At 39.4% G+C, this 144,179-nt stretch overlaps 5 protein-coding genes across 7 annotated transcripts; 4 read left to right on the top strand and 1 right to left on the bottom strand.

The window, feature by feature from the left end:
* The first annotated feature begins 10,318 nt into the window (after positions 1-10,318).
* On the top strand, positions 10,319-11,663 carry LOC141395057 (uncharacterized). The gene is made up of 2 exons (XM_073970450.1): positions 10,319-10,911; positions 10,990-11,663. The coding sequence occupies exons 1-2, from the start codon at positions 10,735-10,737 to the stop codon at positions 11,425-11,427; spliced, it is 615 nt and encodes a 204-aa protein (XP_073826551.1). The 5' UTR covers positions 10,319-10,734; the 3' UTR covers positions 11,428-11,663.
* Positions 11,664-31,663: 20,000 nt separating this feature from the next.
* On the top strand, positions 31,664-32,983 carry LOC141395055 (U5 small nuclear ribonucleoprotein 40 kDa protein). Its single transcript, XM_073970449.1, has 3 exons — positions 31,664-31,896; positions 31,956-32,085; positions 32,153-32,983. The coding sequence occupies exons 1-3, from the start codon at positions 31,792-31,794 to the stop codon at positions 32,956-32,958; spliced, it is 1,041 nt and encodes a 346-aa protein (XP_073826550.1). The 5' UTR covers positions 31,664-31,791; the 3' UTR covers positions 32,959-32,983.
* A 272-nt stretch (positions 32,984-33,255) lies between these two features.
* On the top strand, positions 33,256-117,445 carry LOC141395051 (uncharacterized). 3 transcript variants are annotated; one of them, XR_012410536.1, is made up of 2 exons: positions 33,256-33,391; positions 111,917-112,017. XR_012410536.1 is itself a non-coding variant. In XM_073970432.1 (2 exons), the coding sequence occupies exon 2, from the start codon at positions 115,461-115,463 to the stop codon at positions 117,288-117,290; it is 1,830 nt and encodes a 609-aa protein (XP_073826533.1). In that variant the 5' UTR covers positions 33,256-33,391; positions 115,417-115,460; the 3' UTR covers positions 117,291-117,445. The 3 variants fall into 3 exon arrangements, 2 of the variants coding, with proteins under 2 accessions (XP_073826533.1, XP_073826534.1); XM_073970432.1 differs by lacking the exon at positions 111,917-112,017 and adding an exon at positions 115,417-117,445; XM_073970433.1 differs by lacking the exon at positions 111,917-112,017 and adding an exon at positions 115,417-117,445 and having other exon boundaries at positions 33,321-33,344.
* On the top strand, positions 42,672-43,462 carry LOC141395053 (ADP-ribosylation factor-like protein 16). The gene is made up of 2 exons (XM_073970441.1): positions 42,672-43,103; positions 43,176-43,462. The coding sequence occupies exons 1-2, from the start codon at positions 42,725-42,727 to the stop codon at positions 43,403-43,405; spliced, it is 609 nt and encodes a 202-aa protein (XP_073826542.1). The 5' UTR covers positions 42,672-42,724; the 3' UTR covers positions 43,406-43,462.
* Positions 43,398-86,355, bottom strand: BBS8 (tetratricopeptide repeat protein 8). Its single transcript, XM_073970430.1, has 5 exons — positions 84,843-86,355; positions 44,767-44,966; positions 44,001-44,707; positions 43,751-43,925; positions 43,398-43,690 (listed from the first exon to the last, which is right to left on the bottom strand). Exons 1-5 carry the CDS (start codon positions 85,747-85,749, stop codon positions 43,472-43,474), a joined length of 2,208 nt encoding a protein of 735 aa, XP_073826531.1. The 5' UTR covers positions 85,750-86,355; the 3' UTR covers positions 43,398-43,471.
* Positions 117,446-144,179: the final 26,734 nt, after the last annotated feature.

Raw genomic sequence — 144,179 nt, 5'->3', positions numbered from 1 at the left:
AGGTTTGGCGGTGCAGTTGAAAAGGTGTTTTATGTCGTGCGGGCCCATACCGCATATTGGGCTGATGTCATGCACGGCGCGATCAATTGCCGCCCAATAAGAATTTAGGCGACTGTAATATCACGAGTTTGTCGTGGCAGCTGACGCTTCTCAGCTGCGATAGATGGGGGATGTACTCCGAGGATTTTATTCACACTATATTTGCTTATGACCTTAGCAACTGCATCCGTGTTAATACTATTTAATCTTGATATGCCTGTTGGTCTAGGGGTTCGCTCCTATATTGTTGAACCTCCCTCTCTAGAGTATGAATATCCTTCCTGATATGCCAGCAGATGGTAATTGGGATGGCTCTTACGGTAACACCCAAGCAAGTACTACAATGAAAGCATCTCATTGTGTTGCTTTACTGGAAGAATCTTTGCCTCCTCATGTAGATGGTCCACTGAAGACTTGAGGAGGCACCCTGTTGCTGTTCTAAGGGCGGCATTCTGACAGATTTGAATCTTTTTCAATTCGTATCACTTAATCCCGGGGACCAAACTGGAGCATAGCTTATCACAGACCGACCTATCGCGTTATATGTGGCCAACAAGGTTTATTTATCTGCACACCAAGTGCTTCCGGCTAGGGACTTAAGGACCTTGTTCCTGCTTTTCAGTTTGTCGCAGATAGCTGTGGCGTGGCGCACTATTTGAAAGTAGTGTCGAATGTGAGGCAGTTTGTGGTCGGAATTCTGCTACCGTCGACCACGACATTCAATTCTCTTCCAAACTGCGCTGTCCATGTGACAGAGTGACTGTAGTTTTTGTGATGGAAATCTGCATATTCCTCGCATGGATAAAGGTGGTAAGATCGGTTAAATAGGAGTTCAGTCTCTCACAGATTCATCAGGGAAGGTACCTGACGCCAGGATCGTGCAATCATCCGCATACGTTACGATCTCGACGCTGTCTGGAGGTAGCGGAATACAGGAGAGGTAGAGGTTAAACAGTTCCGGAGATATCACCTCACCTTGGGGAACTCCCTTCCAATCTACGGGTTTGGACTTCTTGTTCCTGAATTCCACGTACGACTGGCGTCCACACATTTAGTTGACTATCCAACGTTTCAAGCTTGGCCGGAGGGTTGTCTGTCAATGTCCTATAACCATGTGGAGATCGCATGCAGCACTGTTGTCGTGCTGTGCTGCTTACGGAATCTATGCTGATGATTCAGAGTATTTCTTATAACATCGATTGGACCCATTCCGAAACCTAAGATATCCTCACCGTTATACTGCCACGTCCCAAATATACTGTATTTGGGTTTCAAGCCTTTTCCTTATTCTTCTTAATTGGCAAATCCGTTATCTGGATATAAGAGATCATACAATAATTTATAAATATGTTGAAGTAGCACACTCGTTTGGCCGGAGACGGAATTACAGCGTTTTTTATTCGTTGTTCATATTGTATGATTTTTAAGGGAGAGTTACTTCAGTGGTTTCCCGAAGCCTTCTAAAGAGTTTATAGTTTTCCGTCTAGTTTAAACCGCTCCTCCTGGAGTTCAGACGCTGTTTGCTACCGCTTTACTTAAAGACAGATGCAGCTACCTGTTGGTCCGCGAGACATATTTGATTTTCGTCTTACCACCCATATCTGGGAAGCATTACCCTATCCGCCATGTGGGGACGCGTTCAATAGGGGTTACAGCTTCCCCAAATAGAATCGGGCGCCTTACAAATCCTTTTACGCCGGAACCTCTTAGATTAAATTCTCGCCGAAACCAATACTTTCCGAAATATGGGACTTTAATGTTTTGTCGGTACCCTTAATATTGGTATAATGTTAAAGCTTTTGAAGAGATCCAATACATTTTTCAAACTACGCAATTAAAAACAATATGAATAATAAAAACAATTTAAGAAGTTTCTAGTCTTCGTACTCGAGGACAAACCCCTCTTTTTGAAGGTTAGAAAAGCACTTCTTCTCCTCCGACCTTTTTTTTACAAGTACTATGAACGGGTGATACGAACTGGTTCCTCCATCGAACTCGCAGATGTAAATTCAACAGAGTTCCCAGAAGGATACACGTTCGCCCGCACTTTTAGATTTTGTTGCGTAATACAACTGCTCTGCGAACCGAAGCAATTCAACAAATGGTTCGTTTTTGTTGGCTTTGCACCACCTTAAAATAAATTTCTGAACATAGCCGTCGAAAAATTTTTGTTTTTGTGCGCCGTTTAGTCACGGGTTCCACAAAATTCATGGAGTGGTACACTCTATAGTGAATATAACCCTCTTCTTCCAACCTAATTAAATATAAATTTAAAAATATTAAGAACATACCTTCCAATAGTGCGATGTTGTAACAGATCCACGTCGGATATATTTTAATGTAAAGGGGAAACAAAGTTTCCCTAGAGCGATCCTCCTTCGAACAATAAAAGACTTATTCGTCCTATGCTCCAAAGCCAAAACACCTACTATCCTTCTACAGTATGGTCCCGGTTATATTTTCTTTTTACTACTTTCGACCGTCTGGAAGGAATTGAAAACCACAATTTGCCGACAGAAATTATTCCAGTCTACTGCAGTCGTCTTACTGATCTTTGTCTCCATAATGTCTGCCAGGGAGTTATTCCTGATAATCCACATGAGACAGAAGACATCAATCTGGTATATCGACAAATGCAAATGAACAAAAAACTTTCCCCTTCGCTTGAAATCGCATCTGGCAATTTGGCGGCCTGAAAATGTTTTCCAAAAATGTTTAAAGGACAAATATTTTCTATCGCCTAAAAAATAAGAAAATTTGTTACTTTACACAATTAATGAAACTTTTTTAAAAATATCCTCTTTCACACTTTAACACACCTTCCTAAGGGATAAGTCACCACTCCTGCAGCTTCTGAACACCAATTTCAGACACGGGTCCCTTTTGATTGCAACCAAACAATTCGTTAACTTTTGCTGAAACTTCAACACCGGCTACGCGATTTAATTTTCTTTTAAAATTATAAGTTGTCATGGTTGGCCGGCTTTGGGATGGGATTTAAAGACTTTCACCTAAGGACAGAGTAAGAAATTCACTTACAAACAGCAATAATATTCTTACAAAAAAAAAAAAAAAAAAAAAAAACACACACGATTATAAAATCGAGTCTTCAAACGCTTAAAACAATGATATAACATCAAAAGTGCTTACGGAACTTAGAGAGTCCATATCTCGGAAATTATGCACCGCTTCAAAAACACATCGAGATTTTCTTCAAAAGGATACCAAAATTGCCTTGATTGGTTTTCAAAACAAAAATAAGTTAAGGATACTTACGAAGCTTTGAAATTTCCCGTCTCGGGAAGTATAGACTTCCCCAACCCAAAACGTATATCGTTCTAATCAGGCCCCAATGGATATTTCCAGTATAGGTGTATATACATTTAAACAAGATATCCATAGCAGGAATCCAGTAGACGAAATTAACACCACAATGCAGAATGTCGAGCCAAGGTAATTTTTTCATTCTACGGAAGGATAGAGAAAAAAGTCATGTAGGAGGTACTGCGTTCTTAATTGACACTAACGTAAGCTGTAGATCAGTGGATCATCCGGCTCCTCATCCTTCCGACGATATCATCGAGAAAATGGTAATATCAAACTGGAGGATCGGAACTTGAAATCGTCAACGTACACATAACGCCTGTCAACATATCAACCTTATTCCATCTTTTAGAGCCCATGCCCATCATGATTTATGTGGCTCTCAACTTCCCTCTGACACTTAGTTGCTATTACATTGCAGATCCGATTGACCCCAGCGAATTCCCACCGATAAATGAGGACTTCTCAACCATAATCACTGTTCATTGTTCCAGCTCCCCTGATATTGGCATAGTAAACTTGTCGTTCCTACCATTTACATCTTGGCATACACGTGTATCGGACCACGTCCCGCTTCTCAACACAGTTGAGAAGCGGCCATTCAAGAATTATATTAAAGCCAACTGCCATGGCTACATGAATGACATAGACAATGCCATTAGTGTACTGATATTAAAAGCTATCATCCTACCTGCGGCCAAACGCTTTATTCCTACATGCACTGGAGGCGCAACTGCAGTACAATTAGGCGAAATACGCTGGTCTTCTCCAGACGACTCAAGAATCCTCACTCTGTCGGTCGAAATTAAGCATCTGGACAATTATGAAGCTGGTTCACACAAGCTCAACACGCACAAAGGAAACAAAAAATGTGCGCTAACTGGGCAGAAAAGCGCAAACGGAGCAATCCTAAAGAAAGCCTCGGTCCTATTCACAGCAGAGTACATCAGCGCCGCCATTAGAAGAGTAAAACCATTTAAAACCCTGGGACCTGATGGCGTTTCCAAAATATTGGCGCAGATACGAAAGGCTTCTTAGCGGCAATCCTGATACTATCAGTCAATAGGTAAGTGATTCCAGAGATCTGGAAATGGTGGAGATAATTCCGCTACCGAATCCTGACAACCCAGATAGCAAAGGAGATTCATATCGTCCTATCTCCCTCTTACCTCAGTCAGCCAAGGTTTTGGAATCTCTACTGCTACCAATCATGGCCGAAAATCTTAAAGCAGCACAACACCAGCATGGATTTAAAAAGGCTCACAGCACCACCACAGTCCTCTCACATTTTATCAACACATTGCAAACGGCCTTAATGAAACAAGAGCTGCGAAGAGGACCATAGTCATAGCTCGAGACTTTTCAAAGGCATTTCGACATCTCCATAAACTGATGACTTACGCAGATGACTGCGCCATTATGACCACCGGTGTATACATCGACAAGCTGGCTACGGTTTTGAATGAGAAAAACGTACGGTTATCAGCGCTGAAACTCACAGCAACTATCTTCACCTTATGGACAAAGGAGAATATTGGACATCAAGGTTGAAGACAAGACAATTCCAACGGTCCAAAACCATTAAATTCTCGGAGTGATATTCTTGTCTTCTCGAAACATGCAGTCGCTTAAAATCCAAGAATAAAACTTATCTCAGTTATCATTTGGGCCAAGGCCAAATGGATCCCGCTTGTTACCAACAAAACAGTAGGCTGCTCAGTTCTAAACTATGCAGCACCTGTTTCACCTAGTTTTCAAGCAACAAAAGCATGCGCAGAAATCCACATCAACCATCTTTACTTCATGGACAAAGGAGGTAAGAAAGAAGCATTTAACATCAGTCGTTGTTATTCCAATACGTGAAAATTCATCTTTTTTTCCAATTTAATCGCAATGAACTCCAAGGTAAGATCGAAGAAATAGTGGACTCCATGAGTCAGAAGAATATCATGGTCGCTAAGGTGCAGGAAACCAAGCTTAACAACAACTGTAACTCACGAACATAAACACATAATAATGACCAGCCCCCCTATTCAGTAACTTTTTAACAACTTTACTCATTGTTTATTTTACAACAATTTCATTTGTTTGCTTTGTAGTTGTTACAAAAACAAAAGAATTTTTAACAACTTTTCAATCGATAAAAGTTACAGAATAGGCCTACTGAGGGGTTCAGCGCTGGCCTAGCAAAATTATATCTCCGCGTTTTGCACTGTGAACGAAGACGAGGATATTGCCACTGCTCGGCAGATATCACCATTGTGGCACCAGGTCTGATAAATGACGTATCCTGGCAACCCGTCATTTCCCTTGGCTCGGACCACCTCCCTATCATCGTCTCCGTAAATAGACCACCCGATTTCATAACCTCTGAACGCTGTTCTTTCCTGAGCCACGGGAAAGCGGATTGGCAAGGGTTCAGAGAATTTACCAATCACCGCTTTAGAGAATTGCCCACCTCCTCAGATCAACGGGTAGCTGAGAGAACTTTCCGGGACATCATCACTGCAGCAGCCGCTCTTTACATACCTGCTGGTCGAAAACACGAAAAACACTAAATTTCCTTGCAGAGGCGACGGGACTAGCAAAATGAGCGTGATCAGCTTCGTCGTACGCACCCTGAAGATCCGACAGTTAGAGAGCTTACTCTTGAAGTCAACAGCTTAGCAGGCACATTAGCAATGTGTCTTTTGTACAGGGTTAAGTAAATTGTGAGCAACTCTCGAATCCGGGAAAGAAAGATGACTTAACGGATGTCACATTCAACGGCCTGACAGCAACTGACCCAAAGATGTGCGCGTGATTGGACGAAAAGGTCGTATAAGAAAAGCCCTCCCAGCCTAGGAGGTACCACCACAATTTACGATGAGCGATGTTGCAGATGCCATCCGAAACGCGATATCATCCAAACCAATGGACCCACAACGAATGTCGATCGTAATGCTTAAGCAACTGGATAAACCGGAGTTGAGTATTTAACAAGTATCCTCAACCTATCGTTAGCCACCCATATTGTACCAGAAACCTTGAAAGTTGACAGGATGGTCCCGCTACTGAAGCCTGGCAAGGATGCCAGCAGAGGAAAATCGTGCAGGCCGATTTTACTCCTGTCTCCAGTAGCAAAGATCCTAGAGGCACCACTCCTCCGCACAATGAGAAGCTGTTTCCCAGTTGCCCAACATCAACATGGATTTCGGAAAATCCACAGCACTACAACAGAATTAGACGCCATATCCACACATATCAGTAGAGGACTGAACCAGAACAGGCCGTGTGACCTATCGAATACCTTCGACACTGTCGACCATGCCAAACTTTTCGAGGATATAGAGAAGACTACTCTCCAGCCGTGTTTGAAACGTTGGGTGATCTACTTTATGTGCGGACGCCACTCGTTTGTGGAATTTAGAGACAAGAAATCCAAACTCTATAGAGTGAAACAGGGAGATCACCAAGGAAGGGTGATATTTTTGGAACAGTTTAACCTTTACTTTTCTGTAATTCCAAAACCTCCTTGCGATGTATGCGGATGATTGTACGATCTTGTCATCGGGTCCTGTCGTCTATCACATATGAGATAGGTTAAATGTCTACATAGCTGACATAGACCAGTTCTTCCATCTGAGGAAAATGAAAGTATCCGACGTTTAATCCACTGCCACACTGTTCACCACATGGATGGCTGAACTAAGGCTCCCACTTGGTCTATGGTGTACTACTTCCGACCACTAACTACCCCACAAAATTTTGTGTAACGTTCGATTGCATGTATGAGTCGTCCGCGCAAGCCACAGCTATTTGCGATAAGATCAGAAGTAGGAACAAGGTCCTCAAGTCGCTGGTCGGCAGTACTTGGAATGTAGACAAAGAAATCTTATTGACCTCTTACGAAGCAATAGCCCGGTCTTTGTAAGGCATCAGTGTGTTATGAAAATGTTAGCGCAACGTAGCGAGGGACTATTTAAAGTTACCAGAATGCCGCCCTGAGGACTGCCATGACACCTGTGGACCATCTCTATTAGAAGAAATTTTACCGATACAACAACACAACAAGACGTTTTCGAGGCATTACCTGCTTGGGCATAACCGGACCTTGATGTATTCATAAGACGGAGAGAGGATCCAAATGTATAAAAACTGGTGCAGTTGCTCAGGCAGTACAGAGCGAATGTCGTACTCGGAGAACACTCCCCAGACACAAGTCGTCGGTATAGGTACAAGTGTCTGTGAATTTTTTCTATCAAACAAAAACTATATTTCTATAGAAAAAAATCTCAGACATGGGTATGTGAATTTTTTCTATAGAAAAAACCTCAGACAAGGGTTTGTGAAATATTTCTATAGAAAAAACCTGAGCCAAGGGTCTGTCATTTTTTTCCTATAGAAAAAATCCAGGCAATCTGTGAATTTTTTTATAGAAAAAAACTCAGACAAGGGTATGTGAATTTATTCTATAAAACAAAAACCGCAGACAAGGGTCTGTGATTTTTTTTCTATAGAAATAAATCTCAGACATGGGTATGTGATTTTTTATAGAAAAAACCTCAGACAAAGGGTCTGTGAATTTTTTTCTATAGAAAGAACCTGGGAATTTGTTTTTATAGAAAAAACCTCAGACAAGGATCTGTGAATTTTTTCTATAGAAAAAACCTCAGACAAGGGTATGTGAATTTTTTTTCTATAGAAAAAAAACTCAGGCAAGGGTCTGTGAATTTTTTTATAAAAAAAACTCAGACAAGGTTCTTGAATTTTATTCCTATAGAAAAAACCTCAGACAAGGTTCTAGAAATTTTCTTCCTATAGAAAAAACCTCAGACATGGAAAAAATCTCTGACATGGGTCTGTGAATTTTTTCTATAGAAAAAAACCTCAGACAAAGGTCTGTGAATTTCTATAGAAAAAAAAACTTCAGACAAGGAAACATCAGGCAGGAAAACCAGGATACTACGGCGCAACATTTTTTGTTGTCCAGTTCGACCCACAGACTTACAACCAATTGATCTGTGGGTTCGACCTATGTAATCACCACCTGTTAAAAACTATCAAAACTATCCTAGAAGGAACCGACAAGGGTCTGTACATTTTTTTCTGTAGATAAAACCTCAGACAAGTGTCTGTGAATTTTTCTATAGAAAAAAAACCTCAGACTCAGGTCCGTAATTTTTTTCTATAAAAAACCTCTATAGAAAAAACCTCAGACAAGGTTCTGGAATTTTTATTCCTATAGAAAAAAACCTAAGACAAGGTTCTGGAAATTTTCTTCCTATAGAAAAAACCTCAGACAAGGGTCTGTGAATTTTTTCTACAGAAAAAAACCTCAGACAAGGTTCTGTGAATTTTTTCAAGGGTCTGTGAATTTTTTCAAGGGCCTGTGAATTTTTTCTACAGCAAAAAACCTCAGACAAGGGTCTGTGAATTTTTTCTACAGAAAAAAACCCAGGCAAGGGTCTGTGAATTTTTTTCTATAAAAAAAAACGCAGGCAAGGGTCTGTGAATTTTTTTCTATAGAAAAAACCTCAGACAAGGTTCTGGAATTTTTTTCCTATAGAAAAAACCTCAGACAAGGTTCTGAAAATTTTCTTCCTATAGAAAAAACCTCAGACAAGGGTCTACGAATTTTTTTCGATAGAAAAAAATCTCAGACAAATGTCTGTACATTTTTTTCTAAGAAAGAAACCTCAGAAATAGGCCGGTAAATTTTTTCTATAGAAAAAATCCTCAGACAAGGGTCTGTGAATTTTATTCTATAGAAAAAAACCTCGGACAAGGGTCTGTGAATTGTTTTCTATAGAAAAAATCCTCAGACAAGGGTCTGTGAATTTTTTTTATAGAAAAATCCTAAGACAAGGGTCTGTGAATTTTTTTCTATAGAAAAAAACCTCAGACAAGGGTCTGTGAATTTTTTTCTATAGAAAAAAACCTCAGACAAGGGTCTGTGATTTTTTTCTATAGAAAAAAACTCAGAAAAGGGTCTGTGAATTTTTTTCTATAGAAAAAACCTCAGACAATGGTCTCGAAAGTTTTTTTCTGTAGAAAAAACTCAAAGGTCTGGGAAGTTTTTCTATAAAAAAACCTCAGACAAGGGTGTGGAAAGTTTTTTTTTTCTATAGAAAAACCTCAGATAATGATCTGGGATGCTTTTTTTCTATAGAAAAAACCTCAGACAAGTTTCTGAAAAGTTTTTTTTTTCTATAGAAAAAACCTCAGACAAGGGTCTGTGAATTTTTTCTATAGAAAAAACCTGAGACAAGGGTCTGTGAATTTATCTTTTCTATAGAAAAAACCTCAGAAAAGTGTCTGTGAATTTTTTTCTATAGAAAAAAAACCTCAGAAAAGGGTCTGTGAATTTTTTTCTATAGAAGAAAACCTCAGACAAGGGTATGTGAATTTTGTTCTATAGAAAGAACCTCAGACAAGGGTCTGTGAATTTTTTCAATAGAAACAAACCTCAGACAATGATCTCGAAAGTTTTTTTCTATAGAAAAACTCAAAGGTCTGGGAAGTTTTTCTATAAAAAAAAACCTCAGACAAGGGTCTGAGAAGTTTTTTCTATAGAAAAAACCTAAGACAAGTTTCAGGGAAGTTTTTTCTATAGAAGAACCCTCAGACAAGGGTCTGTAAATTTTTTTCTATAAAAACCTCAGACAAGTATCTGTGAATTTTTTTTCTTTAGAAAAAAATTCCGACCTTAGGCGAGGGTCTGTGATTTTTTCTATAGAGAAAACCTCAGAAGAGGGTCTGGTAATTTTTTTTTTCTGTAGAAAAAACATCAGACAAGAGCCTGTGCATATTTTTATAGAAAAAAGTACCCAGAGTCTTGGTTTGTAATTTTTTTGTCTATAGGAAAGAATATCCCCACCATGGATTTGTGATTTTTATTCTATACCTCCTAATATTCTACAGGAAAACCAGGATACGGCGCAACAATTTTTCTTGTGGAGATCGACCCACAGACTTACACCCAATCGATCTGTGGCTTCGACCTGTTTAATCACCACCTGTGATAAACTATGAAAAATATCCTAGAAGGGACCGTAAACCATAGTTCATCGGATCGGTCAAATTTCTGCTTTTGTGTTTCGTTACGTTGCTCACTAACGCTAAACGGATTTTGCCATAATTTGTTATCAATTCACCGTGAATTCCAGATTGTAACACTTTTGTTTTGATTACTTCATTCGCTTAACAATTCAAAGCGAATGTAAAAGTGGGGGTCTCATAAGATAATTTTATGACAAAACAACACGACGATTCCAACTGAAAAAACAAACAAATTCGTGGCATCCCCAACAAAGCAACGCAACAGCATCAGTAAAAGATAACAAAAAACACATTTCCCAAACTGCAGGCGGGCAGTAGTAACAGCGCACAATGGCAAATCTCAAAGATGATTTGGATCAGTATCTCCTATTGCAGAGTGAACAAAAGAAGAAATTTAAAGTGCCACAACTGAAGGTGCCAGAGAAATTTGGAAAAATATTTCGAAATACTGAACCGGAGGCCAATAGTTGGCTAAAGGATACACAAGATAGCTGTTGTCCGAAATTGGTAAGAACAGTATTCAAAATACAGGCTTGTCGGAATATTATTAATTAATTTCTTCTCCTCCTCTTTCCCCCCAATTAGTCACGACTTCAACGTATTGTGGGCTTTGTGGCCTGTCTTGGCATGGGCACACTGTGCATAACAATATCCCTATTCTACATTCCTGTATTGCTGCTGAAGACGCGCAAATTTTCCCTTCTCTATACATTGGGTAGCTTATTTTTTATATTGAGTTTTTGTTTCCTGTCGGGTTTTGTGGCCTTTTTCAAAACCCTTTTCACCAAACAAAGAGCTTTAGTATCATCGACATATTTTAGTTGTATGTTTGCCACCCTCTACTGTGCCCTGTGGTTGCAAAGCACTGCCCTCACCGTACTCTTTGCTTTGGCCCAAATGATTGCATTGGCATTTATGGTTGTGGGCACAGTTCCAGGCGGATCAACCGGTATGAAATTCTTTGGTTCCTTATTTAAGAGTAGTGTAAGTTCATCAACAAGTTCAAGTGCGTTGCCGGTTTAAAACAATGACGACACATTTGAAAAAATCAAAAACGAGAAACATACTTTTGTATATAGTTTGTAGTGTAATATCGAAGAGATACCGCTGCTGATATTCTCATCAAGTTTTTCTTTTTGGAAGTGGTAAAAAATACGAAATTTTATGCGATTTATATACACATACTTTACATACATACATACGTCATGTAACATAACTAAATAAATATATTTATAAAGAAATTCGATCATGCTGCCAAAGGATGACTTTTACTTTGGGGGTTATTATCGAAGAATGTTTGTAAAAGATACCACAAAAACTACATGGAGCTCATTGCATTTTTTGTGCGGTAGGTCTACAAAGAGTGGCCCCAAATATTGGGACATTTCGGGAACATATCTCAGGAAGTAACGGCTTCCCCTAGAAAAAATATGATGTAGTCAAACCTAAAATAACTATCCTCTTTCAAAATTTCAGTACGATCCGAAACTGGATTTAAGAGAAAACGTGTTAACCTTTGTGGAGGATATACTTTAAGGAATAGAAAAGATATCGTTTCCACCAGTCATTTTACTTCTTCTTCTTCTTTATTTGCAAATCCGTATTCGGATATTAGCGATCATACAATGTTAATTATTACAGAGTTATTTGGTTATATGTTATAAAATTAAAAATTTCATTCAATTATAGCTAGTTCTCTGTTTCTGGCGGCGCTTAAAAGGCTTATTTCATCTTGGTGTCCTGTCCATTCCTGAATGTTTTTGATCCATGTTATTTCTCGTCTTCCTCTTGGTCGGCGTCCTTCTATTTTGGTTCTTATGATGGCTTGGAGGAGATTATATTTGCTATTTCTCATAAGGTGTCCCAACTAAGCAGTTTTTCTCGCTTTTATCAATCTGATCATTTGACTTTCGGTATTCATTCGTCTCAGTACTTCATTATTTGAGATGTGATCTGTCCAGGATATTTTTAAGATCCGTCGGTATATCCAAACCTCAAACGAGTGCAGTCTTCTTTCGTCTGCTGCTTTTAGCGTCCATGTTTCTGCCGAGTATAATAAAACGGACCATATGTAGCATTTAACAAATCGTTTTTTAGTTTCCATGGTTATGTCATGGCTCGTTAGTATTTTTCTATATTTAAAAAAAGAGTTTCTTGCCATTTCAATTCGGCATTTTATTTCTTTTGATATGTCCCAGTGGTCATTAATTTGCACTCCGAGGTATTTGAATTTGGAGACTCTTTCTATTTGAGTTCCATTTATGTATAAGGGAATGTTGGATTCGATATTTCTTCTACTTATAATCATATACTTCGTCTTCATTATATTAATCTTTAAGGCATGTGACGTACTAGAATGTTCAAGAGCATCTACTAGCTTTTGTAATCCTGCGAGGCTGCTTGCAAGTAATGTGGTGTCGTCGGCATAACGTATATTGTTTATGAATGTATTATTTATTCTTATTCCGATATTTTTGCCACATATTGACTCCTCAAATATTTTTTGGGAATACACATTAAATAGAAGAGGGGATAGTTTACAACCCTGCCTTACGCCTTTTGAAATAGGAACATCGTTGGTAAGTTCACCATCTATATGAATGTTGGCTATCTGTTGCCAGTACAGGTTTCTAATGCATTTAAGGTCACTTTCATCTAATCCAATTGATATCAAAATTTCCATCAACTTGTCATGGTTGACCGTGTCAAATGCCTTCTCGTAGTCGATAAAGTATATGTAAAGATCCTTTTGCACATCTCGGCAGTTTTGTATTAGTACATTCAAACTAAGTAGGGCCTCTCGAGTCCCCACGCCTTCCCTGAAACCAAATTGAGTTTTTCCCATATGTGGTTCGCATATTGGGTATATGCGCCTATGTATTACCTTTAAGAATATTTTTAAAGCATGGCTCATAAGACTTATTAATCTATAGTCTCCGCTCGTCTTTGCATTATTTTTCTTGGGAATCGTTATAAACGTAGATTTCAGCCAATCTTGAGGGTATTGTCCTGTTTCATAAATTTGGTTGTATAATTTCAACAATAGTTGTGTGTTTCTTTCATCTAGAAATTTAAATAATTCAGATGGGACTTCATCCGGCCCGGTAGCCTTATTGTTTTTCATTGAATTTATGGCCATATCTAGTTCGCTTTTGGTAATGCGTCTTCCTCTAAAATTGGTTTCTCTATCTGTGTTATTAGTTTCTGTTCTTGTAGTGTCGGTCATTTTACTTGGTCACCGTATTTTTTTTTTTTTTGAGTTTTCAGGCTTTGCCGACAGAGATATACCCTCAGCCTATGTGAATTGAAAGTGTGAGCCAAATTTTGGACCAAATCCGTCCACTTCGAGTGCTATAGTGCGCTCCAGCCACTACACATGCTGTCATAGGGATTTTTACAACATTCGGGCTATTTTCTCAGAAAGTATTTACTTGCCCCTGAAAAAATTGTACCATCGTAAGTGGGTCAGTGAATGGAAGTTGCTTCAACAAAAATCAAAGTGATTCTAGAGCAGGTCTTAAAGTGAACTTATCCGAAATTTTGTGTGGGAGGTACCCGAAGGAGTGGACAAATATAGTCCATATTCGAATCTGATCTATACCTGGCAGATATATTAGGATGTGTAAAGTATGGACTAAATCGGTCACTCCCTTCAAGAGTTGTCGTACGCACAATTTTTCCGAGCATTTTTGAACTTTTGTGGAGGAGGTACCTGAAGGAATGGACCGAACATAAACTAAGTTTGCGCAAAATATTGCGAAGGCCAAATGTTGGACCGAATCGGCAGATCCGTCGGAGAGTTATGTTGCGCTCCAACAACTACACACTTCATATGGTTTTTTTTTGCACCTTTCAGGCTATTTTGTCAAGAAGTATGGGCTTGTCCCTGATGAAACTTGTACCGTCGTATGGAGGGCCGTGAATACAAGTGGCTCCATCAAAAATCAAACGATTCGAGAGCAGGTCCTAAACTGAACTTTTCCAAAATTTTGTGTGGGAGGTACCCGAAGGCGTGGACCGATGGCGTCCATATTGGAACCTCATCTAAGTTTGGTAGAAATTTCACTATGTGCATGGACCAAGTCGGTTACTCCCTTCAAGAGTTATCGTGCGCACAAATTTTCCGAACATTTTCGAACTTTTGTGGGGGAGGTACCGGAAGGAGTGGACCGATATAACCCATCATCGAACTTAAACTAAGTTTGGACAAAATATTGCGATAGCCAACTTTTAGACCAAATCGGTTCCTCCGTTCGAGAGTTATCGTGCGCACCAGCCAGCCAGACAGACGGACGGACATTGCTTAATCGACTCCATATTGTCTGAAACACATTTCGTCGAAACATACTTGGGGTATAAAACCAATATTTCGATGAGGCACATTTTGCCCTTATGAAAGTGTATATACCCTCGTTAGCATTAATGCTGAGGGTATAAAAACATTAGTTTGGGTAAAGATTTTAATTTAATTTTTTTCTTTTAAGAGTAGTTTAAGTTTTTGTGGGAGATATACTTTAAGGAGTTATCCGATATAGACCTTCTTGGAATTGATATAGATCATATTCGACCTTAATTTGGGTCTGAGGGAAATATTACGATATGCAAAGGTTGAACCAATGTCAATCACTCCTTTCGATATTTATGGTGACCACCAGCAAAGCCGCCATTGTTTTTATACCGTCAGCCTATAGGCTAAAGAGGTTATATACACTTTGATACGACGAAAATTGTACCCCACCGAAAAAATGGTTTAGAACCCCAAGTATACTTGAACGGAATACATTTCACTATAACTCTAAAACCGATCAACCGATTTGGATAATATTTTTGGTATCGTAATATTTTGTTCAAATTTATTTTAAATTCGAAGATAGGCCATACCATTTTTTGCGTGGGCAAGTCAATACTTGCTGATAATTTTTCCCAAAAACTAAAAAAAAAAAATAAATAAAAACATAACCAAAGGTATTGTTTTTACTTCTTTCCGAGGCTTAGGCTATATCTCTGTCGGCACAGCTGACAGATACGTTCTTACTTGTTGTTTGGAGATTTTGGGTCAACATCTCAGGAAGTAGGAACTTGCCCACGAAAAACATTTTATAGTTGTGAACAGAATCGCAATGACTAGCTTCTGTCAAAATTCCAAATATTCTATATCGGAACTAATTTTGAAACAAATATTTCGGGTATAAAATTAGTTGCTGTTGTAGCAACACAAATATGTTCATTCGTATATTTTATTAATTTATCTGGTCCCCGTTGTAGTAAACATGGAGTTGGAATGATCAAATTGATACTCAATTAATTTATAAATGATCCTTAAGGCCATGCACGCATAATCCTCCGGCCTTATCACTCGTGGTACTGGGGTGAGGTCTTGCCAAAAGTTCATTTAATGGTGTCACTACTGGTTAAGATTTCAAATGCGTGCTACTGGTTTAAAGAAACAGAAGTCAAAGGGGAAAAATATAGAAGGAAACCGAAAAAAGATATTACCCGCAGTCCGAAAAAAGAGGAAAAATAGAAAGGATCCATCATCTTAAAGGATTGGAGGAATCATGCACAGTTGTTGGCTGCATGAAATGCCCACCCAACCTGTTTACCATATCAAACCAAATTAAGAAGCTAAAATAAATCATGGTAAACCCACTCTCACTCACCCACCCACCAACCTTCCGAGCCCTCAGAAATCAAACATTCAAATCGTTCTTAAAACATGATTAATGAATTCATTGATTTATTAAAACAACTCATATTTGTAAATACAAAAATTTAGAATAGCTATAAATACTCAACTATCAGCATAACTGAATATGTTATGAATAATAACTAACACTAAGAAATAATAATAATGCATCAAATAATAGTAAATGTTTGCCCAAAAGATAGTTAAGACCAATGAATTTCAAAAGAAACTGACCTAAGCAAACGTGATAGTTGATTTACCAATATATTACAATAAAAGGAAATCCAAATAACCAAAGAATCTTCTACCAGATGTTGAAATTAAAAAAAACTAATAAGAATCAGATATTCGACTTAAATATTAAATCGTGCTCCAAAATTCTTGGTTTACAAAAAGAATGTCATAAATAGGAATAATAACAAAGAAACAAAAAAAAACTGATATTGTAACAGCTAATTATGCACTTGAAACGCCGAATTGTAACATGTATGCATGTGCGTGTGACGGTAATGTTTGTAAAATTACTTCCTTCTTTCTTTTCAATAACAGCTGATAGTTCGTTGAACTTTACATCAGTTTTTTTCACATACACACACATACACACAAGTGAGAATCGTAGTTATCAAATCGAAAATTTCAACTTTTAATTGTTTTACGAATCATGTTCAATAAGATTGCATATTATTTTTAGTTAAAACTCATATTCAATATAGATAATGTTAAATTAACTAATTGCTCTGGATATAGTAACAAACATATATAAATTTCATTTAATTTTTCTTCCAAAATGAATAAAAAACCAAAAATTATCAACATACAGAGTCAACAGATGCTTTTAAAACTGTAGATTTTCTATGGGATGGGTTAACAGAACATCAGAATCGTTAACAGCATGAAGTCTGTTAAACCCAACCATAACGTTACCAACTCTGAGCAACTAGTACATCCACAGGAAATGAAAAGCCAACGAACTAACACGAAAGCAAAGGATATGGATCAAATTTAATTTATTAATTCAGGTATTTTAATATTTGATAACAACCAATATTTTTAATTGATCTTAAAATATCAAAAAGTTATATTTTGTTTCAATTCACGTTATCCCTATGAGAGGTATAACGGGTTGTCTGTCCGCTCTCTCAATAAATGATCTATCGTGTTCGTTCGATGCAGAAAATAAACAAAAACAAATTGGCACTTACTTGGTGTGGATCCCACGATGAAAGGCCTTTCAGAGAAGTGAGAACTGCCACAGCATCACAGATTTGATTCAGTTTATGATTGAATAACCTTTTGTTTAAATATTTAACAATGTCTGTATTATTAAACATGAGTTTTTAGCAATCTTATTCACAATTTCACTTTAATAATGTCCTTGTTTTATGGTAAAAATTAGTATTCGCGGCCAATTAAACGATTTAACAACCGAAATCTTCTCTTTTTCTGATCGTGTTACAATACCAAATTGTTTCCTTATGAGCAAGCACACTATTTTATAAAATGACAATTTTTTTTTTCGATAGACTAAGGGCAATTTATGGGCAAACACATTAAATAATCTTTATGAAATTATGATTTTTTTAACAGCATTAGGGTGCTTTTTTCACTTTTTTCCGAGCCAAACAAAATCACTTAAGGATTATTTGATATGGTTGAATCGCACTTTCCGACGGATTTTCTGTCACTACTTCTTCCAATCACAGTACCGATCGTTCGTATGGCTGTAGGCAACTGAATTCACCAACTTTTGTGAGTAATTTTCTCCAATGCAACGGCTATGGACTACGGAGATTAGACATTTGAAGAGGGGAAAAGGGAAGTCTACGAATAAAGAAACAACGAACCAAAGAAACCATCAGCTTTCAGATCACCCAGCGATTTTGTTCTTTTTAATGATCTTACCATTAACAACAAGTCCCAGAGCAAAAGGAAAAAAATATTGCCAGTAGGCAACCATATAGGTTCCAGGCCAGGAAATGAAATGCATCCAAGGGTCACCAGCAAGTATACAATATGGGATTGTTATTTTGGTGGAGGTCAACTCAGGAAGTCGGTATAAAAACACAAATGTATTTAATTGTTTGCACTTCTACTTTACACCAAACTCCACTTGGAGATAAACTTGGATAATTGTTTAACAATTAAGGCCAACTTTGGCTGACCAGAAAAAAAAAATAAAATTGCACAAGAATTCCTTTAATAATAGAAGTGAACTCTTTTATGACGAGAATGAAAATGTGAAAGATGGCTTCCTCGCCACACCCATTTGTAACCTTGGCCAAGATGAGGCATCAATAGCTGAATCACCTACACAATTGCACCCTTCCAAGTTGAAAGATGGCTACCTTCATCCTACCATTTTCACTCAAAACCGAATTGACTGAAATGCATAAAGAAAATGATAAATAAAAGTTGCTAACATACACATATACATGTAGAAAAAACAACGAGTATTCTATCCACAACTCGACAAGTGCAACGAGTTGCTTCATGGGGTTCACCTTGGAAAAGGAGACTTTACTGACGACGACAGTCATCAGCAATAATTGATCCGATTTTACATAATAATATGGGAATGAAGAGAAACATTGATATGAATAACTTTAATTATTGTAAAAATTCATAAAAGAATTAGAAAATATAAAAAAAAGAAAATAAATAATGAATCGCCAGTCATGGGATTTGAACCCGGGCCTCGTAACTCGGAATCCAGAACGTTTCCACTAGGCTACAGCCTAGGTAACAAACCAATCAACAATGTGACCAACTAAACTGCATCAGCTGGAACAGATCACCATAGGCAAGTTACACCGTTTAACAGGGGAAGAAAAGCAACAACAACTTAAATAGGTGAATTACATTCTTTAAATAAATCAACATAGCTCAACTTTCGGTGGAATATTAAACTAACAAGAACTGTTAGTTAACATTAGTAGACATGTAAAAATAACCAGAGATGTTCAAACATACAACTTGAGGGTACCGCAGATAAATAAACTTGTGAACAGACAATCATATCTACATGCGCCTCTACATATGCCCCCCGCCAAAATCAGACTTAGTGGTCAGAAGGAGCATTAAGTCTGATCCCGCATGTAGATGAGATCTACTGCCGCATATCCTTGGCATGGTAAGTGCCAACCAGTTTACCTTGGAGATCTTCCAACTCGTAATAACAATTTCCGCACTTTCGTCGGACTCTGCATTTTATAAATGTGGGCGCAAGTTTAGCGTTGTATCCTTTTTCAAAGCAACTTTGGCTGAAGTTTCTCCTATAGACTTCTTGACCAACATCGTATGACACTACCCGAGTTCTTAGGTTATATTGTTTTTCATTTCGCTCATGTTGCTTTCTCATAACCTGGGCAGCTTTAGACCGAATGACGTCAAAGGTATCTTCCCTATTGAAATTAATTGATCTATCATCCAACACTTTTAATTTTCTTAGAACTTCGTAAGTCAGACCACTCGTCACCATATGCTGGCCAAACGCCATAAAGTATGGTGAAGTCCCAATAGCGGTATGAACTGTCGAGCGTAGCGCACACGCTATGTGGCTTAATTTTTCATCCCAATCTTTTTGGTCTGATCGCACATAGGCTTTGATTGCGGAAATTACGGAGCGATTAACTCTCTCAGATGCATTTGCCTGTGGCGAATGCACTGCAGTGTAAATGTGGGAAATCCTGTACCTTTCTAAAAGTTCGTTAAATTTCTTTGCTCTGAACTGAGTTCCGTTATCGGAGATAATGCTTTCAGGAACTCCGAAGGTGTGGAATAAGCCCTCTTCTAAATATTTAATAACAGCGTCTGCTGTGAATTTTTTTACTGGATGTAGAAAACAGAACTTAGAAAAGTGATCTAGGACAATGAATATGCCGATGCTTCCTGTTCTGGATCTTGGATAAGGTCCCAGGAAGTCCACATATAGCCGTTGGAAGAACCTATGAGTTATGCCTGTGTCCCCTAAAGGTGGTCTCATGGTGATGTTCGGGTGCTTTGTACTCTTGCACACCTCGCAAGAGCTGATGTAATTTTTAACATCCGAAACGAGATTTGGCCAGAAATTATAGCGTCGAATACGCTCTAATGTTTTGCCAATCCCACAGTGGGACGACAACGGATCATCGTGGTGTTTTTGCAACACTTCGGGAACCATGCTTTTTGGAATCCATAGCTTCCATGCCATATCATCGATTGTCTGATCACCAACCGTATGATCCGTCCGCCTATACAAATAACCATCTTTTATTTTCAGATCAGGAGTAAAATTGATGTTGTTTTCAACCCTCTTCAACAGATCCTTATATTCAGATGAGGAGAAATGATCAGATTTCAGGTCCACAAAAACACCTTGACTACCTTCTAACTCCGCTAGCCACAGAATTTCAGACAAATCCTCAGTGTTGGTACGCGAAAGCGCATCAGGAACTATATTCTGCGACCCCTTTCTATGCTCTATTTTGAACCGAAAACCTTGAAGTTTTAGAGCCCATCTAGCCAGCCGTGTGCTTAAGTCGGTTTGGGACATGAGCCACTTAAGAGAAGCGTGATCAGTGATCACCGTGAACTCATGCCCCTCGACATAAGCTCGAAACTTTTTGATGCAAAGCATTGCTGCTAAGCACTCTTGTTCGGTGACACTGTAGTTGCGTTGGGCTTGATTTAGTTTCTTGGACATAAATGCCACCGGAAACTCATCACCCTCCGCATTCTTTTGCACCAATACTCCTCCTATTCCTGTCTTGCTTGCATCACAATGTATAAAAAATGGCTTTGTGAAGTCTGGGCTATGCAAGACAGGGGCTGTGCTTAGAATGGACTTTAATTCCTCAAAGGCTTTTTGGGCCTCATTGGTCCATATAAATCTTCGATTAGTTTTCAATAAGTCAGTCAACGGGCTCGAAATAGCAGCATAGTTCCTGATGAACTTACGGTACCAACCTGACATCCCTAGGAAACGCCGTACCTGTCTAACTGATCGTGGTATCGGGAAGTCGACTATAGCCGAAATCTTATCCGGGTCTGTTTTGATAGTTCCATCACCGACTACGTAATCCAAGTAGCGAACTTCCTTCATGCAAAACTTACTTTTTTCTACGTTTATTGTAAGCCCCGCAACTCGAAGGCACGCTGCCACCTCCTTTAACACCTGAATATGCCGTTCGAAGGTCGGAGATACCACTAGCAGATCGTCCAGGTAGACCAACACCTCAGTCTTGAGAGACGCCGGTATCACTTTATCCATGAGTCGGCACATGGTTTGCGGCGCATTGCATAAGCCGAACGGCATGACTTTAAAGTGATACAGAGGCCTCCCAGGAACTGTGAAGGCAGTCTTACCCTTCGACGAATCGTCTAGTGGTATCTGCCAGAAGGCATCTTTTAGATCAAGGCTGGAAATGTATTCTGCTTTAGGCAGGCGACTCAAAATTCCCTCTATATGAGGGAGAGGGTATGCATCCCCTTCCGTCACAGCATTCAGTTTTCTAGAGTCGAGGCATAAACGATTTTTCCCTGGTTTCCGATGTAAAACAATCGGAGATGACCAGGGACTATTTGACTCCTCTATGACACCCATTCCTAACATGCGATCAAGTTCGTCATAGATAAGTTTCTCGATCGCCGGAGAGACTGGAAAATGTCTTTGCGCTGCCTCACCTGTATTTATCGTGTGGCAAATGAGACTAGTTTTCCCAAGGCCCTCTTTCGCGAACGAAGGAAACAAATCTATGGCGCACTGAAGACGATACTTTTGATCCGCAGTCAGGTGTTTCTGGTCCAAGGGTCCATTGCTGTTTAAGGACAGTGCTAGACTGGAAATGCCATTAAGAACAGACCGTGGAAGCAGTTCGAACGTTCTCCAAAAATCGACTCCCAATATTAAATTTTGCGACAAACTCGGAACTATGTAAATAGTAATCGGTTTACTACGCTCTCTAAACAAAATCTCGGTGGTAAAAACACCAGCGATCTTCTGCGGTTTCCCATCAGCGGTGCTTACAGTGGTATTAATTTTTTTATACGGAAGATTGGAGGATAAAAAGTCAATAGCCGCTTGTGCACCAAGGCAGGTTACAGAAGCCCCTGTATCCAACAAGCCGACCATACTCTTATCTAGCAAGTGTACCTCTGCATATGGGCGAATGTCTCCCGGTCTTTCAAGAATGGAAACAGCAAAGATTTTCTTTATCGACCTAACATTCTTCCAGAACGTCCTTATCCTTTGACTAGATCGAGAAACCTTAGGGGATTCGTTAAAAATTCGGTCTCTAACTTTATTATATCTTTCTAACCTTATGTGAAACGGAATTATTGGGTAAGGTATTTTAGGCTGCGAAACAGTATTTCGGCCTAAAACCGAGTTATTTTTGTGGTATTTATCTGAAATGTCTGAATTTTCACGAAGACAATCGGAAATTAGGGTAAAAGTTTGATTGTTATCGGTTTTATGGATAGAAGTGGGACGGGTTATAATCCTTAATTGGTCTGTGAGGACTGCTGGCATGTCCTCGGTCTGTGTGCACCTTTCAGTGCGGAACCCTGCAAGTTTTTTGAACCGTCGCTGCACTTTTTGCAATTCGGTTTGTACACTTGCGGGAAACCACAGCCGTAGCAGAAACACTGTGCGCTCAGACAGACATTCTTGGTACCTGTGACCTGGTTTTCTGCAATTCCAGCAGACACTGGATACTTCCGAAACCTCTTCAAATTCAAGTACTTCCGGATCGTTGTCTGTACAAAACTCAACCTCAGCAGCTCGCCTGGCAAGGGTGCCCTGACGATTGGCAGAGAAACCATGCCTGCGACTAACATCCTGAATAAAAAACTCCCTGCGCCTGCATATCTCTCTCAACTGGCCGACGGAATTTATTGTCATATTAAGTATTTCGTGCTGAATATCTGGTTGAAGATTCCTTCGCAGGATTTCAACCAGAGTCCTGTCGTCCAAAGGGGTATCCAGCCTATCGACCAAATCAATTATGGCATCATAAAAAGCATCAAAAGGCTCACCGGGTTTTTGCTTCCGATCCCGAATCATTTCCTTAAAGTCCATATCCGTTCGGGAGTCCCGGTATTGTTGTCGTAGCGCCCTACAGAGGTCGACCCACGTAACCTCGCGTACTGTTCGGTGGAACCGCCAAAACCAGTCGCTGGCTTTACCCTCAAACAGGGCACTGGCACTGCGACACAAAATCTCAAAGTCCCCGTTCAGGGTCTGTTTAGTCAAGGCTTCCACGCGATAGATAAAATTATCCACACGCATGCCCGTGGAACTGCCGTTAAATTTGGTCTTCCAATTGGCGATGATTTGGCTGACCTTATCGGGGCGAGATATCAAGTCTGAACAAGAACTTGGATTGCTAGAGCTTGATTTATTGGCAGAAGTTCCATCACTGTTAACTTGGCCGAAACCGTTGCTAACTTGATTGCCATTTCTGTGTGGTATACCCAGCAATTCCTCTAAAGTTTGCTGCTCAACGACGCGCACGTCCTGTATACCTGAACTATTCTTGTTTAGAACAGGAGATGAGGAATTCCCAGCATAAGGCGGATTATTAATATTTAGTCTAGCAAGGCTTGCTTCTACACTTTTTTCTATTTTTTTCTCTACCTGGGACAAGATCTGAGTGGAAATTGCATTCATCAGTTGATCTTGCTGATTGGCCATCAGGGAGGCCACCACCTCTCTGACCCCATCCATTGTCAGGCTTGGCTGAGGGTTGGACATACCAAAAGAAGGAATTGCGTTGCCACCCGAACCCTGACGAGCCGAATCATCAGACCTGTTTTCATCAAATTGTTTGGCTTTAGCAGAAGATCTCGTCTGCGCTCCTGAAGAATTGGGTTTCTTGGAATCTTTTACAATTTTAGTACCACATGTAGGACAAGTTGTATGGGTTTTCAGATAATTGGTTATGCAAATACGATGAAACGAATGTCTACAAATTGCCTCGCATAATTCAGAAGGTGTTTGGATTTCGTTTGAACAAATAGTACAAATAACAGTGCTATCACCAACTCCTGCTGCAGCAGCAGAAATATCGTCAGTGCTTCTTTCGAGAGGCATTCTAAATTCCGAAAAAAAACAACCCCAATCGGCAAAAAATATAAACCTAACTAAAAATAAAAGGAACAAAATTCCAAAGTAATAAAAAACTGTTAATAACCACAAGTTTAGTCTGATTTCATTAGGTAATCGGAAGCGGTGTGGGGTAATAGTGAAATAAAAGCCAATCAGACTGTAAGAAAATGGATTAAAGAAAAATATATGACAGGTGAAAGACAGACAATAGAGTGGACTATAGGTGTAAAATTACGATGGTATAAAACATCCTCAATAATATTTTAAAATTCCGAATCGTAAAACATAAGAAAAGGGAAAGAATCAGCTTAGTTGTCGTAATTGAAGTCAGGAATAGAACTCAGTCCACACACTGAAATCGTTCAAATACACTACCAAAAGAATCTTTCAATTAAGATAGATGATGTATAGAAAGACACAATTCGTGGTCATATGAATTAGCCTCACAGCATTTAATTCGTACAAACTCCAAACAAATGAAGTCATTCTAATCGAAACCATAGAAAAAAAAGTAAGAAAAAGGTTTAGAAAGGACCTGAGCGGAAAATTCTACGACGTTATAAACATCAAGACGTTGTTTCACAAAATAATTTTAATTCCACTCTGGCTCCACGTTGGGCGCCAAAAACTGTAGTAAACATGGAGTTGGAATGATCAAATTGATACTCAATTAATTTATAAATGATCCTTAAGGCCATGCACGCATAATCCTCCGGCCTTATCACTCGTGGTACTGGGGTGAGGTCTTGCCAAAAGTTCATTTAATGGTGTCACTACTGGTTAAGATTTCAAATGCGTGCTACTGGTTTAAAGAAACAGAAGTCAAAGGGGAAAAATATAGAAGGAAACCGAAAGAAGATATTACCCGCAGTCCGAAAAAAGAGGAAAAATAGAAAGGATCCATCATCTTAAAGGATTGGAGGAATCATGCACAGTTGTTGGCTGCATGAAATGCCCACCCAACCTGTTTACCATATCAAACCAAATTAAGAAGCTAAAATAAATCATGGTAAACCCACTCTCACTCACCCACCCACCAACCTTCCGAGCCCTCAGAAATCAAACATTCAAATCGTTCTTAAAACATGATTAATGAATTCATTGATTTATTAAAACAACTCATATTTGTAAATACAAAAATTTAGAATAGCTATAAATACTCAACTATCAGCATAACTGAATATGTTATGAATAATAACTAACACTAAGAAATAATAATAATGCATCAAATAATAGTAAATGTTTGCCCAAAAGATAGTTAAGACCAATGAATTTCAAAAGAAACTGACCTAAGCAAACGTGATAGTTGATTTACCAATATATTACAATAAAAGGAAATCCAAATAACCAAAGAATCTTCTACCAGATGTTGAAATTAAAAAAAACTAATAAGAATCAGATATTCGACTTAAATATTAAATCGTGCTCCAAAATTCTTGGTTTACAAAAAGAATGTCATAAATAGGAATAATAACAAAGAAACAAAAAAAAACTGATATTGTAACAGCTAATTATGCACTTGAAACGCCGAATTGTAACATGTATGCATGTGCGTGTGACGGTAATGTTTGTAAAATTACTTCCTTCTTTCTTTTCAATAACAGCTGATAGTTCGTTGAACTTTACATCAGTTTTTTTCACATACACACACATACACACAAGTGAGAATCGTAGTTATCAAATCGAAAATTTCAACTTTTAATTGTTTTACGAATCATGTTCAATAAGATTGCATATTATTTTTAGTTAAAACTCATATTCAATATAGATAATGTTAAATTAACTAATTGCTCTGGATATAGTAACAAACATATATAAATTTCATTTAATTTTTCTTCCAAAATGAATAAAAAACCAAAAATTATCAACATACAGAGTCAACAGATGCTTTTAAAACTGTAGATTTTCTATGGGATGGGTTAACAGAACATCAGAATCGTTAACAGCATGAAGTCTGTTAAACCCAACCATAACGTTACCAACTCTGAGCAACTAGTACATCCACAGGAAATGAAAAGCCAACGAACTAACACGAAAGCAAAGGATATGGATCAAATTTAATTTATTAATTCAGGTATTTTAATATTTGATAACAACCAATATTTTTAATTGATCTTAAAATATCAAAAAGTTATATTTTGTTTCAATTCACGTTATCCCTATGAGAGGTATAACGGGTTGTCTGTCCGCTCTCTCAATAAATGATCTATCGTGTTCGTTCGATGCAGAAAATAAACAAAAACAAATTGGCACTTACTTGGTGTGGATCCCACGATGAAAGGCCTTTCAGAGAAGTGAGAACTGCCACAGCATCACAGATTTGATTCAGTTTATGATTGAATAACCTTTTGTTTAAATATTTAACAATGTCTGTATTATTAAACATGAGTTTTTAGCAATCTTATTCACAATTTCACTTTAATAATGTCCTTGTTTTATGGTAAAAATTAGTATTCGCGGCCAATTAAACGATTTAACAACCGAAATCTTCTCTTTTTCTGATCGTGTTACAATACCAAATTGTTTCCTTATGAGCAAGCACACTATTTTATAAAATGACAATTTTTTTTTTCGATAGACTAAGGGCAATTTATGGGCAAACACATTAAATAATCTTTATGAAATTATGATTTTTTTAACAGCATTAGGGTGCTTTTTTCACTTTTTTCCGAGCCAAACAAAATCACTTAAGGATTATTTGATATGGTTGAATCGCACTTTCCGACGGATTTTCTGTCACTACTTCTTCCAATCACAGTACCGATCGTTCGTATGGCTGTAGGCAACTGAATTCACCAACTTTTGTGAGTAATTTTCTCCAATGCAACGGCTATGGACTACGGAGATTAGACATTTGAAGAGGGGAAAAGGGAAGTCTACGAATAAAGAAACAACGAACCAAAGAAACCATCAGCTTTCAGATCACCCAGCGATTTTGTTCTTTTTAATGATCTTACCATTAACAACAAGTCCCAGAGCAAAAGGAAAAAAATATTGCCAGTAGGCAACCATATAGGTTCCAGGCCAGGAAATGAAATGCATCCAAGGGTCACCAGCAAGTATACAATATGGGATTGTTATTTTGGTGGAGGTCAACTCAGGAAGTCGGTATAAAAACACAAATGTATTTAATTGTTTGCACTTCTACTTTACACCAAACTCCACTTGGAGATAAACTTGGATAATTGTTTAACAATTAAGGCCAACTTTGGCTGACCAGAAAAAAAATAAAATTGCACAAGAATTCCTTTAATAATAGAAGTGAACTCTTTTATGACGAGAATGAAAATGTGAAAGATGGCTTCCTCGCCACACCCATTTGTAACCTTGGCCAAGATGAGGCATCAATAGCTGAATCACCTATACAATTGCACCCTTCCAAGTTGAAAGATGGCTACCTTCATCCTACCATTTTCACTCAAAACCGAATTGACTGAAATGCATAAAGAAAATGATAAATAAAAGTTGCTAACATACACATATACATGTAGAAAAAACAACGAGTATTCTATCCACAACTCGACAAGTGCAACGAGTTGCTTCATGGGGTTCACCTTGGAAAAGGAGACTTTACTGACGACGACAGTCATCAGCAATAATTGATCCGATTTTACATAATAATATGGGAATGAAGAGAAACATTGATATGAATAACTTTAATTATTGTAAAAATTCATAAAAGAATTAGAAAATATAAAAAAAAGAAAATAAATAATGAATCGCCAGTCATGGGATTTGAACCCGGGCCTCGTAACTCGGAATCCAGAACGTTTCCACTAGGCTACAGCCTAGGTAACAAACCAATCAACAATGTGACCAACTAAACTGCATCAGCTGGAACAGATCACCATAGGCAAGTTACACCGTTTAACAGGGGAAGAAAAGCAACAACAACTTAAATAGGTGAATTACATTCTTTAAATAAATCAACATAGCTCAACTTTCGGTGGAATATTAAACTAACAAGAACTGTTAGTTAACATTAGTAGACATGTAAAAATAACCAGAGATGTTCAAACATACAACTTGAGGGTACCGCAGATAAATAAACTTGTGAACAGACAATCATATCTACATGCGCCTCTACACCGTAACTCTGCGTCCAGAGTCAAAAATTATGCAACCTGGATGGCTTCGTTCAAGAATCAGAAGACAGGTGAGTGAGATTAGCTGGTTAAATAAATGCAGCCTTTCGGGTGGTCCCAATCCACTGGCATGTGTTGAGTATTTTGCCAAAAATAATATGAATTAAGGCCAGTGAATCGTCCGGATCTTATCTGGGCTATAACCACTCGTGCTTGCATGGCAGCTGACGTTCTTCTGCTGCGATGGATGGGGAGTGGACTCCGAGTAGGGCATTCACACTGCACCTTTGTACTGCCGGCGCAACTGCGTCAATATGAATTCTATTCCTATTCTCGTTTGTACCTTTGGATCTTTTTACAGATTTTTCCTGACGTGTTGGGTGGTGGAAGCCTGTCCACTAGGGATGCTACTCTGAAGCCTTGCCAATCAGTTTTTCCATGGTTCAAAAAAGTAAGTGGGTCTCATGTTATAAAGTTGGGCAATCTGTTAACAGAGACGATGATAGTGAGGTGGTCTGAGCCAAACGAAATTACGGGTTGCCATGAAATGATGACGTTTGGCGAGCTGTGGCAATCTCTTCTTATCCTCGTAGGAGCATCTTCGTTCACCTTGCTATCAATTTGCCCGGCCAGCGCTGTAAACCTCTCGCCATTGCCTAGGACGCAATGCCTCAGCGCATTTATTGCCCGCCAAAAACGAATTAATGTCGGCCACATAACGCAGGGCAGAACTATTTATAGGCGGAATGTTAACATTAAGTAACTATACCTCGGCAGTCCCACAGTTTACTCCTACACCTATACATTCTATATATGGGCCACTAGAGTGAAACTCAAGCGAGATAGGTCTGGACTCCGCTTCTTGCACGATCCTTCCGCAAAACGTTGTAACTATCTCAATGCTGCAAGCTAAAGGTGTGTTTCCTGCATCGCGGCGTCCAGGATGTTTCTCTGACTCATAAAGACTACAATTTCCCTGACTTTGTTGCGGAGACCATTGTAGTTGAATTGCTGGAATGATGCACTTTCAGGGCCCTGAACAAAAACTTTGTTGTTGTTGGGAAGACTGCGGGAATGTCTCGAATTCCGAAGACAAAGTTGACGCAGCAATTCTGCAGGCAACTAAGACCAGAGTAGCCTAGGGTGTGCACCCATTTCATACATCCATTAAACGGCTTTTGCACTAAAGTTAACCTTTATGATTATTTATTTGACGTTTGCGCTATGGAATTGACATTTAAAGCCCAGTGGGTTTATTAAATCCGGTTAAGTGCAAACGGGGTATTACATATCAACAGTTCTCATGGCCCCGGCACATACGGCGCGTTGAGCGTCGCCTTACAACAACCACATGAAAACTTCAAGAACAAACTTGGCATCACTAACACATTTTTCATATGGTTGTTGTTTTCAACGCGCAACGCGTCACACAGCGGACCGTATGTATTTGGGCCTTCAGGGTCCGTTGAGTGTCGTTTCAAGCTTCGAAAAACGACATGAAAAAAGTAAAAGTTATGCCAAGTTTGTTCTTGAAGTTTTCATGTGGTTGCTGTAACGCGACGCTCAACGCGCCGTATGTGCCGGTGCCATGAGAACTGTTGATATGTAAAGCCCTCGGCACATACGGTCCGCTGTGCGTCGCGTCAAGCGTTGATAACAACAACCACACGAAAAAAGTGTAAGTGATGCCAAGTTTGTTCTTGAAGTTTTCATGTGGTTGTTGCAACGCGACGCTCAACGGACCGTATGTGCCGAGCCCTTAATACCCCGTTTGCACTTAACCGGATTTAATAAGGCCCCGGCACATAGGATCCGTTGTGTGACGCGTTGAAAACAACAACAACCATATGAAAAATGTGTAAGTGATGCCAAGTTTTTTTCATGAAGTTTTCATGTGGTTGTTGTAACGCGCCGTATGTGTAGAGGCCTTAACGCGACACTCCACGGTAGAGCTGGCAAAAAATCGATGGCACTATCGATAATATCGATTATTTTTTAAAAATACAGTATCGATAGATAATTTTGTCTATCGATATTATCGGATTAAAACCCCTAACCTAAAATTCACAGAAATTCGCTGCTATTCGGTTTTGTGGATGTAAAAACGTAAGTTGGTAGCCACACGCACAAATTTTTCGAAAAAGTAAAATGTATTTTTATTAAATAAAAGCAATTGCTTTTTTCTCCTTTTTGATTTCTGTGAACTATTTGTGCAAAATTTCAACAAAAGCGTAGACATTTCCGCCATTTTCATTTCCAAATTAATGGTGGTGACAAATTAACTATAATATCGATAGCAATCGTTTTTTTAAACTATTATATCGAAAATATCTAATGTTGGGAATATCGATGGTTTTCCAGCTCTACTCCACGGACCATATGTGCCGAGGCCTTCAATGTTGACTTAGGCGGCCATCAGACCAATTGCTTTTTCACACGTATGTTGTCACTTTGAGTATACTAATGTACAGAACAGCTGATGTCATACATGTGAAAAAGCAGATGATCTGATGGCGGCCTTATGGCAAACGAAACAGATTTATGTCCCGGAGTTCTTTTCTATCCCTGTAGGAACCAAAGACATCGAGGCTGGCATTGCGGCGAACAAATTATACGAACACAAACATATAATTGTTGCGGTGAAGATTCCTGCGAGTCAATCCGCAGCATAGAACCGTCCACCGTTGAACCATTGTGTCGAGGACTTCAATGCGTTAATGCGACACTCAACGAACCGAATGTAGTTGGGTTTTCAGTATCGAGATAGGCCTTTATGCGTCGCTCAGGGGACCGATTGTGGTTGGTACTTTAAAACTTGGTTTAGACTATCCACTTATACTATGATTAACTGCATTATCTCGATTTATTTGGCATATATTGTGTAGAAATGACAACTTAACTCCACTGAATTTGCTAGACCAAGCATAGTCTAAACGTGGCATAAAGTAATGGTAAATTCAAAAATAATTAATTTTGTCCTTTGAAATGTAATCTATATATATAAAAATGGTGTAAAAAATGTATAGTAATTCATAAAATGAGAACGGCTAGGTCTCTCTGGAAAAGTCGGAAAATTGGAAAAATCGAAAATTGAATTTTTGTATGAAATTTTATTCCTTAATAGCGAGACGAAGTTCGCCGGGTCCGCTAGTAAATTATAAAATGCAACATATAATCATAGCATTTAAATTATAAAACTCCATCATTTAAACAAAATTCACTAAATTCCTTTATTTAAATAAAATATTTCCCCTCTCTTCTTTATTACTGTTGCAAAAATGATATGAGTATGATGTGAACATCCCTTTGTAACACGTAATAGAAATGGCATCACTTTTTCTTATTTTATTTCTTGCGAATCACCCTGTTGTGTACCCTTGCTCTCGCTCTCACACAGATTGGCATTGACAGCAACATTATTATTTGTTTTCTTTTACAATTGAACGTATACAAGATAAACGCGGTGTTGCTAAAAATTATTAAAATTACGAAATTTATTAACAAAACATACAAAGTTTATTCTATACAAAATGGCCAAAAGACCAAGTTCCAGCCTTGTGTTGGCCCAGGAGCCAAAGAAGACCAAAAGTGATTTGGTGGCATACACTAATCGCGACAAGGCTTTGATGGAAGCGGTAAGGACAAAGCAAAACAAACAAATCCATAAGGTAAAAGTAATGTTCTATCTTCCTAGGGTGTACGAAGAACATCAAATCTACAGGCACCTATTATGTTATTGGAAGGACATCAGGGAGAGATTTTTACCACAGAATTTCATCCAGAGGGTGAGATGTTGCTATCATCTGGTTTCGACAGGCAAATATGTAAGTAAAAAGTTAGACTGACAAGTGACTGAAAACAGTTTCACCATTAGATTTCTCTCCCCTTTAGATATCTGGAATGTTTATGGTGATTGTGAGAATATTTTGGCCATGTCGGGACACACTGGTGCCGTGTTAGAGGCACATTTCAATACAGAGGGTTCCCAGGTGTTTACATGTTCCACCGATAAAACCCTAGCTATTTGGGATATTGGCACGGGACAAAGGGTACGACGTCTAAAGGGACATACACATTTTGTAAACTCTGTCCAGGGTACACGACGTGGCCAACAAATGCTGTGTTCCGGTTCAGATGATCGTTCCATACGCATTTGGGATGCTCGGAAAAAGTTATCCGCCCATACCTTGGATGCGCCGTATCAAGTAACATCTGTTACATTTAATGATACCTCTGACCAAGTTATTTCCGGTGGTATTGATAATGAAGTTAAGGTATGGGATATACGTAAACAGCAAGTATTGCATTCCCTAAAAGGACATACTGATACTATTACGGGCCTCTCGCTGTCTCCAGATGGTTCTTATATTCTATCAAATTCTATGGATAATACATTAAGGATTTGGGATATACGCCCCTATGTTCCGGGAGAAAGGTGTGTTAAAATCTTCCAAGGGCATCAACATAATTTCGAAAAGAATCTATTACGTTGTGCCTGGTCGCCGGATGGTAGTACAATTTCAGCTGGCTCTGCAGATCGTTATGTCTATGTATGGGATACAACAAGCCGAAGGATTCTATATAAACTTCCCGGCCACAATGGTAGTGTTAATGATGTGGATTTTAGTTCAAAGGAGCCATTAATTGTATCGGCTTCGAGTGATAAAACTTTGTATTTGGGTGAAATAGAGGACTAATAAATATGAGATGCAATAAAAAGAACTTACCTTTTGTGTTTCATCCTGGAAATTGTTTGTTTGACGTGGACACATCGCTGTAAACGTATTTTACATGACACATTATCTGCCTGCCTCCTTTTCCTTCTTAAAAGTCACCTTAGCAACTTGGTCACGGCATTTCCAACTGGCAAGATTTCACAGCTACCTTATTCGATGTGCTTTGCGTGTGTGTACCACCTACGTTACGTAGACTAGTAGCAATAACTGAGTATGCTATCAGTTCAAAGTGACTAAGCATTTAAAGAAGAGGTAGAGAAAAAAGAGAGTACGTGAAAGCTTCGATTTGAATTAGATTTTGTTGTGATGTTTCAAGTTCGCGATTGTTTTAAAGAAAAATACAAAAAGTAAAGAAATAATCAAACAAACAGTTAGAAATTGAACATATTTAAAGGTAAGTCACTTTAATATTACATTTGCCTTAGTTTATACCAGCTTCAATGTTATTTTAATATGTAAACAAGTGTCAGAGATGTGTGTGATTTGAGACATCTCTTGGATGGATAGTCCACTTGTTTGGATCTATGAAATTGGCGATATTTATCCTAACTTTCGTGAAGTTCCGAACTTGATTTGGAACTTGTTGTTATAACAGCGTTTTATATCATAAGTTTGTAAATTCGTTCTTCTGCTTGATTGGTTCTGGCTATATTCTGACATTCTGAATCAACGAAAATATGTGCATATTTATCTGCAAATTGCGCAAGATGTTTCGATGGAAATTGGTAAAAAAAACTCTTCCCTTTTTATGAAATGATAAGTTACACAGCCCAATTCGATCTTACTCACAACTATTTTCATCATTTATTAAAGTTATCATTATTATTAAAGTTATTAAAAAACGCGCACTTCACGACACTGAACATCTTAAATAAATTTCATAAAAATCACAAAAATAAAATATTTAAAATCTGTTGTTTATTTTGGATATTATCGATATTATCATAGTTTTTTTTTTTTTAACATCTTAACCCTTCGTTGGACACCAATATTGTTTGTCACATTCGTAACACATGAGTCTGGCCAGACCCATGTAATAAATATAATTTTTTTAGTAAACTTAATTAATATTTTCGTATAAAAAGTTGTAGAATATGTTTTAAAGATCCTAATCTTACATATATAATCGTTATTTGTCAAAAAAACATACCTAAAAACACTAAATTTAAATAATTTTATCAAGGTAGTAAAATCGGACATATGCCTATGGAGTAAAAATTCGTACTTTTCTTGTCTCTATGCTCGAAAATCCTATTTATATATAACTCCAATGCACTATATTTTATTTTGGGGTATTACTCTGAATGAATAGGGTCTATTTTATAACTTTACAGCTTATTGCAGTGCAATAACGATAATATCAATAGGTAAATGAGGGCATATGTCCTAAGGACTTTCTTCCACTCCACAAAAAGAGCATAAAGGCTTTGTAATGGGTTTTATTTGTCCAGTTATGTGCAAAATTGTCTAAAATAAATGTGTAACCCTATTTCCAAGGAATTTTTTTTAGGTTGTGGTACGTACACTGATTTCAAACCCATCTCCTACTTTGCGACCTTTTACGTGCAATTTTGAAGACATGGTAGGGTGAAATGCGACAAATTTCATAAAATGGTATTCATTCTGTCAAATAATGTAGAAAAAACTCAATTTTAAGAAAAATTTTGGAAATTTTTCAATAAAAAATAGGTGGGGTCTGGCCAGACTCATGTGTTACGAATGTGATATGTATGTGAAAAAATCCTTGTAGCTCCTTTTCTGGCGATCCTTTTGATTTCGTGTTTCTTTCGTTGGAAAGGTAACAAAATTTCATGAAGCTACCTGAAATCTCAGGTCCATAGCTTTATTTTAACACAGTTTAAAATGCAAAATAAAATGAAAAAGGCCTGGCTAGACTCAGGTGTCCAACGGAGGGTTAAATATTGAGACAAAAAAAAATCCAAATAGGACACATTGACCTGCTTTTATACCCACTTACTGAACAAGAAACGAATATATTTTTAATGACTACACGCAGTGTGATCCTAAAAACAACATTTGACACTATTTAGTGTAAAATGATAAAATTCTTTTTCGATTTTTGGCCAGGTTTTTCGGAAATTGGCCACTGTGCGTCGTGAAAGCGACCGCGAACAAAATCTGCTGCAAACAAAATTCATACCGATCCGACAAGAGTTCCTAAACTTGCACTTGAAGGTGTAGGTCTAATAGTCCATATTCAAAGCTGATTTATGTCTGGAGGAAAAGTTTGGATCCAATCGGTTACTCCTCTCGAAGGGTTACTCCTTGGAAGATTTTAACACACCTTTCTCCCGGAACATAGCGGCGTATATCCCAAATCCTTAGTGTATTATCCATAGAATTTGATAGAATATAAGAACCATCCCGTGCTAATATATCAAATAGCCAGGGTTTTATCGGTGGAACATGTAAACACATGGGAACCCTCTGTGTTTAAATGTGCCTCCAACATGGCACCAGTGTGTCCCGACATGGACAAAATGTTCTCACAATCACCATAAACATTCCAGATATCTAAAGCGGAGAGAAATCCATTGGAAATCAGTTTTCAATCACTTGTAAGTCTAACTTTTTACTTACATATTTGCCTATCGAAACCGGATGATAGTAACATCTCATCCTCCGGATGAAATACTGTGGTAAAAATCTCTCCCTGATGCCCCTCCAATAACATAATGGGTGCTTGTAGATTTGATGTTCTTCGTATACCCTAGGAAGATAGAACATTACTTTTACCTTATGGAATTCTTTTGCTTTGGAGTCCTTACCGCTTCCATCAAAGCCTTGTCACGATAATGTATATGCCACTAAATCACTTTTGGTCTTCTTTGGCTCCTGGGCCAACACAAGGCTGGAACTTGGTCTTTTGGCCATTTTTTATAGAATAAAATTAGTGTGTTTTGTTAATAAATTTCCATATGGGACCCACAGCTTATCTCCAAATCCGAACGGCGTGTCCTAAGCACCATTTGTAGAGAAGTTTTACATGGCTGAAATACTCAGAAAATGTTGCCAACATTACTGAAGAGTATTTTGCCACCATTGAAAATTTGATGTTGCCTGGCAGGGGAATTGTTTTAAAAAAAGTGGAAAGCTACCCTTGCTGCAATGTATGTATAAAAATCCAATTGGACAATTAATCCCCAGCGTATTAATTTGCAATAATGCAAAACCTTGGAATGGGAAAATGTGGTTTTCTACACAAAACCCATTATATTGTAACGTAAAGTTTTTATTACGCAGTTACTTTATTTAAGCAACAACAACTACCATGTAGAACTCTCTTCATTATTCTAGATGTTACTTTACCTTTCATTAATGTGCTTTTATTTTGTTTTGCCATAGTCATGTAATTATTGTTTAGTTTGTCACTTCTTTATTTCTTGCATCTGTTTGTTGTTGTAGTTACGTCATTACTGTGCTTGTCGTCCAATTGTATTCCCCCCATGTATGTATGTGAGTATGGTTGTTGGCTTAGTGCGAATGTGCGTCTGTGTGTTCGCTGCACAGATTCGAGGTGTTGCCATATGTGTTCTAGATGACTCTAGAACAGGGAGACTTTGGGGTATAAATACAGGGGAACTGGTAATGACGAGTGAGTTGTGTTTTAAGCGTTGAACTGAACAGATCGGTTAAATAAGAGCTGCGTGCTAACTAGAGACTTGCTGTGTGCTTTGTAATTAAAGTCGGTTCTGAATAAGTGTAATAAAGTAAATAAAGCATTGTAGAAACGTAATCTAAAACGAACCCTGTTTTATTTGGTACAAATCGTATCGGGGAATAAAACAACGTCTACACGGAGATTAGTTAAATCTAATTCCGTAACAATATATTAGGCAGTAGGCCCATTATCTAGCAGACACATAATTGCAATTTGCATCAGGAGGAAAGGTCAGTAGTTTTGATTTTCCATATGTAGGCTACTTTGCCGTTGTATGCCGGTGTACATATCGACACCTCCAAATAATAGTATGCTAAGTCTAAAAAGTGAGTTTTGCAGGAGAAGCTCTCAAAGTTTGGAAATTTTTTTGAACTTCAGTACTATGCTAAGTCAATATTTGTTTATAACTTCTGTTCGGATTGACCGATCATTACCAAAATTAGACAGAATTTAAGTAAAAGGACGTTCGACACCTCCAAATAATAGTTTGCTAATTCTGAAAAGCGAGTTTTGCAGGACAAGCTCTAAAAGTTTGGAAATTTCTTTGACCTTCAGTACTATGCTAAGTAAATATTTGTTAATAACTTCTGTTCGGATTGTCCGATCATTACCAAAATTTGACAGAATTTAAGTTAAAGGACTTGAAAACATGCTAAGTCGACTTAGCATACTATTATTTGGAGGCGTCGATATATAGAACAAAAATATATTTTTTTATTTTTCATACAAAAGTAATGGTCCATTTCACCCACTAAATAATATCAGGTCGTCAACCAAAATTGTAGGCATCTTCATCTACCTAAGCTCTTACCTCGTGTAAAATTTCGTCATTACTGAGCTATAATTGCGACCTCTAGCTTGTTTATCATTACACTACAAACAAATAACTGGGTATATTAGGCTGTTACTCTGTTATCTTATCATGTACACCAACACAATTAACATCAACAGAAAGGTCAAGCGTTCCTTTTCCAAGTATAGCTTACTTTCCTGGAATGTCTCTTACAGGAATAAAGCTATAAGCTGTATATTAAAAATTTTCACAATTTTCACACAAAAGTTGTGGTCCATTTAAGCCTTTAAATATTATCTGATTGCCATCGCAAACTTCAAGCTTGTTCTTTGTCACATACTCTTACCTCATTTAAAATTCCGCGTTGATCGGGCTATTATTGATACAAAATTTGATAATTATGTTTTTGGTCCATTTCACCCGCTAAATATTTTACGATCATCACCAATAAAAATAGGGATCTATTCTGTTCTGATGAAACCGACCTCCATACAAAAATTTCGTGACGATCGGTCCATAATTGCGGCCTGGATTTTGATTACAATTTGTAATGGACAAACGGACGGGCACACATCTTAAAATAGCTTTATCTCGTCGAGATGTGAAGATTGGTATACCATATTAATAATAATAATTAATTAACTAATTAATTAATTACTAATATTAAAACACTACCTGTGGGAAATTTACAAAATTTTCCAAGTTCTTTCTACAGGAAAAGTCTTTAAAACTGGTTCGAAGGGCGCCTATTTAGGAGAAAAAATTATAATTTCGGAGGCAATAATGGATATTTATGGAACTTTCAAGGCACATATCTGGGGAAGTATTTTCCATTTCCCAGAAGAAAATAATATATCGTTAGAATCAGTACAAAAAAACACTACCTGTGGAAAATTTTCAAATTTTTCCGAGAGCGGTAGCTTCACGAACGAAGTTCCCTAAAGTTCCCTTCACGCTTCGGGTGACGTCTCCAACAACACTTATCGTGAATTGTCGTCGTACCTTCTTGCCTTAGAGCGGTTCTTATTCGGCTTAGTACACTCCTGTTCATATGTCACTCTCAGCGGCCACGCCTCTTTAGGTCTGTCTATGTCACACCAATTTAAAAGTGATTTAACTATTGTCCACAATTTTTGACTCAATCCTATATGAATGCTGAATTGTTTCAGGTTATTCTGCCCACTTTTTCCACTTGTTCTTGCCTTGCTCGACTTCAAGTAAGTTCCTAACTTTTGGGTATTCCGGGTTCGTGCGACGAAACTCATCGCGTTCATTTGCTAGTTCCGTAGCATCTGCTGCGAATTTTAGTTGTATTTTAGGGTATGCGATGTGATGATGTGTCCCGGAAAATGTTCTTAGCCTACCAGAGGATATGAAGTGGTGTTTTTAACTTCTCTAAACCGGGACATAATACTGCCAAATTGATGGCCCTTTGTGAAGTTTCATCCGAGTCAATTCGGCGCAAATGTGGAACTATAATTATCTGGGAAATGTTTGCCTTTCCCCAATTTAAGAATTTTTTTTTTATTTTCATATTTATGTCCACAAAGTGAATAGCTTTGTCGATTCGCCGAAAATATTCCATAATTAAGAGATTCTAATAGGATTTCAACGTTTTAAAATATCGATTTTAAAAGAATTTCGCCTTTAAACTTATTTTCCGTGCGGAAAATTCCGAGGAAAAACGAGATAGGCCCATAGTTCCTTTTGGGGATATTACTTTCTGAGTCGATTTATGCCTGTCCGTCCGTCTGCCAATGTATTATTGTACGCAACGTACTGGTCGCATTTAGCTGAAAATTGGGGAATATATTTTTTTGTCATAGTAAGAACGCTATTGCTTTTGGTGAAAATCGGTTCAGATTTGGATATAGCTCCCATATACATATATTCTCGGCCGATTTCACATATTTGCTGCACCAAACACGCTATATATGTCCTATATTGATGAAATTTGGAATGTGTGACTGAATTCGAAATTGGTTCAGATTTGGATATAGCTCTCATATATATTTTCGGCCGATTCCACATATTTTCTGCACAAAACATGCCATATGTTGTTGTTGTTGTAACAGTGTTTATTAATATCAGCTGCGATATATGGGGGATGTATTTCGAGGACTCTTTTCACACTATATTTGCTTATGGCATTAGCAACTACAACGGTGTGAATACTATTTAAACCTGCTTGATATACTTGTTGATCTAGGGGTTCTCTCCTATATTGTTAGACCTCCCTCTCTAGAGCATGAATATCCTTCCAGATATGCCTGAATGTGTCGGGCCTGGCCAGTATATGGTGATTGCGATGGCTCTCACGGTAACACCCAAGCAATTACTGCAACGAAAGCATATCATTGTGTTGCTTTGTCTCCTCATGTGGATGGTCCACTGAAGACTTGAGGAGGCATCCTGTTGCTGTTCTCAGGGCGGCATTCTGGCAGGTTTGAATCTTTTTCCAATTCGTATCACACAATCCCGGAGACCAAACTGACGCCGAATAGCTTACCACAGACCGACCTATTGCGTTATATGTGGTCAACAAAGTTTCTCTATCTGCACCCCAAGTGCTGCCGGTTAGGGACTTGAGGACCTTGTTCCTACTTGAAAGTAGTGTCGAATGTGACCCCTAAAATTTTGGAGCAGTTTGTGGTCAGAATTCTGCTACCGTCGACCACGACATTCAATTCTCTTCCATACTGCGCTTTCCATGTGGTGAACAGAGTGGTTGTTGATTTTGTGGCGGAAATCTGCATATTCCTCGAATGGAAAAAGGTGATAAGATCGGTATAATAGTTGTTTAGTCTCTCACAGATGTCATCAGGATAGGTACCTGACGCCAGGATCGTGCAATCATCCGCATACGTTACGATCTCGATGCTGTCTGGAGGGGGCGGAATACATGAGAGGTAGAGGTTAAACAGTTCCGTAGATATCACCCCACCTTGGGGAACCTTCTGTTTCACTCTACGGGGTTTGGACTTCTTGTTCCTGAATTCCATATACGACTGGCGATCACACATAGAGCTGATTATCCAACGTTTCAGACTTGGCCGGAGGGTTGTCTGCTCGATGTCCACGAACAGCATGGAGTGCTTGACAGTATCAGAGGCTTTTGATAAGTCAAGCGCCACCATCACTGTTCTATCACACGGCCGATTTTAGGTATTTGATGTACGAAACATGAAAAATCTGTCCAATTGTGATGAAATTTGGAATATGTTTCGCAATTTGGTCTAGAAATAAATGAGCCAAATTATATCGAATCGGTCAAGATTTGTATATAACTGTCAAATTATTTTGTGTATTCACATTGGTATAGGGTATCATATAGTCACGCCTGACTTTTATCCCTTCCTTACTTGTTTTCTCTTGGAATCATGTTTGATTAGAATTATTTTTCGCAACTTCTCACAATAGTGGGAATACTGAGCGGTGAACTTTTTAGGTGACTAAATATGGAAAAATCGCTAAAGATCACAAACATAGATTTCAAATGCTTCGTTTTGGGTGTAAATAAGTTAAGTTATAAGTAGACAGCGGAATCCTATGCAAATGCATATATAGTTAGGATGGCCGTAGAGAAAATCTAATTAGACAGAAACTCGTTTTATCACAAAATAAAACTAATTAGGCCCAGAGTTTTTTTGCATATTTTGCATATCGTGCATATTTTGACATATTTTTACATATTTGGATATGAGCACAAGGATTTGTGGTCCAAAAATCCCACCGAAATGGCTGAAATGTGGTATGAAATCTTCGTAGGGGTATGCAACTTTACACCTGAAATTTGTCCGCATGGGTCCACGTCTTCATATAGCCCCCATAGAACGGTACCTCCCGATTTCCTATATTTTGAAGGTTGTGGCCTCAACATCACACTTAAATGGCTGACATTTTGTATAAAGTGTTCGTTGCGAGTATAAAAGTGTCCGCCTGAAATTTGTCAGTACAGGTCCACGTCTTCATATAGCCCCCATAGAACTGTACCTCCCGATTTTCGGTATTTTGAAAGTTGTAGACTCAATATCCCACCGAAATGATTGAAATTTGGTATTTAGTCTTCGTTGGGCGTATAAAACTTTCCACCTGAAATTTCTCTGTATAGGTTCACGTCTTCATATAGCCCCTATAGAACGGTACCTCCGGATTTCTGGTATTTTGAAGGTTGTGGCCTCAATATCCCTCCGAAATGGCTGACATTTGGTATTAAGTCTTCTTTGGGGGTATACAACTTTCCACCTGAAATTTCTCGATATAAGTCCACGTCTTCATATAGCGCCCATAGAACGGTACCTCCGGATTTCTGGTATTTTGAAGATTGTGGCCTCAATACCCCTCCGAAATAGCTGAAATTTGGTATTAATTCTTCCTTGGAGGCATAAAACTTTCCACTTGAAATTTGTCGGTATAGGTTCACATCCTCATATAGCCCCCATAGTACGGTAACTCCCAATTTTCGGTATTTTGAAGGTTGAGGCCTCAATATCACGCCAAAATGGCTGAATTTTGTTATTAAGTCTTCCGTGGAGGTAAACAACTTTCCACCTAAAATTTGTCGGTTCAGTTTCATGCCTTCATATAGCCCCCATAGAAAGATACCTCCCGATTTTCGGTATTTTGAATGTTGAGGCTGTGGTTATACATTTCTCTATTTTATTGACGTGACCGAAAATAATTTTAAACAGAGAAATTGTACATACATACAAAAATTTTTGTACATATTATTGAAATATTTTTTACATAAGAAAATATGTAAAATGCATAAATTTGGCATATGCAAAACTTTATGCATTTTGCATACTTTAGCATATATCATATGTTTCGATTGCAATTTAATCAGAAGGCAAAAATATGCCCAGTCCCAACATTTGACATGAATCGGGGATGCAAAAAATTCCGCTGTCTAGTTATGAGTAAGTCAATATTCATATTAGGCTATTTTCCTTGCGGCAATTGTTAGTTTGTAGGAGAGAGAGGTGAGGCATGTGGTAACCGGTAACCCTTTGCTTCTCAACACCCTCTCTCACCGACAAACCGATAATTGCAGCAATGAAAATTGCCTAATGTAGTCATTTTCGATTTGAATCTTTCTTTATTCATTTAAATCCAATTTTGACACACTCAGTCATCTGTGTTTGCGTTCCATTGCCATTGCAATAAACAACAGTGTATCCTTGGTAACAAAACAAACAAACTTTATTTGACTAGTACTTTGCACAATTTTCAAAAATTCCTATATACGAAAAATGGTATCGTGCATTTGTTTGGGTCCCAAAAGATCGGGTAAAACTCATTTACTTAAAGCGCTACAAGATAATGAACAAATTGATGATAATTCTTATTCGACACCAACAATTGGTACAAACATATACAATATTGTATTTCCAACTGATACAAATGGTGATGACACCAAACCAAAACCACCGTCACCACCAAAATCGACAACTGAAGAAGATACTGGCGGTGAAGGCAAAATACCAAAGAAAAAATTACCTCCTTTAAAGTCTATACGAATATTGGAAATTGGCGGAGCTATGGCCCCTATATGGCGGCAATATTTCAATGATGTTAAGAAGCTTATGTATGTTGTGGATACATCCAACTTGTGTCAGATTTCGGCGGCAGGTAAACATGAATTATTTTTATTTTTTTTTTGTTATATTTTGTTATATTTTTGTTATGTGTCCTTTTTTGCAGGAGTTTTGTTTTACTCCATTTTGGCTGAGCCACGTTTACAAAAGGTGCGCATACTATTGGTTCTGTCCAAAATGGATTATGCCTATCGTCAAATGCGCAATGAGGCCCTGCTGATGTTACAAATGTCCAAGTTGCAAAAGGAAATCAGACAAAAAGTCACCATTATTGAAGTTAGTCCAGTTACCAAAGTGGGTTTGGATGCAATTTATAATTGGCTAAAAATACCTTAAATCACAAAACAAATTACTGCTTTATTTTTGAACAACAAGAAATATATATACAAAGGAATTAATCGTCTATAATTTATAATGTTCATCCATATATTTGATATTGTTTTCAACTTCCCCAGAATCAGGCATGACATCCTTGGCGGCACTTAAATAGGACTTTGCCTTTAAAATATCACCGGTATATGCGGCCAAAACGGATAGGTTATTGAGGGCGGCACCATTTCGGGCATCAGAGGTGAGGCAAAGTTGTAGACACCGTTTGGCCAAGTTAAAGTCGCCTGTAGTCTAAAGAAAAAGTACAATAATTGTTATTTCTCTGAGATTTGAGAATTTTGTTAAACTTACAATTGCCACAAAGCTCAGGTTATACCAAATATCTGCCTTCTGTTCCGATGTCTTGGCAGTTAATAGGGCTCTTTGAAAGCATGGCAAGACCAATTCGATTTGTCCACCATATAAACAGCAGAGAGCAATGTTGCAATACAATTCGCAGGAATGAACACCCAAGGATAAAATTCGTCTTAAATAGAAAGGAGATACATTAAAAAAGGTCTTGGATTTTTAAATAATATTTTCCCCATTGGTTTATCCTTACCTATAATACATCAAAGCCATTTCGGGATTATTATCATAAAAATAATTCAAGGCTATACAAGCCAATGCCTCAACATTGATGGGATTCAATTTTGCTATTAAACGATACATTTGCATAGAGTCCTCCACTTTAGACATTGCATCCAAGAGGCGTCCTTGTTCAATACGAAATGTCACATCAAATGGATGACGATCAACGGCAGATTGTATTAAATCCATGGCGCGATCCAATTGATCCAAGCGTTGATAGAGACGTGCCAACAGAATGTATGTATCAGGATGTTGAAAATTTGCCAATGATTGTTGTAAATATACCTCAGCTTTTCGGGGATATTTCAAAGCCAATAGACAACGACCCATTTGTTGTTGCCACCACCATTCATCACAGTTGGCCAGGGAACGTAGCGATGCCGAGGAACCTCTTTTCTGTTTGTGCACCTCTATAACAGCTTCACACAGGCTATAGGCTTTTAAAACATCTGCCTCGTGATAGTACAGGAACTGAAACAGAGCCTTAACCAATACCTTACGTTCGGCATAAATTGTAGGATTTAGGCGTGATGCTTGATATAGTGGGGCTGTGGCATCACCTATTGTAAAGGCGGCTGCAGAAGTTGCTCTAACCCGTGAGGCGGTACCACAACGTGAGGCCGGCCGTCCTCCCAGAGAAGAACCAGGGCGACTTAGGCCACTGGTACCGGGTCGTGCCTGTGAAATTCATGTTTTTAGAAAAGTTTTTTTTTTGATTTGCTTTATATTTTACTTACTATGCCCGATGTTGGCCGACTACCCAGACTGGATGTTAGTGTATGTCTTGTCCCTCCACTATCTGCTGTTCTTATTCCTCTTGACATCGCTGTTGCACTGCGTAGCGTACTTGTACTTGGTCTTGGTATAAAAGCAGTTTTTATCGATGTTCCAGGTCGTGCAGTTGTGGCGATTCGTTCAAATTCAACTTCTTCATTAACTGAAAATTTTAAAAGAATCCGTCTGGTTGATATTTAGGAAACTTGAATTACAAGAAATGCTGTGGATAAAGTGAATAACAGAAATCACAATAAACAAATGTTGTAAAATGTTAAATATAAAATGTGAAATATAAAATATATTATAAAATATAAAACGTAAAACAAATAACATAAAACAAAAAAAAAAAAAAAAACATAAAATATTAGGGTTAGGTTAGGTTAGGTTGAAAAGAGGGGCGAATATAAGAATCGCCACATGCCCGTGTGGGGCATACACTTAAGCCAGTATAGGCCTGTTGTGCGCTCTAATTTCGGAAGCCTAAGGGGAATAAATTTTTTATTGCTTAATTTATTGAAAAGAAAATAAATTTATCAGTTAAGAAATTCTGTGCCATTGACATAATCTCTTAAGTTTTTGAACTCGCTTGCCCTAATTTGGTGGAGTTCTGGTATAGTGTTATTTCCTAGAAATTGGTTTCTTAGCGTCGCGAAGGCTGGGCAATGACAGAGATAGTGTTCCAACGTTTCGTCGTCCTCTCCGCATGCTCTGCATTCGCTGCTTTCTGCACAACCGATTTTGTGCAGGTGTGCTTGTAGCCCTAGGTGTCCTGTAAAGATGCCTGTCAGTCTACTAATGTCTTTTTTACTCATTTGAAGGAGTTCCTTTGTTTTATCCTGGTCTGGGTTTCCCCAGAGGATTTTTGTATTTTTCCCTTTCTCTTCAGTATTCCAGAGGGATGTATGGGCGTTTTCTGCCCATGCTTTTAACTCTAGACGCGCCGCTTTTAAAGGCTTAGCATTATCTAGGCTTATCGTAGCTTGCTCTCTGGCTTGCCTTGCCAAGGAGTTGGCTATCTCGTTACCTCTAATCCCTTTATGTCCTGGTACCCATATAATGTTAACAGAACCATTGTGGGAGTAGTCGTTGATTGATTTTTTACACTGCAGGACAGTTTTTGATTTCACCGTCTTGCTTGTTATTGCTTTAATTGCTGCTTTACTGTCCGTTAGGATGTTTACAGTGATTGGCCTTGTGTTAGCTTTAAACCAGTTCAGACACTCTGTGATCGCTCGGATTTCGGCCTGTAGGATCGTATTATGATCCGGCAGTCGAAGGGAGATTCTAGTTTCCTGGTCTTCGATATATAGACCCAGACCCGTTCTCCCCCCTAGAACGGCCCCGTCTGTGAACCCACAGCTTCCAGTTGGCATCCGTTCTAGGGTTCCATCGATCCACATGTCCCTGTCTGGTATTAAAATTTCACACAAGGCGGATTCAATTGTTTCAGGTATACGGTCTGATACAATATGATCTATTGACTCACCCGTTGTAACCTGTAATATGTTTTGGTGGTATGTTTGGTGGTCTCTTACGATCCACTCGCTCATCGACTTAAGTCTTATAGCTGCGATGGCTGCCTCATACCTTACCTGAATTTCTATTGGGTGGACAAATAAAATTGTCTCTAAAGCCCTAGTTGGTGTAGTCCTCATTGCCCCGCTAATACTTAAGCAGCACGTTCTTTGGACTTTTTGCAGTACTTTTACGTTGCATTTCTTGTCCGTAGCTGTCCACCATACCACAGAAGCGTAAGTTAGAATCGGTCTAATTACGCTTCTGTATAACCAGTGTGTCATCCTAGGATTGAAACCCCATTTTGAGCCTATAGCTCTTCTGCAGGTTGACCAACATCTGTGGGCTTTATTAGCCCTTTCCTGAATATGGTCTCTCCATTTAAGTTTCCTGTCTAGAATTACTCCCAGGTACTTAATTGTTGGAGAAATGTTTATCATCTTATCTAGGAAAACGGGTTCTTCGTAAGCTCCTATTTTCGTTTTCCTAGTGAATAGACATAATTCTGTTTTTTCCGGGTTGACATTTAGACCTCTCGGTCTAGCCCAGTTGTATGCTATTTTTAGAGCCGTTTCGGCCCTTCTACAGAGTATATTTGGATTCTTTCCCCTAAGAAGTATTATAACGTCGTCTGCATAGCAGATGGGTTCAAATCCTTCGTCGCTTAAGTTCCTTAGTAGACTATTTATGGTGGTAACCCATAGGAGAGGTGATAGTATTCCTCCCTGTGGCGTCCCCTGACCAACTTTGTCTCTTTTTGTTACGTCTTGTAGCGCGCAGCTTATCCATCTATTCCTTAGCATGTGGTCTATCCAGTGCCTCAAGGCCCGGTTTACCTGAAACTCGTCTAAGGAGTGGATTAGCGTTTCGGTGCTGACGTTGTTGAACGCTCCTTCGATGTCGATGCAAACTGCGAGAGTATACAATTTCATCTCGAAGGTTCTCTCTATGTGGTGTACTACCTCATGTAATGCGGTTTCCACTGATCTACCTTTTACGTATGCATGTTGTTTGTACTTGAGCATATCGTTAGGGATGTTACTCTTTATCATGGTGTCGACCGTCCGTTCCATTGTTTTGAGTAAGAATGAAGTTAAACTTATCGGACGATAAGATTTTGGTATTGCATAACTTGACTTGCCGGGCTTGGGAATGAATACTACCCTTGCCTCTTGCCAGGCCAATGGAGTATACGCAAAGTTTAAGCAAGCATTGAAAATCTCGACCAGATTGGACGAAATATAGTCCACTTCCCTTTGAAGTAAGGCTGGGAAAATCTGGTCTGGTCCCGCTGCTTTGTATGGTGAGAAGCTCATTATTGCTTCTTTAATCATCAAGTTGTTGATTTTTGGTGCTTCTTCTGATGCATAAGCTATCTCCATCGGTGACACTGTATGTGCCGTAGTACTCGACGGGAAGTGCGTTCTCATCAGAAGGCTTAGAGTTTCCTCGGCTGTTTCCATCTTTTTACCCGTCTCATCAACCAGAAGCTCGGGTTGTGAGTGAGTTTTAGATAGAAACTTTTTAATTTTAGAGACGTCATTCACGCTATCTACCTGTTCACAAAAAAGCTTCCAGGAGTTCCGTTTGGCGTTTCTTGTCATTTTGTTGTATTCTTTTAGTTTTGTTTGGTAGTTGTCCCAGAATACAGCTGCTTTTTTACGTTTTGCCCTATTGTAAAGTCTTCGGACCTCTTTGCCTTTGTTACGAATTTCCCCTGTCATCCAGGGTTTTTCGTAGGCAGATTTCCTCTCTCGAAGTGGACAACTTTCTTCGAAAGACCTTACTAGAGCCTCTGTTAGTTTATTGACATTCCTATCAATATCTTCTTTGCTTAGGCAAACCTCAACTTCTTGCCCTAGTCTATCTTTAACTTGTTTTCCGAATTTAGCCCAATTAGTTTTGGATTTATTTCGGAAAGTTATCGGATTCGGCGGTGGCCTTGATATTTTAAACCTAATATACCTATGGTCAGAGAAGGAGTGTTCCTTTGAAACTCTCCACTCATGTACCTCGTTTATTAGATTTTCTGAACATATTGTTACATCTAATACTTCCTCCCTAACTCTGTTAACAAAGGTTGGTGTATTTCCTATGTTAAGGGTTATCAGGTCGTTAGTATTCAAAAATTCTAGAAGGGCTTGACCCCTCTTGTTAGTATTAGTACTACCCCACGAAATGTGGTGAGAGTTAGCATCGCTACCTACTAGTACTTCGTTACCTGTTTGCTTGATTTTCCTCACCAGTTGCTGTAGCTCCGACGAAGGTGGTAATGTCGGCGAGTCGAACGGCAGGTAGATTGATGCGAGGTATATATTACCATTCCCTTGCTTCAACACTGTGGCGTCCGAGGTTGACAACTCTGGGGAGAAAAGAAAGCATAAGTTTTTATGGCATATAATACAGGTCCTCGGTCGGTTTCCTGTATTGGCGTAAAAGAGTTGGTAATTAATGTGGTTTAGTCCGGAAACCTTGTTCTTTACGGTCCAAGGTTCCTGGATTAAACCGATGTGTATTTTACCTTTGTTTATTTTATCCATCAGGGCTTGAGTTGCCGTTTCGCTCCGATGGAGGTTTATCTGGATGACCTCAATCATGAGTCATCCAGTAAGCGTGCTTCTTGGGAGTCGCTGATGGCTTCGACCCCCTCTTCGGAATTGCTCGGTAGTTTGTCCTCCTTGCTGGTTTGGTGGGCATCCTCTTCTTCTTCCCCGACTCGTGCCCTTCCAACTTTAAAGGTGACTGCATTACAGATGTAGTACGCCTTACCCTTTGTCTTTGTAAGACTGGATAGTGAGAGGTCGTCAATTCCAACCACAAGGAGAGTGCCATCCTCTTTCTCCTCCCTGTGGAAGACTTCCCACCTCTTCACTTCCAAGGTCTCATTTTGCTTGCCAAAGACCTCGAGCATGCGTTCTGTCTCGAACTTGCAGCCATACCCTTTGACGTAAACCGTCGCTTTAGTCAGATGAGGTATCTCGTCCTTCCTCACCAGCTTCAATTTTCCGCCTTCCCAAGGAGTTGTCACACTGTTGATGACTTCCTCGAGAGCGGCCGGGTTCGCGTGCGGTCCCAAGTGGTATACTAAGAGGTCCCCTTTGAGCTCGCTGCTGACTATTTTTATTGGCCCACTCTTTAGAATGTGTTCCAGTATTTTATCGCTGACCATATTTTCGATGGCCTGCTGGTGTTCTTTAGGTAATCTGCCGGACCCTCTACTGGTATCGATCACTGCATAGCACCTCTCGTCCCTGTAGTTCTTCCTGGCCACCTTGGCGTAAGTAGATGGCGGCTCCGAGCCAGTCTCTGCGCCCATCTTCCTCTTCTGGAAGGCCCTGGGCTTCTTATCAGAGCCCTTGGTACTTCCAGAGGATTCCGCGGTCGCGCTCACCTTCTTCGTGCCCGAGCACTCCTTTTCGCCCTCCGTCGAAGGGTTCTTTGGGCAGTCTCCTTCGCGTGGGTTTTGAGAGGAATTGCTTGGGGCATTTGATGGTGGGAAGCTCATTTTCTTCTTACTTGGTTTGGCGGTATTTTCTTCCTCTGGAGATCTAATCCTCTTCGCCGCTTCCGAGGAAGTGGAGGGATTGTTGATCTCTTTTGGTGCGGCCCGCTGTTTTTTGTTTAGCTGTGCCTGGATCCTCTGGTACCTACGTCTCTGGGCTCCAGTCCACCGAACTTTTTTCTCCGTTGTAAGTTTAGATATGCTTTCGCTTACCTCTTCTACCATCTTGTGGACCTCCTCGTTAACGGGCTTCTCCACAACGGTGGTGTTGATTTTGCAACTGCTGTCTGATTCGGAGTCAGGGTCGCTCCCATCCTCGGATGGCTGGGTCCAGATTAAACTCTCCCTTCGCTTCCCTTTCTCCTCATCTTTTTTACCTTTCGGTTGCGTGCTTGTAGCAGTACCGTCGACCACAGATGCCAAGGCACCCACATCTGTGGGAGATGTTTGCTCACGATCGCTTGATGACGACGAGGTGTGACTCGCAGGCAGATCACTATTCCCCGCCGGTACTGGGTTATTTAGGCCCTGCACCGTAACTTTTATTCCTTCTTTGTCCTCCATGTTTGTTTTTTGTTTTAGGGGAACACCCCCGTAGTCAGTTTTTTGTCCGCGGGAACCTCAGAGGTTCCAGAGGTAGGTGGTCGTGCCACTCCACCCTAGACGGGTCATGTCACAAGTGATTTCCCTCGTAAATGATAGAGTAGCCCGACCATCCACCTCCCCCTATCCGCCGGTGGGGACGCGCCCGGTAGGAGAACTGACAAACACAAAAGAATCCGTCTGGTTGATATTTAGGAAACTTGAATTACAAAAAATGCTGTGGATAAAGTGAATAACAGAAATCACAATAAACAAATGTTGTAAAATGTTAAATATAAAATGTGAAATATAAAATATTTTATAAAATATAAAACGTAAAACAAATAACATAAAAAAAAACATAAAATATTAAGTATAAAATAAAAATTTTAAATATAAATTATACAGTATGAAATATAAAGTATGTATAAATTATCAAATATAAAATACGAAATATGAAACACGAAACATAAACATAAAGTATAAAATTTAATAAATAAAATATAAAGTATAAAATGTAAAATATACAATATAAAAAATAAAATACAACATATAGAATATAAAAAAAAAATTAAATATAAAATGTAAAATATACAATATAAAAATAATATATGCAATAAAAAATAAAATTTAAAATATAAAATATGTGATAAAAAATATAAAATGTAAAATACACTAGTAAGAAAGTATCAGTCAGCTCTGCTGACTGAGATATACCCTCAGCCAATGACAAAAAAAAAAAAAACAGATCCAAACACAATAATTATGCCGTATATAAAATATATTCATATTGTATCACAAGTTTGGTTTAAAATCTGTATGTACCGTAATGCGGGGCTATACCAAATCATTGACATACAAAACGTGTAAAAGACTTCTATGTGGCAATGATTTTGCGAAATCATGAAATCATAACTAGTGGGTAGCTACCTACCAGGTTATCTAGACGTTGAAATTACGGCCACAAGGAATTCAGAATTTAATAAGCAAAAGTTAAAATTCAAAAAAACATTTTCGGTCGTAAATATAAGCGGACAAAACTAAAGCACACCCAATTCGAGGTGCAGCAAAATCTATCAAAAACAATAATTCATTGCGTATATTAAATTATTAATTATTTCAGGCGAAATAAATAATTTTCGGAAAATTAGCTTAAATCATCAAAATACTGAAAATAATCGGGAGGTACCGTTATATGGGGGCTATACCCAAACAGGTCCACAATTTTTAGTGGAACAGTTTTGTGTCCACTAGGAACCCTATGTACCAAATTATAGCTAATCTAGTAGGAAAATGTGGCTTAAATCCTCAAAATACCGAAAATCGGAAGGAACCGCTATAAGGGGGCTGTACCAAAACATTACCCGATACTGTTCATATTCATCCAAAAATTATGCTACAACATCTTCTGGTCAAACACAAGGTCGCTTAAGTTAAACATTACGAGCACTAACCACTATAAATTCGTACACCAGGTTTTTTTCACTCTTTAACATCAAATGCCAGAATAAAGGTTTATTTACTATAATACTTACTTACTTAGCTGGCCCATTACAGAACATTTGTTCCATAGGCCGAACTAAGAAAAGATCTCCATTTCTCTCTATTTGTTGCTTCGCACTCTGGAATACCGCGCCTTTTCATCTCATCATCCACTTGTTTGCGCCATCTATATTCATTGGCCTGCCAATTCTGCGTATACCGCCAAGCGGTCCGTATTTATACGCCTTTTTAGCGGGTTCATCATCGCTCATTCTTATGATATGGTCTAGGCAACGCAATCGCTGCATCTCGATACGTTTAACAATATTGATGTCGTTGTATAGCAGATACAGCTCGTGGTTCATGCGACGTCGATATTCACCGTCAACGCAGATTGGTTCGTAGATCTTTCGAATAATTTTCCTCTCAAACACACCAAGCACTGCCATGTCTGCTTGCGCAAGTACCCAGGCTTCGGAGCCATACATAACCACGGGTAGTATCAGTGTTTTGTAGAGCGTTATTTTTGTTTGACGAGATGTGGCTTTGTTTTTAAACTTCTTACTTAAACCAAAGTAGCATCTGTTGGCCAATAAAATTCTTCTTTTTATTTCACAACTGATGTCGTTTGTTGTGTTTACGGAGGTGCCGAGGTAGACGAAATCTTTTACTACCTCAATATTATAGGACCCAACTGCCACTTGCTCTTCTCAACGTTTACCGCCAGACCCACTTTAGCAGATTCTCCTTCGACCTTCATAAAGGTATCAGTTACTTCTATTACTGATCGGCCCATGATGTCTGTATCATCAGCATATGCAAGTAACATGTGACTATTGGTGTAGATTGTGCCACTTCTTTTGACTTTTGCCTCTCGTATAACCTTTTCCAGCAGGCTGTCTCCTTGTCTGAAACCTCTTTTGGTACCAAACTCTTCGGAGAGGTTCTTTCCTATTTTAACTGAGGACCTCGTGTCAGTTAAACTCATTTTACAAAGCCGGATGAGCTTTGCGGGGATACCAAATTCAGACATGGCTTGGAATACCTTTGAACGCCGCGGGCTGTCGAAGGCTGCTTTATAATCGACAAAAAGGTGGTAGGTGTCGATCTGCATCTCTTTGGTCTTCTCCAGGATTTACCGCAGGGTAAATATCTGGTCAATGGTGGACTTGCCAGGTCTACAACCGCATTGGTATGGTCCAATTATATCGTTGACCATAGGCTTTAGTCGTTCGCACAATACCCCTGACACGATCTTGTAGGCAATAGGAAGTAGACTTATGCCCCTATAGTTAGAGCATACAGTCTTATCTCCCTTCTTGTGGACGGGACACAGGATACTCAGGTTCCAATCGTCGGGTACTCGTTCTTCCTGCCAGATGGTGCTAACTAGCTGATGAATACACCTTATCAGCGTGTCGCCTCCGGTTTTGAACAGCTCGGCTGGTAAGCTCCTGCTGCCTTATTATTCTTCAGCCGATTTATTGCTGTCTTTACCTCATCTTGGCTGGGCGGTATACATTCAATACCATCTTCTGGGATTGGGACTGTGGTATCTTCGTCGTCTTCGCTGCTATTGGATACCAACAGTTTTGAAAAATGTTCTTTCCATATCCTGAGTACACTATATGTATCAGTTACCAAATTACCTTGCTGGTCTCTACAGGAGGATGTGCCCCTGTACCAAAGCCATCAGTTTGATGCTTCACTCTTTGGTAGAATTTTCGGACTTTATTCTGGCTTCTGTACATCTCGATTTTTTCACACTCCCGCTTTTCCATTTCTCTATTTTCCTGCGGAAAAGACGTTTCTCCTCTCTCCTTTTCTCCCGGTATCTCTCTCGTGCGCTACGCTTTGCTACGGATTGTAAAGTAGCCCTATATGCCGAATTTTTCTCTTCAGTAGCAGCACGACACTCCTGATCATACCATGGAGGTCTTGGTGGAGGTCTCTGGTATCCAAGTATGGATTTTGCGGCTGCTTGCATGGAGTGGGCACTACTTTGCCATTGCGCTGATACATATGTTATCAGGATGAGGAGTGCTTTGATTAAGCAATTGGGCTAGTTGAGTGGAATATGCTGTGGTTATCTGTTGTGATTTCTTGTTTTCTGATCTGGAGACAGCCCGGTGCCCTTATGAATATCGAGATGATTAAATCTGGTACTGCTAACTACCATGTTTTTGCAGCTGCAAAGTCTATCAGCTTCATACCATTGTCAGATGTTTCACTGTGGAGACTGAATTTCCCGACTGTTGGGCCAAAGATATTCTCCTTTCAAATTTTGGCATTAAAATCGCCTAGAATGATGTTAATGTCATGGGCAGGGCAACGGCCATATGTTTCTTCTAAGAGCTCGTAAAATATATCTTTGGTCTGTTCGTCCTTTTCTTCAGTGGGAGCATGAGCGCAAATAAAGCTGATGTTGAATTTCTATAATAACACCGACATATACATATATACTTTTCTGAAAGGTCATTTTATTTCCTCTAAACTGACATAGAAATGCTAAAAATATTAAGTAAACAAAAAGGCCTTTAATTATTCCTGCAAATTATTTGATCACTATTTATTCGTTCAGTTTATAAATTGCGTTCAAGCTAAACCAAAAAAGAAAATTTAATCAAAAACCTGTTTGGGAGGAAATTTGAATTTTAATCGTCGATAAATTGAAATCTGGAACGACGTATGGACAAAATTCGACTGATCTTAAAATTCCAAGATCTACAATACAAAGTAAATATATGAAAAGAAAATATGAAAAAGTGAAAATATTAAGAAATTTCAGCAATAATGTTTCGAACGGAGGCCGGACTTCCAAAATAAGTCCTCGCGATAAAAGAGCTTCAGCTAATATCATTAAACTAAATCGTAGAAGCACTGTTCGAGATATAGCCATAAAGTGCTCTAAAGCAATTGGAAAGCCCTTAGAACGTGAGTGAACCCGACTGCATATGAAAAGGTTATAATTTCTATAAAGTAAGTTAATGATTAAGCCGGTATTTCGAAATCAACCTGATAATTTATATAATTTTTTATACCAAGGAAAAAGGATTGCTTGCAGCGCTTAAAATGAAATAAACGCCTATTATGGACTAAAAAGAGAAGATTTTGCGTACAACGGCATTGGGACAGCATTATTTTTAGTGATGAATCCAAGTTTGATATATGTACGAGGGCGGTTCGGAAACTTCTTAGCCTATCAATGAAAGAGAATATATAGTTTTTCAAAAATATTTTTATTTTTCAATATAATCTCCTGAAACTTCAATACACTTAGTACAACGCTTTTCTAGCAATTTTATCCCTTGATTAAAATAGTTTTCCTCAAGGTCTTCAAAATAGTGGTTTACAACTGTAATTGCATCTTCATTTGAGGTAAAACGCTTTACAGCAAGGAATTTTTTTAGATTTGGGAACAAGTAAATGTCACTGGGAGCTAAATCAGGAGAATAAGGTGGGTGGTCAAGCATCTCGTACTTTAATTCGTTGATTTTAGCCATTGTTAAAACACTCTTGTGCGCTGGTGCGTTGTCTTGATAAAAAAATATTTTTTTTGTGTTGTAAGCCAGGACGTTTTTCTCGAATTTGTACATTTAATTGATCCAAAAGGTTGCAATAGTACTCTGAATTTATTGTTTTACCCTTTTGCAGATAGTCAATCAATAAAATACCTTTGAAGTCCAAAAAAGCCGTTGCCATAACCTTACCAGCCGGTTGAATTGTTTTTGTCTTCTTTGGGGCACTTCCTCCAGCTTCAGTCCATTGTTTGGATTTTTCTTTTGACTCTGGATTATAGTGGTGGATCCATGTCTCATCAACAGTTCTGAAACGACGCTTAAAATCCATTTTATTTCGCTTAAAACGATCCAAACAAGCTTGAGAAATGTTCATTCTTATGCGGTTTTGATCGACTGTTAACAAGTGCGGCACCCATCTTGCAGAAAGCTTTTTCATCTGTAGTTCTTCATGCAAAATTAAATGGACTCGATCATTTGAGATGCCCATGATATTAGCAATTTCACGCACTTTTATTCGTCGATCATTTAATACCATATCATGCACTTTGGCTACAATTTCTGTTGTTGTTGCTATTTTTGGACGTGGTTCATCTTCAACGCTTGTACGACCACGTTTAAATTCAGCAACCCAATTTTTTACTGTAGCATATGAAGGAGCACTTTCACCTAACATATTCACCATATCATTATGAATTTCTTGTCCCGATAAACCGTTTTTATGTAAATATTTAATGACAGCACGCATTTCTAATTTTTCCATTGTAAAGAAATTGCGGGGGTGACGTAGGGGATGGAAGATACCAAGGAACGGTCCTGACCACCGACGTAGCCAGGGGGGGGGGGCCCGGGCCCCCCCCGAAATGATTTTCGTTCCCATAGGATATTAGCTTATGTTACACATTTTTTTAATTTTTGAGTAAAATTTTAAACTGTTTTAAATTTTTCAAGAAATATGTAAAGTAGTTGGAAGCATTACAGAGAATCATTTAACTACATTGGTATACTTATTGTCCAACATATTTGAAAATATAAAAATAATGAAGGTGTTGTTTAAGCGTTTAATCGGAATTTTAGGCTGACTGTAAGTGTTACTGAGTTAAGAACAATACGTTTATAATATATGTTTATAATAATGTTTATATTTTACTGGCTGAACCCGGTGCACTTCGCTACACCGAATAAGGTAAAATATATTTTGACAAATTTATTTGTAGGCCAATTTTCGTCACTCATTGCAACTTTCATAAAAATCAGGTATATAAAGCGTGTTTGGTGCATCAAACACATGAAATCGGACGAAAATATATATGGGAGCTATATCCAAATCTGAACCGATTTCAATATAATTTGAAAAATTTATTTCTAGGCCCAATTCCGTCACACATTCCAAATGTCATTGAAATTGGACATACATAACGTGTTTAATACCTAAAATACATGAAATCTGCCGAAAATATATATGAGCGCTATATCCAAATCTGAACCGATTTCAATATAATTTGGCAAATTTATTTCTAGACCAAATTCCTGCACACATCCAAAATTTGGAGACATTATCTGTTACCATTCTATAGATATTTGAATAAAAAATCTAAATTTTTTGGAGGTACCTCTCATTCTGATGCTATATCTCCGGATCAACGCGGAATTTCAGAAATTTTTATAGCCTATCTTACATTTAGGCCATGTAGTGATATATTCTGAAAATTTCAGGAAGATCGGTTCAGGAGTTTTTGAGTCCATAAACTTCAAACAAACAAACGTATAAACATTTTTCTACTTTATATATATTGATTTATTACATATTATTTCCAATATTCCAAATGAAATTACATCTTCATGGCTTTTTCTGTCGATTACTCTTTGAATAAAACCAGAAGAAACCGTCATAGAAACCCACAGCAATTGTATTTTGGGAAGTACTTTCAATGGATGCACATTTCTAGAAATGTTAATTTTTCCTCCTTCGGTAAAGGACCTTGTGACGACAAACGAAATCTAAAAACTGATCGGAAACAGGTTCTTCTTCGTCAAAATCTTAACAAGTACCACTCGACTTTGCGGATAGGAATATACGCTGAGCCTGTGTGAATTGCAACTTTCATTTATAGACAGATCGAATAGCGGCTACACAGCCCAAATCCTTAAACCCAAAAACTAAGCATTAGGAGATTTTCAGAAATTTGTAGCCATTTTCGGATGTATGAACTTGTAAACAAAATATGGATTTGTATCATTGATCACAAGTGTTGCGGAGGAGGTATGGAGAAATGGAACGGACCGACATAGTTCATTTTGGGAATATATCTTATTTTGGGAGTCATTCCTTTTAAAAAATATTGCGCCCACCAGTCATTTCAGTTCGTCACAGTATAATTTTCACCTTTTGACACTTATGTCAGGAAATATGGACTTGCCCACGAAAAATATAATACCGCTCTAAACACAAGGAATACTTTCAGTAAAAATTTCTAAAGATCCTCAAATAGACCTTTAACTGCACTTAAACAACTATTTTGAAGGTTTGTGAGGGAGGTAGCCCAGTATGGTCCATTTTCGAGCAAAAACTAAGTTTGGAAAAAATATTACTAAATCCAAAGTTTGGACCAAATCTGTTGCTCCGTTCAAGAAAACTCGCGCATACCACTTTAGGTAAAATTCTTGAAATTTGGGGGGGAAATACCAGCAGAAGTAGACCGAAAAGCACCATCTTCGAATTTTGTATACATAAGGCTCGATAATTGCGATTGCGATAAGATTGCCTTAGATGTTCTTTACAGCTTTCGGGCCATTTTCTCTGGAAGACTTGCCTCTTGTACGGTAGTAATAGGGGCCCCGAGAACACTTGTTGCAAAAAAGCAAAGCGTTTTCAGAGAGTTATTTTATTTATTAATTTATTTATTTCATATTTTTACTTATAACTAAATTATTAGCATAAAGGAAGTGAAGCCATGACCATTGAGGTCTTAAGCTTACACAGCTTATCAAGAGAAGTCTTAAACTGCACTTCAATGAAAATTCTTGAAATACTCTGCTGAAGTTTGCCGAAAGAGTAGATCGGTATGGTCCATCTTCGAAGTAGATCAAAATATCACGAAGGCCAAATTTTGGACAGAATTGGTTGATCTGTTTCAGAATTATCGTGCTCTCCAGGCGGCTACCCAGACGAACGGACATAGCTAAGACGACTCCAAGTTTTCTGGCCCGAAAGTCATTATTTCGATAAGGCACATTATGGCTAAAAAATGTAGATTGGGAAAATATGTGAATGAATGTATACATGTATAGACCTTGGATTGGGCGACATAATTTCATTTTAAAAAAAGTTAAGACTGGATTCCATAGTGTCCCTTGTTCCTGATCAATTTATGAGAAGATCCAGAATTTCTATAACTGAAGTCCGACGTTTGGACGCTAAAATTAATCTATTGACAGATAGATGCACGATATGGCGACAAAATTTGTCATTTACATAACCGCGATTAGGTGCTAGAATTTCTTGATGGATAGACTAACTATTGCTCAGCATTAGTTCTCGGCATTCAGAAATTTTTTGTGATAAGTAGACATCGGATTTTTGCATACTTTTGAAAATTATTATGTTAAGATTTTTGATATTTCTAAGGTTTTCCGTTGCATTCGCTTACCGAAGTGATATCACTGAATTTCATAAAATTCTCTGTAGTTGTGAATTATTTAATAGATGATACGCCCAATAATATATGGGATTATTAATATATTCATTGTTTTGACCATATATTAACTGTGACATATTGCCAAAAAAGTTCTAAAAACAAGACAAAATTGGCCAAGAAGTCTTACGCCATTTGAATTAAAAAACAAGTAAAAAGTCGTTAAGTTCGGCTGGGCCGAACTTTTTATACCCTCCACCATAAAATAGTCTTAATTAAAATGGAATAATTAGGGTCCTTTCACAATTTTAGAAGGAACAACTTTTCGACAATGGATAGAATCCTACTGCCCCCACTATTGCTTAAATTACACTGTGAAAGCCCTTGGTGTGTGTATATTAAAAACCCCGAAGGACAGATGCGCCGTGAGTCGAACTTCCGCGTTATGGCGTGATGAAGTTTTTGCAAGAGATCCTGTAAGCCATCATGAATTAGCATTATATCTTTGTTTGTTGTTTTTGAAGAGCACTTAAGCAACAGTGAACAAAGATATAAAGCTAATTTCTGATGGCCCACAGGGTCTCTAACAAAAATTTCATCACGCCATAACGCGGAAGTTCGACTCACGGCGGATCTGTCCTTCGGGGTTCATAATATACTCTCCAAGGTCTTTCTTCCCCAAGAGGAATTTTCCGTGCCCCAGACTTTCACCTCCATTTTGTTGCACAGTGTTATCTGATCTAATCTAAAAAAATGTGTTCAGCTAGGTGAAAGGTACCACCTACGGGGCTATATCAAAGAGTCAACCTATCTTTAAATTTTTTGGCGGAAAAGTTTTATAGCTGCAGGGAACTTCAAGAGTCAAATTGAGGGTAGTTTCATCAAAACAATGTAGACCCTCAAAAATGGACCCATGTTGACGAATTTTAGTGAAGAAATTTCGTGACCACTGAAAATTCCCGAAAATCGGGAGGTACAGTTATATGGGGGATATACCAAAACATGGACCTATATTGACGATTATTTTTGAATAGACAAAATTGTAGCTAAAATTCTCAAAATACCGATCATTACGGCTAGTTCGGTTAAAAATTGCAGCTAAAATTCTCAAAATACCGAAAATCGGGAGATACCGTTATATGGGGGCTATACCAAAACATGAACCTATGTTGACGATGTTTCGTTGGAGATGTTTTATGACCACTGAGAACTTCAAATGTCAAATTACAGCTATTTCGGTTAAAAGCTGTAGCTAAAATTCTCAAAATACGGAAATTGGGAGGTACCGTTATATGGGGGCTATACCAAAACATGGACCTATGTTGACGATGTTTGGTGGAGATGTTTCATGACCACTGAGAACCTCAAATGTCAAATTGCAGATATTTCGGTTACAAATTGTGGCTAAAATTCTCAAAATACCGAAAATCGGTAGGTACCATTATATGGGGGCTATACCAAAACATGGACCTATGTTGACGATGCTTGGTGGAGATATTTCATGACCACTGAGAACCTCAAATGGCAAATTGCAGCTAGTTCGGTTAAAAATTGTAGCTAAAATTCTCAAAATACCGAAAATCGGGAGGTACCGTTATATGGGGGCTATACCAAAACATGGACCTATGTTGACGATGTTTTGTGGAGATGTTTCATGACCACTGAGAACCTCAAATGTCAAATTGCAGATAGTTTCGTTAAAAATTGTGGCTAAAATTCTCAAAATACCGAAAATCGGGAGGTACCGTTATATGGGGACTATACCAAAACATTGACCTATGCCCATATCCTTTGGGATATAAGTTTGTTGATCACTAGGAACCCTAAGTGCCAAATTATAGCTAATTCGGTCTGCAAATGTGGCGAAGAACGTCAAAAAACCTTAAATCCGGAGGTACCGTTATATGGGGGCTATACCAAAAAGTGGACCGATATAGCCCATCTTCGAACTTGACCTGCCTATGGAAAAAAGACCCTCGGGTGCAAAATTTCAGCACTCTATGTCAATTATTGCGGACGCTAGAGTGATTACAACAGACGGACAGACGGACAGACAGACGGACAGACGGACATGGCTAGATCGTCTTAGAATTTTATCCTGATCAAGAATATATATACTTTATAGGGTCGCAAATGATTAGTTCGATGTGTTACAAACAGAATGACAAACTTAATATACCCTCCATACTATGGTGGAGGGTATAATAGTAATGAAAATTATTTCATCAGTAGAATAAGTCTAAAATAGGGTTTAAATCTTTGCTAAAAAAGACATTTTCGCTAACATGAACTTTCAAAATTTTGGTCAGGTGGGCCCCCCCCGAAATGAAATCCTGGCTACGTCCCTGGTCCTGACCGGTTTTAACATGGCAAAGCCCAGGATTTATCTTGGTCCCTCTTTCATCCCAAGTGGACACTGACCTCCCCGTGGTGTCACCTGGGGAACTGCCTTTAACACCCGTTAAAGGTAGTGAGCTAACATGTGCCGCGCGTTCACCCATAAGAACGTTAAAAACTTGGGTTTGGGCGTCGGGTTAGTAACCCTCCCCTAGAAAAAACAGCCTACTATGAAAAAACGAAAGAAAAGAAAAACAAACCCCTCTAAAGTTGACGAACCCCGCAAACGTTTTAAGGACCATGATCTGCGAATCTGCACCTGGAATGTTCGCACTCTTTATAGAGAAGGTGCAGTCTTCGCATTGGCAGACGTACTTGAAAAGTACAAGACCGATATTACTGCCATACAGGAAATACGATGGATTGGAAAAGGCGTCACAACAACACCTAAAGGTGACGCACTGTATTATAGCTGACATGACACAAAGCAATAGTTTGGTTGCGGATTTGTAGTTGGTCGGAGACTAAAACATCTTGTATCCAGCTTCACTCCAGTGAATGAAAGACTTGCTGCAATTCGAATAAAAGCTAAATTCTTCAACATCAGCTTTATTTGCGCTCATGCTCCCACTGAAGAAAAGGACGAACAGACCAAAGATATATTTTACGAGCGCTTAGAAGAAACATATGACCGTTGCCCTGCCCATGACATTAAAATCATTCTAGGCGATTTTAATGCCAAAATTGGAAAGGAGAATATCTTTGGCCCAACAGTCGGGAAATTCAGTCTCCACAGTGAAACATCTGACAATGGTATGAGACTGATAGACTTTGCAGCTGCAAAAAACATGGTAGTTAGCAGTACCAGATTTAATCATCTCGATATTCATAAGGGCACCTGGCTGTCTCCAGATCAGAAAACAAGAAACCAAATTGATCATGTTGTGATAGATGGAAGATATTCATCGAGCGTGTTGGCTGTACGATCGTTCCGAGGCGCAAACATTGATTCGGACCACTACCTTGTTGCAGCAAAGGTACGCACCCGCTTAAACGTAGCAAACAAAGTGCGAACAGACACAACACGAAAGTTAGACATCGGTAAGCTGCAATCACAACAGATAGCCACAGCATATTCCACTCAACTAGCCCAATTGCTTATTCAAAGCCCTCCTCATCCCGATAACATATCAGCGCAATGGCAAAGCATTGCCCACTCCATGCAAACAGCCGCAAAATCCATACTTGGATACCAGAGACCTCCACCAAGGAATCCATGGTATGATGAGGAGTGTCGTGCTGCCACCGAAGAGAAAAATGCGGCATATAAGGCTACTTTACAATCCGTAGCAACGCGTAGCGCACGAGAGAGATACAGGGAGAAAAGGAGAGAGGAGAAACGTCTTTTCCGCAGGAAAAAGAGAGAGATGGAAAAGCGGGAGTGTGAAAAAATCGAGATGTACAGGAGCCAGAATGAAGTCCGAAAATTCTACCAAAGAGTCAAGCATCAAACTGATGGCTTTGGTACAGGCACATCCTCCTGTAGAGACCAGCAAGGTAATTTGGTAACTGATACAGATAGTGTACTCAGGATATGGAAAGAACATTTTTCAAATCTGTTGGTATCCAATAGCAGCGAAGACGACGAAGATACCACAGTCCCAATCCCAGAAGATGGTATTGAATGTATACCGCCCAGCCAAGATGAGGTAAAGACAGCAATAAATCGGCTGAAGAATAATAAGGCAGCAGGGGCCGATGGCTTACCAGCCGAGCTGTTCAAAACCGGAGGCGACACGCTGATAAGGTGTATTCATCAGCTAGTTAGCACCATCTGGCAGGAAGAACGAGTACCCGACGATTGGAACCTGAGTATCCTGTGCCCCGTCCACAAGAAGGGAGATAAGACTGTATGCTCTAACTATAGGGGCATAAGTCTACTCCCTATTGCCTACAAGATCGTGTCAGGGATATTGTGCGAACGACTAAAGCCAATGGTCAACGAGATTATTGGACCATACCAATGCGGCTTTAGACCTGGCAAGTCCACCATTGTCCAGATATTTACCCTGCGGCAAATCCTGGAGAAGACCCAAGAGATGCAGATCGACACCTACCACCTTTTTGTCGATTATAAAGCAGCCTTCGACAGTCCGCTGCGCTCAAAGGTTTTCCAAGCCATGTCTGAATTTGGTATTCCCGCAAAGCTCATCCGGCTTTGTAAAATGACTTTAACTGACACGAGGTCCTCAGTTAAAATAGGAAAGAACCTCTCCGAAGAGTTTGGTACCAAAAGAGGTTTCAGACAAGGAGACAGCCTTTCGTGTGACCTCTGCAACATCCTGCTAGAAAAGGTTATACGAGAGGCAAACGTCAAAAGAAGTGGCACAATCTACACCAATAGTCACATGGTACTTGCTTATGCTGATGATATAGACATCATGGGTCGATCAGTAAAAGAAGTAACTGATACCTTTATAAAGGTCGAAGGAGAATCTGCTAAAGTGGGTCTGGCGGTAAACGGTGAGAAGACCAAGTTGATGGTGTCGACGCGCAATGCGTCCATTGAGCTCGGACCGACTGTGGAAGTTGGTTCCTATAATATTGAGGTAGTAAAAGACTTCGTCTACCTCGGCACCTCCGTCAACACAACAAACGACATCAGTTGTGAAATAAAAAGAAGAATTGTATTGGCCAACAGATGCTACTTTGGATTAAGTAAGCAGTTTAAAAACAAAGCCACATCTCGTCAAACAAAAATAACGCTCTACAAAACACTGATACTACCCGTGCTGATGTATGGCTCCGAAGCCTGGGTACTTGCGCAAGCAGACATGGCAGTGCTTGGTGTGTTTGAGAGAAAAATTCTTCGAAAGATCTACGGACCAATCTGCGTTGACGGTGAATATCGACGTCGCATGAACCACGAGCTGTATCTGCTATACAACGACATCAATATTGTTAAACGTATCGAGATGCAGCGATTGCGTTGGCTAGGCCATATCATAAGAATGAACGATGATGAACCCGCTAAAAAGGCGTATGAATACATGCCACATGGCGGTGCACGCAGAATTGGCAGGCCAAGGAATAGATGGCGCAAACAAGTGGATGATGAGATGAAAAGGCGCGGTATTCCAGAGTGCAAAGCAACAAATAGAGAGGAATGGAGATCTCTTCTTAGTTCGGCCTATAGAACAAATGTTCTGTAATGGGCCAGCTAAGTAAGTAAGTAAAGAAATTGCGGATGCGTCTTTTTTGAACACCTGTTTCTATATGAATGAGTTGCCAGATCGAAACAAAATATAACATGTGTTCATAACAGAGATGGAAGTTTCCAAAACACTTAACTTTTTTCTGTTTATACCGCGCTTTTTGTGCTAGGCTAAGAAGTTTCCGAACTGCCCTCGTATGTCTGTTTTGGTGATGTAAGAAAAAGGGTAGTACGTAAAAGCGCCGAGGCATATAATAAAAACTGCTTAAAACGTACAGTAAAGTTTTCAGTTAGCGTTATGGTATAGGGATGTATTTCTTCAAAAAGTGTTGGTCAGCTCCATTTCATAGATGGAATCGTAAATGCAGAAAAATATATAAAAATCCAGGAAGAAAATCTGATACCATCTGTATCGAAATTAGCAGACTATGGGGAATACGTATTCTAACAGGATGGTGTTTTTTCCGATACTGCTAAAAATACGAAAAAGTAGCTTGAAGAAAATGGAATCGAGGTCCGGGATTGGTAATCCTCTTGTTCAGACCTTAATCCAATATAAAATTTGTGGGCTATTATGAAAAGAAAGCTTCGAAATGAACCCCAACGGACTGTTAACGGGTTAAAGTCCAAAATTCAGAAAATTTGGGACTAGATAACCCGAGATGATTGTCAAAAGCTAGTCAGTACCATGTCAAAGTGGTCGAGACCGTTGTATGTATTTTTATTAATATATGTCTAAAGAGAATGAAATTATCTTTAAGAATAAAAAAAATTTGTTTGTGTAGTCATTATAGTTCTGAAGATATGCATATTTTAATATCACATTGTTGAAAAATGCAATGTGTACGAATTAATAGTGGTTAGGGCTCGTAGCAAAATAACGATTTATAGAAAAGCGGTAGAGGCCGGTTTATTCAGTCGACGACCAGCAAATAAAAACCATTCATATCGTCAAAAAATGAAAAGGCAGACTTAAATTCGCTAAGACCCATCTGAAGGGGGGTATCAAAAAATTGAGGTTTTCTGATGAATCTAAGTTGATTTTAAAGTATTCGGATGGCATAAGGGGTAGATGAAATGGACAACGGTTAATTCCTTAATATTGTAAGGGCACTGTAAAACAAGGAGGCGAACATAATGATCTGAGATTTTTTTCGGGGCAAGGGATTGGACCAATTCATAAAATAATTGAATTATTGATCGCTTCAAGTATCGAAATGTATTAAAAGACGTGCTGTTGCCTTATGCTGAATAAAAGATGCCACTTAGATGGACATTCCAGGAAGGTAACGAGCCAAAACATGTATCGAAAGTGGTTAAGGATTGATTCCAAAACAATTCGACAGAAGTTCTTCATTGGCCTGCCCAAACCCCTGATCTTAGCTCTCGATTGGGGCTTGTGGGAGATCGTTAGCTCAAAAATCAACCAGAAAAATGCAAAACCAAAGAACATTTATTTGAAGCCGCAAAAATAGCCTGGGAAGCAACATCGCCCGCAATAATTAATAATTTAATATCCTCTATGCCTAAAAGGTGTGCTTGTGTCATCCAGAAACGAAATATTGATTTCAATAGTTTTTGTTGTACCTCGAATTGGAGGGTGCTTTAGTTTTTTCCGCTTATATTTGCGACCTAAAATGATTTTTAAATTTATACTTTTGTTTGTTAAATTCTGAATTCCTTATGTTTATATTTTCCAATAATAAGGATATAAATAAAAAGAAAAATACAAAACAAATTTACGACATTGTTTTCTTAAAAAAATACCATTTAAAAAAGTGTTCTGAGTGGGTGCTTTAGTTTTGGCCGACACTGTATACCAAACCTTTTTATAGTAACTAAACTTCTTCATAAAGGACTCGAAATTTGAAGCTACGTTGAACTAAGTTTGAAAGAAATTTTTGAAAAATGTTTACAGTTATCTACACAATAGCCATTTTAGTATGTGCCGGTGGGGTTTTGGAGCTTGAACCATTATCTCCGGATGTATTGACTTACTCCAGAAAAAGATTGTACCGTTGTAAATGAGGCCGCTAGGACAACCTACTGAAAAGAAGAATCTAAACGATGCGAAAGGATCTATTAAACTTCACTTTTTTCGAATTTTGTGTGGGAGTTACCCGAAGGCATGGACCTATATAGCTCATATTCCAATCTTATAGATGACTGGATAAAATAATATGATGAGCAAAGTCTGCACCAATCAGAAACTCCTTGCGAAAATTATCTTGCGGATCTGCCATTTTGATTGGTACCGTCAGGGTTTCTTGGAACATTTAGGCAAATATCTCAGGAAGTATGGACTTGCGCAAGAAAAAAAATTGTACTGTCGTAAAGGCAGCCGCAAGGACAACTTACTGAAACAAATTTCAAAATGATCCGAGAGGAGCTTAAACTTCACTTTATCCGAATTTTTTGTGGGAGGTACCCGAAGGAGTGGGTCGATATAGTCCCTATTCGAACCCGATCTATATCTGGAAGGAATAATACGATGTGCAAAGTTTGGACCGAAGAGTTATCGTTCACACCATTTCACAGAAAATTTTGAACATTTGTGGACCGATATGGCATATTTTACTGGTGCATCAGAGCAAGAAGTTATCGATGCAGTATCTGGAGCATACCTGCCACGATCAAGTGGACAGGCTTCCCCACCACGTCAGGAATGATCTTCCTGATCTAGAAAGAGAGGTCCAAAGGTACATACGGGAACCTAAAGTCCAAAGAGCCCATTTGATAGGTTACAACAATAGATGAGCACTATAACTTTAGGAAATGAGTATCCAATTTTTTCGAAACTTTACAAATCATAAAATTTCCTGATGATGTATTAAATGTTTAAATGGTCCGAACTTCATATTCACTGACCTTGTTTGAAAGCCATCATATAACTAAACCTGTGTTTATAAAACATTTAGGAAAATTCGAATTGCAATTTTGGAAATTCCAACATAAATTCCTTTCACCACACAACTAATTTATTTCAAATGCTTTACAACAACAAAATGTTTACATGCAATTGCCAAAGAACTCGAAGAATTTTGCACTCTTTTCTTTTTGCTGAATATTTTTTATCGTTTCGATGAAGAACATAAAAAAACAAAAACTTTACCACAATAACGCTGAAAAAAAAATAACCAAAAGATATTTAAGATTTTTTCAAGGTGATTGAACAGAATGGAATGTGGGCAGTACTAAACAATTACAACAACAGCAATATGAAAAACAAGGAGATACTACGACGATATGACGACAACAACAAACTGCTGTAAAATGCCATGACATGGCCCAACCTGGCATCAACTTAAATATGTGCATACTTTTTGGATGCGTGCCTCCACCAAACCTTTAAGAATCTTAAGTTACGGCCGGCAGTGTTACATCCCACCCTTTCTCTCTCTCTGTCTTCTATTCAGTGAATCACCATTTGGTTTTGAAAGCCCGGCATTTTTTTAAGCTAGCTAGCATACCATCACTAGCCACCGCCACCAGGCACCACGGTTGGTTACATCCCCAATGTCCATTTTTTTGTTTTGTATGTGTACCGTCCAACATCAACAAGATGACGGCGGTTGCTGTAATGTGGTTTGTTGGAGAAAAATAGCATTTTTATAGCTATGCCCTACACCTTTACATGTGGAATTTTATATAATTTTATGTTGAACTCATGGGTTTGTAACGCTCTAGTTTTATTGGCCGACTAGACGGTTAGGGTCGCTGGACCTCTCTTTCTACATATGTCATAGAGGTCTGACATACCTGTGTGGGCGAAGAGAGTCGAACGAACTGTAGCGGGGATGATCTAGCAGCTAAACAGGTATTGCATCGACAACATCTTGTGTAGATGAACCGGTCAAATTGTTGGCTCCTCATGGAAAATGGTCCATAAATGTTATAAGGCGGTATCCTGTTGCAATGTTATTAAGGATAACCTGTTGCAGCCTTCAGGATATAATTTTGACAGTTTTTAATATTCTTCAACTGCGATGCATAGGACTCATAGCATACCACAGACAGAAATAATACTATGCGGATTGCGCTAACTACTTTATAAGCACCTCCTCTGAAGACCCTGAACCACAGAATGCCCTGTTCCGACCAGCGACGGGAACCTCAGTGTACATATGTATATCTGTATTCGTATAGTTTTTCTATGTTGGAATCAGCATATCCCGTAATGCATGCTTTGGATTATTTTTGTCCGCTTGGTGACGGAGGAGCACCTAGGACCAACATTGATGTGCTTGATTTGTCACATCCGCATCCACCACTCTCAAGCTTCGGTGAGGGTGCATCTTAGGAGCTGTTCTGGACTCGTCCATGTGAGGGACTACGACAGGGAGAAACAGCATCTAAAACCAGCCGTTGCTGTTGCAACTCCTGAAAATGCTTTCCTTTTGCAATTTAACTCGGAGGACTCCGATGAAAGATAGAAGAAATAGTGAATTTTATAAGTCGGCAGAACAGCAAGGTCGCGGCGGTATAGGAAGCCAAGATCAACAAGCTTACAGCGTTGTGATGGTTCCAACGTACTGATGGCAGATCGTAGCAAAAGTGGAAGTGGGGGATTTGTTTTCCTATTGCACCAGTATTTTCAATATGACCCGTACGTGGAATGTTGCGGTTAGTTGTACAGCTGCCCGGGGTAAAGTTGCTTAACGTATACATCTCGCCGATAAATACCAATATTAGCATAACTAGACCGATTCTAACCAAATTTTGTACTTCGAAATATTTTGACCAAACTTGGAAAGATGGGCCATATCGGTCCACTCCTTCGGGTACTTCTCCCACTAAAGAACAAAATTTGTCTGTAAAATTGTGTAAACCAGGGCTGCGTTTCTTTGCAAAAACAGTATACTCAGCGATTACACTGAGTTGTCTTTGCATTTGCTTTTCTCCCTCACGCGTGAACAAAAACATCATTTGATTGTTGTTTATTCACTCGAAGACTTGGGACTTTTCCAGGATTTGTCTCAAGGTAAATATCTGGTGAATGGTGGTTTTGCCCGGTCTAAAGCCGCACTGATAGGGTTCAATAATTTCATTGACCATAGGCTTTAGTCTCTCACACAATATACCAGAAACTATCTTATATGCAATAGGGAGCAGGCGTATGCCCCTGTAATTGGATCACACAGTCTTATCTCCTTTCTTATGGACGGGGCACAGGATACTCAGGTTCCAATCGTCGGGTACTCGTTCTTCCTCCCAGATGGTGCTAACTAGGAGGCACCCTGTTGCTGTTCTCAGGGCGGCGTTCTGACAAATTTGAATCTTATCCCACTGCGTGTCGCATAAATTCTGGGACCAAACTGGCGCCGCATAGCTTACCACAGGCCGACCTATCGCTTTGTACGTGGTCAACGAGGTTTCTTTATCTGCACCCCAAGTCCGGCCGACTAGGGACTTAAGGGCCTTGTTCCTACATTTCAGTTTATCGCAGATAGCTGTGGCATGCGAGGATGACGTGAAAGTGGTGTCGAATATGACCCCTAGAATTTTGGGGCAGTTTGTGGTCGGAATTCTGCTGCCATCGACCCTGATATTCAACTCTCTTCTATACTGCGCCGTCCATGTGGTGAACAGAGTGGCCATCGATTAAGTGGCGGATATCTGCATATTCCTCGCGTGGACAAGGTTGGTAAGATCGGTTAAATAGGCGTTCAGTCTCTCACAGATGTTATCAGGGTAGGTACCTGACGCCAGGATTTTACAATCATCCGCATACCTTACAATCTCAATGTCGTCTGGAGGGGGCGGAATACAGTTCCGGAGATATAGGGGGTTATCATGAATGAAATTTCCCCGTGAGTTTTCCGCCGTTGCAACTTAAGAGAGAAAGTGAAAAAAATCACGGGGAATTGCTGTTCATGATAGCCCCCATAACCTTTGCTGGCATCCTTGCCTGGCTTCAGTAGCGGGACCACCCTGCCCATTTTCCAGGCTTCGGGAACAATAAGGGTGGCTAGCGACAGGTTTAGAGATTTAGTGAGATACTCCACTCCCGGCTCATCCAGCTATTTCAACATTACCATGGAAGTTCCGTCAGGGCCCAACGCTTTGGATGATTTAGCGTTTCTGATGGCATTCGCAACATCATCCATTGTAAACTATGGTGGTTCATCCTCTGTAGGAAGAGATCTAATGCGACGTAACACTCTTCTCTTCGCCCTGTCGCTCTAGGGGTGCTCGACAAACTGTCGATTGAAGTAACTTGCACACCTCTTCGGGTCAGTCAACGTAACGTCGCCAAACGTTACTGTGGTTCTCTCATCCCTCCTTTCGGGCTTCGAGAGTGACTTAACCTTGCCCACAATTTACTTATACCGCCTCCAATGTTGCAACTCATCAGATGATTTAACCGCTGTTAACTTCCAGTGTCAGCTCCCCGACTCTGGGGTCGTCGGGATTGGTTCGACGAAGCTCATCACGCTCATCCCGTCGCCTCTGCTGGGAAATTTGGTCTTGCTTCGGGTATTCGACCAGCAGGTATATGTCTAGCGGCCGCAACATTGATGATGTCTCGGAACGTCCTTTCCGCTACCCGAACATCAGAAGGATTGGGCAATTCCCTGAAGCGGCGAGTAGTGAACTCTCTGAAACTCGACCAATCAGCTTTCCCATGATTGACGAATGTGCGGCGTTCAGAAGTGATGGAATCGGGTGGTCTGTTGATGGAGACAATTACGGGGAGATGGTCTGATCCAAGGGAAATGACGGGTTGCCAGGTGACGTCATTTGTCAGACCTGGTGGCACGATGGTTATGTCTGGCGAACTATGACACGCTCCTCTAATTCTGGTAGCGGCGTCCTCATTGACCGAGCAAAACGTAGAGCTATCAATGTGCTCAGCCAGCGCTATACCCCTCTGGTCGTTTTTCGAGGGCCGAATGCCACATCTCATGGTGCGCATTAAAGTCCCCCAAGACCAGACGATTATGACCTTCCAAAAGCGGGCTAATAATCTCAGATACACCTATTTCTCGGCGGGATGTATACGTTCAGCAACTCTATCTCGGCAGTTCCTCACCTGACTGCTATCCCCATACATTCCATGTACGGGTCGTTAGAGGCAGGCTCAAGCGAGATAGGTCTGTATTGAACAGACTGGTGCAAAAGGAAAGCTAATCCCCTACCTCCACATCTGGTGCGATCCTGCGTTAATACATTGTAACCATCACAACGTACTGAGCGGTGGTCGTTCAGCATGGTTTAATGCACCGCCGCGACCTTGATCTTCTTCCGATTCATAAATTCCACTATTTCGTCGATCTTACCAAGGAGTCCATTGCAATTAAATTGAAAATAGGATGTATTTTCCGGGATTGGAACAACAACGGCTGGTGTTAAATGCTGCGCGTGCGGCTGCTGTTGGGAGGACTGCGGGGGAGTTTCGAAATCTGACGACGAAGGAGTTTCGTAATCTGACGACGACGACTTACTGGGGGGTGTGTTCGCGCAGCATGCAGCAACATAGTCCCTATCGTAGTCCCTCGCGTGGACAAGTCCAGAGCAACCCCTTAAATGCACCCACTCCTGACATCTATTGCATCTCACCGAAGATTGGATATGGATTGGATTGGTGAAGATGCGGATGTGACAAACCGAGCACAAATATATTGGTCCTGGGTTTTCCTCCGTCCCGGCACGGACCAAAAGAATCCGGAGCAGACATTCCGGGATATGTTGCTTCCAGCACAGAAAAACGAAACAAATACAAACACATGTATACTGAGGTGGCACCCGCTGGGCGGAACGCTGATGTTGTGTGGTCCCGGGTCAATCGGGTACAGAGAACCCACTGCCGTGGGATTCCTTGGTGGAGGTCTCTGGTATCCAAGTATGGATTTTGCGACTGTTTGCATGGAGTGGACAATATTTTGCCATTGTGCTGATATGTTATCTGGGCGAGGAGTGCTTTCATTAAGCAATTGCGCTAGTTGAGTGGAAAATACTGTGTCTATCTGTGATGTTTGCAGCCTACCGATGTCCAACTTCCGCGTTGTATCTGTTTGTGCTTCTATGTTTGCTCCTCGGAACGATCGGACATCCAACACGCTCGTTGAATATCTTCCATCTATCACAGCCAGGCGTCCTTATGAATATTGAGATGCTTAAATCTGGTACTGCTAACTACCATGTTTTTGCAGCTGCAAAGTCTATCAGCCTCATACTAATACTAAGTGGAGACTGAATTTTCCGACTGTGTTTAAATCGCCTAGAATAATTTTAATGTCATCTGCAGGGCAACGGTCATATGTTTCTTCTAAGCGCTCGTAAAAAATATCTTTGGTCTATTCGTGCTTGTCTTCAGTGGGAGCATGAGCAGCATGAGCGCAAATAAAGCTGATGTTGAGGAATTTTGCTTTTAATCGAATTGTAGCGAGTCTTACATTCACTGGGGTGGAGCTGGAGACCAGATGTTTTAACCTCCGACCAACTACAAATCTGCAACCAAACTCATGCTTTTTGTCATGGCAGCTATAATACAGTGCGTCACCTTTGGGTGTTGTTGGGATGATGAGGGTTACTAACCCGACGCCTAAACTCAAGTTTTTAACGTTCTTATGGGTGAACGCGCGGCACATGTTAGCTCACTACCTTTAACGGGCGTTAAAGGCAGTTTCCCAGGTGACACCACGGGGAGGTAGTGTCCACTTGAGATGAAAGAGGGACCAAGACAAATCCTGCACTTTGCCATGTTAAAGCCGGTCAGGACCGTTTCATCCCCTACGTCGCCCAAATAGCTAGTGCACAAGATAACTGTAAATTTTTTTCAAAAAATCCTTCCAAATCTATAAATCACAAGTTTCCTTACTAACAAATTTTGCTCTATATCATACTTTCTTACTTGGTTTTAAAGTTATATGATGAGGGCATTAGCTGTCGACTTTGCTTACTGATTATTTTTTCGAGTTCTTAAACGAAAAATAATTTTAAGCCTGTCTAGTGACTTTGATGATGGAACTTGTGGTGGTGGCTAGCTAGCAATGGTTGTTGGAATGTCGGTCATATTGTTGGATTAAATTCTTCTTGAGGTTAAGGTTTATGTGTTTATCATCATAATTAAGTATAAGTGTTTTGCCAACCCAAACATGCATGGCATGCATACATCTGTATGGATGTAATTGTCATGTTGCCAAGTGGTAGCTTGAAGGTTCATCATGACCAATTTATCCATACATTTCTATGCCTTTATTCAAACATTGGTCCAAGCATTGACTTTGGATACCAAATCCCCACAACAGCTACAAATTGTCGCAACAACAAGCCGGCCGGCCGTTCCGCCACCAGCACTCACAACATATTAAAGAAGAAGAAGATTCTATTACTTTGTGGTTTTTCATCGTAAAAATTGTATCTCTTTTTCAAAAAGAACATTTCACATCGAAACTGCTGCTGCGCATCTTCTTTAAGAAGCGGTCAGTGGATTGCATGCCATTCTTATTGTTTTTATAAAATATGCTTATTGGCTGGCTGTGGCTGCCGCAGTTCGTTCGTCCAATGGCGGTGTTTCCTTCACTCATAAATTGTATTAGTTTGTGATGTTAAAAAGTTATGCTGGTGGTCATAATTTCATATTAAATGACTTTTTTTTTACTGGGATTGTATTTTCTTCTAGTAGATAGGTGATGGTTTGTGTATTTACAAATTGTTTTTTGGACTAACCAAACTATAAACATAAATAAAAACCTCGACAATTAAGACATACAATTTAGACACTCTCGACTGTAACTCCGACCGCCTGGCAATAGAAATGATGGTTAGGAGGATTAGCCCTGAGCACAGAGAAATATATAACGTTATCGACTTTAAGATACTGCATAGGCGTAGAATGAAAATGTTACTATCAGAGGATTTAGCTGTTAGCTTCCTAAATGTGATCAATGTGTCGAGCCCATTTCAGAAGACAGTGAATTATTCTATAGTGAAAGTCATACCTGGCCAAGAGGTCCGCTAAACTTCCACAGAATATCTTAGATATGATTAGTTAAAACAAGAAAAAAGCGATAAGTTCGGCCGGGCCGAACTTTTTATACTCTCCACCATGAAATACTCTGATCGGCCGGTCGGTCGGGATTTGGCGTGTAGAAAATAAAATTCGATGTTTTATTGTATGTTTATCCATAATTATGATAAGAATAGTTTCAGATTGACAATTTTACTTCATTTATTGATATAGTTGGCCTATTTGTATTATTTATATATTTTTTTGATCTCACTCCCATAGGGCGGTCCCCATTTATGTAAATTTGATGATTTTAGCCGCATTATCCAGCGGAAATAGCTGAAATTTGGCATTTAGTTTTCGTTGGGGGTATAAAATATTCCAACAAAGAATTGTTGGTACAGGACCACTTTTTGATATAGGCCCCATTGGAAGGTCTGGCCCGACTTTCGGTACTTTTAAAATTTCACCCACATCATCCAACCGAAATGGCTGAAATCTGATTTGAATATACATAATTTATGATGGAGGGTGTAATAAGAGTTCAAGATCACCCCATTCTGCACTTTTTGGTAATGAAAACTGCATTAATTTTCCTACTTCCACCCTTATCGTTTGAACCGTAGGACGGACTTTTTCATTTTGTAATTTCTTATCTGCTATGTCGTGATCAATTTCAAGCGATATCTGATTATCAAAATGTTTCCCATAATCGTAGTTTTATTTGAACCAAAGTTAAAAAATCTTAGTTCCCGAATTGGCATATTTCCTAAAAATGTATATAAAACCAAAAATCGCAGGAAGTCGCAGGTAAAAATTTAAGACATTGTTCTAGACAAGATACAGAAAAAATTAAAATGAAAGCTAAACTCGGCTAATTTCCATACTCAACCCCTATTTTAATTGAAGAATTTAGAAAAAATTGGCCTTACATTTGGTGACGTAGGGGGTGGAAGATACCAAGAAGCGGTCCTGACCGGTTTTAACATGGCAAAGCCCAGGATTTATCTTGGTCCCTCTTTCATCTCAAGTGGACACTGACCTCCCCGTGGTGTCACCTGGGTACTGTCTTTAACACCCGTTAAAGGTAGTGTGCTAACATGTGCCGCGCGTTCACCCCATAAGAACGTTCAAAACTTGGGTTTGGACGTCGGGAAAAACAGCCTACTATAATAAAAATAAAGAAAAAAAAAAACCTCTAAAGTTGACGAACCCCGCAAACATTTTAAAGACCATGATCTGCAAATCTGCACCTGGAATGTTCGCACTCTTTATAGAGATGGTGCAGTTTACGCATTGGCAGATGTCCTTAAATAGTACAAGGCCGTAATGTCGGCCATACAGGAAATACGATTGTAAGGGAAAGGCGTCACAACAACACCTAAAGATGACGCACTGTATTATAGCTGCCATGACACAAAGCATGAGTTTGTTTGCGAATATGTAGTTGGTCGGAGGTTAAAACATCTGGTCTCCAGCTTCACCCTAGTAAATGAAATACTTGATACAATTCGATTAAAAGCGAAAATCTTCAACATCAGCTTTATTTGCGCTCATGCTTCCACTGAAGGCAAGGACGAACAGACCAAAGATATATTTTACGAGCGCTTAGAAGACTTATGACCGTTGCCCTACCCATGACATTAAAATTATACTAAGCGATTTTAATGCCAGAATTGGAAAGGAGAATATCTTTGGCCCAACAGTAGCGAAATTCAGTCTCCACAGTGAAACATCTGACAATGGTATGAGGCTGATAGACTTTGCAGCTGCAAGAAACATGGTAGCTAGCAATACCAGATTTAAGCATCTCGATATTCATAAGGGCACCTGGCTGTCGCCAGATAAAAGAACAAGTAATCAAATTGATCACGTTGTGATAGATGGAAGACATTCATCGAGCGTGTTGGATGTACGATCGTTCGTAGGTGCAAACATAGACTCGGACCACTACCTTGTTGCAGCAAAGGTACGTACCAGATTAAATGTAGCAAACAAAGTGCGAACAGACACAACACGGAAGTTGGACATCGGTAAGCTGCAATCACAACAGATAGCCACAGCATATTCCACTCAACTGGCCCAACTGCTTAATCTAAGCACTCCTCGTCCCGATAACATATCTGGACAATGGTAAAACATTGCCCACTCCATGCAAACAGCCGCAAAATCAGTAGTTGGATACGAGAGACCTCCACCAAAGAATCCATGGTATGACCAGGAGTGTCGTGCTGCTACCGAAGAGAAAATTGCGGCATAGGGGCTATCGGGAGAAAAGGAGAGAACAGAAAGTCCTTTCCGCAGGAAAAAGAGAGAAATGGAAAAGCGGGAGTGTGAAAAAATCGAGATGTACAGGAGCCAGAATGAAGTCCGAAAATTCTACCAAAGAGTGAAACATCAAACAGATGGCTTTGGTACAGGCACATCCTCCTGTAGAGACCAGCAAGGTAATCTGGTAACAGATACAGATAGCGTGCTCAGGATATGGAAGGAACATTTCTCCAATCTGTTGGTATCCAATAGTAGCGAAGACGATGATACCACAGATCCAATCCCAGAAGATGGTATAGGATGTATACCGCCCGGCCAAGATGATGTAAAAACAGCAATCAACCGACTGAAGAATAATAAAGCAGCAGGAGCCGATGGCTTACCAGCCGAGCAGTTTAAAACCGGAGGCGACGCGCTGGAGAAGAACGCGTACCCGACGATTGGAACCTGAGCATTCTATGTCCCGTCCACAAGAAAAGAGGTAAGACTGTATGCTCCAACTATAGGGGCATAAGTCTTCTCCCTATTGCCTATAAGATAGTATCAGGGATATTGTTCGAACGACTAAAGCCAATGGTCAACGAAATAATTGGACCATACCAATGCGACTTTAGACCTGGCAAGTCCACCATTGACCAGATATTTACCATGCCGCAAATCCTGGAGAAGACCCAAGAGATGCAGATCGACACCTACCACCTTTTTGTCGATTATAGAGCAGCCTTCGACAGTCCGCTACGATCAAAGGTATTCCAAGCAATGTCTGAATTTGGTATCCCCGCAAAGCTCATTCGGCTTTGTAAAATGACTCTAACTGACACAAGATCTTCAGTTAAAATAGGAAAGAACCTCTCGGAAGAGTTTTTTACCAAAAGAGGTTTCAGGCAAGGAGACAGCCTTTCGTGTGATCTTTTCAACATCCTGCAAAAGAAGGTTATACGAGAGGCAAACGTCAAAAGAAGTGGCACAATCTACACCAATAGCCACATGTTACTTGCTTATGCTGATGATATAGACATCATGGGACGATCAGTAAAGGAAGTAAATGATACCTTTAGGAAGGTCGAAGCAGAATCGGCGAAAGTGGGTCTGGCGGTAAACGGGAAAAAGACCAAATTGATGGTGTCGACGCGCAAAGCGTCCATAGAGCTCGGACTGTGGAAGTTGGTACCTACAATTTTGAGGTAGTTAAAGACTTCGTCTACCTCGGCACTGCCATAAACACAACAAACAACATCAGTTGTGAAATAAGAAGAAAAATTGTATTGGCCAACAGATGGTACTATGGTTTAAGTAAGCAATTTAAAAATAAAGCCACATCTCGTCAAACAAAAATAACACTATACAAAACGCTGATACTACCCGTGCTAATGTATGGCTCCGAAGCATGGGTACTTGCGCAAGCAGATAAGGCAGTGCTTGGTGTGTAATTGTGAAAATTCTTCGAAAGATCTACGGGCCGATTTGCGTTGACGGTGAATATCGACGTCGTATGAACCACGAGCTCTACCAGCTATACAAAGACATGAATATAGTTAAACGTATCGAGATGCAACGATTGCGTTGGCTAGGCCATATCATAAGAATGAGCGATGAACCCGCTAAAAAGGCGTATGAATACATGCCACATGGCGGTGCACGCAGAATTGGCAGGCCAAAGAATAGATGGCGCAAACAAGTGGATGATGAGATGACAAGGCGCGGTATTCCAAAAAGCGAAGCACAAAACAGAGAGGAATGGAGATCTTTTCTTTGTTCGGTCTATGGAACAAATGTTCTGTAATGGGCCAGCTAAGTAAGTAAGTACTTAGGCCATATATCCTTGAATATGGTTTTGCATATGCTCATTTTACGCAAATATGTCAAAATATGCAAGATATGCAAAAATTTCTGGGCCTAGTTCGTTTTATTTTGTGATAAAATAAGTTTCTGTCTAATCAGATTTTCTCTACGACCATCCTAACCATATATGAATTTGCATAGGATTCCGCTGTCTAATTATTACATATACCGTTGAGTACAATCAACACTCTAGTTCAATATTGTACTGCCGTTTCATAGTTTCCTTCAAGTCCATTTTTTTATTTTCGGCACGTTAGATCTGTATTTTTCCCACTGTGGGTCGGTACCGTTATATGGGGGCTACAATAAAACGTTGACCCTATGTCCATAAGTTTCTTGATCACTGGTAGCCCTAAATGACAAATTATAGCTAATTTGGTCTGCAAATGTAGCTAAAAACGTAAAAATACTTGTAATCGAATGGTGCCGTTATATGGGGGCTATACCAAAACGTGGACCTATCTTCACCATTTTTGGTGCAGAAGTTTTTTAATCTCTTGAAACTCCAAATGCTAAATTGAACCCAATTTGAGAGAAAAATGTAGCTAAAAATTCTCAAAATACCTTAAATCGAGAGGTACCGTTATATGGGGGCTATACCAAAACATGGACCTATCTTGACAATTTTTAGTGAAGGAGTTTCTAGTCCATTTAGTTCGATGTGTTACAAACAGAAAAAACAAACTTAACATGCCCTCTATACTATGTTGGAGGCCCTACAAATGTGAACATAAATTCACCTCAATTATTCTAAAAATAGAACATATGTTTTTTTTTAACATTTTGGTATGTACCTAGAAATATATTTAACGAAGTACTTCCTTCTTATGACAACCCCAGGTAAAAATGAATAAAGTCATTACTTGGTAATGACTTTTTTGCTGGGGAGTCTTTACACTAGGTGCTAGGACCATCATCTCAGGAAGTATTGACTTACTCCGGAAAAAGATTGTACCGTTGAAAATGAGGCCGCTAGGACAACCTACTGAAAAAAAAGAGCTCTTAAACTTCACTTTTTTCGATTTTTGTGTGGGATGTACCCGAAGGAGTGGACCAATATAGCCCATATTCCAACCTGATACATGACTGGATAAAATAACATTATCTGCAAAGTCTGCACCAATCAGAAACTCCTGCCAGAATTATCTTGCGGATTTGCCATTTTGGTTGATGCCGTCAGGGTTTCTGGAACATTAAGGCCAATATCTCAGGAAGTATGGACTTGCGCAAGAAAAAAATTTTAACGTCATAAAGGGAATCGCAAGGACAACCTGCTGAAAAAATTCAAGACAATCCAAGATTAGCTCTTAAACTTAAATTTATCCGAATTTTGTGTAGGAGGTACCCGAAGGAGTGGACCGATATAGCCCACATTCCAACCTGATACATGACTGGATGAAATAATATGATGTGCAAAGTCTGCACCAATCGGAAACTCCCTGCGAGAATTACTTGCAGATTTGCCATTTTGGTTGGTGCCGCCAGGGTTTCTTGGTACTTTTAAGTCAATATCTCAGGAAGTATGGACTTGCGCAAGAAAAGGGTCGTAAAGAAAGCAGTAAGGACAACTTAATGAAACAAATTTCAAAACAATCCGAGAGGAGCTCTTGAACTTCACTTTAACCGAATTTTGTATGGGAGGTACGGGAAGAAGTGGACCGATATAGTCCATATTCCAACCTGATACATGACTGGATGAAATAATATAATGTGCAAAGTCCGCACCAATCAGAAACTCCCTACGAGAATTATATTGCGGTTTTGACATTTTGGTTGGTGCCGTCAGGGTTTCTTTGAACTTTTAAGCCAATATCTCAGGAAGTATGGACTTGCGCAAGAAGAAAATTTTACCGTCGTAAAGGGAGCCGCAATGACAACTTACTGAAACAAATTTCAAAACGATCCGAGAGGAGCTCTTAAACTTCACTTTAAACCGAATTTTGTGTGGGATGTATCCGAAGGAGTGGACCAATATACTCCATATTCGAACAATAATACGATGTGCAAAGTGCAAAGAGAGTTATCGTTCACACAATTTTACAGACAAATTTTGAACTTTTGTGGGGAAGGTACCCGAAGGAGTGGACCGATATTGCTCATCTTCGATCTTAAACTAAGTTTGGACAAAATATTACGATACCCAAAATTTGGTTCGAATCAGTTGATCCGTTCGAGAGTTATCGTGCGCATCAGTCAGACAGACAGACGGACGGACATGGCTAAATCGACTGTAAATTGTCTGAAACGAATTTCGTCCAAACATACTTGGGTCTAAAACCATTATTTCGATGAGGCACATTTTTGGTCGTATCAAAGTCTGTACACCCTTTCTAGCGTAAAGGCTGAGGGTATAATAAAAACTTAAAACGCATTTTTCTCGAAATGTTATTTTTGAAGTCAGTGCCAACGATAGCTCAAAAACGAATGGACCGACCTTTGTTGTCGTTGTTGTTGTTGTAGCAACGCAAATGTGTTCGTTCGTGTATTATTTCAGTTATGAGGTTGCTCTGTATCCAGATTCAAGAATTCTGAAACCTGGACTGGTTGCGTCCATAAGGAATCAGGATACAGGTGAGTAGGGTTAGCTGGGCAGCTAAAGAAATGCAGTATATCGTGTGGTCCCAATCCACATGCTGGCCATGTGTTGGGTATCGTGGCGTCAATTCGGGGCCAATACGAATTGAGGCTGCTGCATCGTCCGGATCTTAACTGGGCTAAAACCTCTCGTGTTTGCCTTCTGCTGCGATGGATGGGGGGTGGTCTCCAAGAACGGCATTCACACTGTATCTCTGTACTGCCTGCGCAACCATGTCAGGGTGAATGCTATCCAAGACTGCCTGATAGGCTCGTTGGTCTAGAGGTTCTCTTTTATACCTTTGGACCTCTCTCTCTAGATCATGAAGATCTCTCCTGACGTGCCTGGGTGGAGGAAGCCTGTCCATTAAATCGCGACAGGGATGCTCACTGCGATAACACCCAAGCAGGTACTGCATCGACAACATCTTATTGTGTTGACGCACCGGTAAAACCTTCGTCTCCTCATGAAGATGGTCCACTGGCGTCATGAGGAGGCACCCTGTTGCAGTCCTCAGGCCAGCATTCCGGCAGGTTTCTTCCTCCACTGCGTAGTGCTAACCTTTGCAGACCACGCTGGGGCCGCATAGCTTACCAGAGACCGGCATATTGCATTGTAGGTGGTCAACAAGGTCTCTTTGTCAGCTCCCCAAGTGCTGCCGGCCAGCGACTTGAGCACCTTGTTCATACTTCTGATCTTATCGCAAATAGCTATGGTATGCGCGGACGACTTAAACATGCTATCGACCGTTACACCCAGTATTAGTGGTCGGAATCAGTGCACCATCGACCAATATGTTCAGTGGGAGCCTCATTTCAGCCGTCCATGTGGTAAACAGTGTGGCAGTGGATTTAGCGGCGGATATTTTCATATTCCTCAGATGGAAGAACTGCGCTAGGTCAGCTATGTAGACATTTAACCTATCACATATGTCATCGATGATAGGTCCCGACGCCAAGATCGTACAATCATCCGCATACATCACGATCTCTATACCGTTTGGAGGGTGTGGAATTTCAGAAAGGTAGAGGCTAAACAGTTCCGGAGATATCACCTCTCCTTTTGGAACTACGGGGTTTGGACTTCTTGTTTCTGAATTCCACAAACGACTGGCGTCCGCACATATAGTTGATTACCCAACGTTTCAAACATGGCTGGACATTACGAACAGCTTGGCATGGTTGACGGTATCGAAAGCCTTCGATAGGTCAAGAGCCACCATGAATGTTCGGTCACACGGCCTTTTCTGGTTCAGTCCTCTACTGATATGTGTGGATATGGCGTCTAATGCTGTAGTACTACATATGCATTTTCCGAAATCCATGTTGATGTTGGGCAACTGGAAAACACCTTCTCATCGTGAGGAGGAGTAGTGCCTTTAGGATCTTTGCTACTGGCGACAGGAGCGAAATCGGCCTGTACGATTCACATCTTCTGGCATCCTGCCAGGCTTCAGTAACGGGACCACCCTGCCAACTTTCCAGGGTTCTTGTATGATATGGGTAGCTAACGATAGGTTGAGGACACTTGTTAAATACTCAACTCCAGGTTCATCCAGTTGCTTAAGCATTACCATCGATATTCGGTTTGGGCCCAACGCTTTGGATGATTTCGCGTTTCGGATGGCATCTGCAACATCGCTCATCGTAAATTGTGGTGGTACATCCTCGGCTGGAAGGGCTCTTAATATACGGCGTAGCACACTTCTCTTCGCGCTATCACTCTCGGGGTGCTCTATGAGCTGCCGGTTAGAATAACACGCGCATCTCTTTGGGTCAGTTACTGTCACGTGGTTGAAAGTAACAGCCGTTCTGTCATCCTTTTTTTCTGGACTCGAGAGTGATTTAACAGTTGCCCACAATTTACCTATTCCTCCACCAATGTTGCATTGCTTCAGATGGCCTAGCCACTTTTTCCGTTTATGTTCGCCTACTAACCTGTTGACTTCAAGAGTAAGCTCTAAAACTCTCATGCTCATTTGCTAGTAACGTCGACTCTTCTGGGAAGTTTAGTCTTAATTCGGGTATTCGACCAGCAGGTATGTATCGAGCGGCTGCTGCAGTGATGATGTCCCGGAAAGTTTTCTCAGCTACCCGAGGATCTGAGGGAGTGGGCAATTCTCTGAAGCGGTGATTGGTAAATTCTCTGAACCCTTGCCAATCAGCTTTCCCATGGTTCAGGAAAGTGCGGTGTTCAGAGGTTATGAAATCGGGTGGTCTGTTTACGGAGACGATGATAGGGAGGTGGTCTGAGCTAAGGGAAATGATGGATTGCCAGGATACGTCATTTATCAGACCTGGTGACACAATGGTGATATCTCGTAGAAGGGTCTTCATTCACCGTGTAAAACGTGGTGCTATCAATTTGCTCAGCCAGCGCTGTACCCCTCTGGTCATTACCTAGGAAGGAGTGCCAAAGCTCGTGATAAGCATTGAAGTCCCCTAGCATTATTTAAACAATTATGTGTTTATATGGACCGACCTTTGTATATTTTGATGAGCGTATTAAATACTTAAAAAACTTATCTTTCAGTGAGATAGATTTTTTTAAAAATTTTTTCTGGCCGACTTTGTGTCTAGAATTGGCCCATTTTTTCGTTCAAATCGAAATTTTGAATTAACAGATCACTATTTTTGTTAAAATAGATTTTTTAAAATGTTGTCTCGCTTAAAGACAAGATTATTAGGTTCTTAAAACGCGCACCAAAATATATGAGGATCGACCCATTCGTTTTCGAGCTATCGCTGACACCGCAAAACGTTTTTTAAAAGTAGGTTTCGCAGTTAGCCATTTTCGCCAAAACTGTGCAACATTTTTCAACAACAAAAATTCCAAAGGTCGTTTAAAATGTGATCTTTCATATGAATAAAAGATCTACCAAAAAATATAAGTAGTTTCCCCACAAAAAATTATGAAAATAATTTTTTTTTTGGCCAGCACAACTAGGGATAACCCCTTAATTCGCATTTCTATCTTTATTATTTTGACTTAAAGAAGTGTTTCTTTTTTGAAGTCATCTCTTCGATCGGACATTGCTCTATTTCCATAGATAAACGATGCCAGCTAGTAATTGGGTGTAGCTACTATCATGACTCAGTCGGATCCCGGGAATCCAGAATTTTTGGCTCCGGGGGAAGTATGTTTGCAAAGCAGCTAGGTTGCAGAATTCGAACTTTTTTCGCCTTGACATAGCAACAACAGATCAATCTTAATCTCTACTTAGAGATCCCTATTCCTGGATAACTTGCGCCTCTTCTTTCTCACTCCACATAATTGATCTTAATTCACATTCCTTTCTTTACAATTTTGGCTTAAAAATAAAAATTTTTAAGCAAGCATCTCCTTCCTCCATTTACTTTCAAGAATTTTATGTTACCTCTATTTTCACAGTAGAAAGACCTTCCTCCAGAAGAGAGGAGGCTGACCTGGTACATAAATTTATATGAGTTGCATATTTTTTGAAAATATCAATTAATTCTCGGTAGCAGTTATTAAAAAAGACCATCATTAATTCTTGTATTTAGTTTTTTTGTTGTTATTGTCGGGTTGGGATGTGGTGAAGCATGCCCTCAGGGGACGACGGACAGATTATTTTCCACAAACATACATACCAGCATCATCGGCATCATTTGTTTCCAAGTCATCAATGTAGATGCGTTGCGTAAGTGCGCGCATTTTTAATTGCCAAACGCCTTCCATCATCCACGTGGGCATAAAACCAAAGGACGAAGACAACGAGTTAGCTCCAGTAGCTCCATGGCCTGCAGATGAGTTCAAGTTTGAGGTTGTCGATGATGATGATGCTACTGCTGCAGACACTGTGGTTATTGAGTTTGAGGAGGCTCCTGAGATGGTTGTAGTGTTGCTAACATTGTTGCCATAAATTCCACGTTGCTGGTGCTGCTGTCTACCCTTGATGGCGCCCATGCGTTGCAAATTGCTACTGTAACGATGAATGTTGTTGCCACTACTGCTGCTACTGTTGTTACTTATGTTGCCAACACTACCCCTACCACCAGCACCACCACCACCACCATGATAATATCCCCCGCCTGTTAAGCTATTACCATTGTTCCTAAAATCAATGGTTGATTGTTGGTCGGAAATATGGTGGTTGTAGTTCTGGTGCTGCTGTTCCTCCTCGTCTTCGGCCTCCTGGTCTGGTGGTGTATTAAACATTTGGACATTATTTTCGTGACCTGCTTGTAACATTGCATTGCACACCTCAACACATTTTTCATAATTTCGACGTCGATACAGGGAGACAGCTTTAAAATATTGCAATTCCAGACTGGCCAATGATTTCTCAATGGAGACTGGTGCCGTCGCTGTCCGTTGAAGTAGACCAGTAATATCTGACATTGTTGTGGTTGCTGCTGCTATTGTTGTTGTTTCATCGTCATCTGCAACAGCACCGGCACCAGCAGGAGGAATATTATCATCATCATTATTCATAATATTTGTTTTAAATTCTTTGGAATGTCTGATTGTGGCTGTTGGGGCCATCATTGTCAGCATAATTTCACTGTTGAACACAGGAGTTCTTTTTGTTTGTTTGTTGTTGTTGTTGCTTCTTTTTTTCTTCTTCGCTTTGCAATTTTTTTGGCGTCTGTCGCTTTCAAGACGTCCTTCGATTTATTGCAAATGGCCAAAGAAGACAAAACAATTTTTGGAATTGATTGTTGGTTGGACTTTTGAGGTTGGTTTGCAGATAGCTTGGCTGACTGGCTGGTTGGTTGACTGTTATGATTCTACCACGGCACCAACACCATTCTTTTGGTTTTTGTTTTCCTTATTGAACGACTTTTTTAGTTTTTTTTTATTGGAATGTCAAGACCGGATGTTGAGTAATTTCTGGTTCTTCTTTGCCTGGGATTTGAGTCATTTTTATTGTGTGGTTTGTTTCTAAAATTTTGTTATTTTTACTATTTATTTTTTCACTAATTTGTTGAACTTTTTCCACTACACTTTAACGACATTTTTTTGTACTGTTTGTATTTTCGATGGTGTTTTTCGTATTGTCTTTCTCGTATTGTCTTTCTTCTTTTCTTGGGGTTTTTCATGTGAGTGGCCACAAATGCTATCCTAGTAAGGTGGTGGGGTTACCAAGGTAACCAACCAACCATAATGTACCTAGGAATGATGGACATTTTGGGGCCAGGTATTATTAGTTTAGAACATTTAGTAAGGGGTTGAAATGTCAGCACGAGCAACAATAGTCGTAATTAAATGTTTTATTTTATATGGGCAATAGAGAAACCTGTCCAATGGCTAATAGCCAATTGCTGTTGCTGACATTTCTAAATTACATCATGTGACCTACAAGAACATGGTGGTCATTCTCTGGGTCACATGAAATCTAGGTTCAATTTCAAAATTAAAGCTATTTAAAACGATTTTTATATCCTACGCCCATGTCATGATCACAAATGACCACAAGAAGTTATGCAGGAAATTAGATAACTGAAAGCAGTTTCCAAAAGCCTCAATATTTTGTGCACGAAGTAATAAAATTGGATTTTTCTTTTACCTTTATTGGTTTTTAATATTAGCAGTAATAGAAGTAGTTGGGGGACATTAGTACAACGATGCGAGAGGTGAAATTGTTGGACCGTCGAAGGACTAACTTAAGCGAACGCATTTGTCAAAAATGTTTTCATCAATCAAAAATGGATGCTGGATGTTCGAAGTCGATCAGATAACGCCCTAGTTCCATGCATAAATGTTTTGAGAAATTGGGTGTAGCCAACATGGCTCTCTCAGTCACTTCCCAGGAGATTAAATTGCTGGGCTCCAGGGGCAATTTTGTCGCTTAATATTTTGTGCATATGATAATGAAATAATACTTCTGTTTCCTTTTCATTGGTTTTTAGATCAAGAGGTAATGATTAATAGAAGCACTTTTGGAACATTAGTATCACGATGCGAGTGGTGAAATGTTTGGACCGTCGTAAGACTAACTTAAGAGAAAGCATTTAAACGTTTTCAGCAATTGGGTGTAGCCATCATGGCTCTCTCAGTCACTTCCCAGGAGATTAAAATTGCTGGGCTCCAGGTGCAATTTTGTCGCTTAATATATTGTGCATGTGATAATGAAATAATACTTCTGTTTCCTTTTCATTGGTTTTTAGATCAAGAGGTAATGATTAATAGAAGCACTTTTGGAACATTAGTATCACGATGCGAGTGGTGAAATGCTTGGACCGCCGTAAGACTAACTTAAGCGAAAGCATTTACATTTGGTTTCATCAATCAAGAAAGGAAGTTGACGTTCAAAGTTGACAAGATACCCTCCTAGTTCCCTGCATAAACGATGACAGCTAGCAAATGGGTGTAGCTACTATAATGACTCTCTCAGTTACTTCCAGGGGAATTAAAACTTTTTGAGCTTCGGAGAAGGTACAAAGATTAAACTTAAAGGAATTAACGGAATGGCAACACAACAGGGGTTTGTAGATATAGAGGTCATGATTAATAGAAGCAGTTCGGGGACGTTAGTATTACGGATGCGAGCTGTGAAATTCTTAAAATTTCGAAAGACAAACTTAAGCGAATATTATGGCTCTGTCAGTCACTTTGCGGAAAAACATAGGGCACCCCACAAGCAGTGAAATCTGTGGCTTAATATTGGGTTAAGTTCAAAATCGTTTTGGGACAATTTGGAGTTGATCTAGCCATATCATAGTTAACACAATAAATATCGAACGGAGTAACCGACGGAACAAGTGTATGTTAGTTGTTGTTGTAACAGTGTTTAATATTATGTTTGTATGTTCATTATTCTGTTCAATCTAGCTCTCGGGGGTATCTCTAGGTCAAGGAAAGTGGCTGCTTCGATGGGATGTAACCACAGATCCACTGGGGTTAGTTCAGTAGGTTTGGCGGGCCAGTTGAAAAGGTGTTTTGTGTCGCAGGATCCCATGCAGCATATTGGGCAGATGTCCTGCACGGCGCGATCGATTTCCGTCCAATAATAATTTAGGCGACTGCAATATCCCGAGCGTAGTTGAGCCAAAACTACTCTGGTTTGTCGTGGCAGCTGACGCTCCTCAGCTGCGATAGATGGAGGGGGATTGGAGTCCGAGCACTTTATATACACTATATGTGCTTATGGCCTTAGCAACTGCATCCGTGTAAATTCTATTTAAACCAGATTGATATGGCTGTTGATATAGGGGTTCTCTCCATATTGTTGGGCCTCCCTCTCTAGAGCATGAGTATCCTTCCTGATATACCTGAATGTATCGGGTCTAGCCAGCAGATGGTGATTGGGATGGCTCTCACGGTAACACCCAAGCAAGTACTGCAACGAAAGCATCTCATTGTGTTGCTTTACTGGAAGAATCTTTGCCTCCTCATGTAGATGGTCCACTGAAGACTTGAGGATGCATCCTGTTGCTGTTCTCAGTGCGGCATTCTGACAGGTTTGAATATTTTTACAATTCGTATCACATAATCCCGGGGAGCTGCCTTTAAAACCCGTTAAAGGTAGTGAACTAACATGTGCCGCGCGTTCACCCATAAGAACGTTAAAAACTTGGGTTTGGCCGTCGGGCTAGTAACCCTCCCCTAGAAAAAACAGCCTACTATGAGAAAAGGAAAACAAAACCCTTCTAAAGTTGACGATCCCCGCAAACGTTTTAAGTACCATGATCTGCGAATCTGCGCCTGGAATGTTCTCACTCTTTATAGAGAAGGTGCAGTTTACGCATTGGCAGGTGTACTTGAAAAGTACAAGGTCGACATTACTGCCATACAGGAAATACGATGGATTGGGAATTGCAGCAATTCGAATAAAGGTGACGCACTGTATTATAGCTGCCATGACACAAAGCATGAGTTTGGTTGCGGATTTGTAGTTGGTCGAAGGTTAAAACATCTGGTCTCCAGCTTCACCCCAGTGAATAAAATACTCGCTGCAATTCGATTAAAAGCAAAATTCTTCAACATCAGCTTTATTTGCGCTCATGCTCCCACTGAAGACAAGGACGAACAAACCAAAGATATATTTTACGAGCGCTTACAAAAAACTTATGAGCGTTGCCGCCCTGCCCATGACATTAAAATTATACTAGGCGATTTTTATGCCAAAATTGGAAAGGAGAATATCTTTGGCCCAACAGTCGGGAAATTCAGTCTCCACAGTGAAACATCTAACAATGGCATGAGGCTGATAGACTGTGCAGCTGCAAAAAACATGGTAGTTAGCAGTACCAGATTTAAGCATCTCGATATTCATAAGGGCACCTGGCTGTCGCCAGATCAAAGAACAAGAAATCAAATTGATCACGTTGTGATAGATGGAAGACATTCATCGAGTGTGTTGAATGTACGATCTTTCCGAGGCGCAAACATTGATTCAGATCACTACCTTGTTGCAGCAAAGGTACGTACCCGTCTAAACGTTGCAAATAAAGTACGAACAGACACAACGCGGAAGTTGGACACAACAGATAGCCACAGCATATTCCACTCAACTAGCCCAATTGCTTAATGAGAGCACTCCTTGTCCCGATAATATAACAGGACAATGGCAAAACATTGGCCACTCAATGCAAACAGCCGCAAAATCAGTACATGGATACCAGAGACCTCCACCAAGGAATCCATGGTATGACCAGGATTGTCGTGCTGCTACCGAAAGGAAAAATGTGGCATATAGGGCTACTTTACAATCAGTAGCAACGCTTAGCACACGAGAGAGGTATCGGGAGAAAAGGAGAGAGGAGCATGGCCCAATTATAGGTCCTCCGGCAAAATCAGATGATTTCGATTTGAGCTGTCAAAATTCATATTTGTCATTTGAATTCGCTGTGAGGTATTGAAATGTCGAACTGTGTATAGAAACAGAAAATGTTTTGTATGTATCTACCTGAATTGACAGAAAAGAAATTCGTCTCAAAATTTGTTTCGCCTCTGTTTATGAATTTTGACATTTAAAATCTTCGTTTTTCTTTGAATTCGCTTGATGGAGGACCTGTTATTGGGCCATGGAGAGGAGAAACGTCTTTTCCGCAGGAAAAAGAGAGAAATGGAAAGACGAGAGTATGAAAAAATCGAGATGTACAGGAGACAGAATGAAGTCCGAAAATTCTACCAAAGAGTGAAACATCAAACTGATGGCTTTGGAACTGGCACATTCTCCTGTAGAGACCAGCAATGTAATCTGGTAACTGATACAGATAGTGTGCTAAGGATATGGAAAGAGCATTTTTTCAAACTGTTGGTGTCCAATAGTATCGAAGTCGACGAAGATACCACAGATCCAATCCCAGAAGATGGTATTGAATGTATACCACACGGCCAAGATGAGGTAAAGACAGCAATAAACCGGCTGAAGAGTAATAAGGCAGCAGGAGCTGATGGCCTACCAGCCGAGCTGTTCAAAACAATAGGCGACACGCTGATAAGGTGTATTCATCAGCTAGTTAGCTCCATTTGGCAGGAAGAACGAGTACCCGACGATTGTATCCTGAGCATCCTGTGCCCTGTCCACAAGAAAGGAGATAAGACTGTATGCTCTATCTATAGGGTCATAAGTCTTCTCCCTATTGCCTACAAGATAGTGTCAGGGATAATGTGCGAACGACTAAAGCCTATGTCAATGAAATAATTAGGTCATACCAAAGCGGCTTTAGACCTGGCAAATCCACCATTGACCAGATATTTACCCTGCGGCAAATCCTGGAAAAGACCCAAGAGATGAAGATCGACACATATCACCTTTTTGTCGATTATAAAGTAGCTTTCAACAGTCCCCTCCGATCAAAGGTATTCCATGCAATGTCTGAATTTGGTATCCCCGCAAAGCTCATCCGGCATTGTAAGATGACTTTAACTGACACTAGGTCATCAGTTAAAATTGGAAAAAACCTCTTTGAACAGTTCAGTACCAAAAGAGGTTTTAGACAAGGAGACAGCCTTTAGTGTGACCTATTCAACATTTTGCTGGAAAAGGTAATACGAGATGCAAATGACAAAAAAATGGCACAATTTATACCAATAGTCACATGCTGATGACATAGACATCGTAGGACGATCAGTAAAGGAAGCAACTGATGCCTTTAGAAAGTTCGAAGGAGAATCTGCGAAAGTGGGTCTGGCGGTAAACGGGAAAATACCAAATTGATGGTGTCGACGCGCAAAGCGTCCATAGAGCTCGGACCAACTGTGGAAGTTGGTACCTATAATTTTGAGGTAGTTAAAGACATCGTCTACCTCGGTACTGCCATAAACACTACAGACAACATCAGTTGTGAAATAAGAATAATTGTATTGGCCAACAGATGCTACTATGGTTTAAGTAAGCAATTTAAAAACAAAGCCACATCTCGTCAAATAAAAATAACACTACACAAAACGCTGATACTACACGTGCTAATGTATGGCTCCGAAGCATGGGTACTTGCGCAAGCAGATAAGGTAGTGCTTGGTGTGTTTGAGAGGAAAATTCTTCGAAAGATCTATGAACCACGAGCTATATCAGCTATACAAAGACATGAATATAGTTAAACGTAACGAGATGCAACGATTGTGTTGGCTAGGCCATAAAATAAGAATGAGCGATGATGAACCCGATAAAAAAGCGTATAAATACGAGCCACATGGCGGTGCACGCTGAAATGGCAGGCCAAAGAAATGATGGCGCAAACAAGTGGATGAAGAGATGACAAGGCGCGGTATTCCAGAAAGCGAAGCACTAAACAGAGAGAATTGGAGATCTTTTCTTAGTTCGGTCTATGGAACAAATGTTCTGTAATGGGCCAGCTAAGTAAGTAAGTAATCCCGGGGACCAAACTGGAGCCGCATAGCTTACCACAGACCGACCTATCGCGTTATATGCGGTCAATAAGGTTTCTTTATCTGCACCCCAAGTGCTACCGGCTAGGGACTTGAAGACCTTGTTCCTGCTTTTCAGTTTGTCGCAGATAGCTGCGGCGTGCGCGCACGACTTGAAAGTAGTGTGGAATGTGGCCCCTAAAAGTTTGGGGCAGTTTGTGGTCGGAATTCTGCTACCGTCCATACGACATTCAATTCTCTTCCAACTGCGCTGTCCATTTGGTGAAAAGAGTAGCTGTAGATTTTGTGGCATAAATCTGCATATTCCACGTGTGGAAAAAGGTGGTAAGATCGGTTAAATAGGAGTTCAGTCTCTTACAGATGTCATCAGGGAAGGTACCTGACGGCAGGATCGTGCAATCATCCGCATACGTTACAATCTCGATGCCGTTTGGAGGGGGCGGAATACAGGAGAGGTAGAGGTTATCGGAGGTATCACCCACCTTGGGGAACTGCCTGTTTCACTCTACGGGGTTTGGACTTCTTGTTCCTGAATTCCACATATGTCTGGCGTCCACACATATGGTTACTATCCAACGTTTCAATCTTGACCGGAGGGTTGCCTGACTGTATCAAAGGCTTTTAATAAGTCAAGCGCCACCATCACTGTTCTATCACACGGCGGTCTCTGGTTGAGTCCTTGACAAATATATGTGGAGATGGCGTGCAGCGCTGCTTTCGGAATCAATGCTGTTATCGGCAACTTGATAGTCCGGTCAAAATAGACATGCGTATAAGGGGGAAATAGCAAAAATTCCCACAAAGCTGAATTTTGGTGAAGAGCGAGCATCGATCCCATGTGTGCAAAACAAGTTATTCGGGGTCAAAGGTCATTTTTGGAGGCATTATTCATTTTTTTTAATTTTTCTCAAAAACGGTAAGACTTAGCAAAAGCCGGCTAAAGTAAAAGTTGTAGATTCAATAATTGTCTACAAGAGTGGTCTTTATTATTCTTAAAAAAGACTTACCATTTTCGAGATATCGCGATCTAAAGGTCAAATAAAAAATTAAAAATTCTGAGGCGAACCGGTTAAAGTAACGACACAATGTGTTAGATACTTCCATAAGCTTTCAAACGATATCCACTTTGCAGTAATCGGTTCAGTAGAACCGGGTCTAACCCGGTTTTTAAATTTGGCCTTTCTGGTCGAATAACCGGCGAACTGGATCCGCAACCGTTGAAAATTATACATTTCCGTAATCAGCGCAACAATCCCTACCTTCGGACAAAACTTGAAACAAATCGGAGAGTTTTCGTTGGGGTCGTTCCCGTTGGGCTTTCGATTATACATGTGGGTTAAATGGGCTATTTTTGCATAAAATTATTCTAACATTGAATAACTCTACTAAACACGCTCCGATTTTGTTGGAATTTTTTTTTAGAAGATAGCTATAATTTCGCTCTTCAAGAAAATATATATTTTTTGGGGGACAGACCCGATTACTTTGCTTATTTTAGCCGGTTCGTCTGAATATGTGCATATTTCCCTTATAAGTGCATAAAAATCATGTGTTTTTTAGAACAGCTATATCTCAAGAATGGTTCCTTCTAGGAAAAAAATTATAAAGGTCAAACTTGTAGATAATTTTTCTGTCTACAATATTTACTTTAGTCACTTTTTGATTAGATCAACCGTTTTCAAAAAATAAATCCGAAAACCTAAAAACCCATAAAATTTGACCTTTGACCCCGAATAATTTTTTTTGCACACATGGGATCGATGGGGACTTTTAGGACATTGCTTCTAATGGCAAACCCTAGCTCTCTACCAAAATTCAGCTCTGTGGGAATTTTTGCTTTTTCAATGTCTATTTTGACCGGACTATGATAGCTATTTCTGATACTGGGGACGACTAAGGCGTTAAGGGTCTTTGCTACGGGCAACAAAATCGAAATCGGCCTGTACGATTCACTTTTATTGGTATCATTACCTGGCTTCCGTAGTGGGACCACCCTGCCCATTTTCCAGACTTCGGGATAAATTAGGGTGGCTAGCGACAAGTTGAGAACTTTAGTGGTATACTCCACTCCCGGCTCATCCAGCTGCTTCAGCATTACCATGGAAATTCCATCAGGGACCAACCCTTTGGATGTCTTAGCGTTCCTGATGGCATTCGCAACATCATCCATTGTAAACTGTGGTGGTTCATCCTCAGCAGGAAGAGATCTGATGCGACGTAATACTCTTCTCTTCGCCCTGTCACTCTCCGGGTGCTCGACAAACTGTCGATTGAAATCACTTGCGCACCTCGTCGGGTCAGTAAACGTAACGTCGGCAAACGTGACTGAGGTCCTATCTTCCCTTCTTCCAGGGTTCGAGAGTGACTTAACCGCAACACTTCAGATGATTTAACCACGCTTATGCTCGTCGATCAGGCTGTTAACTTACAGTATCAACTCCCTGACTCTGGGGTAATTGGGGTTGGCTCGACGAAGCTCAACATATCCCAATTTTCGAGATACCGAAACAAAATCGGTGAAATTAAAAACCAAACGAAATAAAGCCGTCGGTCGCTGAGTTCTAACGGTAGCAAAAGTGCTGTCAGCTTTTATTGATACCTTTCATTGATAACTTTGCGATTTAATTTTACCGATTTTTGTCAGTAACTCAAAAAATTAGTTACAGAACTGCACAACTGGCTGCTCTTTTTGGCATTCTCTTCCTCTGCGAACCTTGCCCGTCCAATTTTGAAGTGGACAGCATTTGGTATGTAGTATTTCATGTCATTTATCTTTGGACAGCAAGAGTTCGTCAAGTCCCTTCGCATATCTTCACTTCCAAAGTCTCATTTTGTTTTCCAAAGACCTCGAGCATACGTTCCGTCTCGAATATGCAGCCATACTCCTTGACGTATATCGCCGTTTTGGCTAGGTAAGAGATTTTGTCCTTTCTTAACAGCTACAATTTTCCAACTTCCCAAGGAGTTGCTATGCTGCTAACTACCTGCCCAGCATGTCAGGAGCAATTGCCTATTAGTCGTTATGTTGCAGTTTCACTCCGTTGGAGTTTTATTTGGGCGACCTCGATCATGGGTCCACCAACATGCGGACTTCTTGGGAGTCGCTGATTAACTCGCGTCGCTCTTTTGTGTTTCTTGGAGGTTTGTTTTCCTGGCTGATTTTGGCATCCTCCTACTCATCGATCCTGGTCTTTGCAATTTTGAAGTAGACTGCGTTTGAGACGTAGTACGCCAAGGCCTTTGTCAGAGACGCCAGCGAGTGATCGTAAAGTCCCACCACAATGAGATTAGCGGCAGGGAAAAAGCTCACCGCAAACAACTTCCCATCTTTTCCCCTCCAAAGTCTCATTTTGTTTTCCAAAGACCTCGAGCAAGCGTTCCGTTCCGAATTTGCAGCCATACTCATTGACATATACCGCCGCTTTATCAGGTGAAGAATTTCGTCCCATATCACCAGCTTAAATTTTCCTCCTTCTCAAGGAGTTGCTATGCTGCTAACTACCTCCCCGACAGGTGTTGTCTTCTAATGTGGGTCCCATTGCTACATTAGGAGGTACCCTTTGTGATCGCTGGTGATTATTTTTATTGGTCCAACTCCTTGAAAGATGTGGATTCTTGGTGATCTTTGTGTAGCCCACCAGAACCTCTACTGTTGTCGATCACTCCATAACACATCTCGTGTTTGTAATTATGTTTGGCCACATTGGCATAAGAAGTTGGTGGCTCCATTTCTGTCTCCACGGCCAACCTCTTTATGAAGATGGCGGCTCCGTTTCCGTCTACATGGCCAACTTTATCTTCTGGAAGGACTGGGAGATTTGCATTTAAAATTGTTAACAAATTTTAAAATAAACTTGAATCTATTTTAAGAAACCCATGCAAAATACAATAACAAGCCCATTTTCCAACATGAGAGAAGCGTTTTTGCATCGATCTCCATCAGTTGTGAAGTTCATACACAGATTTCTCTGTGGTGAGTGGTCGGTCTCACCCTATTCATGCTCTGTACAGTCTCCTCTGCGAGGGTCTTGTTTACATTAGCTCGAGACATTTGAAGGTGGGAAACTCCTTTTTTCTTCCTGAACCTGGAACATTCGTTGTTGATAAATGAAAACATCTTTGTCAAATGTGTTTGCTTAAGTTGGGCCTACGATGAAATTAGAACAGAGGTGTTAGTTCATGCACAATATATTCAGGAATGTTGAGCTTAATTTATGTACATTTTGTTCATGGATATGCCAATAGTTTATATCCGAGTCGAGAAGTAACACTAAGAAGGGTCGTGCCACCCGAAATGTGTCACTAACCTACACTCAATCCCGCGGCAGATGTTTCTTTCGTACTGGATTGACCCGAAACCACGCAACATCAGCGTTCCAGCCAGCAGCTGCCACCTCAGTGTATATGTGTTTGTATTTGTTTCGTTTTTCTGTGTTGGGAGCAGCATATTCCGGAATGCTTGCTTTGAATTCTTTTGGTCCCAGCCGGGACGGAGGAAAACCCAGGACCAATTTACTTGTGCTCAGTTTGTCACATCCACATCTTCACCCACATCCAACCTTCGGTGAGATGCAATAGATGTCAGGAGTGGGTGCATCTAAGGGGTTGCTCTGGACTTCTCCACGTGAGGGACTACGATAGGTATTATGTTGCTGCATGCTGCGTGAATACAGTTCCCAGTGAGTCGTCATCGGATTACTAAACTCCCTCGTCGTCTGATTATGAGACTCCCCCGCAGTCCCCTCGACAACAACCGGCACATGCAACCTTTAACACCAGCTGTTGTTGTCCCAATCCCGGAAAATGCATCCTTTTTGCAATTTAATTGCAATGAACTCCGAGGTAAGATCGAGGAAATAGTAGATTTCATGAGTCGGAGGAATATCAAGGTCGCTGCGGTGCAAGAAACCAAGCTCAAAAACAACTGTAGCTTACAACGTTGTGATGGTTACAACGTGGATCGCAGCAGAAGTGGAGGTGGGGGATTAACTTTCCTATTGCACCAGTCTGTCCAATATCCATCTCGCTTGAGCCTCTATCTAATGGCCCGTACATGGAATGTATGGGGGTAGCAGTCAGGTGTGGAACTGCGGAGATTGAGTTGCTGAACGTATACATCCCGCAGAGAAAGAGCTGTTTCTCACATTACGAGTCTGTCATTAGCCCGCTTTTGAAAGGTCATAATCGTCTGGTCCTGGGGGACTTTAATGCACATCATGAGATGTGACATTCGGCCCCCGGAAACGACCAGAGGGGTACAGCGCTGGTTGCGCAGATTGATAGCTCTACATTTTGGACGGTCAATCAGGACGCCGTTACCAGAATTACAGGAGAGTGTTACAGTTCGCTAGACATAACCATCGTGTCACCTGGTCTGAGAAATTACGTTACCTGGCAACCCGTCATTTCACTTGGATCAGACCATCTCCCCATAATTGTCACCATTAGCAGACCACCCGATTTCATCACCTCTGAACGCGCACATTCGTAAATCATAATAAAGCTGATTGGCCTAGTTTCAGAGAGTTCGCCAATCACCGCTTTAGAGAACTGCCCAATCCTTCTGATGTTCGGGTAGTGGAAAGGACGTTCCGAGACATCATCACCGCTGCAGCCGCTCGCCATATCCCTGCTGGTCGAATATCCGAAGTAAGACCAAACTTCCCAACAGAAGCGACGGGATTAGCAAATGAGCTTGATGAGCTTCGTCGAGCCAACCCCAATGACCCCAGAGTCAGGGAGCTGACACTGGAGTTTAACAGGCTGGTCGACGAGCATAAGCGGAACAAGTGGTTAAATCTTCTGGAATCTTCATGGTAATGCTGAAGCAGCTTGATGAACCGGGAGTGGAGTATCTCACTAAAGTTCTCATTTTGTCGCTAGCCTTGTTCATTGTTCCCGAAGTCTGGAAAATGGGCAGGGTGGTTCCGCTACGGAAGCCAGACAAGGATGTCAGTAAAAGTGAATCGTACAGGCCTTAGTCCTCCCCTTGAGGCCTTAGTCCTCCCCAGTATCAGGAATAGCTATCAAGTTGCCGATCATCAGCATGAATTCCGTAAGCAGCACAGCACGACAACAGCGCTGCACGCCATCTCCACATATATTTGTCAAGGACTCAACCAGAGACCTCCGTGTGATAGAACAGTGATGGTGGCGCTTGACTTATTAAAAGCCTTTGATACAGTCAGGCACTCCACCCTGTTGGAGGACATTGAGCAGACAACCCTCGGGCCAAGCTTGAAAAGTTGGATAGTCAATTAAATGTGTGGACGCCAGTCGTACGTGGAAGTCAGGAACAAAAAGTCCAAATCCCGTAGACTGAAACATGGAGTTCCCCAAGGTGGGGTGATATCTCCGGAACTGTGTTACCTCTACCTCTCCTGAATTCCGCCCCCTCCATACGGCATCGAGATCGTTACGTATGCGGATGATTGCACGATCCTGGCGTCAGGATGATGACATCTGCGATAACCTGAACTCCTATTTAACCGATCTTACCACCTTTTTCCATGTTCACCAAGAAGCCCGCATGTTGGATGTACCCTTGATCGAGGTCGTGCTGGAGTTTTAAGTCAAGCCTTGATTAAAAAATACGTAAAGATAATATACATATTGGCTTAATCCTGGAATCTGGTACTGTAAAGAACATGGTCTCTGATTTGATGCCCAATGATGACACTTTGCGCTAATCTTAGGAACCTTTTATTTAAGTTGCAAATCTGCTCTGGCACTGCTACAATCTTTACGTTGGACGTAAAGGATTAAACCCGGCCTATATATATTTACAAATGTGAAGAATAGACGTTGGGTGCTTCTAAGACATCTGTTCCACACTTCAGTGCTACCCTCACTCCACTCTCGACGTAGCCAGGACAACCGATGACCCCCGAAACGGTAGACATATTTTATATATTTTACTTTCAAAAGTTCAATTTTTTTCCCATTCTGCTATTTGAATTTCTTCTTGCATGAATGTGAACATTTTCGCCAATTTATCACATGATTTACTTTCAGCAGACTTGCTGGGGATGTGCTTTCTGTGGGGCAATGCTCACTCTAATATTTTTCTAAATCAAAACTAAAAACAAACTATTTGTGTCGACATCGTATTAGAGCCCCATAAATAATATCAAGTATCCAATCTAAGATAAGGTAGGGGGAAACTAAGTATTTTCGATATGTCATAAAGCTATCACCTTGTCAGTCATTATCGTGTAAATCTTGTGTTAATACTTTTCCCTCTTTACAGAAAAATGTGCACCACTTGATAAGGCGATTGCCCCGGGTTGTGTTTTTTAATATTGTATTTAGAGATGGGTGTGTCCAAATCAAAATCAAAGTGGCTCGCTAACATAGTAACTGATATTAATAAGCGACACTTCGAGAGATACCTGTGATATGATTCATTCCAAATAAATATAAAAAACCTTTTAAATTTTTTTTCTATTTTCAAATACGTACAGACCTGTTGTAATTCCCATAGACGTACCACAACACATTTATCACCAATTTCTAATGTCGCGATATAAATTATTTCTCTAGCTGTTTTTGTTGTTGTTTTTGTTGAATAAATATATGTTATTGTTCACAAATATTTAATATATTATTCACAATCAGTGATGGCATGTGGAATATTTTGTTTATTCCGATTTACGACAAAGTGGTGTCGATTTTTTAGTGGAAGTTATCATAAGAGAACAATAAGCGTGGATTTTTTTAAGAACATTTTGACTCGTGGTTGTATTGTCAAAAATGTCATTGGAATTTCGTTATGCCATCTCAAATCTCGCATGTGAACTTCACAATTGATGGCAATTGATTAAAAAAACGCTTCTCTCAAGTTGGAAAATGGGCTTGTTGTTGTATTTTGCATGGGTTTCTTAAAATAGATTCAAGTTTATTTTAAAAGTTGTTAACAATTTTAAATGCAAATGATTTTGATTCGTTTTACTCACAACGACCATATTTCAGAGGGCGGCATTAACATGTAAAAGAATGTCAGTAATTAATAGCAACAACAAAATCAAACAACGTTTGTTACTCTATTATTTGCATAAATTTGAATTGTGCCAAATGATTAACTGTGAGATAGTTTCTTTTTCACAGATTTGTTCAAATCAACTTTTATAGCAACCAATGAGCCCAATTAAGGTGGATTTTATTAAGAATTGTTAAAACAATTTTTAAGGCAACCAAAGACCACAGTAAACGTGGATTTTTTAAAGAATTTTTAAAGCAAACAAAGGCCAAATAAACGTCTATTTTCTAAAGAACTTTTAAAGCAAACAAAGACCATAAAAAACGTGGATTTTTTAAAGCAACCAAAGACCACAATAAACGTGGATTTTTTAAAGAATTTTTAAAGCAAACAAAGACCACAATAAACGTGGATTTTTTAAAGAATTTTTAAAGCAAACAAAGACCACAATAAACCTGGGTTTTTAAAGAATTTTTAAAACAACCAAAGACCACAATAAACGTGGATTTTTTAAAGAATTTTTAAAGCAACCAAATACCACAATAAACGTGGATTTTTTAAAGAATTTTTAAAGCAAACAAAGACCACAATAAACGTGGATTTTTTAAAGAATTTTTAAAGCAACCAAAGACCACAATAAACGTGGTTTTTTTAAAGAATTTTTAAAGCAAACAAAGACCACAATAAACGTGGATTTTTTAAAGAATTTTTAAGGCAAACAAAGACCACAATAAACGTGGATTTTTTAAAGAATTTTTAAAGCAAACAAAGACCACAATAAACGTGGATTTATTAAAGAATTTTTAAAGCAAACAAAGACCACAATAAACGTGGATTTATTAAAGAATTTTTAAAGCAAACAAAGACCACAATAAACGTGGATTTTTTAAAGAATTTTTAAAGCAAACAAAGACCACAATAAACGTGGATTTTTTAAACAATTTTTAAAGCAAACAAAGACCACAATAAACGTGGATTTTTTAAACAATTTTTAAAGCAAACAAAGACCACAATAAACGTGGATTTTTTAAACAATTTTTAAAGCAAACAAAGACCACAATAAACGTGGATTTTTTAAACAATTTTTAAAGCAAACAAAGACCACAATAAACGTGGATTTTTTAAACAATTTTTAAAGCAAACAAAGACCACAATAAACGTGGATTTTTTAAACAATTTTTAAAGCAAACAAAGACCACAATAAACGTGTATTTTTTAAACAATTTTTAAAGCAAACAAAGACCACAATAAACGTGGATTTTTTAAACAATTTTTAAAGCAAACAAAGACCACAATAAACGTGGATTTTTTAAACAATTTTTAAAGCAAACAAAGACCACAGTAAACGTGGATTTTTTAAACAATTTTTAAAGCAAACAAAGACCACAATAAACGTGGATTTTTTAAACAATTTTTAAAGCAAACAAAGACCACAATAAACGTGGATTTTTTAAAGAATTTTTAAAGCAAACAAAGTCCACAATAAACGTGCATTTTTTAAAGAATTTTTAAAGCAAACAAAGTCCACAATAGACGTGGATTTTTTAAAGAATTTTTAAAGCAAACAAAGACCACAATAAACGTGGATTTTTTAAAGAATTTTTAAAGCAAACAAAGACCACAATAAACGTGGATTTTTTAAAGAATTTTTAAAGCAAACAAAGACCACAATAAACGTGGATTTTTTAAAGAATTTTTAAAGCAAACAAAGACCACAATAAACGTGGATTTTTTAAAGAATTTTTAAAGCAAACAAAGACCACAATAAACGTGGATTTTTTAAAGAATTTTTAAAGCAAACAAAGACCACAATAAACGTGGATTTTTTAAACAATTTTTAAAGCAAACAAAGACCACAATAAACGTGGATTTTTTAAACAATTTTTAAAGCAAACAAAGACCACAATAAATGTGGATTTTTTAAACAATTTTTAAAGCAAACAAAGACCACAATAAACGTGGATTTTTTAAACAATTTTTAAAGCAAACAAAGACCACAATAAATGTGGATTTTTTAAACAATTTTTAAAGCAAACAAAGACCACAATAAACGTGGATTTTTTAAACAATTTTTAAAGCAAACAAAGACCACAATAAACGTGGATTTTTTAAACAATTTTTAAAGCAAACAAAGACCACAATAAACGTGGATTTTTTAAACAATTTTTAAAGCAAACAAAGACCACAATAAACGTGGATTTTTTAAACAATTTTTAAAGCAAACAAAGACCACAATAAACGTGGATTTTTTAAACAATTTTTAAAGCAAACAAAGACCACAATAAACGTGGATTTTTTAAACAATTTTTAAAGCAATCAAAGACCACAATAAACGTGGATTTTTTAAACAATTTTTAAAGCAAACAAAGTCCAGAATAGACGTGGATTTTTAAAGAATTTGTAAAGCAAACAAAGACCACGATAAACGTGGATTTTTTAAAGAATTTTTAAAGCAAACAAAGTCCACAATAGACGTGGATTTTTAAAGAATTTGTAAAGCAAACAAAGACCACGATAAACGTGGATTTTTTAAAGAATTTTTAAAGCAACCAAAGACCACAATAAACGTGGTTTTTTTAAAGAATTTTTAAAGCAAACAAAGACCACAATAAACGTGGATTTTTTAAAGAATTTTTAAGGCAAACAAAGACCACAATAAACGGGGATTTTTTAAAGAATTTTTAAGGCAAACAAAGACCACAATAAACGTGGATTTTTTAAAGAATTTTTTAAGCAAACAAAGACCACAATAAACGTGTTTTTTTTAAAGAATTTTTAAAGCAAACAAAGACCACAATAAACGTGGATTTTTTAAAGAATTTTTAAGGCAAACAAAGACCACAATAAACGTGGATTTTTTAAAGAATTTTTAAGGCAAACAAAGACCACACTAAACGTGGATTTTTTAAAGAATTTTTAAAGCAAACAAAGACCACAATAAACGTGGATTTTTTAAAGAATTTTTAAAGCAAACAAAGACCACAATAAACCTGGGTTTTTAAAGAATTTTTAAAGCAACCAAAGACCACAATAAACGTGGATTTTTTAAAGAATTTTTAAAGCAAACAAAGACCACAATAAACGTGGATTTTTTAAAGAATTTTTAAAGCAAACAAAGACCACAATAAACCTGGGTTTTTAAAGAATTTTTAAAGCAACCAAAGACCACAATAAACGTGGCTTTTTTAAAGAATTTTTAAAGCAAACAAAGACCACAATAAACGTGGATTTTTTAAAGAATTTTTAAAGCAAACAAAGACCACAATAAACCTGGGTTTTTAAAGAATTTTTAAAGCAACCAAAGACCACAATAAACGTGGATTTTTTAAAGAATTTTTAAAGCAAACAAAGACCACAATAAACGTGGATTTTTTAAAGAATTTTTAAAGCAAACAAAGACCACAATAAACCTGGGTTTTTAAAGAATTTTTAAAACAACCAAAGACCACAATAAACGTGGATTTTTTAAAGAATTTTTAAAGCAACCAAATACCACAATAAACGTGGATTTTTTAAAGAATTTTTAAAGCAAACAAAGACCACAATAAACGTGGATTTTTTAAAGAATTTTTAAAGGAAACAAAGACCACAATAAACCTGGTTTTTTTAAAGAATTTTTAAAGCAAACAAAGACCACAATAAACGTGGATTTTTTAAAGAATTTTTAAGGCAAACAAAGACCACAATAAACGTGGATTTTTTAAAGAATTTTTAAAGGAAACAAAGACCACAATAAACGTGGATTTATTAAAGAATTTTTAAAGCAAACAAAGACCACAATAAACTTGGATTTATTAAAGAATTTTTAAAGCAAACAAAGACCACAATAAACGTGGATTTTTTAAAGAATTTTTAAAGCAAACAAAGACCACAATAAACGTGGATTTATTAAAGAATTTTTAAAGCAAACAAAGACCACAATAATCGTGGATTTTTTAAAGAATTTTTAAAGCAAACAAAACCACAATAAACGTGGATTTTTTAAAGAATTTTTAAAGCAACCAAAGACCACAATAAACGTGGATTTTTTAAAGAATTTTTAAAGCAAACAAAGACCGCAATAAACGTGGATTTTTTAAAGAATTTTTAAAGCAACCAAAGACCACAATAAACGTGGATTTTTTAAAGAATTTTTAAAGCAAACAAAGACCGCAATAAACGTGGATTTTTTAAAGAATTTTTAAAGCAAACAAAGACCACAATAAACGTTGATTTTTTAAAGAATTTTTAAAGCAAACAAAGACCACAATAAACTTGGATTTTTTAAAGAATTTTTAAAGCAAACAAAGACCACAGCAAACTTGGATTTTTTAAAGAATTTTTAAAGCAAACAAAGACCACAACAAACGTGGATTTTTTAAAGAATTTTTAAAGCAAACAAAGACCACAACAAACGTGGATTTTTTAAAGCATTTTTAAAGCAAACAAAGACCACACATTTTTGGAAGTGGAAGAAACCGTCATCAGTTTACACCGGAATAGCCAATAAGCAATATAGGTACGAACTATGTCGACAACAGTAGAGGGTCTGGTGAGCCACACAAAGACTATCAGAAACCCATTTGGGAAATTTTCAACAGAAAACTCGTGGACGTGTTTCAAATGAAATCGTCAGCACTGAGTTAAAGGGGGGACCTGTTAATGTTCCACTTTGTCCCGCATGCGAACTTTGCCGCTCGCTGGTAGATAATTAACTACATGGTTATTATTTGGAGAGGTTTGCAAACTAAAGCTTTTAAGGAAATATGAGATCCCCCGCCCGACTAAAGTGGCGCAGAACGTCTAAACATGGGGCACAGGCTTGAGAAGTAACGCAACCAAAATAAGACTTTGCACGTGAAGAGAAAAACCTGACATCGTCACCTGTAGCTTGCAACGTTGCGATGGTTTAAACGTTTTGTGGATCGTACAAGAAGCGGAGGCGGAGCAGAATTTGCCTTCCTTATGTAGAGAATTTACCAATGACCTGCTTCATAAGGCATACCATTCCCTCAAATCACAGGTTAGCTGAGATGATTTTCTGGGACATCATCACGGCTGTGACCACTCGCTATATAATAGCTTGTCGTATACCCAAAATTAGACAATATTTTCCATTAGAGACGAGGGGGCTAGCAAATGAGCATAATGAGCTCTTTCGTACGAACTCTGACGACCCAAGAGTTAGGCATCTTACTTCTGACATCAAGTAGGTGCGCATAAGCGGAAAAAGTGACTACCCAACCTGAATCACTCTCGAGTCCGGAAATGTAGGATGATAGATAGAAGGGGTGTGTCTAGATGCCAGCAGAGGCGATTCGTAGAGGACGATCTCCCTCCTGTCGCCAGTAACCAAGACTCTAGAGGCACTAGTCCCCCCCATGATTTGAAAAAGTTTCTCTACATTATTTCGAAAAATACACGGTATCACTGCAGTATTATACGCTATATACACACATATCAGTCGACGACTGAACCAGAACAGGCTTTGCGACCGAACAGTCATGGTGGCTTTTGACCTATCGAAGGCCTTTGATATCATCAACCATGCCAGCTTGATAGAGGACATAGAGAATACTTCCTTCCAGCCGTGTTTGGACAATCAACTATATGTGTGGACGCCAGTCGTTTGTAGAATTCAGAAATAAGACCCGTAGAGTAAAACAGTGAGTTCCCCAAGGCGCACTGTGGGCGAAATTCAAATCTAGCGGAGCAAAAGTCCGAAAACTGTCCTTATGTTATATGGAAATAATTAATGGCGTCCTGTTCTAAACATCTTGCGGCACCCGAAAACAATAAACAAATTTGTATTTTATTGTAGTTGGCTGTTATAGCGGTACATACATTGGGAGTTTTTATTCGTGATTGCTAAATCGACTTTTTTGGTATTTGTTTTGATCGTCAAAAATTGTGGGAAAAATTAAAGTAAAGAGTGCATAATTGAATTTTTTCCAACAGTTTGGATGTGCTGCTTTAAAAAGAAAGTGATTGCTTAATTATTTACTGTTGTAAATATTCAAAAGAATAATCTTTAATTATTAAGACAAAACTTATCGACTTTAAGTATATTATATAAAGTACAACTAACCGGGGATCACTTCCGAATATTGTTTTTCTTAAAATACATACTCCGAGGTAATTACTCCGAAAATTCCGGCTGCTACTATTTGCAACTCTTCATTTTATCGCCATTTTATTTTGAAGTAAAAAAGTCGTTTAGTTTGGATATCATTACATGGAACCTATACCAAAAAGTGAAGCTATGCCTCCACTTTTTTTTGGGAGAAGTTTTTTTGGCCACTGGTTACCCTAAATGCCAAAATACATCTAAGTCGGTCAGAAAAATTTGTTAAAACTTTAAAATAAGTAAAATCGGACAATACCTATATGTGGAGGCTAAACCAAAACGTGGATCTATGTCCCCAATTTTTGGGTAGAAGTTTTTTGACCTCAGGGAATCCGAAATGTCAAAATACAGTTGATTCGGCCAGAAAATTTAGCAAAGTTATTCAAAACGCCGAAAATCGGGCGGTACTGCTATATGGGATCTACACCAAAATGTGGGCCAATATAGACCATATTCCATAACATGGGGCCTACGGTCATAAAAAACATATGATCAAAATTTCAATAGTCTATCTTAACTAGTTTAAAAGTTATTAATTTTTCCCCGCTAGATTTGGATTTCACCCACAGTGAGGCGTGGTGACATCTACGGAATTGCAGGAAAGTTCTTCATGATCTAGAAAGAGAGGTCCAATGGTACAATAGTGAACGTCTATATCAACAAGCTTATCAGGCTTATAAAAGGTGTAAAGTGAGCTATGTACTCGAAGACATCCCAAATGAATCTTCTATATACAGAAGGCCTCTCAAAGTGATATTCTATAAAGAGAGTATTTCAAAATACAATTGGATCTTCGAAAGCAAAAAGACCCATCTTAAAGGAGTATTCTATACAGAAAAATCGTCCCAATGTGGTCTTCAAGGATACCTCCTAAAGAAGTCTTTTATAGGTAGAACACCTACCAATGAGACCTTCCATAGCTAGAAGATTTCCCAATGACGTCTTCTGTAGATAACATACAGGTTTGGTCCAGGTAAAGTGCTGGACGGTGCAGCCGCTACAATTCTTTTAGTATATGGAATATCTTGTCCTGTTAAACCCCAGTCATATGTATCTCGATTACTAATGGACGCAGCTGACGCAGAATTTTTGAGTTTAGACACAGAGATGCCAGTAGAAGGTGACTGATTATTCATGAGTAACAAAAAATCAAATTGAATGGGGAATGTTTAGTATCATTTGAAAGAACATTCGATGACATTTATTTTTTGCAGATTATGTCTAACAAATATTGGCCGAGGCGACGTCTCAGACGGTCCATCCATTGAGTCCAATTTTCAATGACTCGTTCAAGTTTTTCGAGTGGTAACTGGAGTATGGCACGGCCCCAAGACCGGAATCGAAGCGGCTTTATCCGCATACAATTTCGACTTTACATATTCTTACAGGAAAAAGTCTAATGGAGTGATATGAGACGATCTTGGTGGCCAATCGACTGGTCCAAAACATGCTCACCAAAGTGTTCTTTCAACAAACCCATTGATTGATGCGATATGTGGGAAGTGTCGCCGTTTTGTTGATACCAAATGTCGCCGAGATTACGAGCTTCAATTTCATACATCAAATAGTTTGTTGTCACGGCGCAATAGACTTCTTATGGAAAACATATAGACATGTAGGTCCTATATAAAAGGCCGGTAGGTCATATAGAAGGTGATTACGTCTTCTCATTTAAGGTAGAAGTTATCCTCATATATAATACAAAAAGGATTTCACAAAAATGATTAGTAAAATGTTATGGAAGTCCCATCTTCCAAAGGGGACGCCATCTGCTAAGACAAACGCCAGTGGTTTTGGTCCAGGTAAAGTACTGGACGGTGCAGCCGCTACAATTCTTCTTGGTTCTGAATGTATGGTAAAATACCAAGGCTAGGATTACACCACACATTGAATATCTTGTCACGTTAAAACCCACTCATATGTAGTCTGATTCTTCATGGACGCAGCAGCTCCAGGTGGCAGAATTTTTGAGTTTAGACACAGAGAAAGCAGTACTGAAAAAAAAAACGATCCGAGATGAGCTCTTAAACTTCACTTTATCCGAATTTTGTGTGGAAGTTACCCGAAGGAGTGGACCACTATAGTCTAAATTCGAATCCCATCTATATCTGGACCAAATCGATTGCTCCCTTCGGTAGTTATTGTTCACACCATTTTACAGAAAAATTTTGTGGCTTTAAGGAGGAGTTACCCGAAGGAGTGGACCGATATGGCCCATCTTCGAACTTGAAGAAAATATTACCATACCCAAAATTTGGTTCGAATCGGTTGATCCATTCGAGAGTTATCGTGCGCACCAGCCAGACAGACGGACGGACATGGCTAAATCGATACCAAATTGTCTCAGACAAATTTCGCCTGAATTTCGTAAAAAGAGGAGAGAAGCAAAATTCATTTATCAGCGCTTTTAGAATTCCATCAATTAGTTAAATTTTTAATGACTAGAACGCTTAGTTGCTCGGAAATTAGACATCTAAAGGGAAACAACTGACATTTGTTATAAAAAAAGCTGGTTTTCTTAGTCCCAATTTACATTAGGCGAGTTTACTTGCGGCAATTGTCAGTTTGTAGGTGAGAGAGAGTGCTGAGAGGCAAAGGGTTACCATATGCCTCACCTCTCTCCTACAAAATGACAATTGCCGCAAGTAAACTCGGCCAATGTAAATTGGGACTTAGTACAGCTATAGAATCTGCTGATACTGAAGAAAATAATATTTCTATGACAAATATAGGGTCTCAATATGTATAGAAATAATATAAACGGTATCCCAACTAGAACGCAATTTTTAAATTTGGCGCCATTCGAGGTGGCATTGTTTGACATTTGAACAATTGTTATTCATTGCTAGTACAAAGTACGGGGTTAGTAAAAATGGACAATGCATTCTCATTGTGAAATTGTTTTACCAAAATGGTGAAAGTTTTGCAGCTGCAGTTCGCAAATTGCGATCAATTTGAGGTCACAATAATGCTCCAAAAGAGTTAACTGTAAAGAGATTAATGGATAAGTTTGCCGAAACTGGGCTGTTAGTGATGTAAAGACAACAACGCGCCTTCGACCAGTTCGATCGACCGAAAATATCGCAGCTGTACGTGATGATGTCGCTCAAACTCCATCCACCTCAATTCGACACTGAGCTCAGCAAAGTGGTGTCTCCAAAATTCACTATGCAGCAAATTGTAACGAAAGATTTGCATCTTCATGCATACAAAGTTCAATTGACTCAGGAACTGAAGCCAGCTGACCATGGACAGCGAAGCGAGTTCGTTAATTGGGTATTTTAGAGACAACATGAAAATTATGATTTTGCCGATAAAATCATCTTCAGTGACGAGACCCATTTTCATCTTGATGGGTTCGTCAATAGGCAGAATTGTGGCATTTGGGGTGAGGAAAATCCTCTTGTAATTCACGAGTAGTAAATGCATCCTTAACGTGTCACTGTGTGGTGTGGTTTTTGGGCTGGAGGAATCATTGGACTTTTTTAATAAAAATGAGGCAGGTCAAGCGCAAATAGTCAATGGTGTTCGGTATCGTGAAATGATAACCAGTTTTTTCTTGCCTAGAATTGAAGAAATTAATGTGAAGGGCATGCGGTTTAAACAAGACTGCTCCACATGTCATACAGCCAGAGAAACATTTCAATTGCTACATCAGTAATTTCCTGGTCGTGTTATTTCGCGTTTTGGCCGCCTAGATCGTGCGATTTAACACATTTAGCTTTTTTCTTTGGGGTTTTTTGAAGTTGATGGTTTACGCGAATGAGCCGACGACGACTCAAGCCTTAAAAGAGGAAATTGGACGCTGCATTATGAAATACCGCAGCATTTATGCGAAACTGTCATTGATAATTTCATTAAAATATCGCGTGTGTGCCAGCAAAGCCGCGGCGGCCATCTGTAAGATACCTTGTTCTATACATAACCTTTTCTTTTCTTTTTTTACTCATTCTTTATCCGGATATAAGTGATCGTACAATACATCTTTTTTCAATATTTATCGCATTTTAATTTTGCAGCATTCAGCAGGTCGGTTTCGTTGGTATAACCTGTCCAGTCCATGATATTTTTGAGCCAGGATGTTTCTTTCCTTCCTCTAGCTGGCCTTCCTTCAATTTTTCCCTTCAGAATTGCTTGTAAAATTATGTATTTGTTATTCCTTAATACATGTCCCAGATACGCTATTTTGCGCCTTTTTATAGTTGTTATTAATTGCCGGCTAATATTCATCCTTCTTAGTACTTCGTCATTAGAAATTTTCGCAGTCCATGGTATTTTCAGTACTCGCCGGTAAATCCATATTTCAAAGGATTCCAATTTTCTTTCATCAGAGGATTTGAGCGTCCAAACTTCTGTTCCATATAACAGCACCGACCAAACATAACATTTTATGAAACGTATTTTTGTTGTTATATTTATGTCATGACTTTTCAGGGTTTTACTATATTTACAGAAAGCATCTCGCGCCATCTCTATTCGACTTTTTATTTCTTTCGAGGGATCCCATTTGTCGTTTATTAACAGATATTTAAAGGTTCTCACTCTTTCTATTTGTGTACCTTGTACTTTTAAGTTCACCTCAGCATGGGGATTTTTTTGCTAATGATCATATACTTCGTCTTCTTCATGTTGATTTTAAGACCATATTTCTCACTTACACGTGCCAGTTTCTCTACTAGTTTTTGTAGACCGGATATGCTCCCTGCCAGTAACGTAGTATCGTCCGCATATCTTATATTGTTGATTAGTTTCCCATGAATTCTGATTCCGATGTTTTCTCCTTCGAGTGTTTCTTGGAATATATTCTCTGAATACACGTTGAATAACAGGGGAGATAAAAGGCATCCCTGTACATAACCTTACTTTACGATATAATAAAGTTTCCTATATTTTTTAAATATCTGTGTTTTATTTAAAATTTAAAAATTGCTTTCTAGTTGGGACACCCCTTAATAGATAAAAATAAGATGTTACGATTGAAGACCATGTTAAAGTCGATCGTGATACTTTAACTATGAGTTAACCCTTTTTTGATGGCTTTAGAGTAAAGTGGCAAAGTCAAAAACAAATTAAAATCACTTCTTATTTCACTTCTAATAAAAATTACTCATGTGTTAACCATTAACCATTTTCCCTTGGTTTCTCTATAACGAATTTTCTCTATAACGTAGTAATTCTTCTGTCGCCAAGTGCTACATTAAAGAGAAGTTCGAGTGTATTTGATTTGTACAACAAAAAATACTTTATTGTGTTATTGAACGCTTCATCGCTTTCTTTGCGTTAATGCAACGAAAAGTTTCATCCAATGACGTGAATGAATGCATCGATGGATGAATGCACTCAGTAATGAAACCTAACGAAAAAAATATGTAAAAAATGTTCATTAAAGTAATGAAAGCATTTCATAATATTAATGAAACAATGCATAACATTAATGAAAGTATGTGATTAAATTAGTGAAAGTATTTCATAACGTTAATGAAAGCATTACATAAAATTAATGAAAACATTTCATAACATTAATGAAAGCATTACATTAATACATGTAATTATTATTTACACTAATGATAGCTTTATGAAACATCTTCATTAATTTTACTCAAATTTTATAAAACATTGTCTTCTGTGTAAAAGGAAGAATAAAGGCTGACTTCATCTAGAAAGCCAGCCGCTTATGTGAAGAGGCCTTAAAACTGAACTTCTTAAAAAAAATGTTTCTAATTCATTTTATCTCCAAATTTATATTCTACAAATCCCAATCTTCCTCTAGTAATTTTGTCTTCTCACTTATTCCCATTTAGATTCGTTATCCCGACCCAAAACCAACCACATCCTCTCTGGCAACATGGCGACGAAAGAGAACAAAGAATATCCCATAAGTGGACTTAATCATTCCCAAAAACAGGTGTTTGATGAAATAGTCAGACATTTAAGTAATTCCATTACTTACTTACTTAGCTGGCCCATTACAGAACATTTGTTCCATAGGCCGAACTAAGAAAACATCTCTAACTTTCTCTATTTGTTGCTTCGCACTCTGGAATACCGCGCCTTTTCATCTCTTCATCCACTTGTTTGCGCCATCTATTCCTTGGCCTGCCAATTCTGCGTGCACCGCCAAGCGGTTCGTATTTATACGCCTTTTTAGCGGGTTCATCTTCGCCGATTCTTATGATATGGCCTAGCCAACGCAATCGCTGCATCTCGATACGTTCAACTATATTGATGTCGTTGTATAACAGATACAGCTCGTGTTTCATGCGACGTCGATATTTACCGTCAACGCAGATTGGTCCGTAGATCTTTCGAAGAAATTTTCCCTCAAACACACCAAGCACTGCGATGTCTGCTTGCGCAAGTACCCAGGCTTCGGAGCCATACATCAGCACGGGTAGTATCAGTGTTTGTATAGCGTTAGTTTTGTTTGACGAGATGTGGCTTTGCCTTTAGACTGCTTACCTAAACCAAAGTAGCATATGTTGGCCCATACAATTCTTCTTTTTATTTCACAACTGATGTCGTTTGTTGTGTTTACGGAGGTGCCGAGGTAGTCGAAGTCTTTTACTACCTCAAAATTATAGGAACCAACTTCCACATCAACTTTGTCTTCTCACCGTTTACCGCCAGACCCACTTCAGCAGATTCTCCTTCGACCTTCATAAAGGTATCGGTTACTTCTTTTACTGATCGTCCCATGATGTCTATATCATCAGCATAAGCAAGTAACATGTTGCTATTGGTGTAGATTGTGCCACTTCTTTTGACGTTTGCCTATCGTATAACCTCTTCCAGCAGGATGTTGAAGATATCGCACGAAAGGATGTCTCCTTGTCTGAAACCTCTTTTAGTACAACACTCTTCGGAGAGGTTCTTTTCTATTTTAGCTGAGGACCGAGTATCAGTTAATGTCATTCTGCAAAGCCGAATGAGCTTTGCAGGGATACCAAATTCAGACATGGCTTCGAATACCTTTGAAAGCAGTGGGCTGTCGAAGGTTGCTTTGTAATCTACAAAAAGTTGGTAGGTGTCGATCTGCATCTCTTGGGTCTTCTCCAGGATTTGCAGCAGGGTAAATGTCTGGTCAATGGTGGATTTGTCAGGTCTAAAGCCGCATTGGTATGGTCCAATTATCTCGTTGACCATAGCCTTTAGTCGTTCGCACAATATCCCTGACACGATCTTGTAGGCAATAGGGAGAAGACACATCCCCTATAATTGGAGCATACAGTCTTATATCCTTTCTTGTGGACGGGATACAGGATATTCAGATTCCAATCGTCGGGTACTCGTTCTTCCTGCCAGATGGTGCTAACTAGCTGATGAATACACCTTATCAGCGTGTCGTCTCAGGTTTTGAACAGCTCGCCTGGTAAGCCATCGGCTCCTGCTGCCTTGTTATTCTTCAGCCGATTTATTGCTGTCTTTACCTCACCTTGGCTGGGCGGTATACATTCAATACCATCTTCTGGGATTGGGTCTGTGTATCTTCGTCGTCTTCGCTGCTATTGGATACCAACGGTTTTGAAAAATGTTCTTTCCATATCTTGAGTACACTATCTGTATCAGTTACCAAATTACCTTGCTGGTCTCTACAGGAGGATATGCCTGTACCAAAGCCATCAGTTTGATGCTTGACGCTTTGATAGAATTTTCGGACTTCATTCTGGTTCCTGTACACCTCGATTTTTTCACACTCCCGCTTTTCCAACTCCCTGTTTTTCCTGCGGAAAATACGTTTCTTCTCTCTCATTTTCTCCCGATATCTCGTGCGCTACGCGTTGCTACGGATTCCTATATGCCGCATGTTTCTTTTCGGTAGCAGCACGACACTCCTGATCATACCATGGAGGTCTTGGTGGAGGTCTCTGGTATCCAAGTATGGATTTGCGGCTGCTTGCATGGAGTGGGCACTACTTTGCCATTGCGCTGATACATATGTTATCAGGATGAGGAGTGCTTTGATTAAGCAATTGGGCTAGTTGAGTGGAATATGCTGTGGCTATCTGTTGTGATTGCTGCTTACCGATGTCTAACTTTCGTGTTGTGTCTGTTCGTACTTTGTTTGCTACGTTTAACCGGGTGTTTACCTTTGCTGCAACAATGTAGTGGTCCGAGTCTATGTCTGCTCCTCGGAACGAACGCACATACAACAAGTTCGATTAATGTCTTCCATCTATTACAACGTGATCAATTTGATTTCTTGTTTTCTGATCTGGAGACAGTCAGGTGCCCTTATGGATGTCGAGATGTTGAAATCTGGTGCTGGTAACTACCATGTTTTTTGCCGCTGTGAAGTCTGTCAGCCTCATACCATTGTCAGATGTTTCACTGTGCAGACTGAATTTCCCGACTGTTGGGCCAGAGATATTCTCCTTTCCAATTTTGGCATTAAAATCGCCTAGTATAATTTTAATGTCACGGGCAGCACAACGGTCATATGTTTATTCTAAGGTCTGTTCGTCCTTGTCTTCAGTGGGAGCATGAGCGCAAAAAGAGCTGATGTTGAAGAATTTTGCTTTTAATCGAATTGCAGCAAGGCCTTCATTCACTGGTGTGAAGCTGAAGACTAGGTGTTTTAGTCTCCGACTAACTATAAATCTGCAACCAAACTCATGCTTTACGTCATGGCTGCTATAATACAGTGCGTCGCCTTTGGGTGTTGTTGTGACGCCTGTATTTCCTGTATGGCCGTAATGTCGGCCTTGTAATTTTCAAGTGCATCTGCCAATGCGTAAACTGCAACTTCTCCATTAAGAGTGCGAACATTCCAGGTGCAGATTCGCAGATCATGGTCCTTAAAATGTTTGCGGGGGTCGTCAACTTTTGAGGGATTTGCTTTTCTTTTTTTATAATAGGCAGCTTTTTCTAGGGTAGGGTTACTAAACCTGCCCCCAAACCCAAGCTTTTAATGTTCTTATGGTTGAACGCGCGGCAAATTTTAGCTCAAGAGGGACCAAGATAAATCCTGGACTTTGCCATGTAAAAGCCGGACAGGACCGTTCACCCAGTAAATAATTCCATTACATTACATTAACTTAACGAAAAATTGCAAAACAGTTTCATTATATTAATGAAAGCAATTCATTATACTAATGAAAAAAGACATAAGAATAATGAAAACATGTCATTAAATTAACGAAAATATTTCATAACGTTAATGAAAGCATGTGATTAAATTAATGGGCGTATTTTATAACACTAATGAATGCATTATATTCTAATTCATTTTATTTCCAAATTTATATTCTACAAATCTCAATCTTTCTCTAGTAATTTTGCCTTCTCACTTATTCCCATTTAGATTCGTTATCCCGAACCAAAACCAACCACATCCTCTCTGGCAACATGGCGACGAAAGAGAACAAAGAATATCCCATAAATGGACTTAATCATTGTCAAAAAGAGGTGTTTGATAAAATAGTCAAGCATTTACATAATTCAAAGCCACAAGTTATTACATTAGATGGTCCGTCTGGTACCGGAAAATCCTACCTCATCAAAACTTTGGTGCACAATATACCCTTAACTCACAAAGTTATTGTCTATCCACAAAGTTTGGTAAGGAATTATGCCATACAAAAAGTGAATTCGGCAAATGTGTGCGATTTTATAGCCAAAAATTTTCAATTTGATAATAATGCTGATGTACTCGAAATGTGTAATCGGAAATTTGCCGACACTGATACTCTGGAAAACTGTTTACGAGCTATGTATGAAAATATTATGGATATTGAAATTGATGTAGATGTTTTGATATTGGATGAATATTCGCTGATATCACCCTGGCTGCTAATGTGTTTGGCACACGCAGCCAAACGTCAGGGTAAGCATTTCATCATAAGCGGTAATGGCGACCAAATGAATTCCCTGCATCCCAGTAAATATCATGGAGGACAAAGTAATCGTGATTTGGCCCTGGCTCTTTCAGATCACACTTATTATCTGCAAGAGCAGGTGATTGTCAAGGATGCCAGTTATTGCCAGATTTTGGACAAAATGCATAAGAAATTTCTTCAATGTCCACAAACTAAAATGACATTTGACATTTTGTATTTTCTCTACGAGAATTTTAAGGACATGTTCTTCCAAGACAATGTGGATGCCGTGTATGTGTCGAAAGATGACGAGAATCGAAAGAAACGTCATGAAGAGATTTTACGACAATGGAAAGGGAAACGGCTTCAAATATTTTATGAATTTTTCAAATTTCGATATCGTATCAAAAATCCTCCAGCTAAACCGTGTAATGATTTGCCTAAACTATACGAAGAAAATTCGGATCCCAATTACAAGGAGACCGATGATGAATGGTTTAACTTTAGAGAAAAAGGGTGTATACAATTTCCCATAAACTTACCTTTGGTCTTGGGCAGAATTTATCTCTACGATGAGCAGTACTTTGTAAAACTCATGGCAATTGCGGAGCATTCATTGATAGTTAGAGATTGTGTTAACGGTCAAGTGATTTCCATTAAACGTCGACCGATTGAAAAATGTAAACTTCAGAAAGATTTTTTGAAATTGTTAAAAAGTAAATGCCAAAGTAAGGGGTGCTATAATGTTTGTAGCTATCCCTTGAAGTTACCTTTAGTCACCTATCAATCGATTCCATTTCAAAATGTAAGCCAGCAGAAAATGGTGCTCAACATCAACAATATTGATGCCAACTCAGTTTATATGGCCCTTTCCCGTTTACCGTCTTCCGAGTTATTGGCTGGCATGAAAACGTCATTGTTGTACAGTTTGATCTATACTGCAGAGATACGTAACGATGAGTACTATTATAAAATAAATTATCCACCAATTAATCAATCAATAAATAAATCGAAAACAGAACTTATAATTTATTTAAAAAAACATGTAAATATTTTCAACATACAAACATTAGAGGATAGAAAAGAATTCGAAAACAAATCTACGAAAAATTGGCGCATATTAAGAACGATGTATGACGGTGGCGAACAGGAGGAAAAGAAGCATAACCCACCACCCCTTACGGGTGTTATAAAAATTTCAAAATTTTTTAACACATATGAATTTTTACTAGAGAAACCATATTTATTTTCGAAAATACTTTATTATTTTAAGAAATTTATGACTTTTCTGGAGAGCAGCGAATCAAACGAATCGAATAACAAAGAACAACCTGAGAAGAAGCGTGCAAAATTCAAATAAATTTCAGATAACATATTAATTTAGTCATTATGTATGTTGAAGAATGAAGTTATTTTCTTTTCATTTTTTGTTTGTTTTTGTATGTATTGAAGTTATCTGTATTATTCTGTTAATTCAATAAAATAAAACAACCTTTAAGGAGGAACATAACTATATGACAAAACTATTTCATTCCTTCCGTTCACATTAAGGTGCCTTTAACACCCGTTAAAGGTAGTGAGCTAACATGTGCCGCGCGTTCACCCATAAGAACGTTAAAAACTTGGGTTTGGGCGTCGGGTTAGTAACCGTCTTCTAGAAAAAAACAGCCTACTATGAAAAAAAGAAAGAAAAGAAAAACAAACCCCTTTAAAGTTGACGAACCCCGCAAACGTGTTGAGGACCATGATCTGCGAATCTGCACCTGGAATGTTCGCGCTCTTCATAGGGAAGGTGCATTTTACGCATTGGCAGATGTACTTGAAAAGTACATGGCCGACATTACTGCCATACAGGAAATACTATGGAACGGGAAAGGCGTGACGCACTGTATTATAGCTGCCATGACACAAAGCATGAGTTTGGTTGCGGATTTGTAGTTGGTCGGAGGTTAAAACATCTGGTCTCCAGCTTCACCCTATTGAATGAAAGACTCGCTGCAATTCGATTAAAAGCTAAATTCTTCAACATCAGCTTGATTTGCGCTCATGCTCACACTGAAAACAAGGACGAACAAACCAAAGATATATTTTACGAGCGCTTAGAAGAAACATATGACCGTTGCCCTGCCCATGACATTAAAATCATTCTAGGCGATTTTAATGCCAAAATTGGAAAGGAGAATATCTTTGGCCCAACAGTCGGGAAATTCAGTCTCCACAGTGAAACATCTGACAATGGTATGAGGTTGATAGACTTTGCAGCTGCAAAAAACATGGTAGTTAGCAGTACCAGATTTAATCATCTCGATATTCATTAGGGCACCTGGCTGTCTCCAGATCAAAGAACAAGTAATCAAATTGATCATGTTGTAATAGATGGAAGACATTCATCTAGCGTGTTGGATGTACGATCGTTCCGAGGCGCAAACATTGATTCGGACCACTACCTTGTTGCAGCAAAGGTACGTACCCGTCTAAACGTTGCAAATAAAGCACGAACAGACTCAACGCGGAAGTTGGACATCGATAGGCTGCATACACAACAGATAGCCACAGCATATTCCACTCAACTAGCCCAATTGCTTAACGCGAGCACTCCTTGTCCCGATAACATAACAACACAATGGCAACATATTGCCCACTCCATGCAAACAGCCGCAAAATCCATACTTGGATTCCAGAGACCTCCAAAAAGGAATTCATGGTATGACCAGGAGTGTCGTGCTGCTACCGAAGAGAAAAATGCGGCATATAGAGCTACTTTGCAATCAGTAGCAACGCGTAGCGCGCGAGAGAGATATCGGGAGAAAAGGAGAGAAGAGAAACGTCTTTTCCGCAAGAAAAAGAGAGAAATGGAAAAGCGGGAGTGTGAAAAAATCGAGATGTACAGGAGCCAGAATGAAGTCCGAAAATTCTACCAAAGAGTGAAACATCAAACAGATGGCTTTGGTACAGGCACATCCTCCTGTAGAGACCAGCAAGGTAATCTGGTAACAGATACAGATAGCGTGCTCAGGATATGGAAGGAACATTTCTCCAATCTGCTGGTATCCAATAGTAGCGAAGGCGATGATACCACAGATCCAATCCCAGAAGATGGTATGGAATGTATACCGCCCGGCCAAGATGAGGTAAAAACAGCAATCAACCGGCTGAAGAGTAATAAAGCAGCAGGAGCCGATGGCTTACCAGCCAAACTGTTTAAAACCGGAGGCGACGCGCTGATAAGGTGTATGCATCAGCTAGTTAGCACCATCTGGCAGGAAGAACGCGTACCCGACGATTGGAACCTGAGCATCCTATGTCCCGTCCACAAGAAAGGAGATAAGACTGTATGCTCAAACTATAGGGGCATAAGTCTTCTCCCTATTGCCTATAAGATAGTGTCAGGGATATTGTGCGAACGACTAAAGCCAATGGTCAACGAAATAATTGGACCATACCAATGTGGCTTTAGACCTGGCAAGTCCACCATTGACCAGATATTTACCCTGCGGCAAATCCTAGAGAAGACCCAAGAGATGCAGATCGACATATTTCACCTTTTTGTCGATTATAAAGCAGCATTCGACAGTCCCCTCCGATCAAAGGTATTCCACGCAATGTCTGAATTTGGTATCCCCGCAAAGCTCATCCGGCTTTGTAAGATGACTTTAACTGATACTAGGTCCTCAGTTAAAATTGGGAAGAACCTCTCCGAAGAATTTTGTACCAAAAGAGGTTTCAGACAAGGAGACAGCCTTTCGTGTGACCTATTCAACATTTTGTTGGAAAAGGTAATACGAGATGCAAATGTCAAAAGAAATGGCACAATTTACACCAATAGCCACATGTTACTTGTCTATGCTGATGACATAGACATCATGGGACGATCAGTAAAGGAAGTAACTGATACCTTTAGGAAGGTCGAAGCAGAATCTGCGAAAGTGGGTCTGGCAGTAAATTGATGGTGTCGACGCGCAAAGCGTACATAGAGCTCGGACCAACTGTGGAAGTTGGTACCTACAATTGTGAGGTAGTTAAAGACTTCGTCTACCTCGGCACTGCCATAAACACAACAAACAACATCAGTTGTGAAATAAGAAGAAGAATTGTATTGGCCAACAGATGATACAATGGTTTAAGTAAGCAATTTAAAAACAAAGCCACATCTCGTCAAACAAAAATAACACTATACAAAACGCTGATACTACCCGTGCTAATGTATGGCTCCGAAGCATGGGTACTTGCGCAAGTAGATAAGGCAGTGCTTGATGTGTTTGAGAGGAAAATTCTTCGAAAGATCTACGGGCCGATTTGCGTTGACGGTGAATATCGACGTCGTATGAACCACGAGCTCTATCAGCTATACAAATACATCAATATAGTTAAACGTATCGAGATGCAACGATTGCGTTGGCTAGGCCATATCATGAGAATGAGCGATGATGAACCCGCTAAAAAGGCGTATGAATACATGCCACATGGTGGTGCACGCAGAATCGGCAGGCCTAAGCTTCGATGGAGCAAACAAGTGGATGAAGAAATGGAAAGGCGCGGTATTCCAAAAAGTCAAGCGAAAAACAGAGAGGAATGGAGATCTTTTCTTAGTTCGGTCTATGGAACAAATGTTCTGTAATGGGCCAACTAAGTAAGTAAGTACTATAAATTTATTTATTTTTTTAAATACAGGGGAAATTCTCTAGTTTACGATAAAACGAGATCCAGCTGCCACCCTGTATGTTATTCCACTTATACCACGCCTGTAAAATCGTCAAAATACCGAATAAATACCGTCAATCCCACGGCAGCGGGTTCTTTGTACTGGATTGACCCGGAACTACACAACATCATTGTTCCGGCCAGCGGCTGACACCTACCTCAGTGCACATATTTTTGTATTTGTTTCGTTTTTCTGTGTTGGGAGCAGCATATCCCGGAATGCCTGCTCCGAATCCTTTTGGTCCGTGCCGGGACGGAGGAAACCCCAGGACCAATATATTTGTGCTCGGTTTGTCACATCCGCATCTTCACCCACATCCAGCCTTCGGTGAGATGCAATAGAAGTCAAGAGTGGGTGCATCTAAGGGGTTGCTCTGGACTTGTCCACGTGAGGGACTACGACAGGGACTATGTGGCTGCATGCTGTGTGAATACAGTCCCCAGTGAGTCGTCATCGGATTACGAAACTCCCTCGTCGTCTGATTATGAGACTCCCCCGCAGTCCCCTCGACAACAACCGCACATGCAGCCTTTAATACCAGCCCTTGTTGTCCCAATCCCGGAAAATGAATGCTTTTTGCAATTTAATTGCAATGGAATCCGAGGTAAGATCGAGGAAATAGTAGATTTCATGAGTCGGAGGAATATCAAGGTCGCTGCGGTGCAAGAAACCAAGCTCAACAACAACTGTAGCTTACAACGTTGCGATGGTTACAACGTGCTAAGGAAGGATCGCACCAGAAGTGGAGGTGGAGGATTAGCTTTCCTATTGCACCAGTCTGTCCAATACATACCTATCTCGCTTGGGGGTAGCAGTCAGGTTTGGAACTGCCGAGATGGAGTTGCTGAATGTATACATCCCGCCGAGAAATAGCTGAATAGTCTCAGATTACGTGCCTAACATTAGCCCGCTTTTGAAAGGTCATAAATTTGGCGTTCGGCCCTCGGAAACGACCAGAGAGGTACAGCGCTGGCTGAGCAGATTGCCAGCTCTACGTTTTGCACGGTCAATGAGGACGCCCCTACCAGAATTAGAGGAGAGTGTCACAGCTCGCCAGACATAACCATCGTGTCACCTGGTCTAAATATGACGTTACCTGGCAACCCGTCATTTCCCTTGGATCAGACCATCTCTACATAATTGTATCCAATAGCAGACCACCCGATTTCATTACCTCTGAACGCCGCACATTCGTTAATCATAAGAAAGCTGATTGGCCGGGTTTCAGAGAATTCACCAATCACCGCTTCAGAGAACTGTCCAATCCTTCTGATGTTCGGGTAGCGGAAAGACGTTCCGAGACATTATCACTGCTGCAGCCACTCGCCATATCCCTGCCTGCCGAGGAGGAACCACCACTGTTTACAAAGGATGATGTTGCCAATGCCATCAGGAACGCTAAATCATCCTAAGCGTTGGGCCCTGATGGAATCTCCATGGTAATGCTGAAGCAGCTGGATGAGCCGGGAGTGGAGTATCTCACTAAAGTTCTCAAGGATGCCAGCAAAAGTGAATCGTACAGGCCGATTTCGCTTTTGTCGCCAGTAGCAAAGACCCTTAAGGCCTTAGCTCTCCCCAGTATCAGAAATAGCTATCAAGTTGCCGACCCTCAGCATGGATTCCGTAAGCAGCACGACAACTGCGCTGCACGCCATTACCACACATATTTGTCAAGGACTCAATCAGAGACGGCCGTGCGATAGAACAGTGATGGTGGCGCTTGACTTATCAAAAGCCTTTGATACAGTCAGGCACTCCACGCTGTTTAAGGACATTGAGCAGACAACCCTCCGGCCAAGCTTGAAACGTGGGATAGTCAATTATATGTGTGGACGCCAGTCGTACGTGGAATTCAGGAACAAGAATTGCACGATCCTGGCGTCGGGTACCTATCCTGATGACATCTGTGAGAGACTATTTAACTATTTAACCGATCTTTCCACATATTTCCATTCGAGGAATATGCAAATTTCCGCCACAAAATCAACAGCCACTATGTTCACCACATGGACAGCGCAGTTTGGAAGAGAATTAAATGTCGTGCTCTAAAATTTTAGGGGTCACATTCGACACTACTTTCTAGATGTGCGCGCACGCCACAGCTATCTGCGACAAACTGAAAAGTAGGAACAAGGTCCTCAAGTCCCTAGCCGGCAGCACTTGGGTGCAGATAAAGAAACCTTGTTGACCACATATAACGCGATAGGTCGGTCTGTGGTATGCTATGCGGCGCCAGTTTGGTCCCCGGGATTATGTGATACGATTGGGAAAAGATTCAAACCTGTGTGCATCCTCAAGTCTTCAGTGGACCATCTATATGAGGAGGCAAAGATTCTTCCTGTAAAGCAACACAATGAGATGCTTTCGTTGCAGTACTTGCTTGGGTGTTACCGTGAGAGCCTTCCCAATCACCATCTGCATTCAAACATATCAGGGAGGGAGGTCCAACAATATAGGAGAGAACCCCTAGATCAACAGGCATATCAAGCAGGTTTAAATAGCATTCACACGGATGCAGTTGCTAAGGCCGTAAGCAAATATTAATGTAAATAAAGTCCTCGGAGTACATCCCCCCATCTATCGCAGCTGAGGAGCGTCAGCTGCCACAACTACGCTCGGATATTGCTGTCGCCTAAATTCTTATTGGACGGAAATCGATCGCCCCGTGCAAGACATCTGCCCAGTATGCGGCATGGGCCCGCACGACACAAAGCACCTTTTCAACTGCCCCGCCAAACCTACTCATCTAACTCCAGTGGATCTGTGGTTACATCCCATCAAAGCAGCCACTTTCCTGGAACTGGAGATAGACCCAGAGCCAGATTGAACAGAAGAACGAACATACAAACACAATAATAAACACTGTTACAACAACAACAACGAGTTGTCTGACACTTAAGAAGCCACCTGGATAGGATTAGTCCAAGTGAGAGTGGAGTTAGGTGAGTCGGGTTTGCTGGGCAGTTAAAAGGTGTTGCATAGTATGCAGACGGGTGCAGCATGCAGGGCAGAAGGCTATCAATCTTGGCCCAATAAGAATTGCGGCGACTGCAACAACTAGGTCTTAGTTGCGCCAACACTACTCTCGTTTGCCTTGGCAGCGTTCTTCTGCTGCCACGAAATGTGGGTGATCTTCGACGACAACATTCACACTATAGGCTCCTAAAGCCGGCGATCGCATCAGTGTGAATATCCCACAAACCTGCCTGATAAGAACGTTGATCTAGGGATTCTCTTTTGTATATCTATGGACCTTCCTCTCCAGATCTCGAAAATCCTACCTACTCGCCTGGGGGGCCCGGACATATCCATCAGGTGGTGATTTGGATGGCCTTCCAAGCAAATATTGCATCAACAACATCCTGTTGTGTCGACGCACCGGCAGGATCTTGGTCTCCGCATCAAAATGGTCCACTGAACACATTAGGAGACACCCTGTTGCTGTTCTCAGGGCTGCATTATGGCAGTTGCGCAAGTTATCCCATTGCATATCACTTACGTTAGCAAACCACGCTGGCGGCGCAAGCTTACCACAGACCGACCTATCGCGTTGTATGCGTTGAACAAGGTGTCTTTATCCGCTCCCCAAGTTCTGCTGGCTAGGGTATTATTTATATTTCTCATATTATCGTAGATAGCTGCAGCATGCGCGGACGACTTACACATGCAATCGAATGTGACCCCCAGGACTATGGGTTGGTATGTGGTCAGAATTATGAACCGTCGACCTGTACATTCAGTGAGAGCTTCATTAGCGCCTTGAACAGTGTCGCTGTTGACTTAGCTGTGATATTTTCATATTCTTCGCATGGTAGAACTCAACAAGGTCAATGAGGTAGGGGTTTAGCCTGTCCAAATGCTATCAACTGGTGGAACCTGACGCCACAACTACTCGTGGTCCTGTGTTGTTGTTCGAACTGTTGGAGGTCACCAGTTCGGGACTGTTTGGAATCCAGCTGGTAGTAGTCTTTGGCTACGTAGTATTACCGGAGGCTATATTGTGATGCCTGGATCTTCGGATCCAGCCTGGCAGTTGGCGTTTTGATCCAATTCGCAGGTTCAGATTTGCCCGAATGTGGAGTTGCATTATCAAACGGGTGCCTTACCCAGAGAAAGGTTGTAGTTTTGATAGGTTCCGCACCTTATCAAGGTTGCGTGGCGGCGGCGTTGGTAGACGCATTGTATTCATCCGGTGTTAAGAGTACTGTGAGGTAGACCGCAGTATGGTAGGTGCTCACAATTAACATGATTTTTTTGGGTATACCCCTGTATCTAGGTTTACCTCTGGTGCCCATGAGAGAGTCATACAGGTGACTTTTTAAATTATGGAAATCTCAGCACTTACGTCGTAAATATTAACGCCTGATATACTCATGGAATGGTCATTACTTTACGACATCATCGTGATTGGAGAGCGGATTGGGGAGTCTCGCAAGCTAAAGATTGAAAATAATACATGAAAGGACTCCGCATTGTGGCAATTCCATTTTGATCTTGCGGTATTTGGGCTTTTGGCCTCGAAATTCGACGAAGGATAGCAGTAAGGTAATTAGCACGCCATTATTTATAAGGTAATCTTAGTTGAAATCTCCTGGAATGTTGTTCTTAATTTATGCGCTTCACTGAAACCAAGTTGGAGCACAGCAATATAGAAGTGCTCCTGAAAGAAGATAAATCGGCCTTAATGATTCACCATTGATAGCGAATTTATCGGACTTCCCTTCTAGATGTCCGGAATCACCAATTCCAAAACTCTATTCAGGTACCCCAAGCATGTATCACAAAGCTTCTGATCATTTGGTTTAAAAGGACGGAGCGAGACATTCTCCTTGGTCTAAGACTGGATTTGAAATGCTGCAAGTATTACAAAGCCACTTTGTAGGGCCCGCTTTTTCTCCTGACCCGCTTACCACAAATATTATTCTCACACTGTTCATTGTCAACATCGCACTTCGTCATACGAGAATTTTGCACATGCATTTGGCAATTAGTCATTAACTAGATAAGATAAATAGTTCTCATAACAAAGTAACAATTTAACCAAGTTTTATCAAAGAAATTATAAGCCGTCGAAAAGAGATTGGAGAAGAAGAGATCAAATAAAATTAGTTTTTTTCATATAAACAATACTGAACCCGTTTGTGTTTTTTTATTTTCGTTTGTTAGCACTTCATCATGATTATCAGCAGCAGCAACAACATACACCGCAGCGGACATTCCTAGCATTGTGTTGTGTTCGAATTCCAGCAATAATAGTCATCTACTCTAAATGCTATTGGAATGTACATCATATTCATCTCCTTCTTCTTGTTTTTTTGCATCGTTCAAATTTATTTGTTTATCAGGTTGAAAAGTAGATCTCGTAAATATTTGTGAATTAAATTACAATCTGATATGATGATAATCTACCAGCAGAAGGGGTATTTCAGAGATATGTATGTATGTGTGATTGGGAATCATGGAGAAAAAGTAAAACTGCGAACCTTCGTAATGTGAAACAAGAAGGAGAAATGGCATATCTTTGGTTAAGGGTGATATCTTACGAATTATTTAAGTTCCGAAGGAATTAAGTCCTAGGCGTAGTGTAGTGGATAGTGTGCCAGACTACCAACCGAAGGGTCCCAGGTTCAAATCCAGACGAAGGAGGACAATTCTTTCAAGGTGGTTTTCAAATATTTATAAGAGGAGGCTTACACCCGTCCAGATGAATTGTATCCAAAACCCCCTGACATCTTTAAACCAACCTCAGCATCTACATCAGCACAAGAGGATAACCCAAATATGAATGGCAGGAAACAGCGCCCCCCCCCCCCCCCCCCCCAGAGGAAAAATTGCAACACTAAATTAGCAAGGACCCCAAACACTGCACAAATGCAACGAGGAGTTGTTCCTAGGACAGGTTACAGTAGACCAATCATCTGCTTACCTGGAAATCTAAAAATATTAACGAAACTGAAACGAAGCAAAAGAAACAACAACAGAAGCTTATGTCAATGACCTTTGGCACACGAAACAGGATGCGCATTGCGCAATGGAATGCACGAACTCTTCGTGAAGCATCGAGGCTTGCACAAATGAAACAGCAAATGGTATCGTATAAGATCGAAGTCTTGGGTATAAGCGAAATGAGATGGAGTAAAAGCGATGAGCTAACCACAGAAAACGGCAACCATGTACTATACAGTGGAAAAGAAAATGGTGGTGAAAGCGGAGTTGGGATCATGATGTCGATGAACGCTAAGAGGTCGTTTCAGACATGGAAACCAATACCTGACCGTGTGATAATGGCTCGATTCAAGAGCAATGTAAGATACGTCACCATACATACAGTGCTATGCGCCCACAGAAGATGTTGAAGACACTGTAAAAGATGAATTCTACAAACAACTAACATCCACGCTTAATGAAATTTGGAGAGCAGACATCATAATTCTCATGGTTGAATTTAACGCAAAAGTAGGGAGCGACAACACCAATGCCCGATCAACAATGGGAAAGCATAGATGTGGAGCAATGGTAAACAAAACAGTACTCTAACGTCGATTACTCTTAATCTCAGCCATAATTGACACAAGTACAATCAAAAATATACACTTTGCTTTATAAATATTTTTAAACAATATGCAACTTTTACTATTTTAGAATACAATTAAAGTTTTAAAACATAAAAAAAGTTAAGAAAAGCCAACAAAAATGCAGTGTGAAATATTTAAGAGAAAATGTGTCCGATTCTCTTTGTGCACTCCTGATGTGGAGTCAAAAACAATAACGGAGAGCGCTTCATAGAGCTGTGTCACACATTTCAACTTGTCATTGGTGGCTCCATCTTCCCGCACAAGGAGATTCATAAATACACATGGACATCAACGAGCGGCAATACGCGCAACCAGATAGATCACATATGCGTGAGTAGAAGATGGAGGAGCTCGCTGTCAGAAGTCAGAAATAAAAGAAGCGCAGTCATTGACAGTGACCAAGAGCTCATCATAGGCGAAATCAAAATCAAATTGAAATGCCAAAGAAGAAACACCACGGCAAACGCGAAAAGTTGCCAAAAACCAACAAATCACATCAACATACCATCAAGTTGCGGAAGATACATTGGGCGTAGTCCAAAATAGAATAACAACAATATCACAAGAGAGCAGTTTGAACAACTATCTAAACAAGTGAAGAAAGCTGCAAGAAGAGACAAAAGAAGGTTCCCAGAAGATCTGGCAAAAACAGCAGAAGAAGCAGCAAGACAGAATAACATGAGAAAGTTACACTGGACGATAGTCTCATAAATCGAAGGTGTACCAGGAACAAGCAGTAAAAGATCACAGTGATAGACTACTAACGAACAATGATGAACAAATTCAAAGATTAAGAGAACATTTCGAAGAAATTAGCAACGTTGGAAACGCCATCGAAATCTACAAAAACAGTCCAAGGAAAAAAATACGGCTGACTTCTGAAACGTCAGTTGCTTTGTGTTCATGCATGCAACTAGGGTTCTTAGATCGAGTTCCATACTTGAGTAATTTAATAAAATTGCAGTAGTTTCATGCACGAATACAAAGCAACTGACGTTTCGGAAGTCAGCCTACCCTGTAAACCTCCCAGCTTGAATGAAATAAAAGAGGCAATAGAACTACTAAAAAGTAACAAATCAGCAGAAGATGATGGTTTACCCACAGAAGCTTTACAGGCCGACGCTAGAACCGCAGCTAAATTACTACGAACTCACATCATATCAGCTTGGGAAGAAGAAAGACTGCCTCGAACATGGAGGAAAGGTATCATTGTAAAGTTACCCAAAAATGTCGACTTGAAAGACTGTAACAACTGGAGAGGAATAACCCTGCTCAACACCATATACAAGATACTAGCAGTTATAAAATAAGAAACAATTCAAAGACATGTAGAAAAATAGAAGCTGTGCAGACCAGGCCAACACCCTACGTACGTGTATGATCTCAGACACACTTCACCTCTTACTTCACGCCTCTAGCATTTTGTTCACCTCATTTATTCCTATTTTTGGTGAATTTCTTGGGGCTAAGATTCTTTAGGGTCTTCAAAAAGAAGGGTACACCATAGTCCGTCCATAAAATACTCGAAAAATAAGGTTAAATGGGGTGAACAAAATGTTTGAGGCGTGAAGTGTGTCTCAGAACATACCCGATAAGCCAACCATTCCTCACAAACGCGGCAGTAAAGCAAGGATGCCCTCTGTCATCCCTGCTGTTCACAATTGTACTGGATGAAATAATGAATGAAGTCTGCTCTCAGAGAAGAGTAATAACATGGAGTCTCTCACGACAACTCGAAGACTTAGACTATGCGGATGATATATGTCTTTTCTCTCACAATATATCCAACATGCAGTAAAAATTAGAAGACCTGGAGAAACTTGCTCGTAATGTTGGACTTGAGATTAATATCAGGAAAAACAAAGGGCATGAGAATAAACAACACCAGTACAGAACACATCATGTTACAAGGCCAAGCAATTGAATATGTCGATAGCTTTTGCTATCTAGGAAGCAGTGTAACTGCGAATGGCGGTACAGAAACGGACGTAATTAATGGGCTAAATAAAGCGAGAACAACATTTGGACGTCTGCAAGTTGTATGGAGAAGCACACATATATCTAGGAAAACCAAGCTTAAAATGTTCGAAGCTTGTATAAAATCGATTCTACTATACGGCAGTGAAACCTGGCTTGTATCTAACACCATCACGCAAAAGCTACAGGTATTCATAAGCAAATGCCTCAGGATCATATGCTGGATATTCTGGCCCAACACCATAAGTAACATAGAACTATGGAACTTAACAAACCTGGAACCCATACAAAAGCAGATTAGACGTGGGAAGTGGAGGTGGATTGGCCACACCTTAAGAAAAAATGTTCATAGCATAACCAGGATGGTGCTTGAATGGAATCCCCAAGGATCACGAAATCGAGGGCGTCGAAGCAACACCTGGCGGGGAGCAATTATCGAAGAACTAAGACAAAACAACCTTACATGGGAAGATGCAAAAACCAACAGCAAGTAACCGTGTTAGTAGGGATACGTAAAATCGATTTCGGTTAATCGATTATTAGCCATAAATTTTTAATAGTCATAGTCGACTATTGACTGTGCGAAAACGGGATAATCGATTATTCTTAATCGACTTTCGGAAGACGAAGTCAACTATCATTCGTAGCCAACAATTAGTGGTAGTCTATTATTCGTAGTCGAGTATTAATCGTGATCGACTATTAATCGTAGTTTACTATTGGGTGTGCTAGAACCACGTAATAAACGGTACTTTTTTGTATAGATATAACCATCACGGATCGCATCAACAAAAATGGTCGATTATAATCGGTTTTCGGCGGTTAACGATTAATCGAAAGTCGATTTTTAGGACACTCTCAAATAATCGACTAGCCGATAATCGAGTTTTAAGTTTTTCACGAAAACCGAATAATGGAAAAACCGATTATTGCATTTCACTGCGTATCCCTACGTGTAAGATGGCGATGCTTTGTGGAAGCCCTATGCTCCCAAGAGGAGTAACAGAAAAAAAATCGATTTATACCTCACAGTGAAAAGTATCTACCCTAAAAGTTTTATTAAACAAACTTGGTATGATATCTTTTACAGCATTGAGCATTTTTGACATAGATTTAACTAAATATTCGGGACACGAAATTTAAAACCAATTCTTGCAAGGAATTTTCAGGGTTCCTGTACATGAGATGTTATCAATTCTTATCTTTGTCGCCAAAATACTCCATACATTTCTTATATGAGTCAAATCCGGGGATTGGGAAGGTGTTTGAATCACTTTTGGATAGTTGTATGGCATCCATTCTCGAACAATGTGTGATTTCTGCTTGGGAACATTATCTTGATAAAATTAAAATTTTATCCATAATCCCATTTTTCAGCGCTACATTTCAAATTATTCATCAGAATGTTTAAATCACACGTCTTATCCATATTTCCTTCGATAAAGATAAGATTTCATACACCGGAAGCCCACATGCAGCCCCAGACTTCTTAGTGCAACTCTGCCATGAAGAATATGCTTACGCAAAATTCTCCTAATGGTCAGATATTTTCTGCGATATGACCAAGTTTAGGTGTTATCGGTCGCAGCAACCACTTTTCGTCTTTTTCAGTGAAATTTTTTTTCGCTGTTTTTCGACGTGTTGCTGATCCTATTATCGATTTTATGAGTTAATATGATTTTTCGTACAGCAGATCGAGTAATATTAATTCGAAGAAAATTAACTCTCAACTGACAAACTTATGCGGAATGTGTAAAAAACAACTGTTGCAATATTGTGGTTGTAATTTCAACAAAACAACCACAATATTAAACCCCAGTTTATGTATTTCGAAACGAAGATGTGTGCGCATGAAACACACCCAAACTTTAGTTTTTGAAAAATATTTCCTTTGCTTTTGCTTCAAAACAAAAAATCAAATTTGAAAAACACACTCAAATTTGGTAGTTTTTCTTACGGATTCATTTTCTTATCGAAATACATAAACAGGCCCTAACAATGATGATGTTAAGCCAATGGGGGAATACTCCAGACTTAAGCAATCATATGATTGAATTTTCACCTAAAACAAAACAAACAAAAAACAGCGAAGGTACGCGCAAAAGGGAATTTTTAAATTCCAACAACATACTCACAGGTAACTGTGTTGGTGTTACTTCAACTCGAGGAAATCGATGATTTCTTAGTTGAATCGTGCTGACAGCTTGCAAATATTTTGTTCTGGTGTTTTATGGGAAAGCCGAAAAGTGAGCATCATTCTCATTAACATGAGAATACTCCATGCTTTTCACTAGAAAAATCATCATTTTAAAAACTCAAAAGCCAATTGATTGCAGACTGTCAGTGCGTTTTGTAAACATTACTCTCAAAGGTAATGATGAAGTTAAGCCAATGGGGGAATACTGCAGACTTAAGCAATCAAACCGTGAACTCTTATAAAAATGTAAGTATTGCCAGGTGAATTCTTTTCACTGTGAAGTACAAACTAACAGCGAAACCAGGTCATTTGGTGACTGTGTGGGTTCGAGTCCTTGGCTTTCCTTTTTCACTTGCAAAAAATGTTCGATCATCAAGCTTAACTCTAAACGAGAAAATTAATACAAAATCATGTTGTTTGACAATTATTATTTGTTTCATCTGATTTAACCAGAACATTTCTAATTTTATTTTATTAATTTTAAGTTAAGACATTAATGTAAAAATATAAAAAAATGAATAAAATCACTTTCAGTAATTACTCTTTGTAATCGAAGTTTTAATTAAATAAATTCATATCGATACTTTTGACTGTGACTCACTGTATCCTCAAATAATTTGGCATTTTTGACATGGTATCGACTGTTCGATCGTACAGCTTGTTCCGCTTCAGTATTCGACCAAAATGAGCTACATATACATATGTGGTGCGTCATGGAGTTCTGATAGCTCCAACTACCAAAAATCTCTGCTAGAACACAAATAAATATCTGACAGGATAATAGCAGCAAGATTTAAAACTAATTATCGTAACATCATCATCTTTCAATGCTGCGCCCCTACTGAAAACGACGACAATGAAGCAAAACAGATGTTCTACGAGCAACTAAATCAGATATATCGAAATCAAGAAAGAATGATATAAAAATTTTAGTAGACGACATGAACGTCAAGGTTGGTAACAACAACGCCAAACTAGATTCGTCATGTGCAATCAATGTCTTGGATCAGTCCGCAACAACAATGGTGAAGGCCTCATCGATCTATGCGCCACTCACCAATTTTTCCCACATCGCGAAATACATAAATACAAATGACAATCGTCGTACAATGTTACCCGTAACCAAATAGATCATTTTATGATCAGCAGACGTTTTTTTATGGTGAAAAGGTTAGTCCGAAGAGACAGAAGACAATGGATAAACAGTATCGCAGTCGAGGCGGAAGACGCTGCATTACGAGGAAACACACGGGCGGTTTACAAGGCAATCAGACAGCCATCCTCCATATAAAAGTCTCGAAAGGCATAATTTTAAACGCAGCCGGGGAACAACTCCGCAGATGGAGACAATTCTTTGAATCTCCATTAACAGAAACAAACAATACCCCTGAAGAGCCTTGGGTAAGAAGAAATCCAAGAACGGCCATAACAACCTCACTAACTACGCTCAATGAAGTCAGAGATGCAATTACGAAGCTGAAGAACTACAAAGCATCTGGACTAGACAAGATCCCCTCAGAAATATTTAAATACACCCTAGCTTTGGACCAATTCATTGGCCTTTAACTCACGAAGCTTGGGTTTCGGAAAACATACCTGATCGTCACAATACTGAAGAAAGGGGACCTTAGTAAATGCAAAAACTGGAGGGGAATAACACTCCTCAACTCTATACCAAAAATTATATCTTTTATTATCCTCGACCGCATATCGCCCATTATCGATACATGCCTAAGGAAAGAAGAAGCTGGTTTTAGGCGAAACCTATCTTGCGTGGAACACATAAATTCATTAAGAATGATAGCTGAACAATCTTCAGTATGGAACTCTCCTCTGTTCCTAATATTTGTGGACTTCGAACGCACCGTAGACAGCATTCACAGAGACGTCATATGGAAATGTTTGCACAATATTGCAATCCCCCAAAAATTATCAAAATTATTCAATTGCTTTAGCACAATTCACCATGTAAAGCGCTGTTCAAAGATAGGTACTGACAGTGAAAACTTCTACATAAACAACGGAGTAAGACAAGGATGTGTACTGTCACCCACCCTCTTCATATTGATGTTAGATATGGTGATGACAAAAGCGAAGGCTGAAGCACCTGACGGTATACAATGGAAGATGTACGAACGACTGCATGACCTCGACTACGCGGACGACTTATACTTAATATCGAACACGCTGGCTGGAGCGCAGGCTAAAATTAACAGATTGCTTTCACAAAACTGAAGTGATGAGAATAACAACGAAAAATTCCTCTCCAATAATCGTTAATAACACTGCTCAACAAAATTGAAAAATTGCAATGTTTCAGACGAAGTTGCTGTTGTTTCTAGATGAAATAGGCGAGTTATTTTCAAATCCGGTCCCGGTTTTTCTCCATCAGCTCTTGTTTTAGAGATATAGCTCAAAATCGGTTTTTACGATTTTAACCCAGACTTTCGTTATTTTCGTATTCAAACAAATATTTTTTGGGTTTTTCGACATTAATATATTAAGGAGATGTTGTACGCTCGATACAAACCGTTTTTGAAATAGTTATGGTGAGTACATATCAAAAAATATAGAAAATATACGACGGACCTTGTAAAAATTGCTTATTTTGAGTACTTTAAGCTGTAATTACGTTATCGGGGGAAGTCATAGGATCTTCATATGGCAATGCGGATATGCTTAGGGTGTCTACTATATAGTCCAGTATTTAAATATATAATATAAAGTTCATAGCGCCCATGATTCGGTCATAACCTAAAAATCATCATGAAGACTGCCATTGAAAAGTAAATGGCTTATGTGGTAATGATATGACTGGTAAATTATTTCCCTTTAGCAGTCTTCATGGCGATTTTTAGGTTATGGCCGAATCATGGGGGCTATGAACTTTATATTATACATTTGAATACTGGATTATATAGTAGACACCCTAAGCATATCCGGAGTACCACATGAAGATCCTAGATTGTGTGAAATTGCCATCAGTCGTAACAACTATGTCTGGGTACACTGATAGCAAAAGATTTGGTATCGATGTCTTCAGCGGGTTACCCGCTCCATGTGCACTATTTGAATTGAATTGTGTGGCTAAGTTAGATTAGTTTAAGTAGTTCTTAAGGAAAATATTTTTCTTAATAAAATGTAAATCGAACCGACAATCAAACCATCAGATTGTTTATTTTCTTCTCAACAGTCCTTGGATAATTCCGCATTTCAGATGACATCTTTAACATCGCTCGTCGTAAATTGTGATGGTACCTCTTCGGCTGGGAGGGCTCTTATACGGCATCGCTCACTCGTCATCGCCCAATCACGTTCACAAATGACCGCTTCAAATAACAAGGCATCCATTTCAGATCCGTTACTATCGCGCTGTAGAAATTAATAGCCCTTCTGTTATTCTTCTGTCCTGGATTCGAGAGTGATTTCATCGTTGCCCACCGTTTCGTTTACTCAATCCTGTATCATTATTGCTGCAGATGGTCCAGCCATTTTTTCGTGTGTGCCAGTCTACTAGCCTGTTGAATCAAAGAATAAGTTCCCTAACTCTTCGGGGTTAGTATAACGAAGTTCATAACGCTCATTTGCTTGTCCCATGGCCTCTGCTGAGAAATTTGATATTATTTCGGGTATTCGACCAGATAAGACTTATCTCTTAAGATCAATTTTATTTACAATCACTCAAATAAGAAAAACTTTTTTCTATTTTGGAACAGTGGCTGAGAATTTGTCTCAATAGGGAGGATATTCGGTCAGCAAGAAGAAGGAAGATAATAAACCATGGATTTCTGACACAACATGGGAACACATTGAAAGGAGGAAACAGTTGAATGCCGAAATCAACAAGGCCAATTCTCCCAACCAAAAAGGAGAAAAGTTAAGGCAATACAGCTCTGAAGATAAGAAAGTAAAAAGAAGTGCCAGGAAAGATAAGAGGAACTGGATGCAAAGTATTGCAGAAGTAAAAAGAAGTGCCAGGAAAGATAAGAGGAACTGGATGCAAAGTATTGCAGAAGATGCAGAAAGAGCCAGCGAGACAGGAAGATTGAAAGACCTATACAAAGTAACAAAACAAATTGCAGGAAACAAAAAGAGGCCAAAAATCCAAATTCCGCAAGATTAAAATGGGAGTACCCCAAGGTGGAGTATTATCCCCCATTTTATTCAACATCTATCTTGCTAATCTCCCTCCTCCGCCAGCAGATATTTCGGTGGTGTCGTATGCTGATGACTGCACCATAATTTCATCCGGTGTTGACATCGACGACGTAAGTGCTAGAATTTCCAACTACCTAGCCACCATCACAAATTTCTTCCGGGAGCGCAATCTTCAGCTATCCCCTACAAAGTCCTCAGTGTCCTTATTCACTTCCTGGACGAAGGAAGTTAACAACCAGCTTGATGTATTTGTCGAAGGCACGCGTATCCCCACTGTTCATAGTCCAAAGATCCTTGGGGTAGTTTTCGACAATCTTCTCCACTTCTCTTCGCACGCCACCTACATCAACCAGAAAGTGAAATCCAGGAACAAAGTCCTTAAAGCTTTAGCTGGCACCTCCTGGGGCAGAGATAAGGAGACATTGATAACGACCTATAAGGCCATCGGTCGGTCTGTCTTCAATTATGCTGCCCCGGTTTGGACTTCCTTCCTGAGTGACACCCAATGAAGAATCCTGCAGACGACGCAAAATAATGCTCTCCGAATTGCTACGGGTTGCGTCCAGATGTCACAGGTAGATCATGCAGCGCAAAACCCCTCAAAAATGATGATGGAATCCTTACATGCGATACGGACAAGCAGTTGAAAATCTGGGAAAAGTACTATAAAGGACTATTGACAACGAGCAAAAATATAAATATGTATATGTGACTGTGATCCAATGCAGAACACAAGCAACATTAGAGAAGATATTAATGTTTTAACCCCAACACCGGCCGAAATATCGGAAGCAGTCCAGCAACTTAAAAGTGGCAAAGCGGCAGGGCCAGACGACATACCTCCTGAAATCTTAAAAATTGATATTCAGCTAACGACAAGATTAAAATATCCAATTATTAATCACTTTTGGATAAACGAGCACCTGCCGAAACAACTAAAAGAGGGATTAGTCATAAAGTTACAAAACGTTAGCAACTGGAGAGGAATAACGTTGCTAAATATGTTAAATAAAATCATTGCACTTATTTTTCATATCAGCAATTATTGAACCCCAACAAAGACGAGAGCAAGCAGGTTTCAGACCAAACATGTCATGTGTAGACCACATTAACAGCATCCGAGTGGTCGTGGAACAGTCTGCTGAATGGCGTTCCCCACTGTATCTAATATTTGTGGACTTTAAACGAGCGTTCGACACAATCCACCAAAACGCTATTTGGGATGCATTGGAATGTAAATGTGTATCCCGTAAAATAATTAATCTGATCAAAGAGGTATATAAAGATGCACATTGCCGTATATCTCACGAAGGCCTCGTAAGTGAAGAAATAAAGGTTAATGTTGGAGTAAGACAACGTTGCGTCCTATCGCCGCTTCTATTTAACATTGTTCTTGATGTTATTATGAGAAGAGCTATGGCAGAACAATGTGGAGTAACAATAGGCCTACATGGAAATATAAATGACCTTGACTACGCAGATGACATTTGCCTCCTGTCACACTGTTTCTCCGACATGTCTTCAAAACATAAAAATCTTACGGACAGAGCTGTTAGAGCTGGACTTCACATCAATATAGCAAAAACCAAATCAATGAGAATACATAGCGGAAACACGAACCACTTCCAAGTAATGAATCAGACAATTGAAGATATATCCTCATTCAATTATCTTGGCAGTATTATAACTACAAATGGCGGTAGCGACAAAGACATACAATGTAGACTCAACAAAGCTAATACTGCATTTGGAATGCTTAATAAACTATGGGGAGATAGGACTATATCCTCGGGAACCTAACTAAAAGTATTTAACAGCAATGTAAAATCTGTTATGCTATATGGCTGTGAAACCTGGATGATTCCAAAGAACCTAATGTGCTCCATGCAAGCATTTACGAATAGGTGTCTGCGTCGCATATATGGTATTTACTGGCCCAACACCATAACCAACAATGCTCTGTGGAATATGTTGAATCAACAACCACTGGAAGCAGAAATAAAGCGAAAGAAATACAGATGGTCATACCATCAGAAAAGCTTCAACTGACGTAACCAAACAACTAATCGAGTACAATCCTCACGGTTCGAGACGTATTGGTCGACCGAAATGCACCTGGAGGCGCCAAGTAGAATCTGAATTAAAACAGAGCCGAATAACATGGAGTGAAATGAAAAAAATCTTGCCATGGATAGAGATAGATGGAAAACATTTGTGTAAATAAGAAGAAGGAATTCGTTTCTGAAAACGTTTTGTTTAAGATATGCGGCTGATTAGACCACAGCATCCGATCCTAGTGTTGGGACTGCCAACAAACCCTCTAGGCTCGGTAGCATTCTCACTTTAGCTTTTGACTGACTGTTGTCCGTGCGATATTAGATATGAAGAAGCTAAAGAAAAAACTCGAAGCTATTGTGGGCACTCAATTTGAGATGTTACTAGTTCTTCAAGTTGAAGATATAGAGGTCGAAAAGGAAGTCCATGACCTGCAGAAACAAGTGTATGAGCTCGCATCCGAATTAGAAAACGAGTGGCTGTATCTACGCCGCGCTGGTACTGGAAGATGATGTGATCATGGCAGTGGTAATGGTTATGACCGCATACAAAACAGAAAAAGAAGATACAGAAATGCTTGCCAAGAATCTAAAGTAGCAAGTTAGGAATGCTCAGCGTGTGTCTAAGGAGACTAAGGTAACCATGGAAGAATTACTAGAGGCTAGCCAAGATAACAGAAGCTACAACGTGAAATGAGAAAATATTACAATTGTTTATCAAGAAAACTGCTTTGCGGGAATCTATGATACCAAGAAGAATGGAACAAATTAAAAGTTCCGTTAGAAAGGGCAACAAGAGCTGTCAAAATTGCCATAAATATGACTCTGTAAATTGATTGGAAGACATTTGAAGAGGCTAAAGAAAGGACTTGAAGTTATTGTGGGCGCTCTATTTCAGATGCTATAATTCCTTCAAGTTAATGATGTATAGGCCAAAAAAAAAGTCCATGGCCTGAAGAAACAAGTGCATGAGCCCGCATCCGAATTAGACGAGCAAGTGCAATCCTACGACGCGGTTGAAGGCGGATGGTGTAATGACTTGACGAAAGTTGAAGAGGCTAAGGAATTACTTGAAGCTACTCTGGGCACTTAATTTGAGATGATACTTCAAGTTAAAGACGTAAAGGAAGTCCACGGCCTGAAGAAACAAGTGCATGAGCTCGCATCCGAATTATACAACGAACTGATGCAACGCTACCCTGCTGTGTCGGCTAGGAAAAAAGTGGAATGTGAGATTATGACGATAGAAGTTGCTATGATCGCATACAAAACTGAAAATGAAGATGCAGTCAAGCTTGCATAGAATTTTAAGGAATAAGTTATGAATGTTCTAAGTGTGGCTGCGGAAAATAAAATAGCTAAGGAAGAATTACTATCGGTAAACCAAGCAGCAGAACGTGAGAACAAGGCTATGAAGGCAGATACTGAAATTGAATGAATATTTGGCTACCATAGATTGATTGCAAAGCTTGCAGCCGATGAAGAACAAAGAGTTGGAAATTTCAGAGAAGATGTGTCGAGCCGCTAAGCTTGTTGGGTCGGCGAAACTGTTGAAATGATCAGCAACAGTACACAGATGATGAGAAACATGTGTCGTCTGTACCTATAATTTCTGCTAAAGAAGAATTCAAATCTCACGAGAAGGAGAATGACCGATAAGGTTACTGGATGATATCACCTAACTTACTGTTTAGATTAACTTTGATTTACTATATTTCCATATTTGGAATTTTATTTGATTTTTTTATTAGATTGTTATATATGTTTGATATTGATTGTTTTTAAGTCTGGAGTATTAATATTATATTTGCATTTTTGCCCCCAAGATGTTCGCTTAGGGAAAGGGGCAACCTACACGTGTTCCAATCTCTTCTTTCAATAAAATATTCTGGCTATAGTAACCACATCTTCAACTTACCACAAACTTGCTATTCCCTACTTTCATTCTCGGCATGGCATTTTCGCTACTGATATCTACCTGAACTCATCGCTAAAATATGCAAAAATTTGTTTAAAACGGAAAAACGTAGATAATAATAAATAAACCAAAAACAAACATACAAACAAAAACCGAATAGATAAATATTTATCAGTGTAGTTTTGTTTTCTTTACTTTTTTTAATGGACAGAAAAAATATTTAACTACGATAGCATAAAGTTATCTCTATCTCCTCCAACAACACACAAGAACACACGTCATGGGGAAGCCAGCTATCCAGTAATGACTGACTAACTGACTGAACGATACAATTCAAACAATAACACAAGATGACGACGATGATGATGGTGGTGGTGCGGAGGACCCATTGAAGTTCTATCATAAATTACAATCACAAACTGTAAACAGAATCCGATCATGCGACAGACAGTAGCAAAAATGAAAAAAAAACGAAGACATGTGGATTCTGTCACCTTTTGAGTGAAATATTTTTTAACATAAATCCTATTGAAAATGCGGATGCTTGGAAGGGATTTGCTTACTGATGATAATGGAAAACGGTTACTATTATTTGTTGAGATACTTGAGAGGTACAGAGAACAAAATTGTCAAGTCAATTATGAGTAGTTGTAAAAACTAAGGAACCTGAGGAAATTTTTTTCTGTAGAAAAAAAACCCTCATAAGGGACCTGTGGAAATTTTTTTCTGTAGAAAAACCACCCCGCAGGATTTTTTTCATAGAAAAAACCTCCTCAGGGACCTCAGGAAATTTTTTCTATAGAAAAAACCCTCCTTAGGGACCTGAGGAATTTTCTTTCTATAGAAAAAACGCTCCTCAGCGACCTGAGGAATTTTTTTAAGGACCTGCGCATTTTTTCCATAGAAAAGCTCTCCTCTCCTATAAAAAACCCATCCTCAGAAACCTGAGGAAATTTTTCCTGTAGAAAAAACTTTCCTCAAGGAAATTTTTTTCTCCCCAGGACCTGAGGGCGGTTTTTTCTATAGAAAAATTTCCTCAGGTCCCTGAGGAGGGTTTTTTCTATAGAAAAAATTTCCTCAGGTCCCTGAGGAGGGTTTTTTCTATAGAAAAAATTTCCTCAGGTCCCTGAGGAGGGTTTTTTCTATAGAAAAAATTTCCTCAGGTCCCTGAGGAGGGTTTTTTCTATAGAAAAAATTTCCTCAGGTCCCTGAGGAGGGTTTTTTCTATAGAAAAAATTTCCTCAGGTCCCTGAGGAGGGTTTTTTCTATGGAAAAAATTTCCTCAGGTCCCTGAGGACGGTTTTTTCTATGGAAAAAATTTCCTCAGGTCCCTGAGGACGGTTTTTTCTATAGAAAAAATTTCCTCAGGTTTTTTTCTAACGAAAAAATTTCCTCAGGTCCCTGCGGAGGGTTTTTTCTATAGAAAAATTTTCCTCAGGTCCCTGCGGAGGGTTTTTTCTATAGAAAAATTTTCCTCAGGTCCCTGATAAGTGTTTTTCTATAGAAAAATTTTCCTCAGGTCCCTGAGGAGGGTTTTTTTCTATAGAAAAAATTTTCTCAGGTCCCTGAGGACGGTTTTTTTTTATAGAAAAAATTTCCTCAGGTCCCTGAGGACGGTTTTTTCTATAGAAAAAATTTCCTCAGGTTTTTTTCTAACGAAAAAATTTCCTCAGGTCCCTGAGGAGGGTTTTTTCTATAGAAAAATTTTCCTCAGGTCCCTGAGAAGGGTTTTTTCTATAGAAAAATTTTCCTCAGGTCCCTGCGGAGGGTTTTTTCTATAGAAAAATTTTCCTCAGGTCCCTGCGGAGGGTTTTTTCTATAGAAAAATTTTCCTCAGGTCCCTGATAAGTGTTTTTTCTATAGAAAAATTTTCCTCAGGTCCCTGATAAGTGTTTTTTCTATAGAAAAATTTTCCTCAGGTCCCTGAGGAGGGTTTTTTCTATAGAAAAAATTTCCTCAGGTCCCTGAGGAGGGTTTTTTCTATAGAAAAATTTCCTCAGGTCCCTGAGAAGGGTTATTGGGTGTTTGACCTTTTTTAAATCGTTAGAACATATGAAAAACTCAAAATCACTCATATTTCGATTTAAAAGATGAAAAAAACTCAAATTATTATTTTGTATTCTACGGTGGTCGTTTATTCTATACGGCGCACAGAGGACGAAATCATTGATCTAGCGGCGCAAAAGTCAAAAAATCAAATAATAAAATTGCGAAATGTTTTCCACTATATCGATTACATATACTCTGCTGACTAAGATTTTGTTTTTACTTTTTTGTTGTTGTAAAGATTCACTCAGTTATTCAGTGTCAAGTGCAAGAAATTTTGACGGATCAGATTTTAATAAAATTGTTGCTAAAAACCTGATCTCATATTTGTTTAATTGTTAAATAAATACGTAATAAAACTAAACAAAGTTTATTTTTTATTGACAGGGGAGGGTTTAAGTTAAATAAAAATAAAATGTTTGGGGCCTGAAGTTACTCAGTTATAAAGCAATAAATTTTCAAAAATTATTATTTTTTGTATGTTTTTAGTGCAATATACGTTTGTTGGATGGAGCGTAACTACAAAGGTCCACCGAGGTTCGGTCCAGTTATTTTTTTAATAATTAAATTGGACTCCCTATATTCCGAATAACCAAAATTCAGCTGCAAATAGCTGCAAATCTTGCTGATAAATGGTCTTGAAAAATAGCTTAAATCCTCAAAATACCCAAAATCTGTCGGTACAGTTATATGGGGGCTATATCAAATTGTAGACCCATATTCTCAATTTTTGGTGGAGAAGATGTATAACCAACGAGAACCTCCTATGCCAAAATTCAGCTTATTTGGTCTGAAAATGTAGACAAAATCCTAACAATACCGAATATTGGGAGGTACCGTTATATGGGGACAATATCAAAACGTAGACCTATGTCCACAATTTTTGGTGGATAATGTTTCTGTCCACTGGGAACCCCAAATACCAAATTACACCTAATTTGGCCGGAAAATGTAGCTTTAAACCCTCAAAATACTGAAAATCGGGAGGTACCTTAAAAGGTGTCTATACCCAAACGTTGACCTATGTCCACAATTTTTGGTGGAAAGGTTTAGTGATCACTAGGAACCCTAAGTACCAAATTACAACTAATTTGGAAGAAAAGGTTGCCTTAAATCCTCATAATACCGAATATCAGGAGGTACCGTTATATGGGGGCTATACCAAAATATTAGCCGATGTTGTTCATATTTAGCACATTATTACCCACGGACCAGAGGTCCGCAAAATGCATATAAAAGGCACACTCTATTGCCTTTTCCCAAAAGCGAATAGTGCAGTGCCTTGCATATAAAAAATATGAATGTGCAAAAAGCAGATTCACCCCAAAAAATGATTCACTGCTTTAGTGCATGCTTGCTTGCTTTTACATTTGTATTCACACGATTCGCAAATGCAGTATGCACAATACTGCATACCACCACACAGTATCGTACCATCTTCTGTTTGAATAAATGAATACATTTGCCAAATTTCACTTTTTCTTTGAGTTTCTTTAATAATAGGATAAACTAAACTAGTAATTGTTTTTATTGTCTCAACATTATTTTTTTATGTTTATTAACATGTAAATTTGACCAAAAATATCTACTGCTTTTTGTAATGCAACGTGCTTTTTCGAAGGCAGCGTGCAAAAAAAAGGCAACGAGCTCTTGTAGTGTGTTGTGTGTTTGCAATTGGCACACACTCATGAAAGTAAAGGCAAAGCAAGCAATAGCATTAAACAGAGATGGCAATAGCAAGCAATGAAAAAAGCACGAAATCGCGAATATGCATTAAAAGCGAGTGGCATTTTGCGGACCTCTGCCACGGACACAGACTGAGTTTGTGCAAAATTTCAGAAAGATATCTTCATTCGTTTCCAAGTTATTAATTTCGCGCCACTAGATCAGTGGTTTCGACCACTGTGCGGCGGTACTGCATGCCTACCTTGAGTGGGTTTACCACAATGAATCTTCTTCTTAGCCTTCTTATTAAAGCTGGGTCAAGGCAATAACACCCAACTCTAAATTTAAAAAATCTCTTAAATTTAACTCTGTCCAAAAAGATATCACCATAAATGGTAACCATAAAAATAGGCAAATTTTTGTTTGCAAAAACTGCAACACACACGCCCACCTTTTGTCCTTAGCCAAATTATTGAACGCTTGAACGTAGTTTTTTTCGATATTGGAATGCTTTTGCGAGCGTATGCTCCAAATGTTGGTCTATTAATTTCTGTTGAAGGTTGTCACACACAAATCCATTGTTGTACAAAATTGTTTTGAACTTTGTCACAGTTTAAAATGTTGACATGTCGTTGTTGTTGCCTTTGCTATTTCCAATGCATATTTGCGGAATATACTATAGGCGTGTGTAAATAATTGGGTTTATATTTATTTAAAAAACAATAAACACACCATAGTGGCAGCAATTCTTTGCTCATAACCATCATCAGCAGCATTCATTGCCCCATAGAGGTGGTTCGCACATAGTTATTTATGTAGATAGGTAGGCCGTAGAGCATGAATGAATGAATGCCTGCTGTACATGAGAGAGTACGTGCTAATATATTCAACAACAGAAATATTTTATGTGAGATTTAATTTGGTGAGATGAAAAGTGGACTAAATTTAAAATGTGAT

This window comes from Musca autumnalis, unplaced genomic scaffold (genome assembly GCF_047663935.1).
Source record: "Musca autumnalis isolate F117 unplaced genomic scaffold, ASM4766393v1 scaffold_2, whole genome shotgun sequence".
NCBI lineage: Eukaryota > Metazoa > Arthropoda > Insecta > Diptera > Muscidae > Musca > Musca autumnalis.
The sequence above is the reverse complement of the archived record's forward strand: the minus strand, read 5'-3'. Positions and strand labels throughout refer to the sequence as shown.

Excerpts from the sequence above, each read along its gene's own strand:
- LOC141395057 (XM_073970450.1), top strand. The coding sequence starts at position 10,735 with ATGGCAAATCTCAAAGATGATTTGGATCAGTATCTCCTATTGCAGAGT. Across the intron at positions 10,912-10,989 it reads ATAGCTGTTGTCCGAAATTG|TCACGACTTCAACGTATTGT; the intron begins GTAAGAACAGTA and ends CCCCCCAATTAG.
- LOC141395055 (XM_073970449.1), top strand. The coding sequence starts at position 31,792 with ATGGCCAAAAGACCAAGTTCCAGCCTTGTGTTGGCCCAGGAGCCAAAG. Across the intron at positions 31,897-31,955 it reads ACAAGGCTTTGATGGAAGCG|GGTGTACGAAGAACATCAAA; the intron begins GTAAGGACAAAG and ends CTATCTTCCTAG. Across the intron at positions 32,086-32,152 it reads TGGTTTCGACAGGCAAATAT|ATATCTGGAATGTTTATGGT; the intron begins GTAAGTAAAAAG and ends TCTCCCCTTTAG.
- LOC141395053 (XM_073970441.1), top strand. The coding sequence starts at position 42,725 with ATGGTATCGTGCATTTGTTTGGGTCCCAAAAGATCGGGTAAAACTCAT. Across the intron at positions 43,104-43,175 it reads GTGTCAGATTTCGGCGGCAG|GAGTTTTGTTTTACTCCATT; the intron begins GTAAACATGAAT and ends CCTTTTTTGCAG.
- BBS8 (XM_073970430.1), bottom strand. The coding sequence starts at position 85,749 with ATGCTGACAATGATGGCCCCAACAGCCACAATCAGACATTCCAAAGAA. Across the intron at positions 44,967-84,842 it reads AAATGATGCCGATGATGCTG|TTAATGAAGAAGTTGAATTT; the intron begins GTATGTATGTTT and ends TAAAATTTTCAG. Across the intron at positions 44,708-44,766 it reads GTCGGCCAACATCGGGCATA|GCACGACCCGGTACCAGTGG; the intron begins GTAAGTAAAATA and ends TGAATTTCACAG.
- LOC141395051 (XM_073970432.1), top strand. The coding sequence starts at position 115,461 with ATGGCGACGAAAGAGAACAAAGAATATCCCATAAATGGACTTAATCAT.